Source organism: Balaenoptera musculus, chromosome 4 (genome assembly GCF_009873245.2).
Source record: "Balaenoptera musculus isolate JJ_BM4_2016_0621 chromosome 4, mBalMus1.pri.v3, whole genome shotgun sequence".
Taxonomy (NCBI): domain Eukaryota; kingdom Metazoa; phylum Chordata; class Mammalia; order Artiodactyla; family Balaenopteridae; genus Balaenoptera; species Balaenoptera musculus.
The window spans coordinates 70,686,341-70,830,519 of record NC_045788.1 but is presented as its reverse complement, the minus strand read 5'-3'; the positions used below and the strand labels follow the sequence as shown (position 1 = coordinate 70,830,519).

The following is a 144,179-nucleotide window of genomic DNA, read 5'->3' as shown; positions in this document are numbered from 1 at the left end:
CCAAGGGGAGAGCAGAACGAGCATCTCTCTGTCATTTAGGGTAACAGACACCAAAACAGACACCAATATCTGCTTTCCTACCCTGGGACACGGATAACATATTTACTTATGTACACTTCACCTTGTTCTGGAAAAGATTTAATGCTCCTAGGGTGTATCAGTTGCTAAAAGTCCTTCTTTTTATTGTGGATGTCCCAATGCTCCACATAACTGGATTTGGCTATTAACAGATTCTACTAATTAATTCATGGTATTTCCTTGGGGGCTTAGGAACTCATTTATGTAAATGAATGCAAAAGAGACGACACATTAGAATTCCCACCCCAAAATACTTGTCATATTATAAAGATAGAATCAGGAAGGAGTAATTACTATTTACCCACTCAACAGGCTAGTTGAGCTTTTTTTTTTTTTTCAGTTACCTAGAGGTAACCCTATACAAATGCCAATAGAAGACTCATACCCTGGCTCTGGTGGGTGACAGGCCCCTGACCGTGGAACACTCAAATGATGGAATCAGAGGTGCAGAGAGTGTAACAGAGAGAACAGTAAGCACGCAGCCGTTAGGAGACCTCTGTTCTAGGTTTGGTTCCATCACTTATCCTGGGCCTCCTCCGTTTCTTGATGGACCAGATAAAATGAAGCATTATTGCTGCTCTGACACAGTGAGAACTTTTGGAATGTAAACTATTTCTGGCTGCGCTCACAGGGCTTTGATGTCCCCTCAGGCACAGCAACCAGCCGCTCCTCTCCATGCAGTCCGTATTAGTGAATAGGAGGAGCTTGGTCCCAGTGGTTAAATAGCGCCCCTGCAACTTGCAGGGTCTCTGGGTGTGGTCCTGGCTGCTCGTTCCGGGGCCTGAAGCTCTGGAGCGTTGTAATGCAGGGTAAACTGATAAGTGTATTTAGCTCAGTGGCGTTAAATATTCCCTATCACTTTTTCACAGCTGAGCAGGAATGGCTGAATGATGAAACTTTCTAAGAAACTTAACGTTTGAACCTCTTTATAGGTTCGGCTAGGGGATTATATATGTGAAGATATGGCAAATATCAAAAAGTAACCTGACTGGGAAAAAAGTCTGTCTGTGCGTCTGTTTGCATTTCCTGAGCCCCTGAGCCTTTACCACGAGTGAGGGACTATACCAGGGCTGGGAAGGCAGGCCCAGGCCAAGGTGGATGAGAGCGCAAGGAGCTTGCAGAAATGTGGGTGATTTCTATCCTCAGCTGAGGGGCCCCCAGCCTCCAGGCTAACCCACAGGGTCAGGCTACCAGATCCTGGGAAGGGAGCTATTCTTCCAGAGTAGGAATGAGTATTCTATCTGGAACACACGAGTATCTAGGTTGCTAGCGTTAACTGAAAAAAAAAAAGCACAACCTGAAAGTTGAGAGTTATGTTTTATTAGGCGCACATTCTTAGGACTTCAAGCTGTGAGACAGCCTCTTAGATAAACGCTGAGAAAAGGGTTCCGTAGAGGAAGGGGGGGAAGCCAGGAGATATGGGAGTTTTTGCAACACCACCAGGTAGTCAGAACAAAAGGCTACTGCTAATAAAAGAAAACCAAATATCTCAAGTTAAGGAATTTAGCGCTTTCCTATATATGGGAAGATGCAAGAGTCTGGGCTCACTGAAATCATTCCTTTGATATGCACCTCAGCTCTCTGGGGCCAGCATCCTGTGTTTTCTCATCCTGAGTTTCCTCAGGCTGCACCGTTGCAGGTAGCTGCAGTCTGATGGCTGCTAGATGGCGGGCATTCCTTGTTTCCATCCTGAACTCCCTTAGGGCTCACCGTTGGGGTGGCTGTAATTGCTGATGACTGCGACATCCTTTGTTTACTGATATGGCAGGCAATTTTTTATTTCTTACTAGGAAAGTCTATCAATTCTGTTGTTGAAGGCAGGACTTTGCCAGGCACTGGGAATTTAGAGGTGGATAAAACATGATCTATGGACACAAGGAGTTCACAGGTATCTGGTCCTTAAGAGAAGCTCTCTCTAAGCCTGGGAAGCCCCAAGGGAGCATCCAAAATCATGTTCCTGGATATGCAAAACTGAGGACCAGATCCTTAACACACTTGGCCCCAGCTAGATGCTGTTGTGCCAGAAAGGCCTGGAAAGCCAGCTGGATTTTACCCCTTCCCTGCGCAGTCAGTGGATTTTACTACAAGAACCGCTTTCCTCTCTAACCAGGCACAGATATATTAGAATGTTAGAAATTTATTGTTTCCTTTTGTATTTAACTTGCTATTGACGAAGACTCTGTACATATTCACTCATTGTCTCTGGTTTCCAATGAAGGAAGGAAACAATGTCCTTTAGGCACCTTCCCTGCCCTTTAAAATTATGAAATGTCCCACATTCACAGACGAGTATAGGTACAGTTTAAAGCTAAATAATAAAAGAAACACCTGTTACCCAGCTGGGCCTGAATCCCAGCTGTGTGGCTCTGTCCAGTCCCTGCTTCCCCTGACTACTCCCACCGCCCTACATAACCAATGTACCGATTTTTATGCTAATCATTCCAGTTTTCTTCACAGTTTTACTCCCCATATTACATGTCCCTAAGAAATCTACTGCTTGGATTTGAATAGCACAAATTTAAAGAAAAAAAAAAAAAAAGCTGTGTAAGGAAAGAGCACTATTGCCATTATCAGATGGGATTTCCCAGGAAAACAAGCTGACTTTTTTTCAAGGGGTACAGTATGGCTTCCACTTTCCTGAGTTTTCAAAAGCCTCTTCTGGGGAAGTCAGAGGGCAAAATCGTAAGTAGAGGCAGATCTAGGATTCGTAGAGCCTGAAGATTATATAATTTGGGGGACTCTTTAAGAAGAGTGTGAGTTCAAAATTACAAATGTGGAGTTAGCTGCAGGGCTTTGGGAGGGACAAATATGAGTAAAGGGCTTAAGTTTCATTGGCTTCAGGTAAATAAGTCTCTAGCCATGAGGGATCGCCTGCACCCAGGCGTCTGGTAGATCTGCAGTATGGGTGAGGCACTGAACACCCTGTAGAAATAGGGTCAGAGGGAAAGAGCTGCTTTGTATTTTCTGCTTCTAAGCTCATCATAGCCTATCTCCGTCTCTCAAGAACAGGTCAAAGAAGAACACTTCAGAAATGGAGATGTTTTGTGAAATGAGGGTTCTCAACTGATTCTAGAAGTGGGGCATAGAGAGATGAGCAGGAATTTCCTTAATATATGAGGAAGCCATGACAAACACAGATAAACCTGTTCTCAAGTTTAAATAAGGGTATAATGTCAGTGGGGATTTTGGTGATGACAGTTTTCATCATATCTGTTTCTTTTTTTTTGGCCTCACCATGTGGCTTATGGGATCTTAGTTCCCAGAACAGGGATTGAACCTGTGCCCTCGGCAGTGAAAGTGTGGAGTCCTAACCATTGGACTGCCAAGGAATTCCCTCATATCTGTTTCTTGAGTCCCACTTTTCCAAGTGGAGCTGGTTAATCTCTACGTCTGGTACACGGCTATTATTATGGGATTTCCCTTCACCATCCTCCTGGGGAATCTTTGTCTCTCTCTTGTTTTAGATCTTCCTCCTTGATTTACTCTATCTTTGAGTGGGGTACATTCTTCAGTAGCTTTCTAAAGATGCATGATACTTGCATACTTGAAAACAAATTTTATTCCACTTTCATACTCAGTTGGTAGTATGGCTGGGTATAGAGTTCTAGATTGGAAATGACAATCTACAGAATTTTAAAGGCTTCATGGTATTTTAGCTTCTAGTTTTGCTGATGGGAAGTCAGAAGCCATTCTGATCCCTAAACTTTGTATCTGACCCACTTTTTTTTTCCTCCCTGGAAGCAGTAAAATCTCTTGGTCCCTCAAATCGTACCAGCCACTTATTGGCACTTCAATCTGGCAGTTCATTCTGTTCTTGAATTACACCGTTGATTGTTCCTCCCCTTTTTTTCTCTTGCTCTCTTTCTGGAAACACTGCTATTCAGTTGTAAGGCCTCCTGAACTTGTACTCTAATTTCTTACTTTTTCTCTCTTATTTTCTATCTCTTTGTCTTTTTGCTCTATTTGCTGGGGAATTTCCCCAATGTTATATTCCAACTACTGTGTTGAATTTTTTATTCTTACGTAGGCAGATAATTTTCCTTTCATATATTCTTATCATATTTCCTAACTACAAAGTATTATATGTGCATTATTTAACAATTATTACAAAAATACTTTACATAGAAAATAAAAGGTTTCTATAGTTCCGTTTAGTAGATCATGAAACAGAATAGAGTCCAGAAGTAGACTCATGCATAATAGCCTAAACCTTTGTAGATGAACCATATTTTATATTTATTTTCAACAAAGATGCTGTATAGTAAGAAATGTGACCTCCAAAGAGAGGTCTGGGTTTGTCCCAGTACCTGGGAAGCAACATCTAACAACAATTCCTAGCAACCTCTGCTAGGAATTTCCTGAGCAATAGGAATGTCTTTCTTTTTTATGGTGGACCCCTGGGACTACACCTGGTATTATATGCTAATGAGATGACTTAGGCTGGAGGCTGGTCATGTAAGAAAGACCAAGCACGAGATTAGAGGCTTGGGGCTTTGGGTCAGTTGGTATCAGTCCAACTTCCAGGGAGGAGAGGGCTAGAGATTGAATTCAACCATGTGGGTAGTGTTTCAATCAATCATGCCTATGTAATAAAACCTCAATAAAATCTCTGGAGACTAAAGCTCAGGTGAGTTTCCCTGGTTGGCAATACTCTGTGCACATTACCACACATCAATGTCAGTAGGGTAACACATCCCTGATGATGAGAGAAACATTGTATTTAAGCACTCCCAGACTTTGCCCATACATTTTTTTCCTTTGGTTGGTTTTAATTTGTAGACTTTTGTTATTATAAAACTGTAATTGTAAGTATAGGGCTTTCCTGAGTTCTGTGAGTCATTCTAGCAAAGTATCGAATCTGAAGGTGGTTTTGGGAAAACCTCAAACTTGCAGCTGTTGTCTGAAGTAAGGGCAGTCTTATAGGGACTGTTCCCTCTGAGTGTGCAGTTTGGAAAACCCCTTAGAGATGCCAAGGCAATTCAGTGAGAAAATGGCACTCTTTCCACAAGTGGTACTGTAATCATTGATATCCATATGTAAACAAGTGAACCTTGATACTTACCTCAGGGAATTCCCTGGCAGTCCAGTGGTTAGGACTCCGTACTCTCACTACTGAGTGCCCAGGTTCAATCCCTGGTTGGAGAACTAATATCCCGCAAGCCATGCAGCATGGCCAAAAAAAAGGTAAAAAGAAAGAGGTTGAAATAAATTAAAACAAAAATTTTACCTCATACTGTACACAAAAATTAACTTGGAATGGATCATAGGTATAAATTTAAGAACTAGAAATGTAACATTTTTAAAATAAAAAATAAGTGAAAATCTTTGTGACTTTGGGTCGGGATATATTAATATATTAAATAGACCACAAAAAGCAGGAAAAAATGATGAATTGGACTTCATCAAAATTAAAACCTTTTGCTCTTCAAAAGACACTGTTAAGAAGATGAAAATGCAAACCACAGGCTGGGATAAAATACAGCTGACCCTTGAGCAACGTGGAGGTTAGGGGCACCAATCCTTGTGCAGTTGAAAATCCACATAATATTTAGTATCTGTATCCAAATTTAACTGCTAATAGCCTACTGTTGACTGGAAACCTTACTAATAACATAAACAGTTGATTAACACCTATTTTGTATGTATTGTATTCTTACATTAAAGTAAGATAGAGAAAAGAAAATGTTGTTAAGAAAATCATAAAGAAGAGAAAGTACATTTACAGTATTGTACTGTATTTATTGATACCATAAGTTTACATTGTCTGTTTACAAGATGAATCGTCTGTCAGTACCTACATCAGTATTGCCTTATGTGATGCAAAACACTGTAGATGTTACACGTATTACTAACACTAGACATAAAAAATGGAAAGACAATGTGAAAAAGAAATTCATATTTATTTACAGGTGTAACAACTTATGCATTGATAATGAAGAAGCAGCAGTATGATTGCTTCATGGTAGCCTAGCCTACACACTAACGAATGAATTGTTATAAAATTTTTAAAAATTTATCTTTATTTTTTAGTTTTTTGGCTGCATTGGGTCTTCGTTGCTGTGGCTTTCTCTAGTTGCAGTGAGTGGGGGCTACTCTTCATTGCGGTGAGCGGGGGCTACTCTTCGTTGCAGTGTGTGCACTTCTCATTGTGGTGGCTTCTGTTGCAGAGCACAGGCTCTAGAGTGCAGGCTCAGTAGTTGTGGCTCATGGGCTTAGTTGCTCTGAGGCATGTGGGATCTTCCCGGACCAGGACTCAAACCCATGTCCTCTGCATTGGCAGGCAGATTCTTAACCACTGTGACACCAGGGAAGTCCCTCGTTATAAAATTTTTATGGCATACAGTATTACTGTCATATTCATAATACAGTATTGGAACTTTGTTACATTTTGTGAAAAAAAAACTTTCCTATGATGATAGGCTGAAGCACAGTTTCTCCAAGTAGGGGAGAGAGAGAGAGGCGTACTTTACAGTAATGTAATTCTTTGAAACCAAAGCTATAAAATAGTAAGAAACGAACACATTCTTTTTTTTTTTTTTTTTTTTTCCTGAAGACCTTTTATTCACTTGAAATACTCTGACGTCCCCCGAGTCTGAGCAGACACGGTGTTTTTCCCGATACCCTAGGGTCCAGTAGCGTCCCGCCGGCCTGTCCCGTAAGCACGTGGAACTAGTAACTCCCGAATGTTCATTAACACGACTGTGCAACTGGCTTGCTTCCTGTCCAGCCACTGGTCACTAAAGCCTGGCAACAAGGTTTAGGAAAAGGTCAAGCGCGCCCGCAGACCAGAAAAGATGAAGCGGCCCGAGTCAGCGAGTGATCCTAACAAAGCCCCGGAGCCCGGGAGGGCCGCTACGCCTCCTTCACCACCCCAACCAGGGCGGGTCTCAGGGTGCGCCCGTGCAGCTTGTACCCCACTTTGTTAACGAGCGCCACCATGCCCGGCTCCTTGCCCTCAACCGGCGTGTGGAACACGGCCTCGTGCTCGTAGGGGTCGAACTTGGCCCCCACAGGGTTCAGCCGGAGTAAGCCGTGCTTCCTGAACACCTTCTGGATCTGGACCTCAGTCATCACGAGCGAACACATTCTTAATTTCATATTAAGTATCACTCACCTTATGCCAACGTAAGGATAGGCTTCCACTTCAATACAAGTCTTGTACATGGTATTCTATATGATGAATAAATACTTAGGCAACGGTGATGATGATGACACAAAAATGTCTCATACAGTTTTTGCCATGCACTTATTAGATTTTCAATATTTACTATTCATTAAGTAAAGTAGATCATCATAAAGGTCTTCATCCTCACCGTCTTCACATCAAGTCGGCTGAGGAGGAGGAAGAGGAGGGGTGGGTCTTGCTCCCTCAGGGATGGCAGAGGCAGAAGAGGCAGAGGTGGAAGGAGAGACAGGCACACTCCGTCTAATTTTACAGAAACACCTTGTAAATTCTGACTTTTTTGTGTTTTCATTTCTCTAAAAAGGCTTCTATGTGGTATCAATCCTTCTTCTACCTTTTGCTTTAGTTTCAGTGCCTGAATGATATAAGTGTCTGTGTTGTAAAAGTCAACAGCAGTCTTGAATAAGCAGAACCCGTCTGCCGGATTGTCTAATGTCAGCTTGCTTCCTGGCACTGCTTCTTCTACATCATCTTCCGCATCATCTGGCACTGGTTTACAAACACTCCTCTCTGTCAAGTCCTCTTCAGTTAATTCCTCTGGTGTGGTGTCTATTAGCTCTTGAATTTCTCCAAGATCCATATCTTTTATATGTGTGTGTGTGTGTGTATATATATATATATATATATTTATTTATTTATTTGGTTGTCCGGCTCCTTAGTTGCAGCACATGGGCTCCTTAGTTGTCACATGTGAACTGTTAGTGGCAGCATGCATGTGGGATCTAGTTTCCTGACCAGGATCGAACCTGGGCCCCCTGCATTGGAGTGTGAATTCTTATCCATTGAGCCACCAGGGAAGTCCCAAGATCCATATCTTGAAACCCTTCACCACCACCACCCCCACCTTTTTTTCATATCCACAATCTCTTTCATGATTCCCTTGATAGGATCTGTCCTAAATCCTGTGAAGTCATGCACAACATCTGGATAGTTTTCTCCAGCAGGAATTTATTATTTTGGGCTTGATGGCTTTCACAGCTTTTTCTATAACAATGATGGCATCTTCAATGGTGTAATCTTTCCAGACTTTCACGATGTTCTCTCTGTTGGGGTTCTCTACCGTCACACTGACAGTCTTTTCCAGAGAGTACCACGTGTAATGAGCCCTAAAGATCCTTATGAGCCCCTGGTCTAGAGGCTAAATTAGAGACTTGTGTATGGGGGCAAGCAGACCACTTTGCCAGCTTCAGTGTTGAACTCATGGGGTTCTGGGGGGGGCCAGAGGCATTGCCCAATATTAAAAGAACTTTAAAAGGCAGTCCCTTACTGGCAGGGTACTTCTTGACTTCAGGGACAAAGCATTGATGGAACCAATCCAAAAAGAGGGTTTTGTTGTCCGGGCCTTCTCGCTGTACAACCAAAAGACTGGCAGCTGGTGTTTATCTTTTCCCTTCAAAGCTCGGGTGTTAGCAGTTTTGTAGATAAGGGCAACCTGGATCATAAACCTGACTGCACTTACACAAAACAGAAGAGTTAGCCTATCCTCTCTTGCCTTAAATCCCGGTACTCACTTCTCTTCCTTACTAATAAATGTCCTTCGTGGCATTTTTTTTTTCCCCCAGAATAAGACACTTTCATCTGCTTTAAAAACCTGTTCAGGCAGGTATCCTTTCCCCTCAGTGACTTCTTAATGGCATCAAGGAACTCATCTGCTGCCTCTTGGTTAGCAGAAGCTGCTTCTCCTACTATCTTGATATCTTTTAAGTCAAATCTTTTTCTAAAATGATCAAACCATCCTTTGCTGACATTGAATTCTCCAGCTTCAGATTCTTCACCTTCTTTTTGCTTTAAGCTGTCATATAATGACTTTGCTTTCTCTTGAATCGTATTGAAGTCTATAGGTATGTCTTCCCTATAGCAATTCTGCACCCACGTAAAAGCTGCATTTTCAATACAAGATAAAAAGTTATTTCACAAAAAGTGCAATGTTTTCCCACCTGCTGGTGTAGCTGCAGTGAAGCTTTCATGAATTTGTTTTTCTTTTTTCATAGTGGTCCTTACATTGGGACAGCACAATAAATGAAATTACAAATGCTCTAGAAGGATTCAATAGCAGAATAACTGAAGCAGAAAAACAGATAAGTGACCTGGAAGATAAAATAGTGTAAATAACAACTGCAGAGCAAAATAAAGAAAAAAGAATGAAAAGAATTGAGGACAGTCTCAGAGACCTCTGGGACAACATTAAACACATCAACATTTGAATTAAAGGGGTCCCAGAAGAAGAAGAGAAAAAAAAAGGGACTGAGAAAATATTTGAAGAGATTATAGTTGAAAACTTCCCTAACATGGGAAAGGAAATAGTCAATCAAGTCCAGGAAGTGCAGAGAGTCCAATACAGGATAAATCCAAGAAGAAACATGCCAAGACACATATTAATCAAACTATCAAAAATTAAATACAAAGAAAAAATATTAAAAGCAGCAAGGGAAAAGCAACAAATAACATACAAGGGAATCCCCATAAGGTTAACAGCTGATCTTTCAGCAAAAACTCTGCAAGCCAGAAGGGAGTGGCAAGACATATTTAAAGTGATGAAAGGGAAAAACCTACAACCAAGATTACTCTACCCAGCAAGGATCGCAATCAGATTCGATGGAGAAACTAAAACATTTACAAACAAGCAAAAGCTAAGAGAATTCAGTACCACCAAACCAGCTTTACAACAAATGTTAAAGGAACTTCTCTAGGCAGGAAACACAAGAGAAGGAAAAGACCTACACAGGCAAACCCAAAACAATTAAGAAAATGGTAATAGGAACATACATATCAATAATTACCTTAAATGTAAATGGATTAAATGTTCCAACCCAAAGACATAGTCTGGCTGAATGGATACAAAAACAAGACCCATATATTGCTGTCTACAAGAGACCCACTTCAGGCCTAGGGACACATACAGAAAAAGTGAAGGGAATGGAAAAAGATATTCCATGCAAATGGAAATCAAAAGAAAGGTGGAGTAGCAATTCTCATATCAGACAAAATAGAATTTAAAATAAAGACTATTACAAGAGACAAAGAAGGACACTACATAAGAATCAAGGGATCAATCCAAGAAGAAGATATCACAATTGTAAGTATTTATGCACCCAACATAGGAGTACCACATTACATAAGGTAAATGCTAACAGCCATAAAAGGGGAAATCGACAGTAACACAATCATACTAGAGGACTTTAACACCCCACTTTCACCAATGGATAGATCATCCAAAATGAAAATAAATAAGGAAACACAAGCTTTAAATGACATACTAAACAAGATGGACTTAATTGTTATTTATAGGACAATCCATCCAAAAAGAACAGAATACACTTTCTTCTCAAGTGCTCATGGAACATTCTCCAGGATAGGTCATATCTTGGGTCACAAATCAAGCTTTGGTAATTTAAGAAAATTGAAATCGTATCAAGTATCTTTTCTGACCACAACACTATGAGCCTAGATACCAATTACAGGAACAATATTGTAAAAAATACAAATACATGGAGGCTACACAATACACTACTAAGTAACCAAGAAATCACTGAAGAAATCAAAGAGGAAATTAAAAAATAGCTAGAGGGCTTCCCTGGTGGCACAGTGGTTGAGAATCTGCCTGCCAATGCAGGGGACACGGGTTCGAGCCCTGGTCTGGGAATATCCCACATGCCGCGGAGCAACTAGGTCCGTGAGCCACAACTACTGAGCTTGCGTGTCTGGAGCCTGTGCTCCCAACAAGAGAGGCCACGATAGTGAGAGGCCCGCACACCGCGATGAAGAGTGGCCCCCGCTTGCTGCAACTAGAGAAAGCCCTCGCACAGAAACGAAGACCCAACACAGCTAAAAATAAAATAAATAAATAAATTAATTAAAGGGCTTTCCATTAAAAAAAAAAAAAAAGCTAGAAACAAATGACAATGAAAACACAACGATCCAAAACCTATGGGATGCAGCAAAAGCAGTTCTAAGCAGGAAGTTTATAGCAATACAATCCTACCTCAAGAAACAAGAAAAATCTCAAATAAACAACCTAAACTTACACCTAAAGCAATTAAAGAAAGAAGATCCAAGAAACCCCAAAGTTAGCAGAAGGAAAGAAATCATAAAGATCAGATCAGAAATAAATGAAAAAGAAGTGAAGGAAACGATAGCAAAGATCAATAAAACTAAAAGCTGGTTCTTTGAGAAGATAAACAAAATTGATAAACCATTAGCTAGACTCATCAAGAAAAAAAGGGAGAAGGCTCAAATCAACAGAATTAGAAATGAAAAAGGAGAAGTAACAACTGACACTGAAGAAATACAAAGGATCATGAGAGATTACTACAAGCAACAATATGCCAATAAAATGGACAACCTGGAAGAAATGGACAAATTCTTAGAAAAGCACAACCTTCTGAGACTGAACCAGGAAGAAACAGAAAATATAAACAGACCAATCACAAGCACTGAAATTGAAGCTGTGATTAAAAATCTTCCAACAAAAGAAAGCCCAGGACCAGATGCCTTCACAGGAGAATTCAATCAAACATTTAGAGAAGAGCTAACACCTGTCCTTCTCAAACTCTTCCAAAATATAGCAGAGGGAGGAACACTCCCATACTCATTCTACGAGGCCACCGTCACCCTGTTACCAAAACCAGACAAAGATGTCACAAAGAAAGAAAACTGCAGGCCAATATCACTGATGAACATAGATGCAAAAATCCTCAACAAAATACTAGCAAACAGAATCCAACAGCACATTAAAAGGGTCATACACCATGATCAAGTGAGCTTTATCCCAGGAATGCAAGGATTCTTCAATATACGCAAATCAATCAATGTGATAAGCCATATTAACAAATTGAAGGATAAAAACCATATGATAATCTCAATAGATGCAGAAAAAGCTTTTGACAAAATTCAACACCCATTAATGATAAAAACTCTCCAGAAAGTAGGCATAGAGGAAACTTATCTCAACACAATAAAGGGCATATATGTCAAACCCACAGCCAACATCATTCTCAATGGTGAAAAACTGAAACCATTTCCACTAAGATCAGGAAAAAGACAAGGTTGCCACTCTCACCACTATTATTCAACATAGTTTTGGAAGTTTTAGCCACAGCAATCAGAGAAGAAAAAGAAATAAAAGGAATCCAAATTGGAAAAGAAGAAGTAAAACTGTCATTGTTTGCAGATGACAGGATACTATACATAGAGAGTCCTAAAGATGCTATCAGAAAACTGCTAGAGCTAATCAATGAATTTGGTAAAGTAGCAGGATACAAAATTAATGCACAGAAATCACTTGCATTCCTATACACTAATGATGAAAAATCTGAAAGAGAAATTAAGGAAACACTTTCATTTACCATTGCAACAAAAAGAATAAAATACCTAGGAATAAACCTACCTAAGGAGAAAAAAGACCTGTATGCAGAAAACTATAAGACACTGATGAAAGAAATTGAAGATGATACGAACAGATGCAGAGATATACCATGTTCTTGGATTGGAAGAATCAACATTGTGAAAATGACTATACTACCCAAAGCAATCTACAGGTTCAGTGCAATCCTTATCAAACTACCAATGGCATTTTTCACAGAACTAGAACAATAAATTTCACAACTTGTATAGAAACACAAAAGATCCCAAATAGCCAAAGCAATCTTGAGAAAGAAATGCGGAGCTGGAAGAATCAGGTTCCCTGACTTCAGACTATACTACAAAGCTACAGCAATCAAGACAGTATGGTACTGGCACAAAAACAGAAATATAGATCAATGGTACAAGATAGAACGCCCAGAGATAAACCCACACACATATGGGCACCTAATTTACGACAAAGGAGGAAATACAGTGGAGAAAAGACAGCCTCTTCAATAAGTGGTGCTCGGAAAACTGGACAGCTACATGTAAAAGAATGAAATTAGAACACTCCCTAACACCATACACAAAAATAAACTCAAAATGGATTAAAGACCTAAATGCAAGGCCAGACACTATAAAACTCTTAGAGGAAAACATAGGCAGAACACTCTATGACATAAAGCACAGCAAGATCCTTTTTGACCCACCTCCTAGAGAAATGGAAATAAAAACAAAAATAAACAAATGGGACCTAATGAAACTTAAAAGCTTTTGCACAGCAAAGGAAACCATAAACAAGACGAAAAGACAACCCTCAGAATAGGAGAAAATATTTGCAAACGAAGCAGCTGACAAAGGATTAATCTCCAAAATATACAAGCAGCTCATGCAGCTCAATATCTGAGAAATAAACAACCCAATCCAAAAATGGGCAGAAGGCATAAATAGACATTTCTCCAAAAAAGGCATACAGATTGCCAACAAACACATGAAAGGATGCTCAACATCATTAATCATTGGAGAAATGCAAATGAAAACTACAATGAGGTATCATCTCACACGGGTCAGAATAGCCATCATCAAAAACTCTACAAACAATAAATGCTGGAGAGGGTGTGGAGAAAAGGGAACCCTCTTGCACTGTTGGTGGGAATGTAAATTGATACAGCCACTATGGAGAAAAGTATGGAGGTTCCTTAAGAAAGTAAAAATAGAACTGCCATACCACCCAGCAATCCCACTACTGGGCATATATCCTGAGAAAACCATAATTCAAAAAGAGTCATGTACCACAATGTTCACTGCAGCACTATTTATGATAGCCAGGACATGGAAGCAACCTAAGTGTCCATCGACAGATGAATGGATAAAGAAGATGTGGCACATATATACAATGGAATATCACTCGGACATAAAAAGAAACGAAATTGAGTTATTTGTAGTAAGGTGGATGGGCCTAGAGTCTGTCATACAGAGTGAAGTAAGTCAGAAAGGGAAAAACAAATACTGTATGCTAACACATATATATGGAATCTAAAAAAAAAAAAAAAAAGGTTCTGATGAACCTAGGGGCAGGACAGGAATAAAGATGCAGACATAGAGAATGGACTTGAGGACATGGGGAGGGGGAAGGGTAAACTGGGACGAGGTGAGAGAGTAGCATTGACATATATACACTACCAAATGTAAAATAGATAGCTAGTGGGAAGCAGCTGCATAGCACAGGGAGATCAGCTCGGTGCTTTGTGACCAACTAGAGGGGTGGGATAGGAAGGGTGGGAGGGAGACACAAGAGGGAGAGATATGGGGATATATGTATACGTATAGCTGATTCACTTTGTTATACAGAAGAAACTAACACAACATTGTAAAGCATTTATACTCCAATAAAGATGTTAAAAAAAAAAGAACAAAACCAAGACTCCACTGTCAAATGAACAGAAGCTGAATTAAAAAAAAAATCCAATTAGAAAATGGGCAAAAGACATGAGCAGACATCCTGAAGAGGATACACAAATGGTAAATAAGCACATGAAAAGAAGTTCACTATTTGTGGCCATGAGGGAAATATAAATTAAAGCACATGAGCTATCACTACACACCTAGCAGAATGGCTAGAATAAAAAAATGGCAACACTTAATGCTCGCTAGAGTGCAGAGAAACTGGATCACTTACAAACTGCTGGTGAGAATGTAAAGTGGAACAGCCACTGTGGAAACCAATTTGGCTGTTTCTTATAAAACTAAACATGTAGCTACAATACAACTCAGCAATTGCTCTCCTGGGCATTTATCCCAGAGAAAAGAAAACTCATGCTCCCGCTAAAAAACTGTACACAAATGTTCAAAGAAACTTTATTCAAAATAGCCAAAAACTAAAGACAAAACAGATGTCTTTCCACCAGTGAATGGTTAAGCAAACTGTGTACATCCACAAGGTGGAACACTACTCAGCAATAAAAAGGAACAAACTGTTGATATATTCAATGACTTAGATGAATCTCCAGGGAAGTATGTTGCATGAAAAAGTCAATTGCCCCCAAATTACATATTGTATGATTCCATTATATTATATCCTTTAAATGGCAAAACTATGGAAACAGAGAAGAGATTAGTGGTTGCCAGGGTCTGGGGAGGGGAAAAGAGAGGTGAATGGGTCTGTAAGAGGGCAGCATAAGAGGCCCCTGTGATGATAGGACTGTTCTGTATCTTGACCATATCATTGTCAGTACTCTGGTTGTGATATTGTATTATACTTTTATAAAATGTTACCATTGGGGGAAATTGGATAGAAGGATCTCTGTGTTATTTCTAACAACTGCATGTCAATCTACAACTATCTCAAAATAAGGAGTTTAATTAAATGAAACTGTACATGAATGTTTATAGTGTATTTATTCATAATCATCAAAAACTGGAAACAAACCAAATGTCCATCAATTGTTAAATAGTAAATAAATTGTAGTACAACCTTACAATGGAATACTACTCAGCATAAGAAAGAATGTACTATTGATAGGCAACAATATGAATGAATGTCAAAAGCATTATGCTAAGTGGAAGGAGCCAGACTTAGGAGTATATACTTTATAATTCCATTTATATGAAATTCTAGAAAAGTAAGAAACCATAATGATAAAGAGCAGATCAGTGGTTGCCAGGGCCCAGAGGGTGAAGATACAGAATGACTGCATATGGTTTCCAACTAACTTTTGGGGGTGATGGAAATGTTCTATCAATATAATGATTGCAGTAGTGGTTATATGACATTATATATTTGTTAAAATTCATCTAATTGTGCACTTAATATTGATGAATTTTATTGTATTTAAATTATACCTTCATAAAGCCGACCCCCAAAATGGGGCTAATACATTTAGATGAATTTACAAATTTTTCACTTAACTGTGTATTATGGACTCTAGCTTCAGGGCATATAGCTTTACCTTCTTTCCACAACAGTATTCCAGTGTATGGAGCCCCATAATCCCACAGTTAATTTAGTTAATTTAATTGTCCCCTTTTGATGAGCATTTGGGATGTTTCCAATATTTTACTTTACAAATAAAGTTGTAATAGTCAACCTTATCATATATCTTTGCATACTTGAGTATTTTTATTGAATGGATTCCTAAAAGTGATTTCTTGGTCAAAGGTTATATACAATTAAAAGTTTAGTAGTAAGTATCAAATTGCCCTACAAAATAGGGTGGTGTCAACTTGCATTCTTGTCAGTGGTGAGTAAGAGTCCTGTGGTTGTTTCTAAGGGATTTTTTTTTTTTAACTCAGGCTTTCAGAGTTTATTTCATCTATTTATTTTCCATCTAAGGGATTCTTTTTAAGCTCATTTACTTGTTCCTTTTCCCACAGCCTTTTCGTGCAGTTAATATTTTCCTTTTCACAGCTCCCACAGGATTTCTGTAGCTCTGAGTTTTGACTGTTTTTTTTTGGGGGGGGGGGTATAAATTTATTTATTTATTTATTTTTGGCCACGTTGGTTCTTTGTTGCTGAGCATGGGCTTTCTCTAGTTGCGCCGAGCGGGGGCTACTCTTCGTTGTGGTGCGTGGGCTCCTCATTGCGGTGGCTTCTCTGTGTTGTGGAGCATGGGCTCTAGAGTGCAGGCTCAGTAGTTGTGGCGCACGGGCTTAGTTGTTCCGCAGCATGTGGGATCTTCCTGGACCAGGGCTCGAACCTGTGTCCCCTGCATTGGTAGGAGGATTCTTAACCACTGCACCACCAGGGAAGTCCTCTGAGTTTTGACTGTTGATGTTTTGCTAGGGCTTGTAGAATGACCTAGTTATTTGCTGACCATTCAATCAACAAGGAGCTCATATGATAGTGGGGAGACAGACACGAAAAGAAATACTATATAGCATGTTAAATAGCATGATACTTGTGTATGTGTCATACACTGATAATAATGATGAGAGAGAAGATGATGATAATGGTAATAATAATAGTTAAAAATTATTGAGCCCTTACTGTGTACCAGGAAGTAATCTAAGAGCTATATATATACTTATTTAATCCTCCCAACAATGCTCTGAGGTAGAAACTATTTCTACTGTTCCCATTTTATAGATTCCTTTGCTGGGCGTTGAATGACGAATAGGAGTTAAATAGGTGAAGAAAATTTGTGGATTAAATGGAATCAGTCAGAATGAAAAGTGTGTATAAATGTACCGGGGAAGAAAGAAAAGTCAATTCAGCAGTCCTGTGAGTAATTTCAGGTGGCTGGCACCCAAAGGGCACAGGAAAAGAAGAAGCTGGAGAGAGTTCATGAGAGGGTGGATGGAAATGTTTCTCATTTCCTCTTGCTAAACGCACACACACACCCTACACTTGGCTGCCCCTACCTTATTAACCTATGGTTTCTAGTGGAGGCTGGGGGAAGACTTCTCATTAAGAAGTAATGCCTGGGGACTTCTCTGGTGGTCCAGTGGTTGAGAATCCGCCTTCCAATGCAGGGGATGCAGTTTCAATCCCTGGTCGGGAAACTGAGATCCCACATGCCGCGAGGCAACTAAGCCCATGCACCGCAACTAGAGAGAAGCCTGTGTGCCGTAACAAAGAGCCTGTGCGCTATAAAGAAAGATCCTGTGTGCCACAAGGAAAGACCCGACACAGCCAAAAATTAATTAATTAATTAATTAAAAAAGAAGCAATGCCTGGAATTAGACCCAAAGGTTGAGTAAGACTCAACCAAACAAAGAAGAGGAACTGAGTGTTCAGGCAGAGAATGTGACACGAGATACCATGACTGGAGTGCTTAAGGAACTGACTGGAACTGGAGATGGCTAGTTATGAAGTGTTAAGGGAGAAGAGCCATTAGCGAGACCAAAGAGGGTGGCAGAGGCCAACTCATGTAGAGGCTGTAGGTTGCATTAAGGAATTCAAAACTCATGGTGACTCCAAAATCAATCAATGACAAAGAAATGATCCATTATCTACTCTAGGCAGGCCCTGTCCTGGGGGCCAAGGGAGTTGCAATGATGTGGACTGCCTTTAAGAAGCTCACAGACTAGCTAAGAAGGTAAGACATGAGCAAATATAAGGGAGCCAATCAAAGATAAAGAGCCACATATAACAAGGAATAAATGTGAAATGTTGGGATTTATGGGAGGGAAAGACAATTGGCTGGGGAGGTGGGATACTGAGGCATCAGGGGACGGAATGGAGTCTTGAAGGGTGGGTGCCATTTGGAAGGTGATAGAGAGGTAGCCTTCTGTATAGGACATTCCAAGAATAAACAAATGGAATATATCCAACATATTTGGAAGAGACTGAGTAAGCCTGCCGGGCCAAAGGGTGGGTGTGTGCAGGGAATATGAGAGAACATTAGAAAAGGTGCATAAAGTCAAATTAGGAAGGGTCCTACATGCAAGGCTAAGGAATTTGAATTTAAATCTTTGTGGACAAAGAAGGGCCATTCTGTCTTTTTCAGTGTTGAGCAACTTGAATAAGGTGATCTTGTTTGATGATTAATCTGGAACAAAAGAGATAACCAAGTCAGGGAGACAACTTAGGGGGTTAGCACTTATGTCAAAGTTCTGTACAAGGTTGGCCAAAATAAAGAGGAAACGAGAAACCAGAGGGAAGAATGTGCCTCATTATTTATGCCTTTTTGCAGGAAAGTTATTTTCTTCCTTACCATGACATACATTCTCTTCTCATGGTAATCTGCCTTCAGAACCTTGAAGATGGATGTACTTAAAGTTCTAGAAGCTGAGTCAATGGCATAGTATGATGTCTTTTAGGAATATGTACTCAAGTTTCTTCACTGGCATCTATCACTATGTTTCATGCTCACTCTCCTGTCTGCTGGGTCTCCTTTTTCCACAGGAGGTTCATTATTTTATTTTATTTTTTTTAATTTTTATTTATTATTTATTTATTATGTTTATTTTTGGCTGTGTTGGGTCTTCGTTTCTGTGTGAGGGCTTTCTCCAGTTGCGGCGAGTGGGAGCCACTCTTCATCGCGGTGCGTGGGCCTCTCACTATCGCGGCCTCTCTTGTTGCGGAGCAGAGGCTCCAGACGCTCAGGCTCAGTAGTTGTGGCTCACGGGCCCAGTTGCTCTGCGGCATGTGGGATCCTCCCAGACCAGGGCTCGAACCCGTGTCCCCTGCATTGGCAGGCAGATTCTCAACCACTGCGCCACCAGGGAAGCCCAGGAGGTTCATTATTGAAGCATTCTTGATACAATAATAAAATACATTAAAATTATTTCAAAGGATGTTTCCTTCTCTTGGGATGTTTTTACTCACAACACTTCTGTGGGTTTTCCCATGCCAACAACTGGTTCTCCAACTCTCCAGACACCAACTGGGTGTCCTACAATTCAATTCTATTCTGACACTAACTACCGTGAGTTAGCACAGACTCCACAGTTTTAAGGGTTCAGTCCCACAAGACCGTCCCACTTCAGATGCCAGTTGAAAGTATTGGGTCCCCCAGGTACCCATGCTTTTGTCCAATTTGGCTGCAGAGTCAGAGTTCCCAAACTCCCCCCACCAACTTCAGGTTCCATCATTTGCTAGAATGGCTCACAGAATTAAGGAAAACACTTTACTTTCTACCACTGGTTTATTATAAAGGATACAAATGAACAGCCAGATGAAGAGGTATATAGGGTGAGGTCCAGAAGGGTCCTGAGCACAGGAGCTTCTGTCCCTGCCGAGTTAAGTTGTGCCACCTTCCCAGAACAGAGCTGTGTTTGCCAACATGGAAGCTCTTCCAGCCCTAGGTTTTTATGGAAGTTTCACTACACATGTGTGATTGAGTAAATCACTGGCCAGCGGTGATTAACTCAATCTTCAGCACCTTTCCCCTCCCCAGAGTTGGGAGTTCTAAAAATTCCAAACCTCAAATCACAGGGTTGGTTCCCATTGCAACCAGCCCCCAAGAAGTTACCTAGGGGCCCACCAGCCACCTCATTAGCATAAACTCAGGTAAGGTTGAAAGAGGTTTATTATGAATAACAAAAGACACTCACTTCTATCACTCAAGAAATTTCAAGGGTTTTAGAAGCTCTTGTACCAAGGAACCAGAGATGAAGACCAAATATAAATGTATTTATTATATCATAATATCACACCTTCCTCTTATTTGCTGAACAGAAGTGAATACGGCCTGTGCCATCTTTTAAAAATAGAGAGTTTTCAGTGAACACTTAGCATTTTTCATTATTTTACTCTCCATTGTAAGGTCAGGGACCTGTATGAGAACCAGCTTAAAAACCACGGAGCAGGGCTTCCCTGGTGGCGCAGTGGTTGAGAATCTGCCTGCCAATGCAGGGGACACGGGTTCGAGCCCTGGTCTGGGAAGACCCCACATGCCGCGGAGCAACAAGGCCCGTGAGCCACAATTACTGAGCCTGCGCGTCTGGAGCCTGTGCTCCGCAACAAGAGAGGCCGCGATAGTGAGAGGCCCGCGCACCGCGATGAAGAGTGGCCCCCGCTTGCCGCAACTGGAGGAAGCCCTCGCACAGAAACACAGCCATAAATAAATAAATAAATAAATAAGACTTTCTCTCTATTTCACTGTCTTTAAAACAAAACAAAACAAAACAAAAAACAAAAACCACAGAGCATCACCCCACCCAAAAATGCACTATGTACACACACACACATGCACACATGTGTAAAATTTTGCCTGCAATCTGAGGGGTTCACTGACAGCTGAAACTTGTAGCCTCCAGGTTAAGAATCCCTGTCCCTCTGTGTCCAGGAGACAAGTGCTGTCCGAAGGCCACAGAGAATTGAGACAAAATTTTATTACCTCTACAGTATTAAGGAAAAGGGAGAGAAGGTATGGAATGCACTCCAATGAGGAATTTTATTGGATTCTTGAAAGCTTTAAATGGTAAGATTAATAATAACAACTAAAAAGCTTTGTATATATACACTATAAAATGCTATACCTGTATAAATTTAAGGGATTCAGTCTCCATTTGTGTATACAATATGGTAGAGAGCTTAAAGTGGAGGAGAAACGTCAGCCCTCCTCATTCCCCCCTCCACCCCCCTTATAATTGGCCCTTGCTGGACTTGTTTTCAAAGGAGTAAGCCGTTTTCGAGGGCCCTGCAATGTGCCAGAGGCTATGCTCAGCACCTAGGAGGGAAAAGAAAGACTGTGAAGACTCTTGCCTTCTAGGGAAGTTTATAGCCCGGGGGGAAGAAACAGATGTGTATTTTAAAAAACACACTAATAAAAAGAATCAGTGATGTGTTAAAATAGACTTGTGGAAATGCTGTGGAGAAAGGAAGTGGTGCTAATTTTGCCTGGAGGTAAATTTGAAAGCCCTGCAGAATGGGAAGGATGTTCAGGTGAAGTTTTGTTTTGTTTTTTCCCTTTTAGCACAGGAAGAGAGAATTCCAGGGTCCCTCTACCCTGGACTTATCACCTGGACTCTGTGTACCAGCTATTCCAAAAAGAGAAATGGCCAAGTGCACTCACCCTGCTCTTCAGTAATGAATGAAGTAGCTAATGTGTGCCAGGAATGCTGCCCAACATTCTCCAGCTGTTATCTTTAATTCTGATAACAAGAAAATGGTGGTGAGTGTTAGCGCCGTTTTCCTGAGGAAACTGGGTTCTGAGCTAGGACTCGTCATGGTCACACAGCTAGAAAGTGGCTGAGCCAGGACTGGAGCTGACTCTAACTTCAAAATCACTGTCTTTCTTCTATGCTACATGATTGCTTTGGGCCTGTGTTTTAAGGCCTTGTGATGTTGTGGTGTACTCAAGCACACACATAGCAGACATTTGATACTTGTGTGGTGAATACATGGATAAATGAAGAAAAGAACGAAAGACTAAACTTCCCAGTAGGGGCAGCTCCTAGGAAGCCTGTTCCTGCATCCTGCAGAATGAATTTATCTTCCTTGCTATTGCCATATCATCAGTCAGACCCTGTGGCCCAGAGGGACTCCCCTCAGCAGGGTGTGCTGACCTCTGCTGCAGGCACTGTCTGGGGAAGTGTAGATTTGCCCAGCCAGAAGCCATGCTTGTGCCTGAAAAGTCATGACACCACCTCTCATCCACTCTGCCAGATTTTGCCACCATCTGCCCTGGATTGTCACCACATGTGGAGAGACCTTGCTTTGCCTGCAAGGCTGAGAGTCCCATCTGCCTCACTGTTAGCAAAACGAACTCGGGTTTGCTGGTCTGATGTGCAGCAAAGCCAGTCTCCTGACACCAGGTGGTGGTGAAGGAAAGTGCAGCCTTTATTGCAAGGCACCAAGCAAGGAGAATGGGCAGCTCATGCTCAAAAGACACAAAATCCCCAATGGCTTTCAGGGAAGTGTCTTTAAAGGTAACCTTTAGGGGTGAGGGTCACAGGGTGTGTGATCAGCTTGTGGACATTCTTCTGATTGGTTGGTGGTGAGGGAACAGGGTGGTATTTCGGGATCTTAATCATCAACCTTCTGGTTCCAATCAGTCTGGGGTCTATATGCTTGCAGTCAGCATGTAGTCACCATCCTAGTGGTGGTGACCCTGGGGAGGGGGGGGGGGTCTTAGTTTCTGCAGAACATTACAAAATTATGCATCAGATTGTAATCTGTATCCCTTCAGGAAGAGCTAGGAGTTTTGTGACTCTATCATTCTAATCATAAACTGCTTGAGTTTGTTCTTTGGAAACTTGGGGAAGGCCAAACAAGAAGGAAGGGACACGGAGGAGCTTTTGTACCCCAGAGGCTCTCTTTTTCTTTAAGACTCCTCAATCCTGAGGGGGAACAGGGGCAGGACAAAATAAGGAATACAGTTTTGGATAGAGAGGTTAATTATCAACTTAGCAGGGAAACTCAGTTTTAGGGGGACTTGGTTTCATCACCACCCTCCTCCCCGTGGTCCCTGGGACTAACACGCAACAGCTGGGGGAACCAGAGCAGCTCTAAAATGGGAACCACTGTCCACCACTTTTGTAAGGATTACAGAGGCATAGTTGTCACTTGAAGCCCTTTAAAGTATACTGTCGAATACAGTTATTATTATTAGAGTTAGCACTTGACAAATGTTTAGCAAATGATTAGACAAATGATGATGTGAAAAAAAGTATGATGGGAAAAAGTGTTCTAGGAATTCAGATTAGTGTAGGGTGAGGGGCCACTGAGGAAGGGAGACTGGAGGAAGGGAGGATTTGGCTACTTTGGAATATGGCAATGACAGTGGCCATGGGGAAAACAACTAGAAGGGAAAAACTGCACCAGCATTCAGTTCAGCAACAAGCACTATTTATTTGCAGCAACATTCTGGTCCGAGGAGTCCTATAAGGAAGTTGTATGTAAAGGTAACTCAACAATAGCTAACACTGATCAAGAGTCACTTTGTGCTGGGCACTCAGCTAAGTGCTTTACATGGGTGACCTCCTTTAATCCTCACAACAGCCCAATGAGGTGGTCACTGTTATAATCATCCTCAACTAATAGATCAGGAAATTGAGACACAGAGATGTTAACTAACTTACCTGAAGTCTAGTGAAAGCCAAACCATGCAGTGATTTGAATGCCAAACTAGGACTTTGAACTCCCACAGTGGCAGAGGAGAGCTGCTGAAGCAGTAATATGGGCAGTAATATGGGTGCTTCAGGAAAAAAGCAGTATGGTGCAATGCTTAGGAGTTGGGACTTTGGCACCAAATTACCTGTTTTTTAAAAATCCCAATTCTGCCACTTGCTAGCTGTGCCATTTAGATGTATTATTTAACTGCTCTGTGCCTCAGTTTCCTCATCTATAAAATGGGGGTAATAAAAGCATCCTGCTTTTAGGGTCTTATGAGGAGTAAATGAAATAATAAGTGTAGAGCACTTAGAAACAGTGATGGCACATACATGTATGACAACTGTTAGCTACTATCAATATGTTAGCTATTTGCTAGATGGACTGGAGAGAGGTCAGAGGCAGGGGGCCAGCAGGAGGCAAGGACTGAAGCAGCACTGCCTAGGGTGATGGCAACTGGAATAAAGAGTAAGATATTTTAAAGTAAGATTCAACACGTTTCATTAACTGGAAATGTGGGATAAAGAATAGTTAATAATGATTCCTGGTGTCATTAACTGGGAGGAAAAGGGTTTCTAATAGCAACAGGAACACTGGGAGAGGAGGTAGTTCTTGGGGGCCAAGACCACACTTAGGGAAGGCATGGGGGGCATGTCAAGAGGACTCTGGGTTCTATCGCTAGCTCTGCCACCAGCTTGGCAAAAGCCTCCTTCCTCCTCTGGGTTTTCCCATCAGCAAAATGAAGCTTTTACACTTGAGACCTCAAAATTCTCTCCCAACTCAGATATTTTCCTATTTCACCTGGGAGTGCCCTAAAGGGAGACTGATGCTGATGGCCTGGCTCAGGCTTTTTGAAGTTCAAGGGTAGGTGACAGGAGGAAGGCAATAACAGAAGAAGGGGACTCCCCTCCTTCTTTTTTTCAAATTGAATTATAATTGACATATAACACTATATTAGTTTCAGGTGTATGACATAACGATTTGATATTTCTATATATTACGAAATGATCACCACGATAAGTCTAGTTACCATCTGTCACCGTACAAAGTTATGACAATATTATTGACTATATTCTCTATGCTGTACATTTCATCCCTGTGACTCATTTATTTTGTAACTGGAAGTTTGTACCTCTTAATCCCCATCACTTATTTTACTTCTCCCGTCTGGCAACCACATTTTTGTTCTCTGTATCTATGAGTCTGCTTCTGTTTTATTTTGTTTTTTCATTTGTTTTGTTTTTTAAATTCCACATATAAGTGAAATCAAACAGTATTTGTCTTTCTCTGTCTAGTTACTTTACTGAGCATAATGCCTCTACATCCACCTATGTCACTGCAAATGGCAAGATTTCATTCTTTTTTTATGGCTGAGTAATATTCCATATATATATATCACTTCTTCTTTATCCATTCATCTATCAGTGGGCACTTAGGTTGCTTCCATATCTTGGCAATTGTAAATAATGCTGCAGTGAATATAGGGGTGCATATATCTTTTCGAATTAGTGTTTTTGGTTTCTTTGGAAAAATACGCAGAAGTGGAATTGTTGGATCATATGGTAGTTCTATTTCTAATTTTTTTGAAGAAACTTCAAACCATTTTCCATAGTGGCTGCACCAATTTACAATCTTACCAGCAGTGTATGAGGGTTCCCTTTTCTCCACATATTTGTTGTCTTTCTGATAATAGCCATCCATTCTGACAGGTGTGAGGTGGTGCCCCCTTATTTTTCTTCATGCCCCCTTAAATATTGCACCTCAGGTCCTGCAAAGGCCCCCTCTCTTGAGATCCCAGGGATCTCTGGGACAGGCTCTACAAAACAGCCTGTCCCAGAGATCCCTGCACCTCTCAAGAGATTCTGGGCAGCAGTGTTGGAGAAAGTCAAGGTCAGTGTTTGGTTTAGATGCACTGTCTTCCACTTGACTGGTTCTTGACTCAGGCTTTGTTTTTCTACCAGATTAGAGAAGAAAGGAGAGGTTGTTTTTAAAAGTTCACTGTCCTTAGCACTGGCATCAGAAACACAGCGACAGTGAAACTGGAACCCTTGGTGGTGGCAGCAGCCCAGGAGAGCTTGTGTTTACCCAGATGGCACACCTGAGGGGGGGGAGCATCACCTGCCCAGGTGCACCTGGAACTGACCCTAGGCTGGTGCGTGCAGCGGGCCTTCCATTCAGAAGGGCTGTTGGAGAATGGGCAGGCGCTTTTCTGAGAAGAGCTGCATTTTGAAATGGAGTTTCACATAAAGTAAAATAGAATGGCAAAACCTAGGCTGAATAATGAACATGTTGAATGCATGCCAATCAACTTAGACAGAAACAAACACCGGGAGAAAAATGTTTTTTCAAATAAAGTACTACTTCCACAACATAGTGGCATAAAACTACACAGAGGAGGTGACTTCTCCTTTTTTAAAGCTGAAAACTGTGCTTAGACCATTTTCCTCAGATTGGACAATATTTAGGAATTAAAATTAATTCTTACATATAGTGATTGGGAGTCACTTAAAAAACCTTAATTGGCTCTCAGACTTAATGATTAGAGGGAACTTTGACATTAAGTAGGCTCTTTTCAGTTCGCACAGAGTCGTCACTGTTACTCATGTCAGCAAATATTTATTGGGCATTTATTGGGCATCAATCTCAGTGAAATAATCACTGTTAAATAGTCTCAGTGAAATATGGACAAAGCTTTATACACTCCAGAATTATTTATAATTGCCTCTGTTCTCCTTATTTCTCTCTCCACAACTTGCGCCAGTCATACTGAAATACTTGTAGTTCCTCTGAACATGCTGCATCTTTTTTCACATCCCTATTTTATATATATAAAATATTTCTATCTCCTTTCACTTTTTATTCTTTACCATCCTTCTAGAATGAGCTAAGTGTCACCTCCTTCCAGCATTTTCTTGTCGCTAAATTTTTGGGGCTAAATTGTGTGTCCTTAAAATTCCTGTGTTAAGGCCCTGACCCCACCCAAAGCCTCAGACTGTGACTGTGTTTGGAGATAGGGCCTTTAAAGAGGTGATTCCGTTAAAACGAGACCTTTAGGGTATGATGACCCAATCTGACCGGTGTCCTTATAAGAAGAGGAAATTTGGAGGCACAGACACCAGGGGTGCACACACACAGAGGAAAGGTCACATGAGGACACAGTGGGAAGGCCACCAAATGCAAGGTAAGGAGAGAGGCCGCAGAAGAAACCAAACCTACTGACACCGTTATCTTGGATTTTTAGCCTCCAGAACTGTGAGAAAATACATTTCTATTGTTTAAGCCACCCAGTCTGTGGTACTTGTAGGTCCTTTCCTCTTTGGGTTAATGGAACTCCTCATGCCTCCTCTTGTCACCTTATTTTAATTGTATATGTCTGCTTCCCAGTCATTTTTCTTCCACATTTTGAGTTCCTGGAAGTCTAGACTTAACTCACTTTTATATCTTCAAACCAAGCCCAGTGCTTGACTCCTGAATGCCAAGGGTTCAATAAATGCTGAATGAATTAATTATTCTGAATGAAAACAATATGCAATGTAAATGATGAACAATGAGGAACATGATACGCAAATTATAGCATATTCATATGACTAAAACAATGCTTACAACCAATTTTTAATAATGTGGGAGAAATGCTTATGTTCTTATATTAAGTGAAAAAAAGGTAGGATAACAGATTCTACCTTCAGGATGGGCACAACTATATTAAAATGAATCAAAGGCAAATCAAAGGAATTATGCAAAATGTTCCTAGTGCCTCATCCGGGTAGCGGCGTTATGGATGTTTGCCTCAGTTCTTGCTTCCTATTTTGAAAATTTGGACCCCTGGTATTTCCTATTGAAAGTCAATCTGTACTTACCTCCTCTGTTGCATCTCTCCTTCTGTATTTCAATTTTCTGATTTCTTATTCCACTGTTTTACTAGTCAAGACTATATACTCCTTGGAACTGGAGCAGTGTTTTTGTACTATGGTTTCTCTGGTGCTTGGCATATCGTATTAAACACTAAACATTTAGTCATTCACTAAATAACTCTTCAATGAATGATGGCAATAACAACCACAAAAATGAAAGTTTGTTGTTGTTGTTGTTAAGGAAACTCTCATTAAACCTTTTTTTCTTATGTCTGGCAATCCGGAAATATGTGAGCAGAGATAACGGTTTTCACTATGAATGGAGGCCAGTAATGATTCAAGTAACCTTGCATCAAAAAAAGGGATAAAAAAAAAAAAAAAGGGATAAAATAGGTCCACAGAGCAGAGAAGGGTTTTATGATTTGGGAAAACTTTCTGAAAGGCCCAGGTGTGCGACATGCTGAGGGTGGAGAAAGAAAACCTGACTATATTTTGTCAGATTTCTTCAAAATCCCTTACCAGTCAGTCAATTTGTTCATCTAAAACTTGACGTCATGGTAAGATAACACAGGAGTGTTTACAATGAAAAGTTACTAGCAAAACCCATGGAGTGTCTAGTTGCCACAGCTAACACTTTTCGCTCTCTGAAGTTTAGCCTCAGTTTCTGCTGAAATTTAGTAATGAATATCCACATCCACACTTGTAGATGGGAGTGGACCTGTCTCATAAATACTAGGTCAAGGTTTCCTTCTGAAGCTTAAAAACAGCAGAGTGACTATTTGTGGCACTCACCATAGAGCCCCACTGTGAGCTCAGCACTCTGGGTTCATTTTAGCTTCACTCACACACTCAAAACAGGAGAAAACTCAGTGGGCCCGAAGCAAAGGTGGGATCTTAGAAAAACACAGCTGCCAGTGTTAGCATGTGTGTAAATGTTTCTCTCTGTCGTGCCCGTGCTGCTTTCTTATTTGCTTGGCTCTGAAAGCTAAGCTTTTGGGCTTTAAACTTAATCCTGTCAGACCTGAATCGATGCTTCTTAATTATGCCTGTGATGTAGTAAATCAACACCCTATTAGGAAGTCATTCAAGCATTAAATATTTAGGAACTTATTACAAGAGAATTGCAACATGTAAGCCCTCAGGCAGGAAAAGATGTTGCTAATCTGTTCCATGTATGGAGCAGTGCTAACTGACATTGTGCAAATCAGGACAGGGCTGCTGGTTATATGCCCATTCATATATTTCATCAAATCCCACCTTTCAAATAACGAAAACATCCAGTATAACCTCCCTCCTTCACCTTTCCTACTTATTTGCTTCTTTGTGGTTCCCTTTAAGCTGAAATTAAGTCCTAGTTGTGGCACATGGGCTTAGTTGCTCTGCGGCATGTGGGATCTTCCCCAACCAGGGCTTGAACCCGTGTCCCCTGCATTGGCAGGCAGATTCTTAACCACTGAACCACCAGGGAAGTCCATGTTGGAAGATTTTTAATCACAGTTCTATTTCAGTGCTTGCGATTGGTCTGTTTATGTTTTCTACTTCTTCCTGGTTCACTCTTGGAAGGTTGTGATTTTCTAAGAATTTGTCCATTTCTTCCAGGTTGTCCATTTTATTGGCATATAGTTTCTTGTAGTAATCTCTCATGATCCTTTGTATTTCTGCAGTGTCAGTTGTTACTTCTCCTTTTTCATTTCTAATTCTATTGATTTGAGTCTTCTCCCTTTTTTTCTTGATGAGTCTGGCTAAGGGTTTATCAATTTTATCTTCTCAAAGAACCAGCTTTTAGTTTTATTCACCTTTGCTACTGTTTTCTTCGTTTCTATTTCATTCATTTCTGCTTGATCTTTATGATTTCTTTCCTTCTACTGACTTTGGGTTTTCTTTGTTCTTCTTTCTCTAGTTGCTTTAGGTGTAGGGTTAGATTGTTTATTTGAGATTTTTCTTGTTTCTTGAGGTGAGATTGAATTGCTGTAAACTTCTCTCTTAGAACTGCTTTCGCTGTGTCCCACAGGTTTTGGGTCATGTTTTCATTGTCATTTGTTTCTATGTATTTTTTTATTTCTTCTTTGATTTCTTCAGTGATATCTTGCTTATTTAGTAGCGCACTGTTTAGCCTCCATGTATTTGTGTTTTTTACAGTTTTTTTTTTCCCTGCAATTAATTTCCAATCTCATAGCATTGTGGTCAGAAAAGATGCTTGATATGATTTCAATTTTGTTAAATTTTCTGAGGCTTGATTTGTGACCCACAATGTGATCTCTCCTGGAGAATATTCTGTGTGCACTTGAGAAGAAAGTGTATTCTGCCACTTTTGGGTGGAATGTTCTATAAATACCAATTAAATCTATCTGGTCTATTGTGTCATTTAAAGCTTGTGTTTCCTTATTTATTTTCTGTTTGGATGATCTGTCCATTGGTGTAAGTGGGGTGTTAAAGTCTCCTACTATTATTGTGTTATTGTCGATTTCCCCTTTCATGGTTGTTAGCATTTGCCTTATGTATTGAAGTGCTCCTATGTTGGGTGCATAAACATTTATAATTGTTATATCTTCTTCTTGGATTGATCCCTTGATCGTTATGTAGTGTCCTTCCTTAGCTCTTGTAACAGTCTTTATTTTAAAGTTTATTTTATCTGATATGAGTATTGCTACTCCAGCTTTCTTTTGATTTCCATTTGCATGGAATATCTTTTTCCACCTCTTCACTTTCAGTCTGTATGTGTCCCTAGTCTGAAGTGGGTCTCTTGTAGACAGCATATATATGGGTCCTGTTTTTGTATCCATTCAGCCAGTCTGTGTCTTTTGGTTGGGGCATTTAACCTTGAACTTACATTCAAGGTTATTATTGATATGTATGTTCCTATTACCATTTTCTTAATTGTTTTGGGCTTGTTTTTGTGAGTCTTTTTCTTCTCTTGTGTTTCCCACCTAGAGAAGTTTCTTCAGCATTTGTTGTAAAGCTGGTTTGGTGGTGCTAAATTCTCTTAGCTTTTGCTTGTCTGAAAAGCTTTTGATTTCTCTGTTGAATCTGAATGAGATCCTTGCTGGGTAGAGTAATCTTGGTTGTAGGTTTTTCTCTTTCATCACTTCAGGTATATCCTGCTACTCCCTTCTGGCCTGCAGAGTTTCTGCTGAAAAATCAGCTGATAACCTTATGGGGATTCGTTTGTATTTTATTTTTTGTTTTTCCCTTGCTGCTTTTAATATTTTTTTTTTGAATTTAATTTTTGTTAGTTTGATTAACATGTGTCTTGGTGTGTTTCTCCTAGGGTTTATCCTGTATGGGACTCTCTGTGCTTCCTGGACTTGATTGACTATTTCCTTTCCCATGTTAGGGAAGTTTTCCACTGTAATCTCTTCAAATATTTTCTCAGCCCCTTTCTTTTTCTCTTCTCCTTCTGGGACCCCTATAATTCAAATGTTGGTACATTTAGTGTTGTCCCAGAGGTCTCTGAGATCGTCTTCAATTCTTTTCATTCTTTTTTCATTATTCTGCTCCTCAGCAGTTATTTCCACCATTTTGTCTTCCAGCTCATTTATTCGTCCTTCTGCCTCAGTTATTCTGTTATTGATTCCTTCTAGTGTATTTCTCATTTCAGTTATTGTGTTGTTCATCTCTGTTTGTTTGTTCTTTAGTTCTTCTAGATCTTTGTTAAACATTTCTTGTATTTTCTCACTCCGTGCCTCCATTCTATTTCCGAGATTCTGGGTCATCTTTATTATCATTACTCTGAATTCTTTTTCAGGTAGCTTGCCTGTTCCCTCTTCATTTGTTTGGTCTTGTAGGGTTTTACCTTGCTCCTTCTTCTGTGACATATTATTTTGCTGTTTCATTATTATTATTTATTTTTTGGTGAGTGGGATTGTGTTCCTGTCTTACTGGTTGTTTGGCCTGAGGCTTCCAATGCTGGAGTTTGTAGGCAGTTTGCTTGGGGGTTCCTTCCGTCTCCTTGGGCATCAAGGGTCCCCACCAGCATCTGGCAGGTGCCCTAGTTGCGGGGAGACATGAATGCCACGTCTTCCCACACTGCCATCTTGACTCCGCCCTCTAAACTTTTAAAAATGTTAATATTTTACTATATTTATTTTATCTATCTATCTATCTATCTATCTATCTGTCTATCTATCTATTTATCTTTGTTGTTTTGTTGTTGTCAACCCACTTGAAAGTTGCAGACATCATGGCACTTTATCCTCAAAAACAATCTCCTATTATATCACATCTCAGAAAACTAAAACTGATGAAATCTAAATTCAAAATTCCCTTCTTTCTAAGAACCCTTTTACATACTACCAGGATTCCAATCAATGTTCATACATTGCATTTGATTGTTATGATGTGCTGGTCTGTTTTATTCTAAAATAGTTTATCCATGGTTTTGTTTTCTGATTGTTTATTTTCAAGACATTGACATTTTGGAAGAGTTCAGACCAGTTGTCTTACAGAATGCTCCCACTTTTGGATTTGGTTGATTGTTTCCTACTAGTGTCTAACTCATTCCTCTATCCCCTGCATTCCCTGTAAACTGGAAGTTAGTTCTAATGGAAAGTTGTGAGTTTTAATTAGATTAAAGTACAGTGTAATCTGGGAGGTGGTGATTCATTGTCTAGGTATTGACTGGATTAAACACCATTTGGGGGACTTCCCTTGTAGTCCAGTGGTAAAGAGTCCGCCTTCCAATGAAGGGGATGTGGGTTCGGTCCCTGGTGGGGGAACTAAGAGCCCACATGCTGTGGGTCAACTAAGCCCTTGAGCCACAACTAAGACCCAATGCAGCCAAAAATAAATAAATATTAAACACCATTTTAAGTTGTTGGTACTTTAGAAGATCATCTTCAGCCTTATAAGACTCCATTCCTATCCTTTACCCACCTAGGGAGGGATGCATGGTTATATACGGACAGAGAGGGAGAGAGAGAGGAAGATTTCCCTGGCAGTAAGAGGAAGATCACTGAATTTGGAGTTTAGCCCTGAAGTTGATCATATACCTTTCTCAGTCTCCTCATCTAAAATTTAGAATAAGTTTCTTTTTAATGGATTGTTGGTTTCAAATGAAAGATCAGAAAAGTCTTTTTTTGTGAAATAAGAAGATCTACGTGGAAGCAGCTCTGCTTCAGGGACTGACATCCAGTTCACAGACATCCTTGATTCATCTCAAGTAAGTGAGCAAAGTATGAATCAATCAATCTATCATCTATCTATCTATCTATCTATCTATCTATCTATCTATCTATCTATCTATCTATCTCTATCTATCATCATCTATCTACCTACCTACCTACCTACCCACCTACCCATCTAGAGTAATGAATTTTTGATATTTCTCAAGATTGACTAGAAAGTGTGGTGGGGGTCAGTTTTTCAATGATGATTTAAAACAGTGGTTCTTAATCAGGGGAAATTTTGCCCTACAGGGGATATTTGGCAATGTCTGAATACACTTTCGGTTGTTTAACTGGGGAGCAGTTACTGGTGTCTAGTGGGGGGAGGCCAAGATGCTGCTAAATATCCTACAATGCACAGGACTGTCCCCCTCACCCCCCAGCCAAAGAATTATCCTGCTCAAAATGTCAATAGTGCCAATATAGAGAAACCTTGATTTCATATAAGGCACAATTAAATATTGAACCTTAGTCCAAAATCCTAGACCAATCCTTCAAATAAGTATTGGGAATTTGAAATTCCATGCCATAAAATAGCAAATTATGAATAGAAGAAGAAAAACAGAAAGAAAAAAATGCAGATGCAAATATGCTAATCATTTCAGTTAACGTAATTGCTAGAGGTCAACTGAGCTTCCTCCAAGACTAAAAAGAAATCACAATTAGTTGTATAATTTTGATTATTAAAAAGGGTAACTCCTAAAGGACATTGGTTTTCCTAAAATAAATTATAAAATGTAATTTTCAAAAAGTGTTTTGTAATACAGGGAGCAATGAGTGACCTGATGATGGGATGGGCAATAGTCTTAGTATTCATGCAAAAAATGCAGAAGTAAGTTCCATATGACTATTACAGCGACTTAGAAGCTATAGGGAAAATATTCAGATGAAATGTCTTTAGGGTGATTCTGTGAGGCACTGGATTAATATGATTCCATTTGGAGCCTTCTGATGGTCTAATTTGATTAAAGAATTGAATTATGGTACCTGGAGGAATATAAGGTTTAAGTAAAGGCACAACTGAACCATGGCCTGGAGCCCTTATTATGTTTTTAAAAACACTTTGTAAATATACTATTTTAAAAAATAACTTTATTGAGATATTATTCACGTACCATAAAAATCACCCTTTTAAAGCATAGAAGTCAGTGCCTTATGGCATTTTCACAGAGTTGTACAACCATCACCGCTGTCTAATTTCAGAATATTTTCATTACCCCAAAAGGAAACACTGTACTCATTAGCAGTTACTCCCTCTTCATTCCCCTGAACCTCCTTCCCCATCCCTGGAAAACACTAGTCTACTTTCTGTCTCTGTGGATTTGCTTATTCTGGACATTTCACATAAATGGAATCATACAAGATGTGGCCTTTTGTGACTGCCTTCTTTTACTTAGCATAATGTTTTCAAGGTTCATCCATGTTGTCACATGTGTTGATATTTCATTCTTTGTATTGCCAATTAATATTCCATTATATGGATATACTTATTCACTTTTTGGTTATTATGAATAATGCTGCTATGAACTTTGGCATGAATGTTTTTTTATCCTGAAAAGATATATTGAATTTTGTCAAATACTTCTTCTGCATCTATTGAGAAGATCATGTGGTTTTTGTTCTTTATTCTTTTAACATAGTGTATTGCATTTATTGATTTTCATATGTGAGATCAACTTTTACATTCCTGGGATAAATCCCACTTGGTTATGCTATAAAATACTTTTTACATGTTACTGGACTTGGTTTTCTAGTTTGTTAAGGATACTTGTGTCTATAGTTATAAGGGATATTGGTCTGTAGTTTTTTTGCATTGTCTTTGTCTAGTTTTGATTATCAGGTTCATACTGGCCTCATAGATTGAGTTGGAAAATATTCCCTCCTATTTTATTTTTTGGAAGAATTTGTGAAGAATTGGTACTCTCCTTTAAATGTTTGTAGAGTTCATCGGTGAAGTCATCTGTCTGGTCCTAGGCTTTTCTTTGTAGGAACTTTTAAAAATTACTAACTCAATCTCTTTACTTGCTATAGGTCTATTTAGATTTCTATTTCTGCTTGAGTCAGTTTTGATACTTTGCATCTTTCTGGAAATGTATCCATTTTGTCTAGGTATCTAATGTGTTGGCATAAATTATTCATAGTATTCCTTTATAAATCTTTTAATTTCTGTAATGTAGGTAATGGTGTCCTCTCTTTTATTCTTGACTTTGGTAATTTGAGTCTTCCCTCTTTTATTCTTGATTATCTGGATAAAGATTTGTCAATGTTGTCAAAATTTTCCAAGAACCAAGTTTTGGGACATCAGTTTTCTGTAATGCTTTCTTATTCTCTTTTCAATTTATTGTCACTCTAATCTTTATTATTTTCTCCTTGGTAAATATACTATTAAATGTTTGCATAATGTGTTATAAACTACATTCTCATTTTGCTGACCATCTTTGGGCTTTAGGTTTTCTCTTCCTCCCTTTTCCCCCATTATAAATGATATCTGAGTGACCATCTCTGTGTAAGCGTTTTCCCTGTTTCAAATACTTATATACGTTAATAGAGGAGAAATGGCTTTGGAGGGACACGCTAGTCCTTTAATTTACCCAGCTATTTGACATTGAACAAGTTACTCAAGTTTAGGTTTCTTTAGAGATTAACATCTCTTTAGGATGTTAATCCTTTCTTGGCACCTAGGTAATGTTATTAGGTTTCTATGATTGAGATATCTTTGGCAGAGGATGTGAACATTTCTTAAAAAACTTGATACATAAAGGAATACTTTTTTATTGTTCCTTCTTATATGAAATAAGAAAAGGAAATAAATATAGATATGGAAGGAGTCACTTCCAAAGTTCCAAGATAGGTATCTGAGGGATGTGATGGTCTTTTCTATGTGTCAACTTGGCTAGACCAGTTATTCAGTCAAACACGGATCTAGATGTTGCTGTGAGGGTATTTTGTAGATATGATTAAAGTCCTTAATCAGTTGACTTTAAGTAAGGGAGATTATCCTAGACAATCAATTGGTTCAATCAGTTGACAGGTCTTAAGAGCAGGGCTGACTCTTTCCTGGAGAAGAAGAAATCCACCTGAGTGTTCCAGCCGACATTTCCTGATGGTCTGCCCTATGGATTTCAGCCTTGCCTAGTCAATCTCCACAATCGTGTAGGCCAGTTCTTTGCACTAAACCTCTTAATAGATATCTCCTTCTGATCCTGCTTCTCTGATTGATCACTGACTCTTACAAGGAGGACCAAATTTAAAGAAAAAAAGTTAAAAATTCTAAACCTCCTTATCCTACATTTATTAAGGCTGTAGGCTAATTTATTCAAAATTTATTGAGTGGTTACTACCTAATGTTTATTGTTCTAGTTGCTGGGACTATAGGAATGAATAAAAAAGAGAAAATTCCTGTCTTCGTGGAGGTTACATAGCAACCATAACAATATTGACCGCCTGCTACAGCATCCACATGTGGAGGATAAAAAGGTGAACTATACCTTCTCTCTTGGACCTTGTAATTAGTCCGTGAATATTTGAATTGGTATGAAGGAGGGTGGAACTGAGCATGAATTTTAATTGTAGGAACACGTAATTTCTAACGAAGAGATAAAATCAGGTATTTCAGAGGAGCTATGAGGTACCTCTTGAAGGGATATTTGAGATCTTTAGGGTCCTGAGACTTCTTTAACAAATAAAATTATATTTTAAAAATGAAACTAAGTTCATAAATGTATTTAGATGTACCCTAAAAAAATCACATAAGCTTAAAAAAATTATAAAGGGAATTTTTAGTAAAGCCCCAAGAGGTTTCACTTTGGCTTTCTTTGTGAGCAATATGAACTATTTAAGTATATTTAAAGAGTCCTGGGGGGACCGCAGGTAGGGGCGGCGGGCGGGGGGAGGGGGCGGCAGCTAGGGGCGGCGGGCGGGCGCGGGGAGAGCTGGGCTGCGTCCTGCCCGGCGCCCGAGCTGGACGTGAGCCGACGGACACGCCGCCGGGACAGGCTTCAGCTCCTGCCTCTGTTGGTGCCGCGCTGCGACCGCCTCCAGGAAAGAAAAAAGATCCTAGTCGGTGAGGAAAATGGATTGGAAAGGAGAAAGCAGTGGGAGAGTGCGTAGGAAAGCGTTGCAGAAGCCCGGGAAGGTCACCTTCTAAGAATCAGGCGTCGGTGGAGGAAGCTCAAGAGACCGTGAGGCCTGAGTGGTGAACGTCGTCATCATGTCCACAGGAGTCCTGGAAGATGCCCGGAGGGAGAGGTGGAGAGAAAGATGTGGGCCCGGAATCTCGATGAGGAAGGTGAGCAGACAACCCCCTGCAGCATTGCTGGGCATTGCTGACCGGACTCAGCTGGTGGGTGAGCACGTGGCATCGTCTCGAGAAAGGAGCAGTTACATGAGGCTGGAGCAGTCGAGTGGAGCCAGGGTCTCTCGAGCACCTCGTCACGACAGCAGGGATGAGCAAAGTGGCGTGTTCTCTTCTCCTTAGGAGGAGTGCACTGACCCATAGAAGAGTCCATTCCTTCTACAATTCCCTGCTCAGCAGAAGAGTGTCACTCCTGACCTTCACCTGCAGCCTTGTCACTGGAAGAGTACAGTTGTCACTCACTGAGATTGTGAACACTGAAAACAGCAGAGTTGAGGGGAAGAGTTGAGTTTGGGAAGTATTTTTATATTTTAATGTTGAGATTTTATATATACATAAAAATACATACCACTCTTCTTTATCCATTCCTCTGTCGATGGACACTTAGGTTGCTTCCATGTCTATTTATATGGTAAATAGAGCTGCAGTCAGCATTGGGGTGACTTTATCCATTCCTCTGTCGATGGACACGTAGGTTGCTTCCATGTCTATTTATATGGTAAATAGAGCTGCAGTCAGCATAGGGGTGACTTTTCGAATTAGTGTTTTTTTTTTTTTTTTTCTGGATATATACCCGCAAGTGGGATTGCTGGATCATATGGTAGTTCTAATTTTAGTTTTTTGAGGGACCTTCACACTGTTCTCCATAGTGGCTGCACCAATTTACATTCCCACCAACAGTGCAGGAGGGTTCCCTTTTCTCCACACCCTCTCCAGCATTTATTATCTCTTGTCTTTTTGATGATGGCCATTCTGACAGGTGTGAGGTGATATCTCATTATGGTTTTAATTTGCATTTCTCTGATGATTAGCAATGCTGAGCATCTTTTCGTATGTTGGCCGTTCATATTGTCTTTGGAAAAATGTCTATTCACTCAGCCATAAGAAAGAATGAAATTCTGCTATTTGTAACAACATGGATGGACCTAGAGAGTATTATGCTTAGTGAAATAAGTCAGAGAAAGACTAATACCGTATGATGTCACTTATATGTGGAATCTAAAAATAAAACCAACAAATGTATATAGCAAAACAGAAACAGATATAGAGAACAAACCAGTGGTTACCAGTGGGGAGAGGGAAGGGAGGTGGCAAGATAGAGGTATGGGATTAAGAGTTACAAACTCCTATGTATAGAATAGGTAAGCAGCAAGGATAATTGTACGGCACAGGGAATACCGCCATTATTTTGTAATACAGTAAGTCCCCTACATATGAACCTTTAAGTTGCGAGCTTTCAAAGGTCCGAACCTGCATTCCATCAACGTCAGTCGTGAGTGAAATGGCAGCTTGCCCTCCGTCTCCTATTGCTGACAATCCTTCAGCTCTGCCATCTCCCACCTTCTCTCCCTCCTCCAGTCAGTAACTCTTCTTGTCTGTTCACTTGATGCCAGCCCCTGTGTGCCAGCTGTTGTACTGTACTACTGTACTTTTCAGGGTACTGTACTGTAAGAATGTTTTCTGTATTTTTTGTGTTTGTTTTTTATGTATTATTTGTGTGAAAAGTATTATAAACCTATTACAGTACAGTGCTATAGCTGATTGTGTTAGTTTGGTACCTAGGCTAACTTTGTTGGACTTACGAACGCTCTCTTGGAACGGAACTCGTTCGTAGGTAGTGGACTTGCTGTAGCTTTAGACGGAATATAATCTAGAAAAATACTGAATCACTATGTTGTACACCTGAAACTAATACAATATTGTAAATCAACTATAATTCAATTAAAAAATTAGGTTGAGATAAAAAAAAAAAAAAAAAAAAGAGTCCAGTGACAAGGAACAATGTGGAAATAGTGAGATGTTTCTGTTGTTCTCCACTTTAACACCTGGTTCTATTTCATTCTGTGCCTGCAGCTGTTGTGGAATTTGCAGAACCTTGAGCTGTTTGGACTCTGCTTTCTAGACTGGATTAGATTACAGGTAACCTCATGGTGGAGGTGTATTTTGGATCAACTTACTTTTGAAATGTTTCTGGAAGAAATTCTTTGGTAATGGGACTTCCATACAGTAGCTCAATCAGTATTGCCTTAATTTGCCAATTTTGGTGAGGCATTTTTTCCTTTGACAAAAACAAAACAAGAAGAGCAAATGGGTTCTTTTTCTTTATTACTATAAAGAAGCAACAGCCTTCAGCAAACGGATGATAACAAACAGCTTTCTGGTGATCTTGAGATATGGGCCCGTAGTTTATAGTGGGATGAACATCTGTCGACTTGAATGAGACAATCATACCCACCTACTGACCTGCAATCCTTTCACCATTACCGAGCAATTCTTTTTTGTTGCCAGGAGCCTAAAGGAAACAATCACCTATAGCTGGGCTTGTTCCTTGTTTGCTCTAGAAGCCAGAACTGCCAGCACTGAAAATAGGTCACAAGTGACTAGCAGTCCCTGAGAGGCTCACAGGAAGTAGCTGCAAAGGTCAGGGGAGGTTTTTAATGATTATCTAAGAGGCCAGTGAATGACAGGCCTACAGGAGTTTCTCTGCTTGGCATCTGAAACAGCCACGTGGAGGAGCTGCCTCGGAGACAGACTGACAGGTGTGGAGATGTGAGCCTGGTGCCTGAGCCCCATAAAGGAGGTGCCTTTGCTCTGTTGTACAAAAAGCCTATGACTATATACAGTATAGGGAAATCATCTTTCAGGACTCAAAGGATGATCATGAAGGATTTACGGCATTAACTGCAGAAACCCAACACAATAGCCCTAAGTGGAGAGTCAGGGTTGCGATGAACAATCTCTGAATTAATTCCAACCCTGAGATGTTGGGATCCCATGACATCAGGTATATGTCTCTACTAATACTTGTTTTCATGGATCATTTGTTACTGAAGTTTATACCTTAATGCTGTTTCACTGAGAAAATTGTTATAGTACAAATGTCAGGGTACAGTTACAATCTTGACATTACTTTTCACTTGTCTTACTGGCCAAGAACACAATTTCAGAACCAGCTTGACCCTGGGAACTACTAGGCTCAATAATAACCATTGCCTCTCCCCGAATAAAGAGGCAGGATACCATAGAGCAGGGATCAGCCAACTTTTTCTGTAAAGGGCCAGACATTATAAATATCTGGGGCTTTGTGGGTCATATGGTCTCTGTCACAACTGCTCAACTCTGCTGTTGTAACACAAAAGCAGCCATAGACAATACGTAAATGAATGAGTATGGCTGTGTTCCAATAAAACTCTATTTTTAAAATCAGGCAGCTGGCTTTGACTTGGGGCCCTAAAGGGTAAAAGCACAGACTTTGGAGTCGGGTTCAAATCCTGGCACTATTACTTGCTAGCTGTGTGACCTTAAAGAACTTAATTAACCTCTCTGTGCTTTGCTCTTTTCACATCTCTAAATTGATAACAGTACTTACCCCACAGTGTTGTTATAAAGATTAAATAAGTAAATGTGTAAAGTACTTAAACAGTGCCTAGCAGATAGTAAGTGTTATACAAGTGTTTGTTAGATAATCAACCATCCTGTGAAGTAGGTAATATTATTCCTATTAAAACTGAAATTTGAAGAAATAAATATGTTACTTCTAAGAAGGCTAAGACTGGAACCTAGTTTTCCCATCTCCAGTACAATTGTTCTTTTCTCATCAGAGGTGAAATCATTACCTCTAAACACAGAGAAATCCTGGGAACAGCCTAAGGGGGCAGGCCTTGCCCCTAAAACCATCATTTAAAGAGCTGCTTGTATTTCTCCTCTCCCTGTCCACACGAGGAGGCCCTATAAGCAGTAGTGTGCTGGAGCTGATCTGTGTTGGCTCATTAGAGCAGACCGCTAAATTTTCAGGAATTCTATGAGCTGCATAAACTGTTGGTAGCTTGAAAATGGCCGTGGTGGGAGTATTTACACCATGAAACTGGCAGGTGCTCCGAATCAGGGCTTTTTTCCTCCAGGAGGCCTGGATCACTAGCACATGACTGGCTACATGCCAGCAGTGAGCACTCCTCCAAGCAGGGGTCCTATGATCTAAGCAAGTTGGTAAACAATATTCAGCGGCATGTGACCCACCATACCCTAGTGTAACATGGCCTGAGAAGAATGCGCATCCCTGGCTTTCTGTCTCGTGGCAGAGACAGAAAAGATTACATGCTTTGCTTAGCAACAGAAGCGAGTCAGTGGTGGCCCCTGGACTCTGATTTCTATACACCTGATTCACAGCTCTCCTCCTGTTCCTGTTCCAACACACTCGTGTGCATGCACACACACACACACACACACACAGAGTCCTGTGTGGTTCAAGCTAAATAGGGACAAAACAACTTAGGAGGGGCTAAAGGAAAGAGAGAGCTTGGTAGGCAAACATCATAAAGTACTTTTAATGGTCACTTTTTATAGGAAAGGCAGTGAGTGCTCTGGCATTTTTTTTTAGTCTTCTAAATTTTTTTTTTACCTTTTTTTCTTTTGGCTGTGTTGGGTCTTTGTTGCTGTGCACGGGCTTTCTTCTAGTTGCGGCGAGCGGGGGCTGCTCTTCATTGCGATGCGCAGGTGTCTCATTGTGGTGGCTTCTCTTGCTGCGGAGCACAGGCTCTAGGCGCGCAGGCTTCAGTAGTTGCAGCGCGTGGGCTCGGTAGTTGTGGTTTGCGGGCTCTAGAGCCCAGGCTCAGTAGCTCCGCGGCATGTGGGATCTTCCCAGGCCAGGGCTCGAACCCGTGTCCCCTGCATTGGCAGGCAGATTCTTAACCACTGCGCCACCAGGGAAGCCCCTTTTTCAGTCTTTTCTAAGGTGAAGTCTTCCTGAACACTGTCCTCTAACCTGTGGGAGCAGCGGAAGAAATACAAAAGAGGGCTGGAGTCAGTCAGAAGGACAGTTAAGACAAATCACTTCCTCTTACGAAGTTGTGAACCTCATTTTTCTTCTCTATAAAATGGGAAGCTTAATCATTCCATTGTTAGTTTGACATGGTGGTTGTGAAAATCAATGACAGTTTGTTATTCATTTAGTTGACAAACTTATTACTGGGTACCATCATTAGCAGGTCCTCCACTAAGTGGTAAGCATCCAGAGATGGGTGAGTTGGGTCCCTGCTCATGAGAAAGTCAGAATCTGGGTGTTTAAACAGATAATCCAAAGAGTTTGGATCCCGGAGGCTGGATCCCTGTGGCTTCATTTGGTCGTACTGATGAAGAGATTGACCCTGGAGCCAAGTTGCCTGTGTTGAATCCTGGCTGTGTGTTGTTTATTAGCTCTGTGACTTTGAGTGAGTTATTTAGTATCTTTTCCTATTCTGTAAAAGGGAATTTTAAGCTCTCCTCAGTTTCATCTTTAAACATTGAGATGATAATAGTACCTACTTCCTGGATTATTCCAAAGATTAAGTGAGATAATACATGTAAAGCTTCCTCAGTTTACAAAATACAGATAATAAAATCTATTAAAAAATACAGATAATACAGATAAAAATCTCTTTAAAAATACAGATAATAGTAACTACTGCTGCTTTTAGTATTGGCATTGTTGTAATGATCAAATAACACACACACAAAAAATAACACACGAAAGTACTTAGAACTGTAGAAACAAAAACACAAATACAACATAGACTAATGGAAGGCACAGACGTTAAACAGGTACTTGTTCAAGGTTGCAAATGCAGTAAAAAGATGCACAGAATAGGGAGGCTTAGCCTGAGAGTCAGGAAAGGCATTTAACAGAGATGATGTTTGGGAATGTAAATTCATTCATTCATTCATTCATTTGACAACAAACATTTGGGAGTCTACCATATGCCAGGCTTCATCTAGTGCTTGATATATAGTGATAAACCAAACCGATTCAGTCTTTGCCAGTAGCTGCACCAAAAGATGGCTTCTGGGGAGGGCAGGGGAAGTGCTTCCTGTGTCCCTTCCCCTTAATTCCAAAAATCCTTTCCCCATTTACAAATATGGACAACTGATCCTTTTTCAGTCTTACATAAACTGCCATGCAAGCATAGCCTCAAGACAAACCCTCATTTCTTCGTCCAAAAAGACTACCACTTTTAAGCCCCTTCTAGAAAAATTCTTGAGTTGTAATCAGTCCTCATCTTCACAGAATTGAAATCTGGTGGGAGAGACAGGTGTTAAATACGTACATAAACTCACAGGTAATTAAAATTGTGGTAATGGTTATAAAGAAAATAAATGGAGGTCATCAGAAAATAAAGGAAAGAATAAATAGCCAGGGAAGGCCTTTTTCAGGAACTGAGGTACACGTATTTAAGGCACGAGCTGAACTTGTATGAGTTAGCCAGGCAAGGAAACAAGGGAAAGAGAGAAAGAAAAGGGTGTGCAAAAGCCCTGGGGCAGGAAAGAGTGTGACATGTTTGAAGAACCGAAAGAAGGCTTACTGTGGTTGGAATGAGGTGAGGCAGGGAAGGATCTAGGGTGGGAGGAAGGTGAGGGTGCAGGAATGCCAGTGAAGGGGGAGTGATGGGCAGGCCACGTCTAACCCTGGACTTTGTAGGTCAAAGAAGTTCACATTTTATTCTCAGTGAAATGGGAAGCAATTGAAAACTTTTATCAGAAGCTATGCTCGGAGTCACACACAGTAATACACTCTGGCTGCTGTGTAAGAATGGACTGGAGGGTGGGAAGTGTGAAAGTGGGGAAATCAGTTGGGGGCTAAGGTAGTAGTTCCAGGTGAGAGAGAAACTTGAGAGGTGGCTTGGATTATTCTAGTGGAAGTAGAGATGGAGAGAGGTGGAAGGATTTGAAGTGGATTTGATATTGGAATGGAAAGAATGACACCCAGGTTTCTGGCTTGAGCAGCTGGGTGGGTGACAGTGTCTTTTGCTAAGGACGAGAAAGTCTGAGAATGTAGCTGGTTTGGAGAAGAAGGGCAAGAGCTGAGTTTCAGATAAGTGAATTCATGAGGTACCGGTGAGACATCATGTGAAGATGATATGGACATATGGCGCAGAGACTCTGAAGTGAGACCTGGGCTGCAGGTATATATATACAGTTGTGAGTTATTAATGTACATGCAGACAATAGCTACAGCCATGGTATTTGAGGTCATCAGGGGGAGCGAATGTGGATCAAGGCTCTCATCCCTTTTTGAGGTTCCAGATGCCTTTGAAAAGCTGATAGACATTATACTTCCTCCTTTAAAGTATTTTCATTCAAGTTTAAGGAATTTATAGACCCCCTGAAGCCCATCCACAACTCTTGTAAGGTCCATAGATGACAAATGAAAAAAAAAAAAAAAAAAACCCAAGCAATAAGACTTGTATGTACAGAAAAACAGGTCCTGGATTGAGCCCTGGGGAGCAGCCCCATTTAGAGGTGAGACAGAGGAAGTATCCACAAGAGTCTGAGATGACGTAGACAAAGAGGGAGGCGCAATTCCAAAAGAGACTTATTGAAACTGAGAGAAAAGTCTTTCAAGAATGGGAGATAAGTGTTGCTGAGAGGCCTGAGAGATAAAGACTGAGAAGTGTCCACTGAGGTTGGCAACAGCAGTGACTTTCGGGAGGCCCAGGACTGTACTTATGAAGGGTTAGAGCTCTCGGAAAGAGGCATTGCCTGCTCCTCTGCAAAAACTGGAGTAAGGGAGAGATACTGGATGCAGAGGTGGGTTGATATGTAGATTTGCAGGTGTTCCCTCTTGATGGCCTGCATTTTTTTCAGTGAACTAGAAGGTAAGGTGATGGTGAGAGAGGAAGACAATTGAGAACAAGGGTGGAAAGTGAAGTTAGAGCTTACTGAGAGGACTGTTACCTATTTGGGGTTGTGATCAGGGGTTGGGTCTTAAAGAGTGAGTAGGATCAGAGGAGGGCAGGGCTGGCCTCAGTACAAACAGAAGTCTGGGCACAGACTCATCGTGGGCCAAGAGCCAGCCAGGCTTCCAGAACTTCTCAAGGCTTGCTCCACTCCCTTTCTCTTCATCCTGGGCTTCTCTTTTTCTGGCTTGTCTTTCCCCTCAGCCTATAAACATGCTCAAGCCCTACCCAGTGACTCAGCAACTCCTCTCATCAGTGTCCAAATTGTCTTCTTTCCATACCCAAAACATCTGTAACAGGAAACTTTTTGAAATCTTCAAGTGCTCTTGTTCTTCCTATAGTTTTCCCTTGCTTGGTTGTGTGTTGCCTTATTTTGGGGATGTTGGCTGCTTTTTGAAGTCTGGAGCTCTGCGTGGTCTTTTAAAAGCCTGAGTGCATTGATAAGTTCATGCTGGGTTCCTTGGAGATACAAGCAACAGCCAGAAGCCGGGGGAACCCCTGCAGGATTTTAGATAGGTATGTGTTTTAGACAGTTCACTCTGGAGGCTGCGTGGAGGATGAATTTGTCTGAAGGAGACTGTTAGGAGGCTGCTGTAATAGTTCAGGCTGGAGAGGATGGCTGGAACTTTTGCCAGTGGGAATGGAGGTAGAGATTTGAGTGTTACTGAGGTGAAACAGAAATGACTGGATGATTGGATAACACAAGAGGCTGAATCTAGAATGACTCACACTCATTCCCAACTTTCTAATTCCCATGGCTGTGGATGGTGGTGCCAACAGCTGAGGGAGGAGAAGCTATGAAGGCAGAGGATGAGTTCGGTTTTGGACAAGCTGAGTTCGGGGCGCCCCTGTTATATCTAGATAGAGCTGCCTGGTAGGCAGTTGGATATTTGGGTCTAACTTTTGTGGAAGAGGTCTGGGCTGGTGATCACTGATTTGGTAATCGAAACTGTGAGGATGGAGGTGATTTCCTAAGAGTGGAATGAGACGAGCTGTGGGCTTGCAGTGGAGTCTCCCATGTAAGGTGCAGACTCACAAACTGGTGGTAAAACAGGATGGAAGGGGGCAGGGCACAACTTTTAAAAAAATGACATAGCCATAGTACATGACAAAAACTAGTGAGAACCAACTAGGTCCAAGATGGTGGAAGATTCGACTTCCAGTCGACCTTGAGCCTCATTGTAATACATTAGCATGCTAAATGACACACCCACAGGCCCATGACAGTTTTGAGGCCAACCATAAAAGGTCAAAAAGTGGAATTCCTGGAAATCCCCATCCTTTCCCCAAAGCAGTTGGAATAATCCTCCCACTCATTAGCTTATGAAATTATCCACACCATATTTCAAGGCCTCTTGCTTCTTGCCTTCCGAGATGGCCCACACTCTGTCTGTGGAGTGCGTTTCTCTCTAAATAAATCTGATTTTTACCTATCACTTCATCTCCGAATTCTTTCACAACGAAGAAAGAACCTTAAATTGACGGGCAACAGTGGCACTTAAGGCGCCACCCAAGGAGGCAGAGGCTTTATTTACTGAGATGTGAGAACTGGAAGAGTTCTCACATCTTCTGGAAACAAAGACAGTATTGAGATTCCAGAAGGTGGGAGTCATCTGAGCTGTTAAATGTAGCAGAGAGATCCAGAAAGATAAGGGTCTGCAGGATGCCTGCTAGATTTGGGAAAATGAAGGCCATGGGTTACTCTTGCACTAACAGGGTGAGGAAGGGTGTAGGTGGGGGGAGAAGAGGGGAAGCTTGAGTGCCTAGTGCTGAGAAGTGAGGAAGTGGAGTCAGCAGGAGAGACCACCGTTTAAGAGGTCTGCATGAGAGGAAGAGAAGCGCTTGGAAGCTAACTGGAGAGGGCCCTTGGAGAGGAGGGTGGGCACGATAGTTTTGTTTTTAGAACCTAAGCTTGTTTAAAGGCTGAGGGAAAACAGCGAGGAGCCAAGGAGCCCGGAGAGGTGAGGAAGGAGGCTTTAAGGGCTCCACGCCGCCAAGACAGCTTCTTAGAGTTTGCCCAACGCTTCCACGCTCCTTATCTCATTTAATCATTTGAGGGGGGAAACAAACGGTGAGACTGAGCCCAGGAATCGGGGAGAGAGCTGTAGATCCATCTCGGTCCAGTGCGCAGTCCACGCCACGTGGTACCAGGAAGTGCGCGGAAACCGTCCAGCTCCACACAACCTACGGGCCAGGAGCAGCGCGTTCCGGGCTCCCGGTGAGGTGACATCGGTGCAGCGGACTTGGGGATGTGTGCTGCCCCCAGATGAGGTGTCAATACGTGTCGCGGACCAAGGGTGGCAGCTCCCCGACTAGTGTTATCATGTGCTATGAACCGGAACATGAACGCTCCCTGCCCTCGGCAAAGTATGCCCAAGTGCGGTGCACCAGAGGTCGTTGAGTCTCCTCCTTTCTTACGCTCCAGCAGCTGGGAGTTCTGTTAGCGGTAAGGTGAATGACAGCAACAGTGATAGCCGGGCCTCAAGGGCGCGGGCAAGGTAGTCTCACGGCCGACAGATGGCGGGAGCCCGAGGAGGCAGGTGGCTGAGCGCGCTCCTCGCGCGAGTCACCGAAGGGACGTCGCGAAAACCAAACTCGCGATTTGTTCATCCGGCCGGGGCCCTTCTCCGAGATAAATCTTCTGCGGAGGGAAGTATTTAATTTGCATCCAGCGCTGTCGGAAGAAACTCCTTACCGCTGGAGGCGGTATAGTGAGTGCGTGGGAGCTTTCTCTTGGGTACGTCTTCCAGTCCTCAGCCCAAGGCCGGGCGAGCAAAGCAGGTTGTTAAATGCGATTTATAGTTTTTGGTTTGTTTTTGGAGGGGGGGAGTCTGCTGTTAGGGAATGAAAGGTACCTGGATTGCGAGCCAGGATCTGACCTCCTCTCCATCATTCTAGTACAAGCTACCTCTGTGACCTTGACTCTGCGCAAGTTAAGCTAGGCCCTTCACTGCGACTCAGTTTCCCTGTTCATAAAATGGGGATTTGGACTATGATCTGGTCTGCACGGCCAGGATGGCAAATTCCACCTCCTCCCGCCAAAAAAATGCCATCCTCCTTTAGGAACACCCCCTCCCCAACAGCCGGCTCCTCTGTAGTGCCCTCCCTCACCCTTTCTTTTCTCCTCCTGCCTGGGGGGACGGGACCAAACGGGAGGAGGTGGGCGGGGCCGGCCCCTCGCCCCGCCCACCAGGGCCCTCCCCTCCCGACTTCCCCTCTGCGCCCCTCCGCCTTCGGAGCTGGATGAGGCAATCACGTGACCTCACATCCGGCTCGGGAGTCCCGAGCTCGCCGCGCGCGCTCCCCCACAGCCCGCCGGCTCTCCCCGCAGCGTGATCCAGGCGCCACCGCGGAGGGGAGGGGGGGTTCGCTACGTCGCTGGCGGCGGGAGGCCGTTTCGGAGTGCAAAACGCCCCCCTTCCCTGCCAACCTCCCCCTGCTGCCCGCCCTTGTTCTCGCCCTGCTCCGGCTACACGCCGCCGCCGCGGGCGCCGAGGAGGAGAGCGCGGACGCCCCTGCGCCCGGCTCGGCCCGGGCCCCGCCGCGGCGCCTCCCTCCCCTCACCCCGAGCCGCAGCGTGCGGCGGCGGCGGCGCCTCGAGCTCGAGCGACCCGCAGCCGCCAGCGCCGGCCGAGGGCGATGGGGCTGGGCTGAGGCGCGGCGGCGGCGGCGGAGGCGACAGCGGTGGGCCCCGGCCCTGCGCGGCCCCTCGGCTGCTCCGGCCGGGAGGCCGCCGAGGAGACGGCGCGGCGGTGCCGGGTGAGTGGCCCCAGCTTCCCCGAGGCGTCGGAGGGCTGGGTGAGCAGGGCGTGGAGCCGGTGGGCGGAGGGCTGGGTGAGCCGGTGGGAGGTTGGAGGAGGTGAATGGTATTGTCAGGGGTGGCGGGTACCAGGTGAGCTCTTGTTCGGCCTCCTCGAGCCGGAATTGGGCATCACTTCTCGGGGAAGGTGTATGTGGGGTGGGGAGAGGAGCCTTAAGACTGCGGAATGTCTGTCTGGGACAGGTGAGGCGCGGAGGAGGGCACCACGTTGTGGGTGTGAAGGCCTGGTTGGGACACGCCGCTTGGGGCGAAGGCGAGTGTGTTGGGTTTGGGAGTGAGATGGTGGTCCAGCCCTTTCGGAAAGTCCGGGAGATGGTGAGATCGAAGGTAGGGGTATTGGCAGGGCGCTTGATGGGTTTGTGCGGGTGCTGACTGAGGAATCTTCATTTCGTCCTTAGCCACGGAGTAGTGGAGCTCCTGGCCAGTCACCGTATTAAGCTAAGTGAGGCCCAGAGAGGAAAAGTGACTTATGACTTGCTTAAGGCCTCTCACTTTGACTCTAGAAAAACCCAGGGCCCTTTCTCCAGTACCTCCATGGCCGCTCTCTTTAGAGCCTTTCCTTCTCCCCACATCATTCGCAAAGTTGGGTTCTGGTGGATATATGACCTCTTTTTTTTTGCGGGGGGCGGGGGGAGGGGGAGCGGAGGGAATCTTGACTGGGGATTGACTGTAGTAATTCAGAGCTTCCCAATTTGGAAAGCTTTTGTGACAGGTGTTTATCATTTCCTCTTCCCACAGATCTGACAGAAACATCCTTGGATCTTGGTGTCTGGACATAGGAGGTATGAATCACTCAGATAATTAACTACTTTTTCATCAGTGTTTTAGAGCTATATTTAGTGGTTACATTAGTGCAAAATGAATGGGTATGGACTTGTAAACCTAGAAACAGAAACCTGTGTTTCCTACACGATTCCAAATGAAATGAGTAGAACGTTTATGTATGTAATGACTATTTTAGATCTATGAATCGGGAAGTTAGAATTTTTTAAAAATTTAAGAAATGCAGGGACGTTTAAGATTATTGCAAAATGAACACTTTTCTAAAGACTTCGTTGCTAAAGTGAAGGTGTTCTGATTTGATTGTCTTTTGAAGGGCGATTACTTAGTTAAAAATGCTCTACCTTTGCTTAGAATTCAACCTTTTAGTACCAAGGCACATTTATTAATTTTGTTTCACTGGAATATATGTGGTATTCTTTTCTTAGGAGGATTGTTGCTTTGCTGAATAGGCTACAGTTGCCAAAATAAATGTATGCGGGCATCCCATTCTGGTTTAGCGACCCTTTTTCTTTTTTTAATTAATTAATTAATTTATTTTTGACTGTGTTGGGTCTTCGTTTCTGTGAGAGGGCTTTCTCTAGTTGTGGCAAGCGGGGGCCACTGTTCATCGCGGTGCGCAGGCCTCTTACTGTCGCGGCCTCTCTTGTTGCGGAGCACAGGCTCCAGACGCGCAGGCTCAGTAGCTGTGGCTCACGGGCCTAGTTGCTCCGCGGCATGTGGGATCTTCCCAGACCAGGGCTTGAACCCGTGTCCCCTGCATTGGCAGGGAGATTCTCAACCACTGCACCACCAGGGAAGCCCTTAGCGACCCTTTTTAAAGGCAAGTCGGTTCCTGGAAGTTGCTTGAAATAGTAAGCCTATTATTAATAATTGTTATGAAAGTTTACTTTTGGGGCTATCCTTGTTTTTGCATTATCCGCCATTAGATCAGATGAGGGTGAGACGGCTAAGTGAGATTTTTGAACATTATTAGAACAGCAAAGCCTGTTTTGGGTCAGGGGATTGGATAGGAAGAATGTTGACATTGGTTGGTTGTGTTACTTCCTAAGTAGTACAATTATAAAAAAATAAAAATATTAAGTAGCAATTTAGTTTGAAAATAAAGTTGACAGGCTTTACTTTGACTCCGTGTTCAAATTATGTAGTAAGAGGGCTGAGTTCTTCGTCCAGGCTGACCAGGAAGCTTTATTTGGGGTTGCTTTGGTTGTTAAAGTTTTAATTTACAACTGATTTGAGATAAATAGGATAAATTCCTATATAGATAGGAAAATAGTTTCATGGTAGTTAAAACTCTATAACCTGAATATCTAAACAGTATTTTCTGATGAGTTTTCTACTTGGTTCTGCTTATTAGTTATTAGAGCTAAAATCCTTCTGTTGGTTTAGTTAGCCCTAAATAGTTATTTCATTTAGGTAACATCAGTTTCCTATCTGTTACATTTCGAGTATGGATTCTTATGTGGATAATAATGTGTGTTTGCAGCTACAGAATATTGTAGTAGAAGAAGCATGAACTTGGGAATCAGACCTGAGTTTGATCTGACTTTGTTAACTAGATATTGACTTTGACCAATGCTGATAGTTATTGAGTAAGCTTACTGTATGCTATGCTTTGAATTAAACATGATGTGAATTGTCTCATTTAAACCCCATTTTACAGATGGGGAAACTGAGGTTCAGAGATGTTAAGTTGCTCAAAGTCACATGCAGCTAATCCGGTAAACCTAGAAATAGAAACCTCTATGGCACATACAGTAACAGAGAGCTAGGATTCTGGCTGTGTTGAAAGTCCCTTATACTGTTGCTTAACTTCCCTGTTCTGCTTTTTCTTTCTTCTTTTTTTTTTTTTTAATTAACAAAGGAGAATACTAGTACTTACATCAGAGAGTTTTGAGGATTAGCTGAGAGCATATGTAAAGAAAGGAGCACTCTTCCTGGCACATAGTAAATATTCCTTTCCCCCTTCCATTCCATATACTGAATCAGGGCTGTGCTTGTTTAGCATGGTGGTTTTGTAACCACTGTGAATATAAGGTTTTAAATGTGAATATACTTTATTGCTAAAATGGATAACAGTCCTAGGAAATGGGCAGTGATGAATGATAATGGGGTATGCTGTGGAGTTTTGTCTTTAGTATTTTGTGTTTTTTTCCCACTGGTCTAGGTGATGGTGGAAATAGGAACTTCATGCTTGTGAATGACAATGAGGTGGTGGTTGTAGTTTCTAAAATCTTAGAAGACAGAAGTAGAATTTCAAAATGATATTGATTACTTGGTTCATCTAAAGCTGGCTTTTGTTCACTGGTATACTGGGTAACCTAAGCAGGGGGCCTTGTGAACGGACCCTAAGTTGAATAGGAGTTAGCAGCTTATCACTAACTGAAGACAACATTCTTAAAACAACTCACAGTGGTATGCTAAAGGAAGATAATCTAGTGTCTGACATCTACCTGATACATAACCAGAAGGTCTGTTCCAGTGATGGAATGTGTTCTGAATGTGCTCTATAGCTCATCCGGTTAAATCTGGATCTAAGAGTTAGCTGATGGAATTTAGTCTTTGGTTTTAGAACATAGTTTTTCAGTGTGAAATGAAGCCAACTGGCCTGTTGGAGAGAGTAAATCTGTAGTCATCAAAACGGTATTCTAATTAACCCACTTAACTAGTCCAGGTAACAGGCAAGAAGCAAGGAAATGATCATTACAGTCTTACTTTAATGTTGTTGATCTTCGTATTTTGAGAGTAGAGAAATGAGAGAGGATCAGGATTGGGCTACATATTTTAAGATTTAGGTTAAAAAGTAAAAAGTTCTAGGCTTGTTTAATCTGGAGAAAAGTATGTATCAGTTACAAGGTAGAATGTCCTGAAGTTAATGGTAACTAGTAATTATAAAAATTGAGTTAAAAACATGTGTATTAGTAAGATTAAAAATAGAGGTAATGTGAAATGTTATGAATAAATGGTAACTGGAAGAAACGATCACGGTTATAATGGTGAGTTGAAAATGACTTTTTGGTCCTCAGTAAGAAGGGAGAAAAGTGGAATGAAGGAAAGGGAGAGCTGTCCAAATAATCAAATATCTGAGACAGAGGAAAGTTAAGGATGAGGATTGCTGAAGAGTTTCCATAGACCACCTCTCCAGAGAGCTATCCCAGCACCAGACCTTGTAATATCTTCAACCCACAGGCTTGTATTGGAGCCTTTGCTAGGTCTGAGATGGTAAAATATTAACTCAAATAGCAAACTTTGAGACTGTCCAAATTAAAAAAGGACTTATGTACCTTATGTATGTGTCTCCCCATGGGAAGAGTCCACGTAGATTTATGAAAATGGAGCTTCCCAGAGGCACGTATCTTTGAAGTTACAGGTGAAAATGCATCTTTTACCTTACCTATCACCAAAGGCCACTAACGCTAGTATGAGCTGAGAATGCAAGAAGAAAGTAGTACCCTGTGTTTGAAGTCTGTTTTTTTGTATGTAAGATGGGATGAATGAAGTGAGTTGTAATTAACCTCTTTTTTTTTTTTGTAATTAATCTCTTAATCAAAATTTCTCTCTTGTTGACTCTTTCACTTACTTGCTGTGGATCTTGCTTTTAAATAACCCGTTGAGGGAATTCCCTGGAGGTCCAGTGGTTAGGACTCTGAGCTTACACTGCCTGGGGCCCGGGTTCGATTCCTGGTCTGGGAACTAAGATCCCACAAACAGCACAGCGTGGCCAAAATTAAAAAAAAATATATCCAATGACACTCAGATACTAGTTAGATTAGAAGCATAATTTCCAGGAAAAGTGAGTTAACTGTAAAGTAGAATTTCTTGATTACATGATGTGGAACATGCTGATATCTATATAATCTTTCTCAGAAATTATTAATAAAAGTCATTTATATCTGTTGTTGGGTGATGAGGTGAAAGATAGGTCTGCCTCAGTGATAGCAAGCTAGATTAATTGACTCCTATTTTTGTTGTTGTTTTTTTATTTTTTTTCACAAAGGATTTTATGAGTTGGACATTGAAATAAGGAGGTATGAGATTGGAAAATAATAATGCTGAGTGGTTGTAGGTTATTTAGACTAGCCCCTTCTTTTTATAGAAAAGGAAACTGATGTCTGGAGAGGTAAGTGACAGCATGTTGGTAAAGGAGAAGCTTTCTATTAGTTGGGTATTCTTTTCACCCTTGTCTTTAGTTTGTACTCTGAAGTAATAGCACATCTCAAAACTCAATGTATGTTTTGTGGTTTGTTTTTTTTTTCTTATTGAGAACCAACTTTAAAGGATTGATTTTGATCACTTAACAGACTTCTATTACATTTTCAGTTTATTTTAAAATAAGTCATGGAACAGCTCCCACATATGTGTCTAGCATGGCTTCTTTACAGCATCCCTATTGCTTTATTTTTCCCATTTGTAAAATAGGATGAAAAATATGTTAGTAACTTACTTTGATATATAAAAGACAAGTATTTTGGTTCCTAATTCTTTCTGATCTAAACAGCTGAATAAAATGAAATCCCCTTTTATGTAGGGGCTTTGGGCCTGCATTCTCATTTAAGGTAAAAATCCTGTGTAGTCAAAATTACCCATGAAAAAGTCATTTAGGAAGGCACCAGTTTGAAAACTGGTTAACTGACATGGTTTTTCAATTCTCACAGCTAGTTTTTTCTTCAGCTATTAATATAGGTTACTTTTTTCTGGAATCATAATCGGTTATGTGCTTTGGATTGACCAAGGAACACCAGATTTAGTCTCCGTTGCATGCTCACTCTGGGACAAGCATGTGAGGGCAAGCGTCCTGCTGCCATTATTTAGAGTATTTTTCCCTCTTGTTTTTCTTTTTTCTTGCAGCACAGATAGTTGAATTGTAATTAAATCCATATGTGATGTGATTTCACAGTGTGAATAATGGAGAAAGAAATTAGGTGTTTAGGAAAATCTGCTGTTTCCCTAGGGTTATACTGGGTGTTTTATACCACACAAAAAACCTAGCATAATTAAAGGGCTAGGTAATAAAGTTGGGATTATTGGGGCACTGTTGGTACTTTTTATAATTCTAGGTGGATATTCAGCTACTATCAGTGTTTTTTGTTTTGTGTTTTTGTTTGTTTTTTTGTTTGTTTTGTTTTTGTTTTTTTTTGTTTTGGCTGTGTTGTGTCTTTGTTGCTGCTCCCGGCTTTCTCTAGTTGCGGCGAGTCGGGGCTACTCTTTGTTGCGGTGCGCGGGCTTCTCATTGCGGTGGCTTCTCTCGTTGTGGAGCACGGGCTCTAGGCGCGGGGGCTTCAGTAGTTGTGGCACGTGGGCTCAGTAATTGTGGCTCGGGGGCTCTAGAGCACAGGCTCAGTAGTTGTGGCACACGGGCTTAGTTGCTTCGTGACATGTGGGATATTCCTGGACCAGGGCTCGAACCCGTGTCCCCTGCATTGGCAGGCGGATTCTTAACCACTGTGCCACCAGGGAAGCCCTATCAGTGTTTTTTAAGAGTTAATGTCTCCTTACTGCTAGCAAGATTTGCCTTATTTAAAAACAACTATGTAAGTTGTTAATGTTTTCCATGAAATGTAAAGTATTTGAACTTAAATATCACTCTGGGGATAGCACAGTAAGAAAACACCAGTTGTTAAAGAAATGTTATGGTGACTAAAGATTTAACAGTCATATGCCCTGGGAGAGGGCATGTGTATTGGTTAAAATGTGGCCTCAGAGCCATATACAAGTGATTTTGAATTCCAGCCTCATCACTTACTAGCTCTGTAGTCCCTTAACCCTATTTAGTTTCTTCATTTGCTGAATGGAGATAATAAAACATAGAGAATTGTGAGGATAAGAGGCTCAGTAATTGGTAAATTACTATTATTTGTTAGTTTAATAACATTTAACATATTCAAAACAAGTCACACTCCTGTGTGTATCTGTGTGTCATGAGAGAGTGTGTGTGTGGGTTGTGATTGAGGATTGCTTTTTCTCAACTGGAGCAGCAGGCAATAATGATATACTGTTTAATTCAGGCTTTTATAGCAAAAATACCATGATTTTGCATCTTTGGTAGCGACATCCTGTAGAGCTCAAGATGTTAATTTCACGGGTCTCTAATGTACATTTGACGTATATTTTTATCTTGATGTCTCTGGGTGTGTTTGTAGTCTCTTTTTCCCCTATCCTCTGTGTGAATGTTACCTGTTGTCTCTCTCCCTGGCTGCATCATAAAATTTAAAAATATGTTTAATTATGTTTATTTAATAGGATTTTATGTTCCCTTATTTTCATTTAGAAACTGGTTAGTAAAATGTGTCTACATCTTTTCTTTAAAAAGAAGTCTTGAAATTTTGTTTTACTTCTCTGGCCTTTGGATTGATTTCTTTAAATGTAGTCACTGGTTCTTCGTAGACCAAATATTTTTTCCTTATTGTTTTCCCAAGCACCTGAGATGGAGTTCTTACGTACATGCTAATTATCATAATATAATTCAGTTTACGAAGTGAAATGTAATGTACTGCAGGCAAGTAGCCTGAGTAGCACTTAATTGCCTGAAAGACTAGTCTAGCAAATTGTTAGTTAAAATAGATTTTTATTCCATGGGTCCTATATAAAAATATACTTTTTATAGTTATCACCACTGTCTTAGAGTTAGTTGGTGAATAATTTTGAGCTAACCCACAGTTGTTTTCTGTTCAGTTTTTGGTGAGAAGAGTAGAAAAACTGCTTAATTTTGTTAGGTTCAAAAACATCTTAGTGTGTGTTTTCCCAAAATCCTTTCTAATCTCTGGTGCAGCCCATACCTTTCCCCATGTTACTTTAAAAGTTGTGGCAATTACCAATTGTTGTAGTACATAAGAGTTGTGAGTTTTATAGGCAGTAAGGAATGAGGCTGGGTTAGGGCCTCTTAGTTGAGCCCTAAGATTGTGTTGGCACATCTAACTATCGGATACTTTTTTAGTTCCTGTCTGTGCCAAGCACAGGGCTAGATGCTGGGTATATGTTGATGAGTGAGTTCTGCCTTCTTGGAGGTAAACAGTCTAACAAAGGAACACAGAACTGCTGCTTTGTACACCATTCACATTGTATTCTTTGGGAATGTGGCTCCTTGGGATGGCCTTGGGTCTCTCAGTTGAGAAAAGTTCAGAATCTCCATCACGTACAAGTTAATCCATATCTTTATCAAACAAGGTCTTTCATCATAATCTGATTCTGTTCCATCTTTTTTAGCTCCATTTCCAGCCATTCCCCAGAGGCCATCCTGTGCTCCAGCTAGTTCAAGTAACTTGTATTCCTGACATTTTCTGGGATTTCTCACCTTAGCACTTCTGCATATGGTAATTCCTCTACTTGGATTCCATCTCTCTCTTATTTCCCCTCTTTTTACTGCTTGTTTGCCTGATGAACTTCACACCCGTGAGGTCTTAGATCAAGGGAGAGTTCTTCTCTGAAGACTTTTCTGTCCCTTACCTGCCTCTTCCTCCCTCCCCGTGCCTCTCCCTGCTCCCAGTGCTCGCATGATACTTACTTTACTGCAGTGTACAACCGCTTTGATATGTTTGCTTACTTGTCTAGCCTAGGTTTGGCTTCTTGAGGTTAGAAATTTAATCTTTGTAATCTCCAACATTTAGCACGTACTTGGCACGTGTAGACAATGACATTCTATCAAATGATTTTTTATGAAATAGGAAGTAGTGATAAACCATACTGATTCTTTCTAGAATGCTAATTTGATATTTACAGATTTATTTTGAAATATTAAGGGTACTTGGGCAACATGTTGGTTTTCTCAATTAATTTGCATTTTCCTAAACAAACAATGGTCTAGGGTTGGATTTTAAGATATTACTTGGTTAGGATAGAGGCACTGTTTTAAGTTCATCGGTGACCATGTTGGTGAGACTTTCTGTCCATAATAATGAAAAATTGACCATCACTGGTCTCTAAAACAAATAAAACTTTTCAATCCAAAAAGAATGGGTGATCCGTAGGATTGCCATAGCACCAGCTCCATCTGTCTCTGCCAGTAGTGCCCACTGCTGCTCCTGGGCAGCAGGGAGACTCAGTCAGGAGGACTCCCAGACTTTTATGGGCCAACCTCTCTTGAGTGGTAGAACTGTAATGCCCACTCCCTGTATCTCCTTCATGCTTAAAGAAAAAATATTTTGGGGACTTCCCTGGCTGTCCAGTGGTTAGGACTCCACGCTTCCACTGCAGGGGGGCACGGGTTCAACCCCTGGTCAGGGAACTAAGATCCTGCATGCCTCATGGTGCAGCCCAAAAAAAAAAAAAAAAAAAATTGTTACCTAGAGATTCATCTTAGATTTGCCAGCTTTGAGAAGCTGTAACCCATTTATGTATTAACTTCTGAACAGAATAACTCTTGATGAACTGGACGAGGAAGTAGTTGATACTGATGAGCATAGTCTTGTGGCGGCGATTGTATAGGGTTAGGTGAGGTCACTAAGGACCTGGGGAGAGGGTATTGGGAGAGTCAGGAAAGGGAAAGGGGCATAGGGATGAGGTGTGGGAGCAGGGCAAAAACAAAATTTACTTTGTTGTGAAATTTTGCCCAGAAAAAGGAAAGATTTTACCCCTTCTTCACACTCACCTCCTGTCTTGCCCTGTCTGACTCAGTCAGCTATGTTGCTGGGTGCTGGCCTGCTTCCCAACTTTAAGTCTGTTTTTAGTCTGTAAGCCCAATATTGTGAGACAAGTGCTGACTGCTCTGACACGTGTAGAGGAGGGACAGAGGTGGGACAAGTCTGCTGCGGGGTGGAAGGGACAATCAAAGGTTAGTAGAGAAGATAATTGACCAGGGGCTGGAAGGACCAGCAGGAGCTTCAGCCAGCCTAAGCTAGGGAACGGCATTCTTAGCAGAAGGAACGATGTATATAAAAGAATGGAATTAGGAATCAGTAGGGCTCTTTGAGGAACTGCAAGTTGTGTTCTGTATAGATGGGATGTAAGGTTTGTAGGAGGTGAATAATAACCATTAATGAATGGAAGATGGTGTTGACAACTAGGCAGGGCCAGGTTCTGAAGGATTTTATGTGTCTCCCAATTAGTTGTGACTTTGTCCTTGGAGCCCAGTTGGGTCTCTCTTTTGCCCCAGTTTCCCATGGTAGGCAAACACATAATAGTATTGTGTGTTGTAAGACTTTCCAAAGTCTTGCTGGTAAGAGGGCTACTTAACTTTGTTTAATGCAGTACTTTTCTTCAATTTATATGAGCAGGCAATGCCTTTAAAATTTTTTTATTTTGGAGGGACTTTTACCAGTTGGGAAATGCTGCTGCAGACAATAGGAAGCTCTTGAAATTTTAAGCAGAGAGAAACGATCACATCAGGTTCGTATATTGATTAGAATGAGGGAGACTGGAGAGGGGATCAGGACCCAAGGTGAGGCATGCCAGTGCAGATAGGGTGGGGTGAGGTGGGTTTGAGAAAGGTAGGAATGATAAGACTTAGTGCCCAGATGGATGTAGAAGGTGTGGGATAGGAAGGAGTCGAGGATGACTTCCAAATTCCTGGCATGGCTTTTTAGGCAAGTCCTATTCGTTAAAGGAGTAGAGGGAATTGGTAGTGGCAGCAGCAGGTGGGAGGGCAGGTTTTTGGAAGAAAGATGAAACAGCCATTTGAATTTAGCTGTCTGCAAACATGGACCGTAGATGTTTGAATCCGTGGGTCTGGAGCTCCTGAGAGAGCAGTGCTGACAATACTGATTGGTGGTTGCCACTGTAGATGGGCCAGTGGTGCCGCCCTTTGCCCATGACATTGTTACAGAGAGAGAAGCATAGAGGAATTCATAGTTAAGAAGTAGGCAGAGGAAGTAGAGGCTTGGGGAATATTAATAATTAAGAAGTGGACAGAGGAAGTAGAGGCTTGGTAACCTGGCTACTTCCCTCAACACCCAGGCTAGTGTAATATGAAGTAGAATTCAGCAGCATTGTGAGGGGTAAAAAGGTCATTTGTGGGCTGTCTTAGGAACCTATGCTGTTTTCCATATGAAAGCGTGTATTTCAAGTACATGCTGCTTTCAAATGAATTTTTGGAAAATGGATGGTGCTGTCTACATTAATTTGTTGGTAAGGCTTTTCGGTATAAAGTCACCCCATGCTTGACTTTCTAGGGAAAGTGAAAAATGCTAATCTTAGTTAAGTGAAGATTATTTTTTTTCCTGTTTTTAAAAGACAGTATTGATTGAAAACTGGTAAATAGATAATATTTTGTAAACTAAAAATCCCTTTACAAATGTCAGTCACTATTATTACGGTTGACATAGGACCCAAATACATTAATTTTTTTTTTTTTTAATCCTGAATAGTGGTTTATAGAATGACCATAGGAAATGAGGAAGTTTAGATTTCTGTGATGGTTGTACCATGAGTAAGGCCATTATCCTCTTCAATAGCAATTTAAAGTTCTGTATTATTGAAATATTTGCTGAATGAAGATGTTAAGGCCTTTATACTTCCGTTCTATGCTGAATCAGCATGAGTAAGTTTCAAATTGGGGAAAAAGGAGTAAAGTGGAAAAAAATTCACGTAATTGAAAAAAGCTGATCCAAGTGCCTATCAGTTGTAATTGGAAATTTGCAGGATTGTACTTTTTGTACAGAATGGTTTCCTGGTGATTTTGTGCTTCTTTGAGGTTGAGCCTTTATAATGTTTGGAAAAATGAAATGTGAACCATACTGTAGTATAGATCATGAGTAAAACTAATTTTGTTTTCTTGTAAGCATAATACAATAATCCTGAAGTGATATATGCTGAGTTAGTGAAGAAAAATTATTTTGGAGTTTGTTGTTATAAGAAAAATGAACATATCTGTAGTCTATGTGTGACTCCTTAACATACTGAAGATTTAGAAGTATAATTCTCCAGAAAGTTCTTTTGTTCTTCCCTCTTTTTTTTTCCTTCTCTACTCTTCCCTATCCCCCCACCCCTTCTGATCCTAGTTCTTCCTTTCCACTCTGCTGCTCTATTTTGATACTTTTCTGTGCAAATGATTACTTTTTGTTTCAATATGCAACTACAGTATAATCTTTTTGAATATTTTTAATAATCAATTTAAACTCAGCATTGTACTGCCAATAATGCACTTTACTCAACTGTAATGACAATGCCATAAACAGTTGACACCAACTTTGAGTGTGTGCATGCATTGATCACTGCATCACCACGGTTACCTGTCAACTGAAGCAGTAAGGTTTCTTCTATAAGTTACATCCCAATTTTAACTATGCTAAAATGTGGAAAATACGAGTCTTAGAATTAATGAATCTTTAGATTTCAAAGACCATCTTTTAAATTGCTGATTGAAATGTCAAACAAGTTATTAGGGATTGGATTAATAGCATTACATTTTAGAAGAAATAGTCACTACTTTGCATTAAAATGGAAGAAACATTCATGTATATATTAACAAAAACCCTTACCTTACCTCTGAAAAGTGTAACTTTTTTAGTTGAAGTATAGTTGATGTACAATATTATATGTTACAGATGTACAATATGGTGATTCAATATAGTGAGTATACTTCATTTATAGTTATTATAAAATATTGGCTATATTCCCCATGTTATACAATATACCCTTGTAACTTACTTTATACGTAATAATTTGTACCTCTTAATCCCTTACCCCTAAAAGTGTAACTTTTAGTTTGGGGACTTAGGCACAAACAAACAATTTGGTTTATTTATGCAGTTGTTATTAGAACTCTTTTTTTAAATTAATTAATTGATTAATTAATTAATCAATTAATTAATTTGGCTGCGTTGGGTCTTAGTTGCGGCATGCGGGATCTTCGTTGCGGTGCACAGGCTTTTCGTTGTGGCGCGTTGGCTCCAGAGCACACGGGCTCAGTAGTTGTGGTTCGCGGGCCTAGTTGCCCTGCGGCATGTGGGATCTTAGTTCCCCGACCAGGGTTGACCAGGGATTGAACCCATGTTCCTTGCATTGGAAGGTGGATTCTTAACCGCTGGACCCTGTTATTAGAACTCTTGATTTGTCAATTCCTATTGTATTAAATGCCCATGGCACACAATTTCTTTTGTGCGTGTTTTAAAATACTCTCATTTGTTTCAGCTAGGCTTGTTTGTTTGTAAGTACCCACTTTCACCCCTAAAGAAAAAAAAAAGCACAAAACTTTTATAGTCTATTTCATAAGTCTAACAGTGCAGAGAGGAATTTGAAGAAACTGTTAGTGGTAACATACATGTATAGGTACATGTGACATGGATTTCTAATTGGGATTGTTGGATCAAAGTATGTAGGAGGTTTAAATTTTTGTATACTGTCAGTTGGCTTTCCAAAAAGCTAGGACAGATGCAGTGTATAAAGGTGCTCTTTTTGTGTGTGTGTGCCAATTTAATAGGCAAATAATGTTTTATCACGTAATTTCATACTTTACCTCACCTTGTTTTTTAATAGGATCATGTGCTCTTTGATTGTTACTGTTTTCCCCCTCCCTGGTTCTACAGCATTGTAAGATCCCTAAATTCTAGTTTCAGATGATTGTGAATTTGGCAGTAATCTTTACAAAGGGAATACTATACCTGCCTGCCTTTCCCTCCCATTATCATATGTTTTATGTTTATTGCCATGTCTTATTTTTCTATTGAGACACATGAAACAGAAGTTCTATTATAGGCAACTCCTACTTTCTCTTATTAGTATTTCCATTGGTACTAAAAAAAAACTATATAAAATTTCTTACCTTCAATCATTCTTGATCAGTGATTGCCTTGCTAAGGCTTGTGAAAACTGTCAGCCTCTTTTCTTACCAATGTTGGAACGTCACCTAGTGGTGAAAGAGTGCAAGAGAAGGCTATATACACAGGCGATACTTGTGTAGCTCAGAAACTTTCATGGTTGGAATAAATCATGAGTTATTGGATTGGCCAAAAAGTTCGTTCGGGTTTGCCGTAAAATGTTACAGAAAAACCCGAACAAACTTCTTGGCCAACCCAATATTACAACCGTCTCATTTTAGTGGAGAAGTTGAAACCAAGGTGGGTGAAGGAACTTGCAAAACAGTTCATGTTGAATTAATTGACATTTAAGAACAAGTTGAAGCTGATTCTTGAGTTGTGTACTCTTTTCATTTGTTTTTGGTTTTTTTTTTGTATTTTGGGATAAAGTTGTATATCTCCTACTGTTCCTAATATAGTAGTGAACATGGCATATATGCTCACTTAATACTTATAGATGAATTAGTTTGATAAAATAATTTAGAATTTGCTGTTGCTTATGCTGTATCACTGGCTAGTACTTTTCCTCAGTGGAGCCAAAATATGGAGGAGACAAAAAAAAAATAGCTAACTGTAGCTTTCTTGAAATATGCTTGTTAAAGGAGCCTTCAAAATGGCTACTTTACGTTGTCTGGGGTAAAATAACAATAAGAGTGTGATCCAGGCAAAGAGAGTGGAATGGTCTGATAGAGACCATCTGGAGATTCCTACAAGTTCAGGCCCACAGTTGGCCATGTGTGGTAGAATTAGAATTCTGTACATACGCTCAGTCTTCTTTCCTTCCTTTCTTTCTTTAACTATTTAAAAATATTATTGCACATAGATGCTGAAAGCATTCAAAGAACACGAAAGTCTCCCTCATTCCCATCCTGACACACTGTTACCCCTGATAGTTATGTCACCAATTTACAGATATATTCAGCCTTTGGTTGTCTTAGGGGTGGGTGCCAGTTTTCTTTTGAGGCCTTTTTGGTTCTGCCAGTTTTGAATATTCACTCTTTAGGACTGGTCTTATCACAGTGAGCCTTTCTACTACTTTCAGTTGTCTGCTGTAGCATTTTTCATAATAGATGGTAAGATTTTGAAATCAATCTAGCAATTATAATACTTTTATAACTCTCAGTCCTTGAGTATGGAGTTTTAGAAAGTCACATACATGAGGAAGGTTTAGGGGAAGTATAAAAGTTTTAAGATCAAAGTAACTTGAATAAATGAAAAAAATCTCTCATTCATATTAAGTAGACAAACTTAATTAATTATGCAAACTTAATTATGCTGTACATAAATTATATGTTTTACTCATTTCCTTTTTTTATAATGAGAATAAAGCATAGATACCATTTGTGAGTCCAAATGTGCCTTCTCCCAGTTTTTACTGATTAAATACTATACAATTGACTGTAATACTCAAAGCCATTATTTTGTGTAACGATAGTCTTACCACATGGGGTTTCTCTGAATAAATGGGTTGGTTTCTTTGTTTAAATAGCGTATATAATAAAAGTGATAAAAATGTATGCACGTATGTTGTAGTGCAGGTTAGGTTATGACTCTTAATGTTCTTGAATTGACCCTAAGACAGAAAATTGCATTATCTTTCCTAATTATAACTTATTTTGTTACAGCTATCACATTGTTTTGTAACTTACAAAAAAAATAATTATACAAAGACTGCATTTTACAAATGTAAATACAGTTTTAGTTTGGTGTATATTGGATACAATGGTCTTCCTTAAGCCTAAACACAGAAACAAAAGCATGTATTATAAGAGAAAGTTCAAGATGGGAAGTGATAAAATGGGTATTGAGTAGAGCTTTGTTAAGATTTAGCTGGTATCCTCGTAAAATTTCCATGTATTCATTAAATTATATTATGTCATTCTTATTGTTAGGAGCTGACTTGAAGTGTTAAGTTTTGCCCTCATAAAGTTGTCACAGTTCGGTTACTGTTGTTGGGTGATTGAGATTTTTTCATTCTTTTTACACAAGTATTTGTATAGATATTAAAATTAAGGTTGGACAGTGAGTAGAGTTAGGATTTTATATTAATAGGGTGCATTTTATTTCAGTTGTAAAGGTAGAACTGCTTTTGAATTGCGGAAGGTCATCTTAATTGCTGTGGATGCTACAAATTTGACAATGAAATAATATTGATTGAAATATTGATGAAATAATACAGAATGCTGGCATTGCTGTTTATACTTCAGAATCTTTAAAACACCCTTTGCTTTGTGGTCCTGAAAGGTGTGTTTATCAAATCTTTATTTAACATGTATAGGTATGTTTAATTCTCAGGAAAAAACCTAGAACTACAAAATAAAGTGGGATGATTCATTTTGTTTTTCAACAATACAAGGTGGCCCAAAAGTTTTAGTGCAGTTTTAATTTTTAAAACTTAAGAAGTACATGTTCCAAACTTATAAAAAATATCATTTGAGAATTTTTAATACTTATTTAGTTTTGCAAATATTGAATAGTACATTTTTAATTTTAGTTTTTTCACTTCAATCTCCCTGAAGTTGGCAAATACCAACAGAAGTAAAAGATTAAATTAAAAATATTTATTCAGAATTTACTTTGCTTGAGGTTTTACTTGACTGGCAGATCATTCCCTAATTCACCTCATAAAATTACCTACTTTGGAAATCTAAGCACATACATTGAGTATCCTCAAAGAAAACCCTCCACATATAATATTATAATATTGTTACAGCTAATGCGAAACTCAGGTTTGAAGCAAAGATGCCTTAGGTGTGGGGATTCTATGCTTGTTAAGGCCAGCTCATCTTGTTTTAGGAAATGAGATCTGACTCTTAACCCTAGATTTAAGACTATACCTTAAATGGTTCTTAGTAATTACATAATGTGAAAAAATGAGTTAACTTTCACAAAAATTAGCATTAGATTTTGTGTGATTTATTCCTGATAGCTTCACTTTGTCCTGTGCTGCTGTTTTTACTCACACAAAAAAATCAGGTTCATTGTAAATGCAAGGAAGGGTTTGGTTAAGCACAATAGCCTATAAGCTGCTTGCTATTTAGATAACATCAAGGCTCAGTCATGCACCGTGGAATTGGGACTTCAGTATGCTAGCTAGATATGATTTATTCAAGTAATAGGAGCTCTGCAGTGGCAGTCAGATGGCAGAAGGTATATCTTCTGAAAACCCATTTAAAATTGGAGCATTAAAAAATCCTAAATTTTAATGTCTTAGTCATTTTGAAAACAGTTCAAAAAGAACCCAAACAAGTATGTGGCAGAAAGGTGTCATTTGAATGGATTTTTATGCTTAGTTTCATTTTATTTTTGTTATTAAGAGCCGGCTTTTGAAAGCTCTGCTAATATCAACAGTTGGAAGGAATGATGATACAGTGCTATTGGTAAGAAAATTTTCTTTGTTTTTTATGATCTAGAAATTGACTTGATTAAAAAGCACATGCACTCAAGCAAACCACCGGAAGTTGTACTTCTGTAAGTTAAATGGATTTTAGAGGTTTGATATTAATGTTTTAAATATCTAATTGGGTAAATGGTAGAATAGTATTTAATATGTATTTTCATCTTGGTAAGTAATATATTTTGAAATATGTTATATAGATTTTTATCTTCATGATGTCATAAAAATGTTAAGGGCTTTCTATATATGTACATGTTTTTTAAATTTATACATTTATGGTATGTGTATGTTTTAAATGTAAGCTGTTGCAGTTGTCTCACTGGGTTTTACTAAAAGTTTATGTGAAGAGTAAATTCTTAGTAATTTCCTATGAAGTATAATATGTTTATAGAGAATAATAATTGGTGACTTTTAGAGCAACTTTTAATTTGAATTACTTAAATTATTTTTAATATTTCATCTTTGGTAAAATTTGGTAAGACTTAAGAACTTTGCCTTAAAAAGTAAGTTAAATTTCAGAGAAATAACACTTATAAAAAGAGTAATGAGATAATACGGTCAAGAATTGTATTTAGAAAAGTATGAACATAGATTGTTGTAGGCAGTGCACCATGTGTAATGGCTCATTTAAAAATAATTTGAGTATTTTTTTTGCTGTGGTCAGTTTTTACCTGTAGAAGATGAGATGAAAATATAGTTATCTTGGACTAATTTGAACTCTGTCAAGAGATATTTGGGAAAAGATTTTAAATAGTTATGAGCATATGGAATTAAGGAAAACATTGAATTTTAATGGTAGTTCTTTTTCTAAAATTATAAAAAGCATGCTTATTTATCTGCAAATATATTCTACATTGAACACTTAGAATTTACAGAAGTGGGGAAGTACATCTATATTTCTAGACAATGGATGAAAGACAAGAGTGAAGAAGAGTTAGATTCAAAACCCAGGGGTAAGAGTTTATGGATAATACCTGAACATAATAGGTTGAGTCAGTAGATTTGGGACTCAGAGGCAGAGTCCTCAAGATTCATATCCCTTGGTGCCAGGAATGACTCTTCTCTGAAAATTTTCTTTTATTTTCCCTTCAGATGGGTGAATTTTTTTTTTTTAATTCAAGTATAGTTGATTTACAGTGTTGGGTTAATTTCTGCTGTATAACAAAGTGATTCAATTGTGTATGTATGTATATATATATATATATATATATATATATATATACACACACATTCCTTTTTATATTTTTTCCATTATGGTTTATCACAGGATATTGAATATAGTTCCCTGTGCTATACAGTAGGACCTTGTTTATCCATTCTATATATGATAGTTTGCATCTGCTAATCCCAAACTCCCAATCCATCCCTCCTGCACACCCCCTCCCCCTTGGCAACCACAAGTCCATTCACTGTGTCTCTGAATCTGTTTCATAGATAAGTTCATTTGTGCCATATTTTAGCAAATGGATGGCTTTTATTTATTTAAGAAAACTTTTCCATTATGGACAATTTATACATATTAAAGAGTAGAAAGATGAGTATAATGAACTCTCATGGACCATCACTAAGCTTTTTTTTTTTCCTTTTTTAATTTTAATTTTAATTTTTTTTCATCACTCAGCTTTTAAGTCAGCTTTAGCAGTTATCAACTCACAGCCATCCCCTGATTGATAAAGATTTTTTGTTTGTTTGTTTGTTTTTTTTTTTTTTAATTTTTTAATTACACGTTCCCATATCTCCTCCCTCCCGCATCTCCCTCCCTCCCACCCTCCCCATCCCACCCCCCCAGGCGGTCACAAAGCACCGAGCTGATCTCCCTGAGCTGATCTCCCTGTGCTATGCGGCTGCTTCCCACTAGCTATCTATTTTACATTTGGTAGTGTATATATGTCCATGCCACTCTCTCACCCTGTCACATCTCACCCCTCCCCCTCCCCATATCCTCAAGTCCATTCTTTAGTATGTCTGTGTCTTTATTCCCATCTTGCCACTAGGTTCTTCTTTTTTTTTTTTTTTAAGTTTTAAGTTTTTTTATTGGGAAGTAAGTTCAGACCTGCAGAAAAGTTGGTTTGTTTGTGTAAAGTTGTTTGTTGGTTCCTTGATTATTCTTCTGATATCTGCATAATCTGTAGTGATGTCTCCTGTTCTATTCCTGATATTGATAATTTGTGTCGCCGCCCTTTGAGTTTAACTAGAAATGATCAGTTTTATTAATGTCAAAGAACCAGATTTTGGTTTCATTGATTTTTTCCATCATTTTTCTGTTTTTTAAAATTTCATTTATTTCTTCTCTGAATTTTAGTCTTTCCCTTAAGTGCCTACACGGGTATAACTTGCTGTTCTTTTTCTACTTTCTTAAGAGCATTATAAGAGTGTACTTTCATTTCTCCATGTTCTTTGTGCTGTTGCTATGTATAGTTACCCACTTAGTTACCATTTCTGGTGCTCATCAGTCCTGTGTGGAGATCCTTATTACCACTGGTTATGTTTTTTTCCCCCATCTGAGGAATTCCCTTAACAGTTTTTTTTTTTTTTTTCTTTAAATAGTGTAGGTTCTCTGCTGGTGAATTTTTCCCAGCTTTTGGGTCTGAAAAAGACTTTTATTTCACCTTTGATTTGGGAAGATATTTTTGCTGGGTATAGAATTCTCGGAATAGTTTCTTTTTCTCAGTACTTCAGAGATGTTGCCCTGCTGTCTTTTCACCTGCATTGTTTTTAGCAAGAAATTTAATGTCATTTTTATTTATTTTCCCTTGTATGTGACATGTCTTTTTTCTCTGGCTCCTTTCAAGATATATATATATGTATATATATACACACACATATATCTACATATACACATATATACATGTATATATATATACGTGTGTGTGTGTGTGTGTGTGTGTGTGTGTATATATATATATATATATATAACCCACTTTTCATCATGGGTTTTGATGGTGGTATGCCTTGGTTTAATTTCTTATGTTCTTTGGTTAGTGTTAGTTGGACTTCTTGGATCCGTGGGCTTATAGTTTTTCATCTAATCTGGAAATTTTGGGGCCAGTATAGAATTACATATTTTTTGTTCCCTCCTGCCTTACATGTATATCAGGGTGCTTGAGATTGTCACACAGCTTACTGATGCTGTTATGCTAGCTTTTTTTCCCCTCTAGTCTTTTTCTCTCCATTTTTTATTTTGTATATTTCTATTACTATATCTTCAAGTTCATTGATTTTTTTGTGTGTAATATTGAATCTGCTGTTAATCCCATCTAGTGTATTTTTCATGGACCTTGTTTATCCATTCTATATATGATAGTTTGCATCATATATAGTCAGACATTGTACTTCTTATTTTATGTTCGATTTGGTTCTTTTTTATATTTTTCATGTCTCTGCTTCACATGATCAATCTTTCCTCTTGCTTTTTGAACATATGAAATATAGTTGCAGCAGTTATTTTAATGTCCTTGTCTACCAGTTCTATTATCTCTGTCAGTTCTAGGTCCTCTTCTGTCCATTGATTTTTCTCATTGTGGGTCGTATTTTCTTGCTTCTTTGCAAGCCTGTTAAGTTTTAATTGGATATCAGACATTGTAACTGGATATTTTGTATTCCTATAAATCTCCTTGGACTGTGTTCTGTGAAGCAGTTAAGTTACTTGGAAACAATTTTATTCTTTCAAGTCTTAAAAGTTTTGTTAGGCAGGATCAGAGTAGCTTTTAGTTTCGGGTTAATTTGAACTCACTACTGAAGCAAAACCCTCTGAGTACTCCTCCTGATTTCATGCAGCTAATGAGGTTTTACACTGTGATTGGTGGCAACAGGTACTCTTCCCAGCCCTGTGTGAGCCCTGATGCATTTTTCCCCTTAAACCTTTTGGGTGGATTTTCCCCTGCTCTTGGTAGTTTCCTCACACACAAGTGCTGATCAGTATTCAGCTGAAGACTCGAGAGGGGACCACTTTGCAGATTTTCAGTGTTCCTTCTCTGTACATATCTCTTCTCTGGTAATCTGCCCTGCAAACCCAGTCACTTTGGTGCCTCCCCAGACTCTCAGCTTCATCTCTTCAACTCAGGAAGATTGCTGGGCTCCCCCTGGGTTTCCTGTCCTACACTTTTTTTTTTTTTTTGCATCCTGTAAATTATTCAGTTTGTAAACTGGGACAATCATAGAGCTCACCCATTTTTGTATCAGTTTCTTTCATTGACGTCCAGTTCCTTGAAGACTATATAGTTTTATATATTTTATTCATTTTGTTGTTTTAGTTAGGAGGGCTAGTCTTGGTTGGAAGCAGAAGTCTCTCCATTTAAGAATTTGAAGAGGTTCCTCCCCTCGAGAAACATATTTTAGGTGGTGGTGGGAAATGGGGATCAGAATTATATGTTTTGGTTGTTAAAAATGACTCTGGTGAATCGTGAGTGATGATCCTGAGACACAGTCCAGAACTTACGGAAGAACCACGGATTAAAGGTTAAGAACCGCAGACTGGATTCTTTAGTGGGGACAGTGTCAGGGCAGAGTTCCTTTGCCTTATTACCTTTCGAAGGTAGGCATGTACACATTTGAAACCTTGCAGGATTGGAATAAACCTTACAGGTTCAGGCAACAACAGCTGATCTTTTCTACAGGGAAAGAGGTTGGACTTGCTAATTCTCCCCAAAGTCTATAGCAGCAGGTGTATAGCCCTTGAGAATAACTGCTGCCTCAAGTTGTATTGGTTTGATGAGACAGTCTTACAATGGTGGGATGACTCTAGTACTATACTTTTCAGGGCTGTAACAGTACCCTAGACTGAGAAGAAATTGTTACTAAATTGCCTAAAAGGTTTTGTATGATAATGTGTCTTGTTTTCCTCTGAGAAACAAGATACCTCTGAGGCTTCTTTTCCAAGATGGCACTGAGTCCAATATATTGTGTGTGTGTGTTTGTTTGTAATCAAACTCTTGCATTTTATTTCTGTGGAAAGCCCTGACTCTACCTAGCCCTAACCCCGTCTTCAGAGCTACCAGAAGGTAGAGAAACTTTGAGTGCCCATTCAGGAGGCATCAATATTTTTTATTGGTCATTTTGTTGATGACATAAATCAGGAAATTTCAGTAGTCTTATGGGGGGGGGATTAACTTGAAATCCTGCAGTTGGTTTTACTTTGCTATTAATTCATATCATGTAAACATTACATGTGGCTATTGCTGTCTTAGCACAAATTCTTTATCAGGTCATTCATTCAGCAAGTATTTTTTGAGTGCCTACCATGTGTCAGGCTTGTGCTATACACCATATAGATGAGTGGAGGTATGGCATCTGGAATGAGGGAGGTAATATTCCCACTGTGTTCTGCAGAGATCAGCCTAGTCTAAAGCAGTGGCTCTCAAACTCTTTGGACTCAGGGCTCAGACCCTTTTACATTCTTGAAAACTATTGTGAACCCTAAGGAGCTTTTGTGTATGTGTGTTATACCTGTTATCGCCACATTAGTTTTTATAGATCTTTAAGAATATTAATTTAATAGAACAGTAATAGATACTACATGTTAAGTAACATATTTTCCAAAAATATATATAGTTTCCAGAAGCAAAAAAAAAAAAAACGAGAAAACTGGCATTGTTTTACATTTTGCAACTCTCTTTAATGTGTGGCTGAATGTCTAATATTTGAAGTTAATCTGTTGTTTAATACAGGAAAAAAATTTTTGTCAGTGGGCTCAATGAATTTTTTCCTACACAAGCATTATGGGTAGTCAGGGACAATAAGATTGCTCAGTGGACTTGGAATCAGAATGAGATAGTTAGTTGAGTGGTCTCCAATAGAGGTACACCTGCCTTAGAGATTAACCCAGCAATTGCCATACATGTGATAGGTGCTCAGTAGATGAGTCTGGGGAATGAAAAAGGAAGAGTCTGCACTAATAGTTTCTCTCAGAATTTAAATGACTTTGTAGCAAGGCTAGTGCTAGTATAAATTAATTAATGAAGTTTTGTGATAGTAGTAAGCCAGGCAGTTTCAAGAACTGGCACACCATTGAAAATGTCATGAGAATCAGCACTTTAGTGACTACTTAAATATCAGTTAAACTTGTATCAAAACAAGAAATCTGGTAGTATGAAGTTACTATCAGATATAGTCTACCAAGATACAAAATAATGTTCTAATATTTGTTCCTCTTTCCCTCAGTTATCTTCAATTGTTCTGAAGCACAAGACCTTTCCAAACGCTGTAGATATGGACAAAGAAGAAAGAAAGACTATCAACCAGGGACAAGAAGATGAAATGGTAACCAGCTTTTATAATACACTTATAAAGTGTGAAGAATTTATATTTCTAGGGAAGTAGAAAAGTATATTAAAAAAAAATGCTAAACTAAAATACAATAAAACAACAGCTAAATCAGTGTGCTGTCTTCCTTCTGTGTTTTTGAGTTGGGATTATGTAACACCTCTGGTTCCAGTATAGTTCCTGTTTCACTTGTGAACTGTTAAAACTTAAAGGAAAGAGATATGTTTTTTCATTTGATAATTTAAGAAGTTACATTAGCTAATGCTTAAATATATCCCAAATACAAAATTTCTAATTTTCCATTTATAAAAAATGTTTAAAGTCAGCTTAATAAAACTCAAGTCTTTGTTGGTGGTATGTGGGGGGAAAGATAGGGTTGTCACTTTGAAATTTACCTCTCATGTCACTTGATGTGTAATCACTCTGTCCATGCAGGAGATTTATGGCTATAATTTGTGTCGCTGGAAGCTTGCCATAGTTTCTCTCGGAGTGGTGTGTACTGGCGGCTTTCTTCTCCTGCTCCTCTATTGGATGCCCGAGTGGCGGGTAAAGGCAACCTGTATTAGAGCTGCAGTTAAGGACTGTGAAGTGGTGCTGCTGAGGACTACTGTAAGTCCACGTGTTTACTTGTAGCTGATTATTTGAGGAGTAAAATAATGTCTTTGTGTGTATTCAAAATAAAATACGAAGAGAACATCACTGCTAGGATACAATGAGGAATACTAATCCTAGTATTTCTAAAGCATCTGTGTTTGAAGTGACTATTATCCCAGTGATTAGACTTTAAAGGAATCTTAAAAATGATCACATCTACCCTTTTTTATAGTTCTTGAGGCACTGAGAGATTGGATCAATGGTTGGTGTATCGAGGTCACTTGACAGGACTGTATCCCAGATCTCTTCTACTCTGCGATGCTGTTGCACCCTAGGATTTGTTTTAAAATCCTAATTGGAAGCATTTTATAAGAAGCTTTAGTATCTAGTCTCAGTATATAGTTGGATAAATTAGGAAATTATGATCTTTTATGAGATCCTCTCAGTGAAGTATGACATAAAATGGTGAGCAGTTGAAAGCACTTCATGTTTGAATTTATGCATCTTCGTGAAATGGTTTAACATTTAATGAGTAGAAAGTGACACTTTCTCAATTAGAGATAAGTAAATAATATATCGTGTAAAGAATGGAAACCAAATATATATGGTTATGTAATATGCATAATTGACACTTTATCCTTATTCCTTTCTCTTCTAAGGATGAATTCAGAATGTGGTTTTGTGCAAAAATTCGCTTTCTTTCTCTGGAAACTCCCCCATTTTCAAGCCCAAAATCTATGGCTAATAAGGTTTCGAATGGCCATGCAGTTCACTTAACTGAAAATCTGGCTGAAGAGAATAGGCTTGAGATGAATAAATATTCACAGCCTCAATCACAACAGGTATTGTGATCTTAGTCTCAAAGTTCCTTTAAGAACCAGTATTGTTACATTTTCTACTATTACACATTGTTACATTTTATACTATTATGGATAGAATTGTTACATTTTATACTATTACAGATATATATTGTGATCTTAGTCTCAAAGTTCCTTTAAGAACCAGAATTGTTAAACTTTGTACTATTACGGATAGTCTATAATTTTGTACTTGCAGTTTTTTTTGTTTGAGATAAAATTATATGCATATAAAATGCCTATTTATCATTGTATATAACACAGTTTAGTTATTTACTAGAAGAAATAGATTACATGTCACATGTGATTGCTTTAATTTTAATAGTTATTATATTATATGCTAAATTTGTGTTAGTAAACTTAATTGTTAACAAGTGATAATAATGCTCTTTGGTGTAACCTTTATGTATGTTCTACAGATTCGTTGTTTCACCCACCATAGTGTAAAATACTTCTGGAATGATACCCTTCACAATTTTGTTTTCTTAAAGTACGTACTTTTCTTTTGTTTGGATTATGAGTATCTTGATACTGTTTTAGCTAGAAAAGAATTCATTTTAGTGTTACATAAAATTGAAGAGGTTTTTGTTACATAACTTTCATTCACTTGTTCATTAATAACTCCTTGGTGTTATTTGAATACTTAATAACCATTTTAGAATAAATCCTATCTGCAACTTGTACCTTGGCAAAATTTACATAAAAGTTAGAAGCAGTATGCTCCCAAAATCCAGTCTGAGTCCTTTTCGTTTTGAGGATTCATCTCAAAGTGAATTTTGAGTATACCGTTTAGTCTGTCAGTTCTTTTTCTTTTTGAGGGTTCACCTCAAAGTGAATTTTGAGTGTACCTTTTAGCCTGTCAGAGTATCTGAATTATCACCTCTCAATTTCCTGACAGTTCCATCCACTCGTACTTGAGGGATGGAGTGATAGACAAACACAAATTTCACTTTAATATGTGGATAAAGATGGGACATCATCAAACAAGTTAAGCCTTGGGTAGGACAGATTGGAATAATCCTTTAAAATTTATTTTTTGTGGAGGCTTCAAATTATATAAGTACTAAATTAACTAGGATTCTATTTTTATTGCTGTTAAAGTGATTATTATAAACACTCGTTAAGTATCGTTGCTTGAGAGTGGCAAAGGAATTCTTAATATTAGCAATAAAAAAAGAATCACCTTGTGAACATTTAAAATGTTCATGCCTGGATTTTGTTCCTCAGACACTAAAGAATTGGTATATTCTGGAATGGAGCAGGGCAATTCCACATGCCTACTTCTGAAGACCATTCCTAGTTAAGAACCGTTGCTTTCTTTATAGAACACTGCCTATAAACTGTCATTTTGTTTTTTTTAAAAATTTTGACTTGGAGCTGATCCCTGCTACCTTTGGAGAAGTAATCAACCTCAGTGGGAAAAAAGAGTCAAACATATTTGCTGTGTAGCCTTTGCCAACCATACCAACTTGTAGAATTTAAACTTATCCCAGTGATAGCAGCTAATCACGGAGCTTGGTTTTTCTATCCGAAAAAAGTAGAAAAGGATTGGAGTTAAATGATGTGTTAGATTCTCTTTAGAGTTTTTCTGAATAGCATCTCAGTTGAAATAAGCATAATTAAGACATTTGTGGCGGAAAGTAGATATGCTAGTTGAATCCCAGTTTTAATTGTTACAGATTTTAGACATTGCCTGTGACTCATACAGATTCAGCACTTCTCTTCTCAGTATGTATTAGATGAGGGAAAGATTTAGATTGATGCTTTTGTAGAAAGAAAAATGAGTAGGACTTCTTAGAGTGAAGCTTAAAAATTGAAGAGGGGAAACTAGATAAAAAGTAAAAACTTTTTCATCTTTAGTTTGGAATTCTTGAGTTAGTCATAATTTAATTTTATTAATTATTAGCTCTTACAACTTTGGCACAGACTTAAAGGATAATAATATTGTTACATAAGCTTGAGTATTGAGAGCCATCTTATTATGTGATACGTTGGATTATTTAGAAAGTTGCCACATTTGAGACTTACACCTTTCATTATTGTTTTATCTTAGGAATTGGAGATTTAAAAATTCTCATCCATATCTCAGTTTTTGTTAGGGGTTTCTATTTGTAAGGAAGTCACACTTTAAAACCAGGAATATAGAAAAATGAGGCATTGAGACATTTGGATATTTTAAACTTTGTTTAAAGTAAAAACTTTGGATTTATTTAGGGGACTGGATGAAGGTGTTTCTTGTACGTCAATTTATGAAAAGCATAGTGCAGGACTGACAAAGGGGATGCATGCCTACAGGTAATTTTTATCCAACTAAAGTTAGATCTATTGTCAAAATTCCTAAATAAAGTAGTGTATATAGTCTACCCTTTTACCATATAGTTGTAATATTAACAGGTATTTAAGTATTATAGTAGTTGACAACTTATTGATATTTTATTTGGGTAACATTGTCTCTCAGTTTAAGAATTATAAAAATGTTGAAGCTGATTTTGAAGTGAATATCCCTAATATACTGTATTTCATCAGTTCTAGTTCTAAGGTGCACACTTCCCTGCATTTTAGCATCTCTATAAGGAGGGTGTGTCATACAGTGGGTGGAGTGTCATCCTTTACTTGACAGCATTTTTATCTTTCTTGATAGTACATAAAATCATGGAATGTCTTACAGTTCAAATCTTAGATTTACTGAAATGTTGGGAATTGTAAGCATGAGCTCAAATTTACCACAATGAAAATTTGTAAATTGGGAGACATAATCCTTTTTATAGTGTTATTCTTTGCTAAAGTATAAAAGTATACCAGTGTATTACATATCGTAGAGATAAATGCCTTTTTCAAACTACATTAGAAATTTTCTTGTACTCCTATAGCATGTTCTTTCAAAGGGTTGGAATATAAATTCATTCATTCAGGCTTCTACTTCATAAAAGGCAAGAATTAATGTATCATATAGAAAGTACTATTATAAGGAATTTAAGTGGAAGATTTTAAGCAACTTAAAGATTAAAAAAAGCCAAATGTATAATGTTTTGAAATAAACATTTTTTAGTACAGTATTCTTATTAGAAAAATAGTACAGGACCCCTCAAATTTACTTATGTAGTCTCTTGCAAAAATTGATTGCAATTCAAAATTGTTGAGATGTATTGTGTTCATGGATGGAAAAGAAAGTCTTTTGCTGATATGGTTATTATAGACTAGTGGGAAAGGTACTTGTCACACAAAAAGATAAAGTGATAATAGTATAGTTATCCAGTATGGACTACATTGATTTAAATACTGTAGATAGAGAATTTAAATTGTAGAAGACAACTGTTTAGAAACATGAATGTTTAAGTTCTGGATTTAAGGAGCAGTCGGTGGTTTGAGCCTTATCTGATGCAATGCCTTCCCTAAATTGTATTATTATGATATAATATAATGTAATATTATTATTATTGTGTTTTCCTCTTATAGAAAATTGCTTTATGGAGTAAATGAAATTGCTGTGAAAGTGCCTTCAGTTTTTAAGCTTCTAATTAAGGAGGTAAGACAATTGTACTTGTCTCAACATTTGTGATCAATAGGTTTGTCAATTGAAAAGAGCCAGGATTTAAGTAATAAGAAGATATCCTTGGTTTTTTGTTTCCTAACTTCTCTTTGCTTATTTTTTTACTTGGAAGGGCAGAAAGATATTCCTCTGATAGATCAGTCATTTGGGAGCGTGATTACTTTTTTATTTTGTCTTAAGTTTTTTCTTTTCTTGTCTGTAGATTTTTTTTTTTTTTTTTACTCTCAGGAAGTTGCACATCTAAACCTTGCCCTATTTTACAGATGTATACACCTGTCTTTTCTTTTTTCCTGCTAATTTTTTTGGCTGCACTGCGTGGCATGTGGGATCTTAGTTCCCTGACCAGGGATCGAACCTGTGTCCTCTGCAGTGGAAGCATGGAGTCTTAACCACTGGACGACCAGGGAAGTCCCTCCCCCTAATTTTAAAAACAATCATGTTTTCTTCATGTGGTACACTCTTAGGAACTAGGCATTGTGCCAGAAGTTTGGAATTAAAAACATGACATGATGAGTAACAATGAGGAGCTTGCACTTTAGCCCAGGAGGAATACATGTCAGTAGTTACTGTGGTGACCCTTCAGTTGTAAGAGCCGTAGAAGCGGTGGGAATGAGGGATTGCAGGCATGTAAAGGAAGGAGTAAGTGGTTTTGCCTAGGAGAGTTAGGCTCTCTAGTCTTCTTTCTGGTTTGGGGCTAAAGTATAGAATTAGCTGTATTGGGTGAATACTTTTAGTAGAAGGTACACATTGTTTTCCGTCAGTTCCTGAGAGTGGCCATATAATGCTGCTTTAGAGCATAGCAAAGTGTGATGATTAGGAATTAGAAACACTGGTTTATAATGAGACTTCATCAGTAACTAGCTTTGGTCATTAGAAGACCTTGCTCCCTGCTGCTCCTTTATTGGTAAAATTGTAGGAAGTCCTTTAATGATCTCATTTGATTTTTTTTTTTAAAGGGAACTTTTATTTATTTATTTATTTAATTTATTTATTTATGGCTGCTTTGGGTCTTCGTTGCTGCGCGGGCTTTCTTTAGTTGCAGTGAGCGGGGGCTGCTCTTCATTGCGGTGTGTGGGTTTCTCATTGCAGTGGATTCTCTTGTTGCGGAGCACGGGCTCTAGGCACGTGGGCTTCAGTAGTTGTGGCTCGCAGGCTCTAGAGTGCAGGCTGAGTAGTTGTGGCGCACGGGCTTAGTTGCTCCGGGGCATGTAGGGTCTTCCCGGACCAGGGCTCGAACCCGTGTCCCCATGCATTGGCCGGCGGATTCTTAGCCACTGGGCCACCAGGGAAGCCCATCTCATTTGCTTTTGAAGTAAAATGGGACTATATATGTGAAAGTGCTTTAAAAAGTACAGAAGCATCAATTTTAAAACACTGGGGGGTTATTAATGAAATTGGTAAAATACTATAAAATTTAGGTAAACAAAGTCCATTGCCAGGTCTCCTTATCTTTTTTTTTTATTCAGGTTTTAATACTTAATTATTTCCTTAGAGAAAGCAAAACAGTGTAACTTATTTCATATTTGTCTTCTCTTTGGACTCCAGTGAACCTTTGACTTTAGAAGTAAATTAGTGCTTCGAGTTCATAAGTAAACGTTTGTTCCAGTTGGTTAAAAGTTTTTGTATCCTTTAGCAGCACAGTAATTATTGAAAGTAAATGTATTTTATTGCTAAAGCAGAATGAAGAACAGCTAAATTCACACACGTTAGCTGTTTCTAGCTGAATCTGTATTTGGGTTTGGTATGAATCTAAATGGATTCAAATAAATTAAGCTTATTTAGTCAAACTCTAGTAGTTTGATGGTAAAAAAAAAAAAAAGTAACATCTTGCCCTGCTCTTTGGGTAGTTACTTGTTACCCTAGGATACTACAGAGCTTATCCTGTAAGTATCCTGTTGGTTATTTCTTAAATCTATGGTTATAAATATCTCATTCAATTTGACTTAAAAATCTTGTTTTTTAGGTTCTCAACCCATTTTACATTTTCCAGCTGTTCAGTGTTATACTGTGGAGCACAGATGAATACTATTACTATGCTATAGCCATTGTGATTATGTCTGTAGTATCAATTATAAGCTCCCTATATGCCATTAGAAAGGTAAGTCCAATTTATTATGGGTTTCACAACTGTGTTTGTATTTTGTAATAACACGTAAGGTGTGTAGAATGATACTTGGTATAAAGGTATAAAGTAAGTACTCCATACAGTTATTCTTTTAGTTATGTGAATATGTACTCCCTTTCCCTCTTTTTTGAGGTGGGGGAAGGCAGCTGCTTTTTTTTTTTTTTTTTTTTTTTATAGGAGGTGCTAATCACATTTTTTTTTTAAATTTTATAGCTACTTTTATTTTTATTTATTTATTTATTTATTTTGGCTGTGCTGGGTCTTTGGTTCGTGCGAGGGCTTTCTCTAGTTGCGGCAAGTGGGGGCCACTCTTCGTCGCGGTGTGGGGACCGCTCTTCATCGCGGTGCACGGGCCTTTCACTATCGCGGCCCCTCCCGTTGCAGGGCACAGGCTCCAGACGCGCAGGCTCAGTAGTTGTGGCTCACGGGTCCAGTTGCTCCGCGGCATGTGGGATCTTCCCAGACCAGGGCTCGAACCCGTGTCCCCTGCATTAGCAGGCAGATTCTCAACCACTGCGCCACCAGGGAAGCCCAAGGCAGCTGCTTTTTAAGAGTCAAAGTATCGCTTGACTGCTTTGAGGCTGTAGGATCTATAGTTGCTTATCTAAGACTGGAATACTGGAGGGCTGATTCTGCTGTTTTCAGGGCTGTCTCATTAAAGTGCTTCTTATTTTGTCTAATGTTTTGAGCTAAAACATTGAATGATCTTTGAATCTTTTGGTCTTGACCTTTTCAAAGGCAGAGTAATATGAATTTATTATTTTAGCTTACCTTATTTTATATTACCCTTGCTTTCTAATAGCTTGAAGAGTTAGTTTATATTAACGAGTTAAAATTTTTTTCCCCGATTCAGCAATATATTATGTTGCATGACATGGTGGCAGCTCACAGTACTGTGAGAGTTTCAGTTTGCAGAGTAAATGAAGGTAAGTAAGTACTTCAGTTTACTCTTGGAAAAGTAAATTTAAAAAGATTTCCACTAAGCACTAATGTGTGAAGCAAGCCCAATATATTTTATATATACACTTATTTCCATAAGAAATAAAAATGTGTGTTTGGATTTGTACTCATGTTTCTGTATCAAATTCTTTCATTTATGTGAAATTGTATTTTTCTATAATGTGACAGATACTATACTAGGCTCTTAGGATACAGTGGATGGACATAGTCCTTGCCATCATTGAACGTCAGTCTAGTTGGAAAGACAGATGATAAACAGAAACAGTAAAGTGTGATAAATGCTATGATAGGGAGAAGTCAGGGTTAGATATTAGAGCTCATTTACTGTAGGTGTCAGGGATGCCTTCTTTGAAAAAGTATTCTTAAGTGATTGAATTAGACAGACAAAAAGTAGGAGAACGTGGTAAGGTGGGGGTGAGAGAGGGATAGAGGAGGGTTCTAAGTGCCCAGAGGCCTGGGTATTAGAGAGAGTTTGGTCATTGTAATAACTGAAAGAAATTCAGTGCAGCAACTAGATAGTGGACAGCCTTTTAAGGCTTGTTAAGGGATTTGGACTCTCCCAAAAGGCAGTGGAAAGCCATTGAAGGGTTTTAAGTAGGAGAGTGATATGATCATATTTGCCTATTTGAAAAAATCATTCTGGCTGCCATGTTCAAACTTATTTAGAGGGGATTAATATTGAAGGCATGAAATGAATCAAGGTGAGGGTTGTGGAGATGGAGAGTGGTGAGATGGGTTTGAAAGATACTTAAATGTGGGCATTGAACAAGATTTGATGATTCATTGGATGCAAGGTGATACAGTGGTGTCAGGCTGGGGCATGGATGTTGGTGTCATTTAATTAAATAGGAAACACTGGAGGAGAAGCAGGATTGTAGGGAAGGGTGATGTTTTGGATACATTAGTTTGGTGAGATATTGAAGAGGTAAAGGAGATAAAGGGGAGGCAGCACAGCATTATGGGCCTTGGAGACAGTAGCTGCTTTGATTGATCAGGAAAACCAAATCAGTCTGCATTCTCTTGTCTCAGTATACTACATCCAGGTGTAAACCCAAGTTGGCCTGGCAGGTTGCTTTCTTCCTTGCGCTTCCTGGTCACTTGCTAGAGTACTAGCTGATAGTATCTGCCTCCCCGAGCTGCAGTCTTAGATGTGTAGCTTATTGGTGCTCCTCCTCTTCCCAATCTGCCGCTGCTGAAGATCCTGGGGATGCTAGGACAGATGCACTGCTCAGTGTTTAGCTTCCTTATCCCCTTTGTATAGTCCAACAGATCACTGATATTTAGTTTCTCGGTACACCTAAGAGGGTTAGAATTTCAAGTGGCATTAAGGCATTGAGTCACGCTTTTAAAATAAGGGACTTTATTAAGAAATGAAGATTATTATACTTACTACATGCAAAATAGCATTAGAATTCTTTAAAAGTTGTTTCCTCATAGCTTCGTAAGCTACTTCTACCTTTCTTTAGAAAGGGAAGAGTATTTGTCCTGCAGGCTAACATCACAAACAGTAGTTTTCTCCTCACCCATCTTTGCTTAGAAACTAGTGTAAGTCTCTTCTAAGCTAGTTTAATAAAATCTAGGGGTAGGGGAAGAGAGAGAGAATGCCCAAATATAAGGCCACCTTTTACTTGGGAAGATCATTAAAGAAATGTTTAACTAACTTGAATATAATACATAAATTTCTAAGGAAATAATGAACTAGGTGTGACAAAGTTTAATTTATTTTATAAATTGATTTGAAATAATATCTAAGCTATTTTGGGACTATTTTAGGAATATTGAGAAAACAATGAGACATTATGGATTATAAATAGTAGCAACAAGAAAAAGAATGCTGTTAAAAAAGAAAGTGCTAAAATTTCAATGCTTTTATCTGTTTCCAAGGGATTACAGAAATCTGAGTGTATTTACCTGTTGCAGGGGGCCTCCTGTGTGGATTCATCACCTGTTTACTCAGAGGGCTGATAGCTAAGATTGAGCATCCACCGTTGTAATGAGTGTTGAAGCCCACCTACCTGTTAGCTTAGAGGGGACTTGGCATCAACTCTGTGCAGTTGGCGTCCTATCCAGGGACAAACTAGCTGACACATTTAGACACCATGCTTTGTTAGCTTAAGGAATAATAATCTTATTTGTCAAAAACTCTTCATCTATTGGGATTTTTCTATTTAACTCCATTATATTTTTAATGTCTTATTGAGATCAGGTGACCTTTGGATAGATCTTTTGTTTGCTGTATTTTTATTCCAAGTTAAAGAATATTCTTTTCAGACTTTTCTTTCTTTAAATTCAGAAATCGAAGAGATCTTTTCTACAGATCTTGTGCCAGGAGATGTCATGGTCATTCCATTAAATGGGACAGTCATGCCTTGTGATGCAGTACTTATTAATGGTACTTGTATTGTAAATGAAAGCATGTTAACAGGTAAACTAAATTAAATGAGTAAAACCCAGATGAGTTGTTTATAATGATATTAGGATTAAGTAGTTGTTGATTAAGCTATGTCACAATTAACTGTGCTGTTTGTATCCTTTACTCATGAATGTCATGAATGTGATAGATATTTGTGAAAAGATTTTCTTTTTTATTATGAGGGAACCAAATTCTGCATTATACTCAGCTGTGATACTAAAGCACAATGCTGTTGTTCACGATATCTCTTGTCCTGCTTCTGTCCATTCTTTTGACATGAGGAAATGCTTTATAGTAAGGGAAGAGGAAAGAAATCCTTTGCCCACAGCATATTTACTTCTTACTTTGATGTGCAAAAAGTGGGACTAGAATAGTTGATATTTTTATTAAATTGGGGAGAAATAGACTTTAAAATAACTTCCCTTTGGAAATTCACAATCTGGAGGTAGAGCTTTATATCTTTATTTTTTTTTTAATTTAATTTAATTTAATAAAAAAATTTTTTTTCTTTGAACATTTTTTTAACATCTTTATTGGAGTATAATTGTGTTACGTTGTTGTGTTAGTTGCTGCATAACAAAGTGAATCAGCTATGTGTATATATCTTTTTATCATGACTATTTTTTTTTTTAAACTTTGGGTTTATTTGTTTATTTATTTATTTATTTATTTATTTATTTATTTATTTATGGCCGTGTTGGGTCCTCGTTTCTGTGCGAGGGCTTTCTCTAGTTGTGGCAAGCGGGGGCCACTCTTCATCGCGGTGCACGGGCCTCTCACTATCGCGGCCTCTCTCGTTGCGGAGCACAGGCTCCAGACGCGCAGGCTCAGCAGTTGTGGCTCACGGGCCTAGTTGCTCCGTGGCATGTGGGATCTTCCCAGACCAGGGCTCGAACCCGTGTCCCCTGCATCGGCAGGCAGCCTCTCAACCACTGCGCCACCAGGGAAGCCCCTTATCATGACTATTTTTTAATTGTCATAGTCAACCTGGCAAGAAAGTGATTTCTATATAATACATTTTTGAACTGTTAAGAGTCTTAAAACACACTCATACACATAAATATCCCCACACACCTGTCGCCTTTGACACAAGAAGTGTGAATGCTACAGAGCACTACATTTTAATGTTAAAAGAATTTGGCTCTTTCTTACTGTTAGAGAATTACTGTACTCCTCTGCCTTGCTCGGATGCTTGTTCTCTTCTTACCCGTGTGTGTGTGTGTGTGTGTGTTTGTGTTCGGGGAGTGGGGTGGGATTAGGAGTGGATCTTCACGTGTTGTGTGTGCTTGGGGTTGCAGAGTGCTTCCCAGGTTAGTTCTCAGGGATACCAGAACAGGTGCTGAGGCAACGGTAGCAACCTCGTCTTCTTATTTGAAACTTGGCACAGTTATTTCCAACTGATTACCTTTGAGTCACAGATCACTTTCAGGAATTATTGTGGAAGACAAAATTTGATATTTCTGGGTAAGGAAATTGATAGACAAAAAGCTAATTGATTAAGCTATGTTATTCACATGTGAGAACTGTTAATAACTGTTGTCAACAGTATGATAACATTTAGGATATTTAACAACTCAAGATTTGTGTGTTTGATACTGATTTCTATGCTTTAACTTACGGATTTTTTTTTTTAAAGGAGAAAGTGTTCCAGTGACAAAGACTAATTTGCCAAATCCTTCAGTGGACATAAAAGGAATGGGAGATGAATTATATAGTCCAGAAACACATAGACGACACACTTTGTTTTGTGGGACAACTGTTATTCAAACTCGTTTCTACACTGGAGAACTTGTCAAAGCCATAGTAGTTAGAACAGGTAGAAAATATTTAATCTTGTCTTGCATGGTTTAGCATATTTGAAGCCTATCGAATGCTTAAAAAGAGATTCTGTTTTGAGAGAGAATTCTCATTTTCTTATAAAAATACTATATAATCATTTTCTTCTTTAATTTTTTTGAAAGGATTTAGTACTTCCAAAGGACAGCTTGTCCGCTCCATATTGTATCCCAAACCAACTGATTTTAAACTCTACAGAGATGCCTACTTATTTCTACTGTGTCTTGTGGCGGTGGCTGGCATTGGGTTTATCTACACTATTATCAATAGCATTTTAAATGAGGTATGTACATGGGACCCTTAATAGAGTTTGATTCTTAGTTTGATTCACGTGTGGCTCTTGAAGATTTGAAATGTAGCTAGTGAGTGAGACTGAAAAATTAAAATTTTAATTTAATTTAAATTAATTTAACTTAAAAAAAAAAGCCATATGAGACTTGTAGCTATTATGTTAGAAGGTACAGATCTAGAACATCACCATGAAAGCAGAAAGTTTTGATCAGCTCTGGTTGAGATGATCTTTTATTTGCTGTCTAGTTACTTTAAAAAAGGGAGGAGTGATCCCATACTCACCAAAAGCTTTATTTTTTCTTTTTTTAACCTCTGTTATATACAGCATTAAAATTATTTGTGATTACTGAATTGAAGGTATTTCTAAGGGACCTTGTCAAATTTCTTTTTTCTATCCCCTATAGAGACTAGCATAGTAGTAAGAGTCAATATCTGATAATATTTGTTGACTTTGAAGTATGTAGTGTATGAAGTATATGGGGCTATTAAAGTAAGAATTAGCTTTAAAAATAGCTCTCATTCCACAGTCCACTGACAATTCATTGAGCTTTCCATTTTGCAGAATCTCTAAAGGGAAAAAAATTATAGATAGTTAATACATGAATATACATACACACTTATATATAAGATTAAAAATGGTTTATAGACCTTTCACTAAAGAAATACCCCCCATTGGGTTAATAAATATTTAATAGTGGGGGTCTGACATTTATTTTTATGTTAACTGTAGGTAGAAGTTGGGGATATAATTATTGAGTCTCTTGATATCATTACAATTACTGTGCCGCCTGCACTTCCTGCCGCAATGACTGCTGGCGTTGTGTATGCCCAAAGAAGACTGAAAAAAGTGGGTATTTTCTGTATCAGTCCCCAAAGGATAAACATCTGTGGACAACTGAATCTTGTTTGCTTTGACAAGGTTGGTTCAATGTCATAATCATTCTCAAAGGTCACTTTGTAGCTTTGTAAGTCTAAAGTATTTAGATTAATGGTTTCTGTATTCTTTATCAACTAATTTGCACACTTTTTTTGTTTTTTTTTCAATTAATTTATTTATTGTTAGCTGTGTTGGGTCTTCATTTCTGTGCGAGGGCTTTCTCTAGTTGTGGCGAGCGGGGGCCACTCTTAATTGCGGTGCGCGGGCCTCTCACTGTCGCGGCCTCTCTTGTTGCGGAGCACAGGCTCCAGACGCGTAGGCTCAGTAGTTGTGGCTCACGGGCCCAGTTGCTCCGCGGCATGTGGGATCTTCCCAGACCAGGGCTCGAACCCGTGTCCCCTGCATTAGCAGGCAGATTCTCAACCACTGCGCCACCAGGGAAGCCCTGCACACGTTTTAAAAGAAATGTTCTGATTTTTCTCTTTTTTAACTTACTTGGCACATGCATCATTTTTGTATTATTTCTTCTCATTATTTTTTCAATTTTTAATACTTTGGATATTGCTTATTTGCCCAAATCTGCAATTGACTGACCATTCATATCCAGAATTATGCCTTATAGTAGTAGTAGTAAAATTTATCTGCTCTTTGATCTTTTCAACAGAATAGGCTCTATACAGATATGGTTACTGGAATGTTATTGCTGTAAAGTATACATTTAGTGTTTGCTCTATGATTTCATTGAATGTGTTACAAAATTATGAAAGACACTGATTATATGATTTTATGTGAAAATGACAAATTTTGTACCTGTGTGAAATATACCTTGCCTCTTACAAAGGGTTCTTCTTTCCTCACCTGAAATTAGTTTTCCTAAAAGTTTAGAGAATTAAACCTTGATCAGAAAACTTTCCATCTGTCTCTTCTGGGTAACTAACATGATAAGAATTTGATTTTTGTGCACCTTCATTATTAAAGAAAAAAATATGAGATGTATTTTATCAAGAGAAAAAAAAAAGTCGTATCCCATGACTGTGTTTTATATGAATCTGTTAAGAAATTTTTACTTAAAATTTTGCTTAATCTTTTTTGGAAATGTTTTTAAAATTTTTAAGCAGACACAGAAGTGGAGAAAAAGATGCAAGTATAATAAACCCTCATTTGCCCATTATCCAACTTAAACAGTTACCAACATATTGTCAATCTTATTTCACTGTCCCCTCATTTTGAAGGTGGCAGCATCAGACATTATATTATTTCATCCATATACTTCGGTATGTAGCTCTAGAAGATAATGGTTTAACAGAACTTACCACAGTACCATTATCACTGCTTACTACACTTAACAAACCTTAGTATTACCTAATATCCAATTCATATTCAGGTTTCCCTGCCTTTCTCAAAAATATCTCAAATTTTTACAATTTGTGTTTTCAGTCAATCCAAATAAGGATTGCATTGGTTATAATTAATCTGTGACCGTTGCTCTTCTTGCCTTTTTCCCAGTCGTGTTATTGAGGAAACCAGGTTATTTATATCCTGAATTTGGCTGATTGCACCTCTTGATGTCATTTAACTTGTCCCTCTTCCCTTTTTTGGCTCCCTATGCTCTAATCTCCCCCTCTTGTGTTGGCATCCGTTATTGATTGATAGGTTGATTGGTGCATTGTTCCACCATTTAATACTATAAGCACATAAGAATACAATTCTACACATATCTCCCCCTACCCCACCCCACCCACAAAGAGGAACCATACCATAGGGAGTGTTCTGCACACTTTTCCTCACTTTTTGTCCTGCAGGGTACTCTATTAGTACACAGACAGAGATCTTACTTATCCCCCTCCCCATCTTACAGCTGTATTGCACTCCATTATGTAGATGCAGCATACCTTTTCATGGTTTTGTAAATGTGTGCTTTTTTTTTTTTAAGACTGGAACTCTTACTGAAGATGGTTTAGATCTTTGGGGGATTCAACGAGTGGAAAATACACGGTAATTATTAGCTAGACTTGATCATTTATTTTAGTTAATTTTAATAAATATTTTATTATATGAAACATTCAAATATATAGAAAGTAATATTATAGCTATGTACCCACCACTAAGATTATACAGTTGACATTTTGCCATATTTGCTTCAGATCTCCTAAAAGATTTAAAACATTACAGATATTGCTAAAGTATTAACCTATCCCTTTTTCTACCCCTACCACCATTTTGAAGTTGTGTTGTTATCTTTGCATGTTTTTGTATTTTTACTTCATATATATCTACCCATAAACAAGATCTGTCTATAAATAAATATACACAACTGTTATGTACTGTATGTGTTTTGCTGCTTTTTTGCCTCATAACATTGTTTTCAAGATTCATCCATGTTGATATGTATAGATCCAATTTATTAATCTTAACTGTTGTTTAGTATGCCGTTATGTGATTAAACCATAATATTTGTTCTTCAGCTAAGGGACAGTTTCATTTTTTCTCCCTTTTTCCTTCCACTTTCACAAACAGTGTCGCAATTAAAATCCTTAGGCACACAACTTCTGTGAGCATGTGGTTGAGTTTCAGTAAACCAGCTTCTTAAAAGTTTCATTGCTGGGTCATACCGCACATGCATGGCCACAGCTCTAGAAGGTACCGTCTACTTGCTCTCTAAGTGATGGTGCTAACCTACACTCTCTCCCTCAGTGGGTAAGAGACCCTGGTGCTCCATATCTTTGCCAAACTTGCCATTGTCAGACGTCTAATTTTCCCAAATGGATAGATAGGAAATGGAATTTCATTGTGGCTTTGTTCAGAGTTTCTTTGTTTGGAGTTTGAGCGTATTTCCATTTTTGGAAGGAGGGTCATTTAGCATTCTCTGTATTGTCAGTTTATATCCTAATTTTTTTAATGGTGTTGTTTGTCTTTATCTTATTCACTTGGTAGAAGTCCTTTGTATTTTCTGGGTGATCATCTTTTTCAGTACTATACATTAAATATATTTCACCAGTCTCTGTTGCATCTTTTTACTTTGTTTTTGCTGTCTTTGATGCTTAAAAGTTTTACTACTATAGTTGTGTTTATGCCACTTTTTATTTTTTCTTTCTCAAAAGTCTGTGGGATTTTGGTTTATACAGTCTCAGAGACTATTGTTTGGTTCATGTAATGTCAGAGCTGTCACATCTTCTTGGTAAATAGTGTGTCACATTGTGACCTTACTTATCCCTAACGATGCATCTTGCCTTAAATTCTGTTTCATCTAATATTTGTATAGTTATACACCAGCTTGCTCTTGCCTAATGTTTGCCTCGTATATCTTTTTTCTATCTCTTTACTTTTCAATCTTTACGTTTACATTTATTGCCATCGTGTTCACATTTATTGTGATTTCAGATATATTTGAAATTATTTCTACCATCCCTCACCCCAATTCCCAAACACATTTTCTCATATTTCTCTCATTTTCTCAGAATTTATACATCCTGATCTTTTACTACTTGTCCTTAAGTTATTAATATTCATATTTAGAGTCTAAAGTCCATGGGTGTCTTTATTAGTTTCTAAACCCCCCCAAAACCCATGCACTGTACACTACTTTTACTTTCACCTCCCTTTTTACATGTATTTGTTGCATAACATTTTATGATTATGATTTTGGTTTTATACAGTCTGCATGCTAGGATTTACCTAGGTTTACGGATATCTTTGCTAACCATTGCTTCTTGTATCCCATTCCTCTGGATTAAATTGCCATCTTCCGTAACTACATTCATTAGTAGTTGTTCTGTCTCTTGAATGATGGTGTAACTGTATAGATTCCTAGTTTGACAGCTGTGTTCCCTCAGCACCTTGGAGGTGTTATTCCATTTCTCCTAACTTCTTTTGTTATTGCTATTGAGAAGTCTTAGTCTTCTTGAGTAATTTTTTTTTCTACTTTGTTTAAAAAAATACTTCTTTATGCTTGATTTCTGCAATTTTACCATGATCTTTTTGTTTGTGCAGTACTCATTTTGCTTCTTGATTCCAAAGATTCATGCTTTTCCTAAATTCTGGAAAATTTGCAGCCTCTGTCTGTTCCATTATGGCTTTTCCCCCATTCTTTGTTTTCTCTCCATCTGGGAATCCTAACCATACCCTGGACAAGAAATTTCATTCGGTTCTTTCCAAATCTGCCTCTCCCCTTTTGCCCGCCATGGTGTCTTGTTCTTTTTCTAAGTCTGTAATTTTAAAATGCCTTCTTTGCATTCTTTCAGATTGCCATTCTATTATCTCAAGTTTATGGAATTCTAATTCTGTCTTTGTTTTGTCTGTTGAGTCGTGAGAATTGTTTCCTGGTTCGTTTTTAAATTATGGGCTCATCCTTAGCAGGATTTTTCTGTGAGTCTCCTTTGTGGCTATGTTGTGGGAGCTCCTCTCTAGAGAGTTTAGACTTTGGCCAAAAGTAGTGTCAGTGGTGCCAGACAAGCTGTAATGTTACTTTCATAACTTGGGGATTTCTAGGCCAGGCAGTAACATATATTCAAGCCCAAATGCCATCCTGAGTAGCATAATGGTTTAGAGTTTAGGTACTGACACCAGACCTCTTGTGTTTCAATCCTTGCTTTGCCACTTGTATGCTGTGACTTGGCAAGTCACTTAACCACTCTGCTTCGGTTTCCTCATCCATAAAATGGGGATAATAAAACACCTTCCTGTGGTATAAGGATGAGAGGAGTCAAATAAATTTAAAGTTCTCAGAACAGTGCCTAATGCATAGTAAATATGTTATATAGATATTAACTATTTTCTTGAACTTTGGGTGGGGGAAAAGAGGTAAGCTTATTCTTAGTTATGCCTTTGTCTGTGGGTAAATTTTTTCTAGTATACTCTTTTTCCAAGGGTGTAGTTCTTCAAGAGCACTGGCTATCTTAGGTGAGAGGGCTTCTCTCAGTTCCAACTCCCCACTTTGTATGTGGCCACGACTTTGTCTCCTGTTCCCCGTGTGGTTATTAAAACCCAAGGCCTTAAGGGTACTGAGATGGCTCTCCTCCCTCTTCCTTCTCCCCCAAGACAGTCACAGCATCTGTTTAAGGTCATACCCCTCTGGTTTTCCTTTCCCTGTTTCCGGCACTTGAAATTTTCCTTTTCTTTCTTATGAGCCCAGTTTTGCATTTGAAAGGTAATGCGTTACACATTCATTTTATGTTTCTACAAGAGAGTTTTTATGTGTTCTAATTTGCCATGTGTCCATAGGCAGGAGTTTTAATTATTGTTTAGTATGTAGTATTTTCTGTACTGTTAATATCTGGTCTAGTTATTCAGAATCTAAGGTAATACTGTATTTTAGTCATGTATAATAATTTTCATGGAAGAAAATGTTTTTGAATGTCAATCTATAGTGAAAATTAATACATGCATAAATGCAAACATTTTATTTCTACTTTTCAAAATAAGAAAACCTGAAAAGGCCTGTTAGGCTATTGTCTTCAGTCTTGGGATTTATGAATCTAATTCAGTGCATTTTCTATATAGTTTTCTTTTGCCAGAAGAAAAGGTTTGCAATGAGATGTTGGTAAAGTCTCAGTTTGTCGCTTGTATGGCTACTTGTCATTCACTTACAAAAATTGAAGGAGTGCTTTCTGGTGACCCACTTGATTTGAAGATGTTTGAAGCCATCGGATGGGTAAGTTCAGTGTTTTCAAGTACGATTAATTAACTTCAGGAAAATAGTAAAAATTAACTTGCAGAAGAATTGTTTCTTCACATTGTTTTGACAATGGTCTATCTTGTACCATAAAAGAAACTATGTAATTTCTAAAGATTCATCACTGGAGAGATATTTATAATTGTCTAAAAAGTCTGTTTTAGTTAAATTGACTCATTCAAACGACCTTTAATAGAGGATGACCTGCTCAGGGCCCTGCTTCATGTTTACAAGAGAAAGCGGGTATCAATATCTTGAGGCAGTAGGTCTAAGTCAGTAAGAAGATCTCAGTGACACAGTTCGTTGGCCATAGGGCAGAAGTATAGAGTGGGCATGTGTCTTCAGTGTTCTTTTGTCCCCATCCACATACTACTTCCTGTGTCCTTACTCTCACATGCGCGCACACACGCACGCGCAGAGGTTTCTGTCTGTTCACTTCTTTCTGTTTTGTCCTTGATTATTTTAATTTCTGAGTGCTCGCTTGTGTTCTCTCTGTTCTTCTTTTATAGATGTAATAATAGTTTGTTTTTAAAGTTCCTTTCTTGCTTCTGAATTTTTAATTTTCTCTGGGTCAGGTTTTCTTCCCCCGTTTCCTATATTAATCTTCTCCTTTATGCTTTTAGAAAAAATTGAGGTGTCATTGACATCTCCTTCATGCTTTAGGTTTTCGTTATACATCTTGATGGTACTTTTATATTTAAGAATGAAGGTCTGATTTGATAGTTCTGGGTAGCTGCAACAAGGTTTTCATCCTTGTTCATATGTATGTTGGTCTGTTTTCCTGAGATGTGTCTTCCCTGAATGGGAAGGCTGACTGGGGGAACCTGTTGTGTACTGAGGGTGGGGCCCCTTCAGCAGGCATTCTTCAGTTTCAGGGGAGCAGAAGTAGTCTTTAGGTTGCTTTCCCCGCCCACTCCCCCAGTGCTTGCACACGCAGTACTTTGGAATGCTGCCCCTCATATTAGCAGCCCTTCCTCCTCTCAGGTAGGTAGTTCGTATCTCTAGAGCATGACTCCTGGGTTTTTTGGGGGTTTTTTTTGTTTCTTTTTGCTTTGCTCAGCTATTCTGACTGATAAGAAATGTTCCCACCTCTCCTGTATGTCCTTTTGTGTTTATTCTGGGCTACTATTTCCTTCATTTCTGTATCCATCAATATGTTTCGGTTCTCCTTGCTTTGCTTTCTGTTTACTTTTACAGGGTTATTTCTTTTTTTGTGTTTTGTTAGTATTTTGAAAGGAAGGGAGATGAAGGGAGAAGTGCTCTGTCATTTTCTGAAAGCCCACAATAAATACTCATTAAATTTAATTCCTTAAAGGAGACCCACTTCATTTATAAGGAGTAAAACAAAGTACAGCTGATTCATCTCTGATATTCTCTAAAGCTGTTCTCCAACTGAATAGATTTTCAGTAGATTTTTTGTTCTGTATGTGACTCTTAGAAAGTGGGCTAATAAATAAGTAAGTTTGTATAATAGCATGCTTTTTTGACTGAGATGCTTTGATGCTTGATCTTAACACAGAGTATCTATGGAACGTTTTTACATAACTGGGCACTACTATTATTTTATGTGATTAATACCATGTAAGATGCACCCCAATTTCAGAGGTGTTAAAATGTTTCTTAAGAACTGTGTAAAATTGGCTAATTGGACACAGCTCTTTTCCCCGTCATTTTCCCATTGATGATTCCTTCACTTATAGAGCCAAATTAGTTTATTGTTTGTCATATGCATGTATTTAATACAAGTTTTTGATTGAATTTTTCACCAGAAATATTTTAAAATTAAATTTCAGGGAGTTAGGATAGTAGTACTTCAATTAGACATATTCAAGCTGGGAAACTAAATTCACATCTTTGTTCCTCAGAGTGCTCTTGACCCAGTGCTTCTGCTAACCGTATCTGAGCGCCACATATTTTTGAATCCTCTTCTGTTAGCAGAAAGGAATCCCTGGATGATAGACTGACAATTTTTGGAACTGCAAGGACCTTCTGTATCTTGCAGAAGTAGTCTTTAAACCCAACTGGTTGTAGGAGCAAAATTAGAGAAGTTTTTCTCTATTTCTTTACTGACCTCTGCCTCCCCTCTCCCATGGGTTGCTAGGACTTTAACTAACTAGCTTTGTTTATATTTTGTTTTACTTTTTTTTTTTTTTAACTTAACTGAAGATAGCCTAATGTTTCATTTTAAAATGGAACCAGTGAATTGAATTTATGAATTTCATGAATCAATACTTCGAATATTTTCCTTTCAGATTCTGGAAGAAGCAACTGAAGAGGAAACAGCACTTCATAATCGAATTATGCCCACTGTGGTTCGTCCTCCAAAACAGCTGCTTCCTGAATCTACACCTGCAGGAAACCAAGAAATGGTGCAGAATTGTTTTAAGCTAGATAATACTGTTGGTGCTCACATTTTGTCCTCATTTTAAAATATTGCTGGAAGATGAAGTCACATGTCCTTTTTCTAACTCTAATAGAGATATGAATATGTTTACTGCATTTATCAGAAACTACACCTGGTGTGTTGCAGGCCTTCTGTGTAAAACATTGAGATTCAATTCTCAGTACTATTACTTTTTTTCCCATTTACTGAGTGGCTTAGTGCCTTGTGATTTAGATTCATGGTGGTTAAGCCTTTTAAATTGCATTGGTATTCCTGGGACTTAATAAAAGGAGTACGTGAAAGGCTTTATTTTTAGGTTAATTTTTAAATATGTTCCTATTAGTTTATGTTAGAAGTTAATATGTTAATACTTCTAGGATAGCAGAGTGTTTTAAAATACTCAAGAATATACTTTTTTAAGAAATGGGAGGTGGTAAAGAAGCAATCTTAAAACCTGACTTTGAAATACTCAGAATTCCTTACTGTTTTCCAAATAATGTTTTGTGGATGTGTAGTTAAAATTTTTTTAGCTTGAGTGTGTTAATGGACTTAATTTATACTATTACTTTATTCTTTTCTTTATTGTTTTATTTTTAGGAGCTGTTTGAACTTCCAGTAAGTGAAGAATGTTTACTTGTTGCCTAAGTATATCTTTAAAAAAATTTTTTTTTAAATTGAGTTATAGTAGATATACTTGTATGTCTGTTTTAATTCTTAATAAATGGTTTGTGCATCTTTTGAAATTACATAGGCTATTTATGAGATAGGAATTGTTCGCCAGTTCCCATTTTCTTCTGCTTTGCAACGTATGAGTGTGGTTGCGAGGGTGCTAGGGGACAGGAAGATGGACGCCTACGTGAAAGGGGCGCCGGAGGTCATTGCCAGTCTTTGTAAACCCGAAACAGGTAAGGAAGCAGCTAGGCTTTGAGTGCGATTCTGGTATTTGTGTAAGCTTGTAGTCACAATTCTAATGATGACCTTTATTTTCTCCTTCTTAAAAGTTCCTGTTGATTTTGAAAAAGTTTTAGAAAATTACACCAAACAGGGCTTCCGTGTGATTGCTCTTGCACACAGAAAATTGGAGTCAAAACTGACATGGCATAAAGTGCAGAATATTAGCAGGTAAGGTTGATGAATGGTTTTTCTACAGTTTTTCCAATAAGGCATCATTTATGTTTATAAAAGTCTTGTACAATAATTTATATTCAATTACTATTTATTTATTAAATATTTATTGGATATATGCAAATATGTAACAGTTCAATGTTTGTTTTAGGCAATTGAGATAAAAGTACAACTCTCTGGAGCTACTTTTATTTTTTTAAAGCTACCTTACCTTTAAAAAATTTTTATTTATTTATTTATTTATTTTTGGCTGCGTTGGGTCTTCGTTGCTGCGCGCGGGCTTTCTCTGGTCGTGGCGAACGGGGGCTACTCTTCGTTGTGGTGTGCGGGCTTCTCATCGTGGTGGCTTCTCTTGTTGGGGAGCACGGGCTCTAGGCACACGTGCTCAGTAGTTGTGGCTCGCGGACTCTAGAGCACAGGCTCAGTAGTTGTGCGAACGGGCTTAGTTGCTCCGCGGCATGTAGGATCTTCCCAGACCAGGGCTCGAACCCGTGTCCCCTGCATTGGCAGGCGGGTTCTTAACCACTGCGCTACCAGGGAAGTCCCTCTGGAACTACTTTTAGTTTATTTGTTAGATATTTATTGAGTGCCTGCTATGTGTCAGGCATGTTTTAGGAACATAATTATGTTTTTGGTAAACATAATTCTACAGAAGTTTATTTTTCCCCAGTGATCTACAGTTATTCCTTGGTATTTGTAGGGGATTGGCTCCAGGACCTGCCTCATGGATTCAACTTGTAGTACGATAGTATTTATTGAAAAAAATCTGTGTGTAAGTGGACCCACACAGTTCCAACTTGTGTTGTTCAAGGGTCACCTGTACTTGCTTTTGCCCAGTAGCTGAAACCAAGTATCATGAGTCACAATAACCACACCCCCCACCCTCACCCGCAAAGCTCAGATGGCCATTACCAGCGTCACGTTTATTTCCAGTTATAGCTATGGGTTTCACATTCAAGGATTGTCACTTTTACTATAACTGATACAGACTGACCTTTTGAAGATAACACTTTTGTTTAGGAATATTTCATGGGGTACCTAGCATTTTGTAAGCAGAAAGAAATACTTATTGGCTATCCTGCTAATTCTGCCTATCACATAGACTTTTCTTCTCACATCCCCTCCCCGCTGCCATTGTCTCTAATTCAGGGACTCAGCTCTTTTCTCCAGTCTTTCGTATATCTAATCTGTGTACCACGCTATGTCTACAGAGAGCTCTTTAACATTCAAATCTAATACTAGTCTTCTACCTGGAATTCTTATAAATAACTCCCCATCATCTACCGGCGGAGTTCACAAGCAAGAATATGAATCAGGAAATAAACAACAGAACACATACTTAGTTAAAAAAAAAAAAAGTAAATGATTCAAACAGATAATTATCGGAAAAAGACATGCAAATGGCCACTGAACACATGAAAGTGATAAGACACTTCAGTTCTTGGGGAACTACAGAATTAAACCACAGCAAGACATGACTTCTTTCTTAAGGTTTACAGAATTGAAAAGATTGATGATATCAAGTGTTAGAGAAGGCTTGAGAAAATTTTAACAACGTACTGCTACTGCACTATTGTAAATTTGTAAAGAACATGCATAGTACCTATCAAAATCTCAACTTGCTTATACAATTTGACCCAGCAAGTGCAATTCTAGGAATCCAGCCTAAAGAAGTATTACTATGTGAGCATAAGGTTCAAATTTAAATAGTATAAATAACATGATATGATAGTGGTTAAATCCTGAAGTATTAATACTTCTGTTAATTATTCTAAGCGCATTATGTGAAAAGGGTAGGACAGTGTTTATAGTACAATCCTGTTTTTCTGAATGAGAACTAAAGGAGTGGAGTGGATAGCCAAATAATAACTAAAAGGAAAAAAAACTTCAGGAATTCTACCTATTAAAACAAAATACTGGGGGAATTTGGTCTAAGCAGGGACGTTAAAAAAAAAAAAACAGCGGCAACCAAATGATCTGATGCATATGTGTGATTGGGAGCCACACATGTAAAATATTATACCCTAATTCCTATGAAGGGAACATTAAGGTGGTCTTTCTCTACGACTTTGCCTTTTACCACCTCTCCTCCCCCACCTTAAAGACTGAGAACTGGGTTGCCTATGGTTCTTGAGCCTGTCTTTCAGGCGTCCTTCTGTGCCTTGGACAGGCTGTTCCGTCTGCGCAGAATACCCTACCCTCCCTATCAGCCCTTCTCTCTCTCTACTTCCCTTCCTCATCTTTCAACCAAGATCTTCTCTGTGTTTCCATTCTACCTGTAGGAACAGGTGTTGGCATTTCTCTTACAACTTGAACCTGTATATCTTGAATTGAATATTGTACTATTCATTAACTAGAGGGCAAGATTTCCATGACCTATATCATTCCTAGGAGAGTTAGGAAACCAGCTGCAGCCAGAAACTAGAACCTCACAGGAAAACGGTTACAGAGCTTTGACCCAGTAGTTTCACATTGGTACAGCTTTGTGCTTTGAAATGCATTTTCAGGTTTCAAGGCTTATTTCTCCTGTTACCACCAGCAGTATAGTTCGTATTAAGTTTTCTAACTATTCTTTAATATCTTTACCACCCATTGTATAATTATATAATTTCAAAGATGTTTAGATTTTGTCACTGTTTACTTAGGCACCCTTACTTTGAATTTTGTGTAGAAAAACCACTCGGTTATTGCAAGTCTGAAATTTTGGTCCCTAACTTCAAACCCCATTTTCACCATTGAAAAGAATATTTCTGTGATATAATTTTGATAGCTTTAGATTTTTTTAAGAATGCAGCTGTCACTGAACAGACTTCATCTCCATTGTAGTGGTGAAGCACATATTATTTTTGCATGATCCCTTTGCTTGCATGTCTGTTTCCCCACAAAAGGGTCTTGAGAGTAGAGATCATGCCTTTTCATCTTTGACCTCCCAGTGACGAGTGTAGTACTTGGTGCACAGTAGATAATCAACTATTTGAAGGAATAGCATCTTGATAACTATTGAATATTAATATTCTAAAAGACCCATCTCTGGATCCTGAGTAGATCTCATTGTTGGACTGCTAATAGTTTTTGTATCATGCTTCCAGCATCAAGAATTTGATCAAGAGTTTTATAAAATTCCTCAAAGACTTGATAATGAATCCAGTATAACTATTGAATGTGCCTGTGTACAGTTTTTCCTTTTCTCTTAACATTTAAATTAGAGTATGTTCGATGGGGGACGGTAAAAAATAGATATATTTTATGGTCATTCATTTTGTAGGTAGGATACAAGATGAATATTCCTTAGTACTAGAAGTATTTAGTGTCTTAGACAAAGATATACATTTTCTAAGGATCTTTATATACCCATGTTTCAAAGGTAAAATTTAATTTCAAAATATATTTCTTGGGAATTGTTTTTTCAGATTTAAGTTCGTTGAGATCGAACTCATCAACTTATACATTTATGGTTTATTCAGCATATAAAATATTTTAATTTATAATTTATGGCTATTTTAAATTGCCTTATCAACATAAAATGAACAAATACCTGTTCTCATGACTAAATCATTATGTTAAAATTTCTTTTTCTGCAGAGATGCCATTGAGAACAACATGGATTTTATGGGATTAATTATAATGCAGAACAAATTAAAGCGAGAAACCCCTGCAGTACTTGAAGATTTGCATAAAGCCAGCATTCGCACTGTCATGGTCACAGGTTAGACTTTATAAAAGGACACAGAAAAAAATCGGGTGTGACTCTTAAAGTTCAGGTTGTCTAATATTGAGGAATGATCAGTTAGTTATAAAAGCATACTTATTACTGTTGATATATAGCTCCATCGAATACCGCACTATTATCCTATAACTCAGGTAATTCAATTTATTATATAGTTGCTCCATCTTACATTGCCCTATTTCAGCTCTGAATACTTTTCCAAGATAGAGACAACTTTACAATACACTTTGGAGGTCTAGCAAATCTGTTTATAATAAGTATAATACACTAGTGAAAGGCACACTGTAAATATTTAACTGTGCTCTTTTTTGTTATCTCTCTTTAATCATATATTTCTTATAGCAGTTGTTTTACTCTGCCTTGTGTTAGTTATTTGTAGGTTTGTTTTCTCTATTAGAATATAAGATTCTTGAGGGTTAAGAATATGATTTACTTATTTTGAGATTGTCTATAATTTTTAGAACTGTGCCACATACATGGAAAATGATTAATAGATATTTGTTATATTTTTATATATAAGATAGTACATTTATCATTGTGTGTAACAGTGAAAAGAGCCAGTTTTTGGTTTCTTTCTTTTTTTTTTTTTTTTTTTTTTTTTATAAATTTATTTATTTATTTTTGGCTGAGTTGGGTCTTCGTTGCGGGGTGCGGGCTTCTCATCTTGGTGGCCTCTCTTGTTGTGGAGCACAGGCTCTAGGCGTGCAGGCTTCAGTAGCTGTGGCTCACGGGCTCCAGAGCGCAGCCTCAGTAGTTGTGGTGCACGGGCTTATTTGCTCCGCGGCATGTGGGATCCTCCCGGACCAGGGCTCAAACCTGTGTCCCTTGCATTGGCAGGCAGATTCTTAACCCCTGCGCCACCAGGGAAGTCCCTGGTTTCTTTCTTGACTGCTACATCTAAATGAGTCTCCTGGTATTTATCATACTGTTATGATCAACAGTTTATCATACTGTGGATAATATTAGATAATTCCTTTCTTAGTCGTATGAAATTGTGGCAGCTCTTAAAGTGTTTTTTTCTTAGCATATAATCAGATTTAAGATATTCACTTAATGGCATTTACATGTTCAGTAAGACATATGGAAAAGGCTTGTGTACATTTTTATGTTTTAGACTCTGAGAGCCATCTAATACCATACTTATTACCAGATAGCTCAAGTAACCAAATTTATTAGCATCCCAGCAGTTCTTGGTTCTCATGATCCTGCTTCAGAGCACTTTGTCTGTATCACTGGCCCTTGTTTTCCTGCCACGACAGAATATGGCGTTGTGTCCCAAGAGGATCTGTCAGGTCATAGGAAGACACGCTTGGAAATAGTGTGTGGGAATTGAGGGAAGAGACAATAGTGCCCTTCCGTTCTGGTAGCGGTGGGCTCCCCAGACCTTTGCCTGTTTCTCCTGTACATCTGCATTTTCCTCTCTTGATCTTGTCTTTACAGTGTCTTTAGTTTTTTTCCTTTTGTGACTGAGAAGTTGTCTGTCTTGCTTCTCTTTATATCTTGTAAAGATTGTATTCTTGTTACTTTGCTTATCTTTTTGTTTTGTGTAATCTTGCTTTTGTAACTCACTTTTTTCTGTGATGCTACTCTCATCTTCTTGTACAGATTACCAGTCACTCCCAGGTTATTTCAACAATATTTATTGAGCACTGTGCCAGGCATTGAATGGGTACCACTAGTCCATGACTCAAAAAGATTGAGACTGTATTTGTCTTTAAAAATTGTGGGTGAGAATGTTCTGAATATTTAGTATCTATGTGCTTTTGAATTATTTGAGGCTTCTTTTGATATATATATATATCCTGATTTTATTATTTTTAAACTCCAAGAGTAAGGACCATACATTAACTTCATTTTGCCCAGCCCAGTAATGGGGACTGTAGTAGATTCTCAGTAAGTACTTGTTGTTTAATGCATTCATGTTTCTGTTGTAATCTTAATGTATTTTCAATATTTTGAAAATTAGGTGACAACATGTTGACTGCTGTCTCAGTGGCCAGAGACTGTGGAATGATACTACCTCAGGATAAAGTTATTATTGCTGAAGCATTACCTCCAAAGGATGGGAAAGTTGCCAAGATAAATTGGCATTATGCAGACACCCTAACACAGAGTAGTGATTCATCAGCAATTGACTCGGAGGTAATGTCAAGTAGAATTTTCTTTTACAAAACTTGCTTGTTTTAATTTATTCTGAAAAAATCTGCGTTAAAAACACAACAAAAACTCAACAAAAACAGAAGCCTGGGCCATCTCCTCAGAGACTCTGATTCATTAGGACTGGGGCAGATGCAGGTCTCTCAGTGTTTAAATTTTGATATTTAGCCAAAGTTGAGAAGCACAGTTTTAAAGTATAAGAATCCCAAATATTTATCCTATTTTAAAAGTAGTGGTAAATGATGCAAGTGGTCCATAATATTTAGCTCATGGATCATTTCAAACCGAAGCTGATATTTAGCCTTCCTTAAGTTTTATTTTTTAAATAAACAATATAGATAGATTACCTTAAAACTGAATTTTCTTTTACTTTCAATAAATGTTAAACATTCAGTTGTCTTGTGTAAAACATCAAATGAAAGAATTTAATTTTGGATCAAATATATTTAAAATAGGATTGTGTTACTTGGTTTGGCTAAATAGTGTTCTGAACGTCTTATACACAGGCTATTCCAATTAAATTGGTCCATGATAACTTAGAGGATCTTCAGGTGACTCGTTATCACTTTGCAATGAATGGAAAATCATTTTCGGTGATACTGGAACATTTCCAAGACCTTGTTCCTAAGGTTAGTGATTTGGGTTATGTATGTGTTCACACGAATACACTGTGAACAGTATTTTAAAGAAATTTATATTTTTTCCAGTTGATGCTACATGGCACTGTGTTTGCTCGTATGGCACCCGATCAGAAGACACAGTTAGTAGAAGCATTGCAAAATGTAGAGTAAGTATTGGTGGATTTTGTTTCTGTTTTTGTTTTTTTTGAGGCCCTGCTGCGAGGCATGCGGGATCTTAGTTCGCTGACCAGGGATCGAACCCGTGCCCCCTGCAGTGGAAGCACAGTGTCCTAACCACTGGATCGCCAGGGAATTCCCTGTTTTTGTTTTTTAATTTTTTATGAATTGTAGTTCTGTTTTCAAAACCAGAAAAGTAACTAATATTTCATGTATATAAACTTGTCACCTGTAAGATAGGTAAGTGCCTCTTTAAAAGAGGCTCATCTGCTTATTTATTTAGGTAAAGTACAATATCCAGCATTCCTTTTCTAGGTGATATCCATGAGGTAGAGTTCATTCACTCTTGAATGATAGAAGTGATGTCATACTTTTAGTAACTAATTATGTTTCAAGTTTTTAAGGGAGAAATCTTTACTGATAGCCTTAAAAGTAAGTGTACTAAAGACTAGGCAGGCCCAATCTTTGCTGTAAAGATTAGGAAACTGAGATGCCAAAATGATAAACTGATGGTTGCCCATCTTGTGACAGTACTGGAGCAGTGACCCAGGTCATTTGACTTTCAGGCTGGCGCTGTTCGCAAAGCAGCATGCCTGTGGTCGTTGTAATGAAAAGATTCATTAGTCCCACTGGGGGAATCTGGGTCTGTCAGCTCTTCAAAATACTGTGCTGGAGGAAATCTTAAGTTAAAAGTTGTATGTTTTTAGAAGTTAATCAAAATCTTAACATAATTTTTGTTTCTTAGTTACTTTGTTGGGATGTGCGGTGATGGTGCAAATGATTGTGGTGTAAGTATAGATTTTGTGATTTGTAGTTCTTTCTGTGGCCTAAATCACATGCACAAAACGCAAGTAATTTTATTCTTCAAACCATTAGGCTCTGAAGAGGGCACATGGAGGCATTTCCTTATCAGAGCTCGAGGCTTCGGTGGCATCTCCCTTTACCTCCAAAACTCCTAGTATTTCCTGTGTGCCAAACCTTATCAGGTAGTATACATTGAAAAACTTCCCATTATCTTTTTGTAGCTTGCTCTAAGAATATAGAAAAAAAAAAAAAAAGTCATAGAAAGTAATTTGAATTTGTTTTAATGGTATGTTAGTGTATTTGATCTATAACTCTTTAGCAACAGATTGATTACTACTCCTCATTTCTTCCAGTTCTGCTTTGGCTAAGTTCTTTTGGTAGAAAAGTGCTTTGTTGTAACGGTTGAATGTTGATGTTCATCTGTCAAGATATAATTGTGGTTTTGGAGGAGGCATTTAGAATACTTCTGTTCACATGCCAACAATTGTTTTCACAGGGAAGGCCGTGCTGCTTTAATGACTTCCTTCTGTGTGTTTAAATTTATGGCTTTGTACAGCATTATACAGTACTTCAGTGTTACTCTGCTGTATTCTGTGAGTACTGACATTGCTAACAGAGATGGTATTTAGTGTTAAGACATTTAAATTAAGATATTGAGCATATATGTTTCAGTTTGAATGCATCCATTAATTGTGGAACTTAAATAACTAGCATCTGTAAATATTCCTTTAGTTTACTGTATTTCGAGTAGCAAATTGAAAATCTCGTTAATCTGGAATAGCATTTTCCTTAAGGCCAACAACTGTGGATTCAGCCTTGTGAATGAAAGATGATTGTATTCTTTTTTTGCCTTTAGGGCAGATTGGACATCTTTTTAAGAACTCTTCAAAATGTCAAGCTGTGACATACTTTAGAATTGCAGTTAACTTTGCTATACATTTATAAGGAAAGGCCAGAATGAGAAAAGATGTTTCAGCTGTAGTTTTAGGACTTTTAGGACTTGTATAAACAAGTGATATCCCTAGGTACTCCATAGATTTTGTAGTTGAAGTGATCTCACTTTAGATTTTTCTCTAAATGAACATTGGTGAGATCCCAAGGAGTCTCTGTGAAACTATCCCCTTTTACCATTTGTGGAAAGTATCAGGAGAGGTGGTGTTAGATATTAAGGAAACTTCAGGATACTAATTTTCAAGAATGTTCAAATTTTGTGAGTAGAATTTTGTGTTTTCTTTTTGCCAAAAAACTTTTAAAGGTTTTTATTGAATGAATTTTTTGGAGCTACTTTTTATACAAATATATTAAATTGAATTTTGCAAATATGTTATATTTCACTAATTTAAAGGCAAATCTGTTCAATTTTTAAGCATGTCCAAGTGTCATTTTGAAGTTGTCATTTAAAACCAGGGAGGAAAAATCTAATAAAACCAGGGGGAAATGGTATAAAAGTGGTGCTATAAAAATAGTTCCTGAGCGCTAACTATTTTTAAAAAATCCCTTCTCTAGATCTTAAGTAACCTAGGAGACTTCCAGTTTCTCTTCATTGATCTGGCAATCATTTTGGTAGTGGTATTTACAAGTGAGTATTTTGCTTTGTTATTGTTTTTAAAGCATATGAAATTCTGATGTGGCTTATTAAACTTTGGTAAATTTACATGAACAGTTGTAACACAGTGCATAGCTCTCCATTTTCCCTGTAAGTATGTTCTTTTATTAGTGGTTGTTTATATTTTGCCCCATTTGTTTTATTCTTTCTCCATTTTTTTCTGAAATATTTGAGAATATGTTTATGTTATCATGACCCTTTGCCTCTGAATGTTTTAGTATATATTGCCCTAAACAAAGTCATTTTCTTATACAGCTAAACACAGTTATAATGATCAAGAAATTTAACACATACAATTTTACCTAATCCATACCCATATTCAGGTTTTGTTATGTGTTCCAATAAGGTCCCTTCTGCCTATTTCCCCCCCGTAGTCCTCTAGCCCAGGATCTAGTCTAGGCTCATAAATTTCATTTAATTATCATATCTCTTTTGTCATCTTTAATCCAGAATAGTATGTCAGCCTTTTGGGGGGGCTTCTTGACGTTGACATTTATGAAAGAAGATAATCCAGTTATCTGAGTTTGTCTGATGTATTCTCATTAGACTCAGGCTATGCATTCTTGGCAGGAATACCAAAGAAAGGATGCTGTGTCCTCCTGAGTACATCATATAAGGAGACAAGATGTTGATTTGTTTCAGTATTGGTGATGTTAACATCAAAATAAATAATAATGGTAATGAGATATGATCTATTTAATCAAATGAAAATTCATAAGTCCATACTGGAAATAAATAAGTGATTGGGAGAGAAGGGAAAGCTCTTCCTTACAGTAAAATGCTAACTAATAATACAGAAGGAATGATTGGCTTATACTATGGAAAGACCCTTGTCTTACTGATATCTTAGGCCGGCTACATCTTCGCTGTGGGGGACTACTGTGTATGTCATAGGATGCTTACCAGTATCTCTGGCCTCTACCCACTGGATGCCGGTAACACTCCCCCATTTGTGACACCCAAAAATATCTCCAGACGTTGCCAGATGTTCTCTGGGGGCCAAAATCACCTTGGTTGAGAACCACTGAGTTTGACAGTCTTTAGTGGATGCTACAACTAGTGAATGAAAGTTGATAAGGAACAGGATTTTTACAGTGTCTTAGTATCTTTCTACAAATTACTTGTTAATTACAAAGAGAAAAATAGAAACACTACAGTGGAGAAACTTGGTGGACCACCTTAATAAGGGATCAGAGCCTTTTTTTGTATGTTACTGTTATGTTTATATAGCTTCAAACCTTTGTTAATATCTTCTTAAGAGGAGGAAATATGTATTATTTTAACTGTAGCTTTGCAATTAAAGATTCAGAAATAAACATACAAGGGTGGTGATGATATATGCTAATATTTACTATTCTTTTTACTTGTACTAGTGTTTCCTTTGAACTTCAATAGACTAATGTAAAAAGTGCTCCTGAGCCATTTTTGAAAAAGCCTAAATTGTTTACTTTTACAGATTATTTAGATATGTATAGCATCTGGCTTGTTTTTTGAACATTTTTCATGCTAAATATTTGTTAGAGAAAAACTGGGTTTTTTTTTTTCCTAAATGTTCCTAAATGAATCTGACAGATGAATTTAGATATAAACCTTTCTTCTCTTTCTTCTCAACGTAGTGAGTTTAAATCCTGCCTGGAAGGAACTTGTGGCACAAAGACCACCTTCAGGTCTTATATCTGGGGCCCTTCTCTTCTCCGTCTTGTCTCAGATTATCATCTGCATTGGATTTCAATCTTTGGGGTTTTTTTGGGTCAAGCAGCAGACGTGGTATAAGGAGTCGCGTCCACATTCAGAGTAAGTTGGTCAATCCATTAAAAAGTATGTGTAAAATGTATGTAATATATACGCATGCAAAAATAAGTTTAAAATGTATGTAAAAATTGCATGCAGCTTGACTAAGCACTTAAATAATTTGGCCTGTATTTGACTTTATCTGTAGGAGGGTGGTTAGGCCAGGTCCTAATAATCACTACCAAGATGGGGACATTGGACCAGTTTCTTAATTTGCAGCTGAGCCTTGCTTTCCTTATCTGTAAAATAAGAAAGTTGAAATTAATCACTAGGGTCTCTTCTAAACCCAGAATGTTTGTGTTCCTAACTTCTCTAACCCCAGTTTGGGAAATGACATTTAAAACCTAAAAAAATTTAAGTAAAGGTATTAAGTGGGTCTTTTATTTGTTTATGGGCAGAGTGTTTTCCAGTTCACAAATTATGATAGCATTATTTTAATTAATTACACATAGGTAAACACAAGGTCTGTTTACCTTTACTATGCTAATATTACTCCCCAAATTTAAAGAATGGGGAAAGGGTTACGTAAGAGAGACTTATTAATTAATGAAGTTTCTTACTTCTAATTTTTTAATTGATTGGAATGTGACTAGAAAGAAAAACTGGTTTCCTTTGGGAAACATATTGTGTTTACTAATATAAAATCTTTTGTGTGTGTTTTAGTACACAGGAAGCTTTTAATACAACAGGAAGCCTATATGGGAATTCTTCACATTTGTACAATGAAACCAATCCTGATAGACATAATATAGAAAATTATGAAAATACCACAGTGTTTTTTATCTCCAGTTTTCAGTACCTCATAGTGGCAATTGCCTTTTCAAAAGGAAAACCCTTCAGGCAACCTTGCTACAAGAATTGTAAGTTTGGCATTTATTGTGATTCCCATCCTGCTTCCCTTCTTTAAAAGTAATGCAAGAGTAGAGTTAAAACTGTCCTTTCAAAGTAAAATAGATCTTCACAAATAGAATGAACCTAGTGATTTAGATGTTTACTGTCTTGTTTTATTCTCATGGTAGCTGCCACCCTAAGTTTAAAATTAAAGCCAGCAGTTCTAAACATTCCTGGTTTTCACATCCTATTACTTCTGGCTCCAACTTTTATTTTTACAGCCCATTGCAAAGAGAGTTAGAATTAGAAGCAGGAACAGAGGTTCCTCAGTTGGAACAGTGGGTATTATACTTTCCTTCTGGGTGGTCTGCATAGCACCAGCTGTCTTTTCTCATTTTTGACACTGTTCCAGCCAGTATTCACCTGGAATTCTTCATTTCTGTCACCTTTGCATCCACCTCAAAAGGGGCCAGTAGGATGGAGGCTTGTGCCTATGTAAGCTTGTCTGCCTGTGGCAATAGGAGATAGCATTTTGTTTGATCACAATTAGGGTTTTGGGGGAAAAAACTTATTCACTATATGTAAATTGCTGGTTTTAAAAAATTGAGGCTGTACTAATTAATATATGGAATAACTTAAAATTTTTTTTCACATAGAACTGTAGACTTTTGCAGTATCTTGGGATGAGTAGTAGTTATTCTTGCGCTGTAAAGAAATGCCAGTGTTCTAGTTGGCAGAATGTCAGGCCACAGGTTTTGGTGTGATACAGGGGTGATAACTCCTCACATCTCTATCTCATGTTAGAGCTAACAAAGCATATTCACATATGTTTTCTTATTTAGTCTTTACTTCTACCCTCTGGTTTGTAGGGAAGGTGTTATTACTTTATATTTTGGACAGGTAAGACTGTTTAAAAATATAAGTGCTGATAATAATTGAAATCTGTTTTTTCTTTTTTTAAAAAAAGAACTGATATTTCTTATCTAATAAATGGAGGCTGTATTACTGAGAATCATATTAAAACCATGGGGGACAAAAAGCCTTGCATAGAAGGTTTATCACTGTACCTTTAAGAGAACTTCATAACTTAAGTTACCTTATTATAAGGTGAACTTAAAACATGTATATCAACCTTAATTATTTTTAGTTCAATATTTTTAAATTTTAAGGAAATATTGAGCATGCCCAGGGGTAGCTAAAACATCTATCAAAGAACAAAACTTTCTTTACATGAAGAAAACTGGTGTTCAGACTGGTTGATAATAAGTAAGACAAGCTGCACCAGGAAAGTTAATTTAGAGGTCTAAGTAAATCCACCCTATCGATACTTCTCCAGTTAAGAAAAAGAGACAGACTATTAGTTGCCTATTTTTTAAACACATCTTTTATATTATTTTGGAAAACTTCCAAAAAATTAAAGGCTCATATATTTTGATTTCCTATTTAATTTCAAATTGATTTAAATAGACTCGATTGTTGATGGCTGGACTGTTTTTTTTTTTTTTAAACGTGTTAAAAATTATATTTTAATAGAAATATAGCCACAAAACCTTTGTCCTTACTATAAGCAGCTTGTGCATGTCTGTCAGTGCATACAGAAGTGCATGCTGTCATTAAAACATGCCTCCCGGAAAATACAATAGGAACAGGAAAGTCAGCGTACACATACTTTGCTGATTTTCACATCCTGTCTGTCTGTCTGTCTTTCTGTCATTGAAGTCCCCTGATCTTGGAATGTAGTAAAGAAGGAAAAGTAGAGAAGAAAGTAAGAAATGACAGAAATAAAGTATTACTGTATAAAGTGATATACAATGTAAAGTATAAATATAGATGGAAAAGAGTGGGGAAAAGGTTAAGGCTTTCCTAGAGCTGACATTAATTAGCCTTTCCTTTTGTCCTGCACAATAGACAGTTAACAGGTCTTCACTGGGACCTGCTAGTTGCTCTTCTCAATATCTAAACAGTGTAATGTATTCAGTCTATCTTGAGGTGATTATTTTTAAGAATTAATCTCAATCTTAGGCATTTAAGGCATTATAGAGTTTTTTGCTGTCTTCTAGTGGTTCAGTTTGAATCTAAGTAAAACCTTATTTCAGCCTGTGGTTACCCATTTTTAACTTTAGCTTAGCCCAGTTCTATTTTCCTGTTTGACTATGCTATCATTTCAGGGGCCATGATCATATGGACTTAGTTCTAACACTCTCTCTTAACTAGATGTGATTTCTTGAGATCTGGCTTCAATTTTTGCTACAGTTTTTTTTTTTTTACTTGATCCTTATAACTTACTGCTTGTGAAATCCAGGTTCTTTCTCAGTTTATGAAGGCATTATTACTGACATGCTAGTATCCTTCCTGTTCAGGCCTGTGTATCTTTTGCCTGTTCATCTGCCATGCCTGAATTGGTTGGAGCAGATACCTAGAGGCCCTGCAGAATAAGGTGGCCTTTTAAAGACAAGTAACTGAGTAAGGAAGGAGGGAATAGGAGTACGAAAGACTTGAAATCTGTGTTATAGATCAGGCAGTCCTGGTTAGTATTTTTGAGGAAGGAACAAGAGAGGTATATATCAGAGCTATGGACAAGTATTGCAGATTTATTTACTCTATGTAGGTTTTTATTTTTGAGTCACTTAACTAAGGGGAATATGAAGGAAATCCTTTATGGTGCCTTGTTTTGATGCCATATTCCATCAAAAGGAACTGGTATCATTAGAAGAACAATTCTGTGATGCCATAGCTGGGATGTATGTAATAATAACTTAAATCTACGGTTTCCTCCAGGATCCTCACCGTATCCCCATTTTATAGTTAAAATAATTTGACTCTGAATGACTCGTTGATGTTCACATAGCTTTGTGGCAGCATCTGAAATAGAAGCTAATTCTTTAACTTGTGGAACATTCTCCCTCAGCCGCCAGTCACCACCAACACAGCGTTTGTTTTGATAGCTGTCTTCTGGTGAAGAGCATTCCTTGCACTTCAGTACGATCACTAAGGAATCACTGACCATGCCAGGAGAATCCCGGAGTTGAGAGCACAGTCTACTAGAAACTCATACCTCTCCAAAATGAATCCCTGACTTTTCCATTCTTGGTTGAAATCCTTATTGATTTTTTCATTTTGGTGGTTATCTAAATCTGCCAGCCACCCACCTCCCCTGTCAGATTCCTTTGAATAGTGCCTCTTTTTCTCCCCTGGCTAAACAAAGGAAAGATTCAATTATTTATTTTTTCCTTCAAATGGAAATCTTGGCAGATTTTTAGAGGTGTGATCAAAGCGGGTGGTTATAGGAGAAGGACAGAAGAAGAGTTGAGAAATACTGTTGAGGTAGATGTAAGAAGTTTTTGAGCTTGAGTGAAAAAAAAATTTTTTTTCTGGTAACATGTCAGGACTAGATTGCAAGTCTGTTTTTGCTTATCGTTATAAAAATGCAATAGGATTTGAAAAACATTCAATATGGGCTATTACTTTATTGAAACAAAACCTTTTCTGTCTCTCTGTCTCTCTTTGGGATTTATATTCTGACTTTTTTTTTTTTTTGGTCCTTTTTCTGATTTAGTCTTTGTGTGTGTGTGTTCATGTACTTCCAACTAGCACTTTCTGAACACTTTTTCTTTAACTGACTATATAGATATTTGAATGGCTATATAACATGTATTACTTTCATTGCTGCATTTATTGAATAGAATGTTGTATCCCCTGTTTGAAATTTATTTTTTGGTGAAATTTTTATTTTTATTTTTTGGCCGCCCCGCGCAGCATGCGGGATCTTAGTGCCCTGACTAGGGATCAAACCCACGCCCCCTGCAGTGGAAGCGCGGTCTTAACCACTGGACCTCCAGGGAAGTCCCATCCTGTTTGCAATTGAGTAGAATGTTGGAAAAGATAAAAATCTAGAAAAAAAATTCCTTTTTTATCTAAGTGGGTTCCAAATTTTTCATCCTGTTGGTCAGTGGCTCATAGTAAAATAGTTTCCCCACTTTTGGCATGAATGTTAGTATAACTTTCACTCTAAGCTGCTAGAACAATAAATATATATATAAAACAATAAGCATATATGTATTAAAAAAACACAGTATTGTTTCTATAGAATAATAACTGTTGGCCTATAGTTTTCAACTGACGGATTAACAAATTTCATATTTACAAATGACTCCCACATTTAAAAATATTGAGACCCCTTCCTTCATTTACAGTCTGTAAATAGTATATTAAACTTCTTTGCTCAATCTGAAGGCTTCATGATAAAGTTTTGGTTATATGTGGTCATAGTAAAGTTTGAGTTTTGAAGCCAACCTCAAATAGGAACTTAGAAATAAATATCCAGACCAAAGAAAAAAAGGGGGGAAAAGTTGGGGTCTGTCAATATAATTGAGACTATTTCTGAGCCCCCTCCACCCCCATGGCTTGTTACATAAGGGTGTGCTTGTATGTACACGTGCATGTGAATGCATGTATGTACACAGTTAACAAAATGGTCCTGAGCAGGGAGTTTTATTTTTGAGTTAGGAAAGTGATACAAAGTGCTGACGGATGGAATTTACCATCCCTACCTACCACAGCAAGCCACAGGGTTAGCCCACATTTAAAGTAGCAGATCAACTCAGTTTCTGGGTTTTAGCTAGCGTTTTCTGTGGAAATATTTTCATGGAGGAAATTAATGAAAAAGTGGGATTCACTTAACAGAAATATACTTACGTTCAACTTAGAGTGCCTCTGTTTAGGATTATAACATAACCAATACTGAGAATAAATGTTCTCAGCATTTTTACAATCAACAATTGTCTTTGCATGTATGTTTTAAATGATAATCTAATTTTGCCGTACGTAGTCTAGTCTCCTGTTTGTGAATTATAGATTGGCTTGGTTGTCTTATAAAGTAGCTATCTATCTGTGAGATACACAAATAAATATCCATAAAGGTCTGTCTCTTATTTTTTATAAATGCTGATTATTTTCACATTACATAAATAAATCCTTTGGGCCTTCATGATGTATCATACTCTAGGAAACATCATAGAGCACACATTTTATATACTTCATCAACCTGAATAGAAGTATTCAAAACCAAATTTAAGATCAACAGTATACCAGTTGTTATTATATGCCTTTTTATTTAAAGGAACTCCCTAATTTAATTGTTTTACTTTCTGTTTCAGATTTTTTTGTTGTGTCTCTGATTATTTTGTATGTTTTCATATTATTCATCATGTTGCATCCAGTTGCCTCTATTGACCAGATTCTTCAGGTAAGGCTTAAGCACATCAATTATTACTGATTGTCTGAGTAGTAATAGGATCTGGGATAGCAGTGGTAAATAAGACAGTAGTGGAAAATGACACATTAGTATCACATAGCCAAATGAGACTTCTGGATGATTGCTAGGGCTTAAGATCTATCCCCCTCCTCTGCTCTTATGTTACTGGGGAAGAGACTAAACTGCCTTTGTTTCTTTTTTCCAGGATCTCTTCTTTCCTAATTTTCGAAGATGCAGTTATATTAACCCAAAGGGAGCATAATTAAAACAGCAGCCTTTATTGACTCTACCTGTTATTTTTCTTTCCTGTTTCTCCAGTCTTTGCTTCTAGTTCCATTTCCCTTTGTCCACAGACAAATTAAATGTCCCTTGGTCTTTAAAAATAAAAGAACATTGATTCCATTATTTGACCCGTCCCTTACCAACCTACTTCTCGAGTAGTCTGCATGTGCTGCCTCATCACATGCTGTCCATTGAGTTCTTTATTCTCATTCTCATTAAAAACTTTATGAAAGATGAAATACTTGTTTTATACAAACGAATATGCATACACGTTTAAGTTGTTAATCATAATAGCAGTAAAATAATACCTAGGAGTCCAGCATGTAACCTAAAAAAAAGGTAGCATTACCAACACCAGTAAGGCTCTATTGTGCACCTTTCTCCAGACACCCAGAGGGAACCACTACCTCATTTTCTTACTTTTCATTATACATTTACCATATATGTATGAAGTCTTAAAAGATAGTTTTGCTTACTTTTGAACTTTATGAAAATGGTATCTGGTAATTGCTGTTTTACTGTGACTTGCTTTTTCCCAAAAGCCTTACTATGATGCTGCATGCATTTCATTTTCATTCTATATAGTATTCCATTATAGGAATATACCATAATTCACTTCTCAGTTCTCCACTGGTAAATAACTGGATTGTTTATAGACTTTTCCTGAATCAATTGTCCTGATGTAAACATTCTTATACACATCTCTTAGTGTAAGGGAGTGAGTAACATCAAAGAGTTCATCCCAAGTACAAGCAGCAAGGGGGTGGTACAATGCTGTTGAGAATTTAAAACCAGCAATAAAGCCCACTAAACGTCCATCTGCTAGAAATATCACCTTGTCGTGGGAATTCTAAACAATGTCAGTGGTAAAATACTCCTTCTATTACCACCTGCCCTACCTTGGCATACCACTAGGGAAGACGGTCTTCTGGTGTGTTCTAGTATAAGTTTGAGCATGTCCTCTTTAGCTTTCTGAGGTTCCAGTTGTTTTCCAAAGTGATTATACCAATTTATACTTCCATCAGTGTATGAGATCTTTTGTTCCACATCTTTGCCAATGTTTGTCTAGTGGGTGTAAAGTGTGATATGACTTTGTAAGTAATTTTGGTATATGGTTGGATAGGACCCCTATCCCCACCTCACATTGTTCATCATGACCTTTTAGGCTGTTCCTGAGCTTTTCCTCCTCCGTATACATTTTAAGTTTAAGTTTATACCAGGATAAGCCCTCTTGGAATTTTTATTAGAATTACACTGGGTTTATCAAAAAATTGAGGGGGAGAATATCTCTATTTCTTCAGAATATCTTTCTCCCTAAAGGTTTTTATACAAGTTTTTGTTAGATTTATTCCTGTAGTATTATGGTTTTTGTTCCGCTGATAAGTATCTGTTTAAAATTGCATTTTATAGTCCTTTTATGCTGGTGGAAACAGTGCAGTTATTTTGGATATTCATCTTGTATCCATCAGCCTTGTCAAACTTTATTCTTAAAATTTTTAGATTCTCTAGGATTTTGTTTTAGACAGTTATCTATAAATAGTGACTTTTTTTGTTTCTGACATTTCAGTCCTTATGCCTTCTATGTGTTTTTCATGTCTGTTAACCACACGAATGTTGGTGTGATAGCGATGTACTTTTCCTGTTCCTGACTCTACAGGGAGTGTTCCTAGTATTTCATCACTGGATGTATTGTGGGCTGTAGGTTTCTGGTATATACTCTTTATCGGGTTGAGGAAGCTTATTTCTATGGTGGTGTTAACATAAATAGACATTTAATTTTATCTAATGCTTTTTCTACAGCTATTGAAATGATCACGTAGTGTTTCTTCCAGGAGAATGTGGTGAATTACAGTTGACTGATATATATATTTTTTTATAGTAACCTTTTATTTATTTATTTATTTTTATATTTATTTTTGGCTGTGTTGGGTCTTCGTTTCTGTGCGAGGGCTTTCTCTAGCTGCGGCAAGCGGGGGCCACTCTTCATCGCGGTGCGCGGGCCTCTCACTATCGCGGCCTCTCTTGTTGCAGAGCACAGGCTCCAGACGCGCAGGCTCAGTAATTGTGGCTCACGGGCCTAGTTGCTCCGCGGCATGTGGGATCTTCCCAGACCAGGGCTCAAACCCGTGTCCCCTGCATCAGCAGGCAGATTCTCAACCACTGCGCCACCAGGGAAGCCCAGCTGACTGATATTCAAATGTTGAACCAACACCGCATTCCTAGAATAAATCCAACTTGTTCATGATGCATTCTTTTTTATATCTGCTGGATTTGGTTGACTATGATTTTGTTTAGGATTTTTGCTTGTGGTTGCATGAGTGAGATCAAACTTAGTTTTCTTTTCTTGATGTTATTGACAGGTTTGGGTATCAAACTTATATGCACTTTATGGATGAGCATTCCATTTCATGGACTTTTCCATGTTTTAACTAATCCCTTTAATGGATATTTAGGTTGTTTCCACTGTTTTGCTATTATAAACAGTGCTGTATTTGCAGATTCTTGCACACTTCATTAAGAAGGATGAATGCATATTTAGAGGTTAATGGCAGAAGTAGAATTGCTTGGCCAAAGGGTATCTAGAATTTGAATTTTTATAAATACTGTGTTATTGAACTTTGAAAAGGTTGACAGTTTATAGTCTTACCAACAGTGTATGAACATCTCTTTCCCTACACGCTTCATTCAGGGATTTAGATAAGCACCTTAGGCAAAAGAAGAAAATAAAACACATTTATATAATATTTCTCTCTCACCACGCGTCTTATGCTTCACAGCCAAATTATTTTTTGAAAGAATGCTACATGCAACTCACCTCTCACACACTCATCAACTAATCTAATCTGGCTACTACCCCGCCAGTCTACTGAAATTGCCCTTGCCAAGGCAATTAACAACCTTCTTGTTAAGTCCAGTGGATTTGTACCCCTGATGTGTGTGTGTGTGTGTGTGTGTTTTCCCCTCAGTCTTACTTGTCTCCTCAGCAGTATTTGACAAGTTAGCCATGCCATCATTCTTGGGACATTCCCCCTGGAATTTTATGATGCTTTGCTTTCTTCTGACCTTTTCCTACTTCTGTGACTCCTCATTCTCCATTGTGGTTCCAAACCCTGTGCCTGTGTCTTAAATGTTAGTGTTCCACACATTTGTGTTTTTATCCCTTGTCTTACTGTATCCATTCAGGTGACCTCATCCTTAATTGTGGCTTCCCCTGTAGTTGCCATCTATGTGTTGAAAACCCCTGACTTTATACCCTTAGCCTAGTCTCACAACTGAGCTTTAACCTGAATATCCACTAACATACTGAACATTATATGCGTGGTTCACTCATCAGTTCTCTCATTCAACATTTAGAAAACTAAGCTCATCATGTTCTCCCTCAACCCTGCTTCGACTCTGTTTCTTGATACTACCATTTATCCAAGGCAGAAGTGTGTGTGTATACTTGTCTTTTCCTTCTCTTTTCATGGCCAGTCTGGTCCTAGATTTTCTCAGGTTTCTTATTCTGTATCCCTGTCTCTCTCTTTACTCCAGTCCCATCTGACACCTAAAAGGAAACTATTGTTTCCTACTCATAACACTTCTGACCCCAGATGTGTGGGGTTGTTTCACACCAACCAGTTCTCTGGACACCAACTAGGTGTCTTGCAGTTCAGTTTTAACACTAACTACCTGGAGCGAGCACAGACCCTACGAGTTAAGGGCTTGGTCCCACAACATTGCCCCCACTCCAGGCACCAGGTGCCCCCACTCTTGGCACTCCAAGTCCCAGATTGTCACCTGTACTTCTTCTGACCAACCACCTATAAGTCAGGGTTCCCACAACCCTCTTTTCAGCTTTGGTGATTTGCTGTAACAGCTCACAGAGCTCAGTGAAACACTTACGTTTATTGGTTTATCATAAAGAATATAATAAAGGTACAGCCAGATGAAGAGGTACATAAGCCAAGGTCTGGAAGGGTCCCAAGCACAGGAGCTTCTGTCATATGCCATTGGGATGCTTCACCCTCCCAGCACACGGATGTGTTGACCAACCCAGAGGCTCTCCAAACTCTGTAGTTTAGGGATTTTTTTAAATGGAGGTTTCATCATATCGGCATGACCAATTATTAACTCGATCTTTAGCCCCTCCCCTCTCCCTGGTCTTTCTGGTGACCAGCCCCCATCCTGAAGCCCATCAAGAGTAGCCTTATTAGAACGAAAACATTCCTGATACCCAGGAAATTCCAGGGGATTTAGAAGCTCTGTTTAAGATATTCCTATCTCCCCCACCACTCAGGAAATTGCGTTTAAAGAGCCCTGTGTCAGGAACCAGGGACAGAGACCAGATATATTTATTCCTCATTATGTCTGCCACCACTCTAGTTCAGGCTACCATCATCTCTTGCCTGGATCAGTATAGCAATCTCCACCCCTCAAATCCTTGCTGAGCCATAAGTGTCTTTCTAAAACATGTTATATCATGCCACTCCTCAGCACTTGACACAGGTACTAGTGTGTACCTAGGAACTCAGTAAATATTTGCTGACTAAAGAGATGAATGCATGGATGAGATTTTTTTCCTTCTTTTTTTGTTTAGGCCTTAGAAATTAATCACAGGTTTTAAAGTGAAAACTTACTTCTTAAATTGATCTGCACAGTTCTTTTTATGAATTGTCTTTAAACAGTGTAGAGTTTTGAGTAGTACTTCATTATTAGATCAGTATCTACTTCATTGTTTATAGGACTTTATTTTTAAAATAGAGACTTGTTAGAAATTCATGATCTAGTAGAGCATGGGCTTTTGATTTTGAATAGGATTTGTCTCTAAGTTCAACCACTTTAATGTATCTTTTAAACCTTGAGTTACTTCACTTTGCATTTTATCATCTGAAAAGCGGTATAGTATCTACCTTGTGGCATTGCTGAGGATTGAGTAGATAGTGTATGTGAAAGTGTTTGGTATATAATAGGAATTAAATAAATTTGGAAATTACGATATAATGCTATAATATCAACTACATACTATATTAACATAACTTTTGTCTTCCAGATAGTGTGTGTACCATATCAGTGGCGTGTAACTATGCTCATCATTGTTCTCATCAATGCCTTTGTTTCAGTCGTGGTAGAGGTAAGCACTTTACATAATTAAGTAGCTGCCTTGCTGCTTTGCAATTCTCCGTGATTTAATGGTAATGGGGGAAACGGATAGGTAACATTATGGAAGCCCACAAAGAATTTCAGTTTCATTGCAGTTAAATTCATTTAGCCTTCTCTTCTCAACTGTTCCATGAGCTAATAATAGTCATATTAAGAGATAGGACGGAATTCCCTGATGGTCCAGTGGTTAGGACTCCGTGCCTTCACTTCCGAGGGAGTGGGTTCGATCCCTGGTTGGGGAACTAAGATCCCGCATGCCATGTGACGTGGCCAAAAAGAGAGAGAGAGAGAGATGATTTAGCTGCAGTCATAGATGGGAGAAAATAAGCAGTTATAAATCAAAAATTAGTGACTGAGAGAAAGGAGAGAAGATTGGTGCTCAGGTGGCCCATAAACTGGTAAACCAGTGGCCATGAAATCAGAGCACCACCCAAGTCCTGTGATATACAGTAAAATCTCCCATTTAAGGGAGGAAAGGGAGGGGGCTCTCTCCATGAAGTATAGTAAATATTAATAATTAGTTGATTGAAATTGTAAAATAGTGACCATGATGAACTTATCCAGTCTCAACATTGATTGCTGGAACTTCTTCCTTGGTATTTACTTTTAAGTTTTCCTTAGAGGGAAGAGGTCTTAAGTACTCTTTGATCCATTTTATACTGTATAGTTATTCTCCTACTAGGATTCCTTTAGGTCAGCTTCTCTAAAAGGAGATAGTAAGTTCTCACTTGCTGCTTATTAATAAAATTTGGTCTGTTCTCAGAGCTACTATTATTCACTCTTACAGTAGCAGTATGTCAAATGAAGAAGGAGATACAGTTGTGATTTTTAAGTTAAGGGTTTCATAGAGTAGGCTTTTGAATTAAAATTAGGTAATTTGTGGGAAACATGTATACTTTAGAGATAATGACTCTAGACTTGGAAATTATGTTTAATTTGATATTTTTCTAAAAGATGACTTGGTATTTAAATTGGGGCCATAGTGGACAGCATGGTTATTACAGTACTGATCTTTTTAGGTTGCCCATTTTAATGTATTTTTGCTGTTTTATGGACATTAGAAAGCATGTCCAAGATACTGTACTTTAAAAGCTTTCCTTTTTTCTATAGTATAAGTTCATCTTTTCACGCAAATGTTATTTAAGATAAAATCTTTTTATAAAACAATTTCTAGGGAATCCTTTCTTAATCTCCCTTAATTTATTCTTGCTTACTATCAAAAGAATTATTTTTGATCATATGCATATAGATATAGTTGTATATAGATATAAATAACTCAATTCACTGTTAAGAAAAATACTTCAGATTATAAGCATTATTTTAATATGGGAAAGACCTGAGGATTCATATAAAAGCCATACTTTGTAGAAAATTTATCAAGAATTTTATGATTTATATTTGTTACAAAAGTCCTGTTGTTATTCTTTATCCTTTTGCAATATAAACTGAAATTCTCTATATGAAAACCAAATCATGTTTTTCACTAATGTCTCAGCATTGTGTGAGCCTTTTTAAATGTATGCATTAATAAAGAATGACGTAGTCATTTTTAATTCTTAACTCGCTGGACTATCTCTCAGAACTTCTTCCTTGACATGGTCCTTTGGAAAGTTGTGTTCAATCGAGACAAACAAGGAGAATATCGCTTCACCACCACACAGCCACCACAGGTTGGAAATCAGCCCTTACTCTCAATTCTTCACGTCAGTTGTGTACTCTGCATTGTGTAGGGTGGTATTCTGTTGTGTGTTGCTCAACCTTTTCCTCTATGCCTGGCATTTCATTTTTTTGTAAGGAGTCCTAGAAGATTCATGGCAAACATTTGTTACAGTCTTTTTAGGACTTCAGAAGTTTCATAAGTCTCTTTTCCATTCCAATCCTTATCTTCTCTGTGTGTGAAGGTCTTGTTCTCAGTGGTAAATTTTTCCATTTCTGTCTGGCTTAAATTTTATGTTTCTGGTTTTTATGAGTCCCATTAGAAGCTAAATGAGATTCATGTAAATAAAGTTATGGAATGGGAATTGTTTCTTCATGGATCAGAGTCCAAAGGTCAAAATTCTGAGGAATTATTTCTGATTTCTTGTCAGTTACTGTACCTTAATTTTGGGTGGCTTTTTGGTTTTCCCCAGCATATGTCTCTCATCATTTAGAAACATTTTCAGAGAGATAGTGTTCATTTTTATACAAACCATGGTTTAAGGACTTTTGACTTTTTTTGTGGTGAAAAGAAAAGAGAAGCAGATGAATAAAACCCATTTTTTGGTGTTAGGATGTTGAAATTCTTGATAGGAAATATAAGTTACTCTTGGTTTTTAAATCAGCACCATTGAATCACAGCTCTGAGCAGCTTTTTGAGTATAGAGAACTTGACAGCATAAAGTTTCACTCCCTCATTATTGTGCCCAATGCTGTTTGTAGGTGGGCGATATGCTTTATACACATGAGTTCTAAACCTTTCACTCATCCCAAGCCAGAAAGAAGCTTTCCGAATTCAAGAGGATTCCCTGGCGTGGGTCACTCACTTATTTTTAGCTTTCTTTTACCTGAGTAGCTATGTCCTGAGCTTTGCTTTGGTAATTCATCAGGCTTGATGCCTGGTGTGGTAGTATCACAGGATCACTTTATAAGAAGTTCTATAGAGCACCATTTCCTTTTCTAATGCTTGATGATGAGTAAGGATAGTTTTGTAATAATGTGATAAGTCTGGAATCTGCTTTAGTTTCTTTTTCTCAAAGCAGTGTAAGGCACAGTTGTCCCTAGTAAGTATGACCAGAGCTGTATTAGAGAGAGGCTCAAGTCCCTGAGCTAAATCTCCTCCGTGTCTTGGTGACCTCACTACATTACTTCAAAGGGTTAACTTTGGGTCCTATCATCAGTCCTCATATAAAATATTTGTACTGGCAAGGCCTTGGCCAAGGAAAACATTTCCATTGAGTTTTTAGCTTTTCCAAAGAGATCTCCAACTATTGATCTAAACAGGAAACGCAGGTTCTGAAGAGGAGCTGTACCCTAAGTCAAAAGTGGGTATCATAAAACTCCTTTAAAACATTTCAATTGGAAAGCCTTCCGCACTTTTCAACCAAAATTAAACGGCAGAAAATGCTATCATTTGCTATATCTTTTTTCTAAAAATGTGTAAATAAGTATGTGTCCTCATTATTTTTAAGAGTTTGTGCCTCTCATGTGAAGTTGTACCTCTGAAGTGTTCTGGGGAGAGAGTGGTCTGAGCAGGGAGGCTCCCGCCGGCCCCATGTGTTTACCAGTTCTGAGCACCATTGAGTAGACAAGAAGTTTGGCCTTCAGTTTCTAGGGTCATGATTTAAGAAAGCATTTTTTAAATCATTGGCTTTAGAAAAGAGAGTTCTTATAACCTCTTAGCATAGAATGCTATGCTTTCATCTTCCAACACTTCCCATTTGTAGTTTGCTCTCACTGTTCATATTTGTGACCCTTGGAGAGCCCATCAGTTAGTCAGATTACTGTAAGGCTGTAGTTCTCAATTAGGGGTAGTCCCCCCATCCTCCCGGGCACACGTGGCAGTATCTGGAGACATTTTTGTTTGTCACAATTGGCGGGGGGGTGGGGGTGAGGCTGCTACTAGCATGTGGTGGGTGGAGCCTGAAGATGCTGCTGAGTAAACATCCTGCAGCAGCGCCCAAGACAAAGACTGTCTGGGCCAACCCGTCAGCAGTGCCGAGGCTGAAGAACCCTGCCATAAGGTGAAAAAGCAAGTAAAGATGAGAGCGACCTGCTACACCTAGGAGCCCATTCTGTGCTCTTTCCTACCAAGAGTCCCGTGAGGTCTTCTAAGATCGCAACTCTCAACCTTCTCTGTTAATGTCGGGGGAAGAACGCCATGTTTCTTCATTCCTTCCTTACCATATAAACCCAGAGACCATTGAGTAAGGTTCGAAGTTTCAAAGCTAAAGACCCTGGACTAGGCTGCAGGTCTTAATGCAGTTGAGTTGTGAAGTCGAGAACCTCACCTAGAAATCTCTAGTAACCATGTCCAAAATATCTGGTGATCTGCAAGGCAGCTATGTAACACCTCCAGAATCCTTCCAATCTTAAGGTGTTTCTAACTTCGTTTTATACATAAAGAAACAGCATTCAGTCAACTTGCCATGGTTATGCAGCTTATGAGTGGCGGAGCTGGGAGTTGAAGCCAAGGTTTCTGATTTCAAGAGGAGTCTTTTTTCCACTGTGCCACACTGTCTCACACTATGAGGCCACAGAGATGCAAACTAATGTAACAATCAAGTGACAAAATGGAGACAAAGAACAGCTACTGTTTTCAAAACCTACTTTTTATGGTAGACACTGTGAGGCATTTTGTATAAATTCTCTCTAGTTGTTACAACCACCTAAGAGGTTAGGGTAGAGAGACTAAAGATATCCCTGTCTTCACAGATGAGGAAACAGTATTAGAACTGGAATTCAGGTTCAGTTTTATCTGGGCCCAGGACCATAATATTCCTATAACAGAAAGCCTCCATCTGTTCTTTAAAAACGAAATAAACCTTTAGGTGTCATTTTATTTAATAGTAGACATTTTAGATATTATGTTTATTTGGCCCACTGAACATACATACACAGCTAACCTAATTTAGATACAGGAAAGATTTTTATGTAATAGTCATTTATTTCCCACAGTGGTTCTTTTTCTTATTAATGCACAGTGGCCTCAGTAAACGTCCATTGAATCAAATTGAAAACAGGTTAAATAAACCATTTGTAAATAATCAAAGTTAAAACTTGTATGTAACTAAGTATTTTTTTTTCTGTAGTGATCTTTAGCAGCCCCAGATGTTAATACTTATTCTCTGACAAAAAAAAAAAAGATTCTTGAGATGCAGTGATTTTCAAGTAAGGATATTCATCACAAATGCCTTAAGCTCCACCTTTGACCTACTGAATGAGAAGTCTTCAGTGGAGGGGCCCATCACCTGTGTTCTTCTGTACAGCTTTACCCGTGTTTGAGAAGATCCGTGCTATGTATTCTCTTTCGAAGAAGCATTTGTGCCTACCCTGTGTCTGGTAAACTGAGGCTGCTTAGTGGTAGATGTGGAATGGGAGTCATACTGTCATGTATTTTGATAATGCCTGAGAATGTGTCCTGATTATGTTTTCCTTTTGGGGGAAAAATCCAGATGTCAGCTGTAGTCTTTATGCCACTTAGGATATTATTTGAGTTTATTTAGATAGAATGTTCATTCTGATTGTCTTTGTCTTATATTCAGGATTGGTATGGAAGAAGACTTTTATGAAAACCACAGTACCATTACAACATTTTCCCCATAAGCATGGCTTTATATCTTACATACTGCCTATGAAAACATTTCCTAAAAGACACTGCTAGGAGTTAGCTGGCATTGGGGTTCTGGAATGAACAGCTTGGACTGGTCTAAGAAGCAGGAGAATTTTAGCTGTAGATCTTTTTGAAAGTTCTTTGTGGTTTTTCTGCTGGGCCACTTTGCCTTCTCTGGGGGATACACTTGGTTATTTAACCATTCCTTTCAGGAGCAAATCACAAGATCCAGTTGCTGGGGCTCCTGTGTTCTGCTTCAGAGACTTGCCCTAGATGTTTGGCGAGGCCTTGGTGCTCATTCTAAGCCCCGTGATGCTTCAGCTCTTCCCTCTCCTTGTGCAGTGCTTGCCTTTGTCCTGTTGCCACTGTCTTTTCTCCCTTGATTTAGTTCTATTCTAGCATGCCTGTAGCACCGTTTATTTTCTCTACCAGTGAATTATATTGTTTGAGGATGTCTGTGGTATGCTTGTGTTTGTAAATTAACAAGCCTATGCTTGCTTATAGTGTATTTTTTGTGTATGCTGTTTGGGGGAGGTGAGGGTACAAGAACAAAATATGGGTCTAATTATAGTGGAGGGGGGAATCCCTAGTGTTCCTTGTGACTGAATTTATTTTTAAAATTATAACAAGTGTACGTTGCTTTTAATAGGGACATGAGGATTTTTTTTAAAAAAGCATGCACATTAATGTGAAAAGAATACTATTCAATTGTGATTCTGTTTGCAGTGGATTTCATTTTAATTTTATTGCTTGCCTCATTTTCCACAGGTGGGGAAACGATGGATTTTATTATTTTGTGTGTGTGTGTGTGTGTGTATGTCTTACATTTGAATACACTTGGCTGTGACTTTCCTTAACTCAGCCTGTTTTGCATTGCTTTCAGCCTAGCTGGCTCATCTGGACAGACAAGGCCTATATGTTTCTGCCTTTTTTTAAAAAAAAGTCAGCATTCACCATTCACCCTTTTCTGTGATCCTTTAACAATGCTACTTGCTGTAAAATAAAAAGTGACAGCTTTCACATTGATTTAGGAACAGTGAATATTTTTTCCCCTGCAATTAGACTGAAGAATTTAAACACCTCGGGGAAAAGATAGGTCCAAGTAGTGAACTGTCGCCTCAGATTAAATATTAAGGTTTGTCATGTATACGCCTATACTGGAAAGGAATTATTTGTTATTTGGATCACCTGAAGAATCCTATAGCTAGTCTCTTCTATATTCTAATGCTAAATGTTTTCTTGTGGACTTCCTTTGAGGTGATGGTAATAACTCTCTTTTTAGCTATGACAATGAAGAGGCTACTAGATGAATAATCCTCAAATCTGTATCCCCACTAACCCACCACACCCCTAATTTAATATAGCTTACTTGTGACAAACCACAGTTTTTGCCTTAAAATTCTTGGTAATGGTGCAGCTTACACTGTTTTGTCGACAGAGTAAACTAGAAGGCCTTTAAAAGCACGTATTGTGTATCATGCTGTCTGCCACATGTCCACCCCCAGTTTTGAAGAAGGAGAGAGTAGTAGGTTCCTGGTGGTTGTCTCAGTACGATGAGACCTACTAAGTCAAAGTATGAAGAAGTTTTAAAGAGTTTTCATTTTAAAGTATTTTTGCTATTCTCCATTGGCCAATTTAGAAACCTGTGTTTCAGGATCTGTGTTATAGCAAATTTGCCTTTCTTGATCATGAAGATATTTTGAGAGTTAACATTAGAATGCTTCCGGAATTTTGTGAGATTACAGCTGACCCTTGAATAATGCCAGGGTTAGGGTTGCTGACCCTCCCCACAGCCAAGAATCTGCTATGATTTATATAATTTATAGGCCTTCTGTATACAGGGTTCCTCCATATCTGCAGATTCAACCAATTGTGGATCATGTAGTAGCAAATACTGTAGTATTTGCTAAAAAAAAATCCACATGTAAGTGAACCTGCACAGTTCAAACCCGGTGTTGCTCAAGGGTCATCTTTACTTCAGTTGAGCTTAGACCTGGTTGTAGCCTAGGTTATATGTTGATGGCAAAACAAAACAACCTGGGATTTAAATTTTGCTTTGTAGAAGAAACAGCCAAAATAGTTAAGAATTGACTGTTCTTCAGAGGTGAATATAACTACAGGTCTCAGTATAGTCATTTAGTTTTATTTCATTTATTTCCGGTTTCAATTAAGACAAATTCTGAGGGCCTATATTGAATTTACATTTTTGTACAATAACCAGGGACTCTGCTTTCTTGTTCTTCAAGAACTATTTATCTAAGATCACATCCAGTAAAAACATTGGGATTGATCCGAAGGAATTCTGTGACAGCATAGCTTTTTATAATGAAATAATACTAAGAATTAATACTTGCTTTATAGTTTTCTGTGTACCTCTTTCCAGTTGTGGAGCACCAAGGGGAAACCATCATTATAAAATAAAATTGTTTTTTATGTTAATGAGAATGTGGTTTTAAAAGAAGTGATTGACATTAAACATGATCTAAGTTCTGATTTTGACCTAACAATATTTACATAATGCTTTGAAAGGTGATATTAACAGTAGCAGTGGTATCTTTACACTGTGTTTTTTCAAAACTGATCAGGTGGTTAAGTTGCTAGCAGCAGTAGTACCAAAAGATAGTTTAGGATAGAATGAGGGTTTTCATATTAAATATTAAAAATTTTTTCTCTGTCTGAATAGTTTGAAGTTATTCTTAATACATCAGATGTTTTGTGTTATGGAATCACAGACTTCAGATATACAAGTTATTTTTTAAATGTATCTGCATACAGGAGGAAGTAGGAACATAGAACTAAATAAAATGAAGTATAAATTACATGGATACTTTAGAAATATAATCTTAAAAAAATAATGTTCCTAAATAATGGAAAGCTGACTTTTTTTTTAAGCGTGGATTTGTTTTTTTTTTTCCTTCATGTATTTGTTGTGCTCAGAAGTCATTTCCTCTTATTTTTCTGTGCTGATGAACTATGCTTTAACAAACTTGTTAAAAACAACAGCTCTTAATCTACTGGGTGTTCCTCTTTTTCCTTATTTTCTTAGGAATCAGTGGATTGGTGGGGAAAATGCTGCTTGTCCTGGGCCCTGAACTGTAGGAAGAAGATGCCAAAGGCCAAGTACATGTATCTGGCCCAGGAGCTCTTGGTTGACCCGGAATGGCCACCAAAACCTCAAACAACAACAGAAGCGAAAGCTTTAGTAAAGGAGAATGGATCATGTCAGATCATCACCATAACATAGCAGTGAATCGGTCTCAGTGGTATTCTAGTAGCAGTATTGAGGAGAATGTAAATATAGGACTTAATCTGATCCTGTGCGTCAGAATGGCACCCTTTCAATTTATGTCGCTTCCAATACAGTAGCTGATTTGAGTTTTTTTTTTTAAACAAAACAAACAAAAAGAGATTGGCCTGTCAGTTAAATTAATAATCAGTCTTCAAAGTCCTATACCTTCATTCAGTGACTCTAAATATTATATATGTTTCCAGAACTTGCTTGATTGTTATCCTCAGTGATACTCTTTATAGGGTACAGAAGAAAGTTGGTATCTGGAAGGTATTTAGATACTAAGCTTCTAAGACTTTAGTTTATGCCTTTAAATTTATTTTCACAGCCCCCTTATTAGATAAAGTCATCATTTATATACAGGCCCTAAATTTGTGGTTGATAAATAAAATGGGTGTTAATTAGCCTCCAATGAAAATAGGTACAAAGCCTGTTTTTATTTGATTTCAATATTTCTCCCAAAGAAAACTTAGTATACATAACACCAGTTCCCTTTGATAGCCTAGAGTTAGGAGTGAGTTTTATGGTGTTGCAACTCAGGTAATTTCCATTTATGGTTTTATATTTTCTGTACAAACTGCCTGGGTTTTATTTTTTCTAATCAGCAAGGTGCTTCACTGCCTTCTTGAGATGTCCCTCAAAGCTATTATATGGATCTTGTGCTATGTCTGGTGTCAGTAGTATAATTTGCTTTAGTTACATGTTGTTGAAGCCTTTTCAGTAGGAAAAAAGCTGATTTCTTTTGGTAGTAGATGTAGATCTACCTTTTTAATATCTCTTCATACCTGTTTTTTTCCTCTCAGGCTTTATATTATTTTAAATGTCTTTTTATTTTCTTCTACGTCTTTAATTACCTAAAGACATAGGATAATAGTTTTTTGTTTTTTAGTTTTTTGAGTTAGAATTTTACCTCCTAAAATTTTAAAGGTTTGATGTATGTCTCTCCTGTCAATAATGAGGCTTAAAAAAATGAGTGGTTTTGAATGACTGCTATTTTTTCAAAGCAGTATGAACCTGGCGAGTTTGTCTTATGCCATTAGGTGGCGCCAGAGGTCAGAGTTTACCTGTTCTGGATTGGGTGTTTACGAATGAGCATATTTGGTTGTGGAAAATTCTGGGAGAAAAAAAAAAAATGAAATAAAGTTAAAAAGAAAAGTCATTCATTGAGCCAAAAGAAATGTAGAAGATATTTTTCACCTTTCTGTTTTGCCTGGTTAATGTTTAAATTCTAAACAAAATTAAGGTAATTTAAAAATGCCTTTATAGGTAAGATCCAGCAGTTTGGCAAAGCCCAAAGTTCTGATAAACAAGAAAACTGATACTGCTGTAAAGTGGACACTAAACTACTAAGACTGTGTGATCTTATCCTGTGCTCTTCCTTGACCGGTAGCATGCTTGTGCTTTCTACTTCTAGCTGATCATTATTTTCCTGATACATATTTACCAGTTTGATCAGATGTTACCCAGAACCATAAAACCAAATGGTTCTCATTTTTTATGCTGCAGAGACCTGATGATTTTTGGTTAACTGTAGAAAAATGTATGTTACACTCAGGATCACTGTTAACTGCTGTGGCCACTGATGATTCTTATAAAAATATAATCAAAGTTTTCCATCAAAAAAGTATGATACTATATTAATACACATTAGATGATAAGAACCGTTGTTCCATGAATGATTCTATGAAGCTATGCATCTTAGACCTCTTGAGCTGTGAATTAGCACTGTTTTTATAGTTACTTACTCTCTTTATCATTTTATAATTTCCACATTCAGTTCACTTCCAATACATACGAGTGATAGTCTTCAGTGATCTCCCACAATTGTAAATTTTATTCTTTGATTTAAATACTGAAGCATATAATTAAAGTAATTGCTAAGTAGCAGCTTAAAAATCCAACTATCAGATTGTATTTAACATCTTTAAGAGCATGATCATAAAGAGCTATATTTTTACAACCTCCCCCCTTTTTTAACATTTAGATTTTATAAGGGTTTTATATCACATCTGTCCATATTGTTTTCAAAGGAATGAGGTTTTTAGGTAGGTGGACAAAACATTTGTAGGAGGCTAGATTTGAACATAGACAAGGTGGGTTGTTCAGGTTGTAATGGATGGCTTCCAGAATGTGATTTGAAGAATGCCTGTGAGTCCAGGTGTGGGTCCTACTTAGTGCCATAGATAGACGAGTCCTCTCTCTGTAGGTCACCATTACATAGTAATTTTGATTCTGAATTTCACATTAAATTATTTGAGTGTATACAGATCTAAATTTTAAAATCTGTACATATATTATTTTGACGTATTAAGATGAATAAATATTGCTGATTTAAATTTTATTTATGCACATACCTAAAGGACAGAAATGTCCAGGAAAGTAATTGTTAAATAATATGTAACTTTTTAACTTTTTAAATAAATAACAAGATTTTTAATGTGTGTCTCCCTCAGGGTTGTTTAAAGTTTTTTTTCCTCCCTCAAATATAAATAGTGGTAACTATATGTTTTGTATCTTCTAGCACCAACTGCTGTAAAGCAATGCTGCAAATAATGCTTGAATAAAAGTGGCTAAGCCAACAACAAAATAAAAACTTTTTATATTAGTTTTATAATCCCTACATTCGAAAGCTTTCCAAATTGTACTTGCATTTAAATAAAACTGTTGCAGTTTTTACTGTTTTGTTTCCCATGTTTATGAAACTACTGCACAGTTTCAGAGGCATGGAAAATTATGTCAGTGTTTATGTACTCTGTTCCCCCAAACGGCTATGGATCCAATGTCCAGAGAAGAGCAAAATTCCAACTTTAGAAAACATTCTAAGATTTCATGCATGCAGTTTTGACATATCTGAAAATAGGCTTTTTGTATATTTATGGTGGGAGGTGGTTGGGAACTTTTAACAAAATGTTAATTTTTGTACAGTCTGTGGGCATTTACACATATTTTTAATGTATTAAGATTTGGTAATTATGTGCACATTAAATTAATAAAATAATTACTTCCTGTTATGATTTGTGAATTCCCTAAGACTTTGGATTTTTTTAAGTAACTTTATATCAGAAATGATACTGCATCTTTATATTTTTTAAATTGTATTGCTGCTCAAGAATGGTACCCTGATGTCAAAAAGGCATACATTCAGAATTGTACATTCAGCACTGTAAATAGCCTTATGAAAAATTTTTGATTGAAGCTGTTCAAAATAAAGATTTGAATGATATATATAACATTTCTTTTTTTCTGTGTCTTTATATACGTTTGTTTGCTCTTTAGTTGCATGAATACTGCCCTCTCTGGATTTATTTTCCTGCTTAATACTTCCCCCATTTCTCTCTTTTTTTTTTTTAACTTTGAATTTTTCAAGAAAATAATGCAACTTTCCACACACCACGTCATGTCTGTGACCGGCCCATAGAAACCCATCAGTCAGATACAGTGTAGAGCCAAATGTTAAGTATCAGGAAGTCTGAGGGAAATGGTGAAATAGAAGACTAGGGACTTAGAATTTATTAATAGTTGGGAAGATCAGACGGAAAGCTAATGCCATGTAAGCCATGGTAAGTTTGAGGGGAAGCGGCATCCGTGGATGCAAAAAGAGTGCTCCATGGAGCAGGAGAACTTGGAGCTAGCTACTGGCCATAGGAATCCCAGAGAGGGCAGGATGTGCTGGGCCTTGTGCTTGGGTAGGAGGGCTTTCCTTGTATCACAGGTTCTGCAGGAGCCATGTGTCCTCTGCTGTGGGCCATGTGGATGGTTGGCTGGTGTGAGACCTAGTTTGAGCCCAAGTTCCTTCCATTCTCTGTGGGTTGTGTAGCAAATGATCGTGTCCCTTGCACCACAGCCTGCAGGTGGCAGTACAGTTCTGCCTGTCTGTCCTTCCTTTTCCCCCTCCATCACTGCCAGTTGCTTTACTCTGGGTATATACTGCAGGGAAGGACAGAGGGAGTTCTAGGAGTTTGAATGAGATTGTCCCTGTACCAAGTTGGGGTTGTGGTTACTCCACAAGTACAGAGAGATCGCTGCTGTGCCCTGGCCTTGGAGTCTCTCCCACGGAGGAAGAAAAGCATATCTCATTCGGTAAATACCTGGTTTTGAATGGCCAAACCCTGTAAGCCAGGGTTCTGTGACTTTGATACAGAAGCTGCCACTTAGGACAGCAGATTCCTGACTTGTTTCATGGATCCAAAATCCAAAGGACTTGAAACACTGGTGCCGTCATTACTGCAGTGCTCAATGTACTTCTCAGTACCTCATCAATTTGCTCATTGGATCAACTCTGTTCCACCACTGTCCGCAACTTCTGTGCCCAGTGTTCCCTTCTTGGCCCATCATAATGTCCTCTCTTCAAAATAAAACTTGCAGGTAATTCTCACTGGAGATCTTCCTGGGGAAATAATAGGCTAAAGAAGCTTCACCCGAATTTGACTCGAAGTCGTATTCTGATTATCCCACAGTACCTCTTCCCAGGCCTCTGTCATGCTGGCTCCTGGCATTTGATGGGCAAGGGGCCTTTCACTTGGTCTGCCTGTGTGACTGACTCACTGGTCACCAGGGGAGCTGTTCCAGGCTCTGGAGCTGCTTCCCTTGATTTGAGCGGAAAGACAGACTGCTTAGTGGCTTTCCCTGTGTTTTAGGACTGCATGCTTAGAAGATAATTTCAGTCCCTTCAGCATTTAATGGGCTTTGACTGCATTTGGCTACACTGAAGGCTGAATAGATTTCAGTTCCTTTTCTATAACACCTGCCAATGTCGATTTGGGGGACTTTTTTTCCCAACGAGTATAAAATAATTTAAGAACCACTTCTGCTGTACCACTGCACTCAAAGATTCCAGAGGTTAATGTTTATTCTTTTGCAATTCAAGCATTGACTTTTCCCAGTATTTTTAAATACCTATATTCCTACCTTTTTTCTTAAACAATGCCATTTTCCCTTCCAAATCACTTTATATTTGCATTAAAAAATTTTTAATAGTGACATTAAGCACGTTTGATAAAATTTCAAAGCTCACAGAAAGGTATATAAGGAAGTCACCTTTTTCCTGGTTTCTCCCCCAAAGGGGGAATACTAAAGTTTCTTGGTTGTATTGTTCTAGAAAATATATATATGCTCATATATGTTTTTAAAAATCCGACACACATAGAACCCCATGTTATATGCTATGCTGCCCTTGTTTTATGTCATTCAGTGTATTTTAGAAAGTTATGTCAGGAGCTTCCCTGGTGGCATAGTGGTTAAGAATCCGCCTGCCAATACAGGGGACCCGGGTTCGAGCCCTGGTCCGGGAAGATCCCACATGCCGCGGAGCAACTAAGCCTGTACGCCACAACTACTGAGCCTGCACTCTAGAGCCCACGAGCCACAACTACTGAAACCCGCGTGCCTAGAGCCCGTGCTCCACAACAAGAGAAGTCACCGCAATGAGAAGCCCGCACACCGCAACGAAGAGTAGCCCCCGCTCACCGCAACTAAAGCCCACACACAGCAACGAAGACCCAACGCAGCTAAAAATAAATTAATTTAAAAAAAAGAAAGTTATGTCAGTACTTGCAGCTCAAATCCATTCTTTTCAAAGTCTGCAAGGCATCCTATTGCACGGATATACTATAATTTAAACGACTAGTTCCCTATTGATGGTCATTTAGATTTTCTCTTTTTTTTTCTATTAAAATCCTGCAAGTAAGTTTTTGTGTACATGTCTTAATGAGCATTTCCATAGGATATATTTTTAGCAGTGGAACTGCTGGACAAAGAATATGTATGTTTAAAATTTGGTTGATACTACTAAATTTTCCTCCCCAAAGTTTGCTACCATTTATATTCCCACCAATGTAGTATGAGAATATCTACTTCTTCACACTTCATAAAACACTGGATATTTTCAGGCTTTATATTTCAGTGTGGTGTTGGTATAGGGGATCAAATAGCCCAGAAACAGACCCACACAACATTCATCAGATGTTGATTTATGACAGTGCTGACATTGTAGCTCTGAGGGAAGAAGTGATATACATATACAGGACAGCAGGTTATCCTAATGGAAAAAAATAAAATTGTACGTACATCATCCACAAAAATCAATTCTAGACGGATTAAAGACCTAAATGCGAAGGACAAAATTCTAAAATGTAATAATAAGGTGTTACAGGAGAATATTTTTTGGCTTGAGAGGAGAGGAGGAATTATTTTAATAGACATAAAAAATCTTAAAGATTAATAACTCTGCCTATATTAAGACTTCTGTCCATCAAAAGACAGAAAGCAGGTGAAAAGGCAAAGCACAAAGTAGATGAAGATATCTGTAACACCTACAACTGACAAAGGATTAGTATCCAGAATACATAAATAATGCCTACAATTCAGTTTTTTAAAGACACAATCATACGTACTTTGCATATAGAAAAATGGTCAAAAGAACCCAAATTTCTCAGAAGATGAGGCACAACTGGCCCTTAAAAATATGAAAAGATGCTCAAGTTCATAATTCAATAGGGAAATGAAAAATTAAAACCATACCGAGACAATTATTTCATACGAATGGCAAAAATTTTAAAATCAATTCCAAGGCATGGGTGGAGATGTACAGGAACGGTCATATACAGTAGGTGGCAGCATCTATTGGCACAACTACTTTGCAAAGCAGTTTGACATTCCTATGTTCAAATGAACATGTGGACACCCTTCCTTCAACCCATCAAGGCCATTATGGAACATATTTGAGAATGTTTTTAGCTTTACTACTCCTAAAACGAAAAAAAAAAAAAATGAGTGGAGCACTTGAGAATGTCCTTAGCCTTATTCCTAAAAGAGGGAGAGGGGAACTGGAGCAGAACTGGAGCGAAATGGCAGAAAAAGGAACACCCGAAGGAAGTGTAGCCCAACCAGGGGTGTGGTTGCTGCAGTGGTCCAGCTGTGTCACTACTGGACACACATCACAGAGTCATATTGTGCCTTTGGGGAGAAACTGCTCTCCCTCCTGCTCTTATCATTCGGCTTTGGCCGTAGGACTTGGGTGATATATGGTCTCTTTTTCAAAGTTTGAAGATATTTGTCATTAAAAACCAGAATATGCCCTCTGAGATAGGGTCCTTTCCATGACTTTTATTCTGGGAAAGCCTTTATCCTCAGGATGCAAGGATACTTCCCTCTTCCTTTGGAAAGTGCCAAATCACACGCAAAGCTCTAAGCTTTTCAGTTGCTTTGGGGTGCAGCACCATTTCAGGTAAGGCCAAATATTTTAAAAATTAGTATGGGCAACTGGAGGGCTCGGTTAGTCTGTATGAATAAGAAATAAAATTTAGTACAAGAAGCAATTCGTTTAAAATTACATGTAGGAAACATTGTTTTGGCAGATTAGTATTACTGTATTTCACAGATAATTCAGTGCCACGAGTACTAATTTTTATTTAAGCATCTTAGAAGTGATAGCTCCTTATTTATGGCTCAATCAGAAATACTACTCTCAAATTCTAGCTCTGTGACCCTGGTTAAGTTACTTAACCTTTCTGTGCCTTAGCTACATCATCCTTTAATTGGGGATAATATTAGTACCTAACTCATAGGGTTATTGTAAGGATTAAGTGAATTAATTTAAATGAAGTGCTGAGAACAATGCGTGGCATAAAGTGATAGGTACTATTACCTACTAATACCTACTTTTCTCAGTGTGGTTCACTATTACGGGGTGGTCCTGTTTTAGAGTAAGTTGGCACTGCAGATACAGCATGATTGTGATAAAAGGAATCAGGTGATGGTTGCTGCTGCTTTAACAGACTTTGCTGTTCCCTTCAGGGCTGTAGGTCATAGCCACCCTAGGCTAAGTCATGAAGTCAAGAGCAGGGCTATGTTCACAATGCACATTGCTCTGTGATGTCTGTGAGCTTGACTGTGAGAAAGATTATTTTAATTAGTTCTCTCTATGTAAAGATTTAAAGGTATTGACTTTTCCATAGCTTGAAAATGCTTTCATTTCAACGATGTGAACTAAGAGTGGAAAATCAGTAAAACGAACGAGGCCTCGTAGGGTAGAATGAACGTCTTTTCACCACCCAGGAAAATCAGCACTCCTAAGAGGGAGACTTAACTTATATCTGGGTAACATTCAAAGTCAGTGATAATCCTGGCGAAGGGATCATGCAGGGTTACAAGATTGAAATTCGAGCGTTTGTCCTTTGTGTGTTGCCCACAGATCTGCCGCGGTCGCCTTTCCAGACATGCTGAGGAGCGCTCTGCTGTGCGCCGCGCTCGGGCTCCTGCGCGCCCAGCCCTTCCCCTGCCCACCCACCTGCAGGTGCACCTTCCGCGACGCCGCGCAGTGCTCGCAGGGCAGCGTGGCGCGCATCGCGGCGCTCGGCTTGCCCACCAACCTCACGCACATCCTGCTCTTCCAAATGGGCCGCGGCGCCTTGCAGAACAGCAGCTTCAGTGGCATGACCGTCCTGCAGCGCCTAATGCTGTCCGACAGCCAAGTTTCGGCCATTGCTCCCGGCACTTTCAACGACCTGATAAAACTTAAAACCCTGAGGTTATCGCACAACAAGATCACTCACCTTCCAGGCGCGCTGTTGGATAAGCTGGTGCTCTTGGAACAGCTGTTTCTGGATGGCAATGAACTAAAGAGCCTTGACCAAAACATGTTTCAGAAACTGGTTAACCTGCAGGAGCTCTTTTTGAACCAAAACCAACTCGCTTTCCTCCCTGCTAGCCTCTTCACAGACCTGGGGAACCTGAAATTGTTGGATTTATCGGGAAATAATTTGACCCACCTGCCCGAGGGATTGTTTGGGGTCCAGGTTAAGCTTGAGAAGCTCCTGCTCCACTCGAACCAGCTCGTGTCTCTGGATTCGGGGCTGTTGGATAGCCTACGCGCCCTGATGGAGCTGCAGCTCGACAGAAATCACATCCGTTCCGTCGCACCCGGCGCCTTCGACCGTCTGCGAAGCCTGAGCTCTTTGACTCTTTCCAGAAACCGCCTCGAGTTTCTGCCCTCTGCCCTCTTTCTTCATTCGCACAATTTGACCTTCCTGACCCTGTTCGAGAACCCGCTGGAGGAACTCCCCGAGGTGCTCTTCGGGGAGATGGGCGGCCTGCGGGAGCTGTGGCTGAACGCCACCCAGCTGCGCACCCTGCCTGCCGCCGCCTTCCGCAACCTGAGCGGCCTGCGGGTACTGGGGGTGACGCTGAGCCCGCAGCTGAGCGCGCTCCCGGAGGACGCCTTTCGGGGCCTCGGCGAGCTGCGGGTGCTCGCCCTGCGCTCCACCGGCCTGGCTTCCCTCCCCGCCGGATTGCTCCGCGGCCTCGGCGGGCTGCGCCACGTGTCGCTGCGCCGCAACCGGCTGCGGACCCTGCCCCGCGAGCTCTTCCGCAACCTCAGCAGCCTGGAGGAGATCCAGCTTGACCACAACCAGCTGGAGACCCTGCCCGGCGACGTATTTGAGGCTCTGCCCCGGCTGGCGAACGTCCTGCTGGGGCACAATCCCTGGCGCTGCGACTGTGGCCTGGGGCCGTTCCTGGCGTGGCTGCGGCGGCACGCGGGCCTCGTGGGTCGAGCCGAGCCCCCGCTGTGTCACGGCCCCGGGCCGCACGCCGGTCTGCCACTCTGGGCCCTGCCCCACGGCGACCCCGGCTGTCCGCGCCCCGGGAGCCCGCCTTCCCGCCGCCTCGCCCTCGGCTCTTCCGAAGGCCCCCAGCAGCCCGCCCTGCCCGCCGCCCCTGCCCGCGCTTCCTTGGGACCCAAGCGCTCCGAGTCCTGGGCGTGGGCCCGGCCGGTGGCCGAGGGCAAAAGTCAGGACCAGAGCCTGTTCTGGGGTCTCTATTTTCTGCTTTTAGCTGCTCAGGCCATAATAACCGGGATCATCGTGTTTGCGATGATTCGACTCGGCAGGCTCTTTCGGAAATTAATCAGAGAGAGAGCTCTGGTTTGAGGCAATGGTAAAACCTTGCAATTAATTAAAACGTGACCAGGGTATTGTCAGACGTGGCTCTGGGGAGAGTCCAGACGGGCTGCCGCTGTCTTCCTCTCCCTGCTTCCACTTCCTCTTCTCCCATCTCCCTCCCTCCCTCCCTCTCCCTCCCTCCCTCCCTCTCCCTCCCTCCCTCTCTCCCTCCCTCTCTCCCTCCCTCTCTCCCTCTCTCCCTCCCTCCCTCTCTCTTCCCCTTTCTATCTCACCTCTCATTCCCGCCCCCGCCCCGTACCATTTACAGTCAGAAATTGTGGCTGCCTGCTGTGCCTTTGTCTCCTCCTCCGTCGTGCGCACCTGGGGGCGCGGGCTGTGAAGGCCCCTCCCTGTGCCCGCCCTGCCGGCTGGAGGGAGGGTTTCCTCCACTGTGTACGGAGGGCAGGTGCAAAGGAGGCAGCCAGCTTCAGTCCAGGGCCCGCCTCCCGCACCTGGCAGGTGTCTGGTAAATGTTTGTGAAATGAATGAATAACATGAATACAGGGGAATCCAGTGATAATGGCTTTTCCTAGCAGAGAAGATGGAGTGCTCGCTTTATCTACTTTCATTTGAAAAGCAGAATTCTTCCAGTTCTTGGACTTTCCTGGTGGCGCGGTGGTTAAGAATCCGCCTGCCAATGCAGGGGACACGGGTTCAAGCCCTGGTCTGGGAAGATCTCACATGCCGCGGAGCAGCTAAGCCTGAGCGCCACAGCTACTGAGCTTGTGCTCTAGAGCCCGTGAGCCACAACTACTGAAGCCCGCGCGCCTAGAGCCCGTGCTCCGCAACAAGAGAAGCCACAGCAATGAGAACCCCGCGCACCACAACAAAGAGTAGCCCCCGCTCGCCACAACTAGAGAAAACCCGCACGCAGCAACGAAGACCAAACACAGCCAAAAATAAATAAATAAAATAAATAAATTTATTTTTTAAAACAAAAGAACTTTTCAAAAAAAAAAAAAGAATTTTTCCACTTTCTTGTCTGTCCTGTTTCTTCTCACTTTATGTATGCCTGACCTGTGGGGTTTTGGGGAGAGCGCTGAACTCCATCCACACAAAAGCATATTTTCAGAGCAGGTCCGCTGTGTGATAGGCTGAGAGAGAGAAAACCCAGCCTTCCCGCCGGGAGCTCGGTGCCCAGCGCAGAGCCCTTACACCAGGGTCCGGGCTGAGCGCCGAGGAGCGGGGGAGGGAAGGGCACGAGAGCAGGTGGGACGGGGGTTAGGGGAGGAGCGGGGGCGTTCGGGGGGGTCTAAGTGTGGGGCTGGGAGCGCCCACTGTCCACGGATGCGAGCCCGTGAAGCGCTGCTCTGCTTGTTCATGGGGCCTGTGAGTTGCTACTTGCTTCCTACAGGGGTGAAGACTGTCATTTTGACACTGGGTTGGTTTTCATTTCCTGAAACTAAACGCTACCTCATTTCATAAGCATTTATGGAGCACCTGACAGTGACAGGTGTTCATGAATGTAATGATAAGCTTGGGTTCTAGTTTATTATGCTCGGATCACGTTCTCATTTATTCCAATTGAAGGCAGTAAAACTCTTGTTGCTTTCATTGGGTGTCTGCTTGTGAGAAGCAGTGGTTAAAACATGGGCTGGAGAGTCGGAAGGGTTCAGATCCCAGCTCCACCTACTAACTCCATAGGACTGTGGGCAAGGCACCTGAATTCTCGAAGCCTTGGTTTCCGCATCCCTGGAAAGGTATAAATAGTACGTGCCTCTTAGAGTTGTCGTGAGAACTAAAGGCAATAAAGCATCTGATGACAGCCCAGTGCCCTGCATACAGTAAATGCTCAATAAATGGTAGCTCTTATTATTAAAGGACGAGCAATTATTACTGCTGTCATCATTTCAAAAGAAGAGCTTTGAGCTGTTTTTTTTTCTTTTTTCCTCTGTGTATATAAAGATGAGAGCAAACATCCTCAAACTGGAGATAACATTCAAGTTAGTCTTCACTTTTGGGTGGTCTCAGCCCTGTGTGGTCAGGCTCTATGCTCAGGGTCCAGAGAAATAGGTCCTCCAACAACCACTGGATGTGGAGTAGAAAGAGCTGGCTTCCTGGCACTGTAGGTGCACTTCTCTTTCAAGGCCAAGTTCACGTCTCCTCCTGGTGAAGTCTTCCCTGACTGTTCTAGCAGATTAAAGTGTTCCCTTCTGTGTGCCCCCCTCTCAGGCTATCTGGCACTAGGCACCCTCCCACTCCAACTGGTTCTGCTCACCCTTCACTCTAGGGGGTGTGTGTGTGTTTATGTGCCTCCTTGGCTTATTTATTTACCTTGCTCCAAATTTTGAAACTACCTACAGCATAAAACTCATACTCTGCATATAGTATTATTCAACTGTTTTTTTCTGGGCTAACACATTTTTGAGATTTATCCACATGAAGCATTTGGCTCTAGTTCATTCATTTTAGTAGCTACATAATATTCAATTGAATGAATATACCACAATTTATCTGTTCTCTTGTTGATGGACATTTACTCCCAGTGTTTTTTCTTTTCTTTTTATGGCCCATTACTCTACATCCTTACCACCTCTTGATAATGTCAGAATTTTTAATTTTTGTAAATCTGATAGGTAGGAAATGGTATTTCATTGTTGTTTTATCTTATATTTCCCTGATAACTAGTGAAGTTGAACTTATTTTTAAATATCTATTGAACGTTCAGATTTCTTCTTAGAATTATCTGTGCATATCTGTCAACCAATTTATAATGGGGCATTTTGTCTTTTTGGTATTGATTTCTAGGAACTCTTTACATATCCTGGACACTAATCTTCTGTAAATTATATGCTTTGCAGGTATCTTTTTTCTGTTCTTATTTCACTTTATTCATACTGTCTTTTGTGGAGCAGAAGCTTTAATTTTAATTTAGTCAAATTTAGCAATAAAACTTTATAGTTTGGGCTTTTGAAAAAAAAAAACCCTTGTCTTAAGAAAATCTTCCTGGGGCTTCCCTGGTGGCGCAGTGGTTAAGAATCCTGCTGCCAATGCAGGGGACCCGGGTTCGAGCCCTTGTCCGGGAAGATCCCACGTGCCAAGGAGCAGCTAAGCCCGGGTGCCACAGCTACTGGGCCTGCACTCTAGAGCCTGCGAGCCACAACTACTGAAACCCGCAAGACTAGAGCCCATGGTCCGCAACAAGAGAAGCCACCGCAACGAGAAATGAGAAGCCCGCACACCTCAAGGAAGAGTAGCCCCCGCTCCCTGCAGCTAGAGAAAGCCCGCGCAGCAACGAAGACCCAACGCAGCCAAAAATAAATAAATAAAATAGATCAATTTATATATAAAAAAAGAAAATCTTCCTACTCTCAAGCCATGAAATTACTCTCCTTTATTTCTTCTAAAAGTTGTAAAGTTTTTCACATTTAGATCTTTAGTCCACATAGAATTTATTTTAGTATACGGTGAGATGTAGGGAACCGACTGTATTTTTTGCCAATGTACATCCTATTGTCCCAGACCATTTATCACATAGTCCATTCTCTCCCCGCTGGTTTGCAAAGCTGTTGTTTATCAAGTTTCCTTATATGCATGGGTTGGTTTCTGGGTCGTGTAGCCTAAACCATTGGCCTATTTATCTAGTCTTATACTCACTGTCTTCATTAATGTAGCTTTGATAATTCTCGGTAGAGTCGCCACTCCACCTTGTTTTTCTTCAGAAAAGTTTCATCTATTCTGGGCCCTTGGCAGTTCTATGCATATTTTAAGGTCAGCATGTCAAGCTCCACCGAGAAACCCTGCTGGGATTCTGATAGGCAGCTGGCATCCCCCAGATCGAGTGTTCAAGAGAGAGGTATCAAGACAGAAGTCAGTGTCTTTTATAGCTTAGCCTTGCTAGTCACATTTCATCAGTTCCTCAGTATTCTACTCAGTATTCTATACGCAGGTCAGCCTCTTCAATGTGGGAGGGCGCCAGCTGGAGTGAGAACACCTGGAGGCAGGGATCACTGGGGCCATTTTGGAGCCTGGCTACCATGGATGTGTAAGTTTGTGTGGTTTACTCTTAACTACTGATTTAATTTCAATGGTCATAAATCTGTTCAATTTTCTATTTCCTCACTTTTGTTACATTATATATTTTTAAGGAAATTGTTCATTTTGTCCCCACGTTTTCAAATTTGTTAGCCTAACATTTTCCATAATATTTAATTTCTCTGTTGTATCTGTTGTTGTCGTCCCCCTTTTATTCATCCTTAATATTGTTTATATCCAACTTCTTTTTTTTCTAGATAAACCTCATGAGTGTTTTTTCTATTTTCCTACTTTTACTGAGACCAACTTGGGGCTTTGCTGCCCCTCTCTATTGTATCATTGTTTTCTATTTCATTCATTGTCAGCTTTATTATTTCCTTCCTCCATTTCCTTTGAGTCTATTTAGTTGTTTTTCTCATCATGACTTCTTAGGTCAGATACTTAGCCCATTAATTTTAACTCTTTCTTTTTCGGGATGTAAATTTCCCTTAAGGACTGTGTCCAGGTTGATGACTTTTATGTTCTCTGACTGTAATTAACATTTTGGTGGTTGTTGAAAATGAGTAAAAAGGAGTTAATGTTATTGTTTCTTTGGAAATATTGTTTACTATAGTGTCAAGTAGTACATTGTAACTACATTTCCTTTCTAGCACTCCTTCATCTTTCTAGAATTTGTGGAAACCGCTCTGGACCTCTACCCAGCTGCCTCTGGGAACTCCTCTCCACGGCTTTCATTGGTTGCATCCACTATCTCCTAAATTCCATGTCTTCCTCTTCTAGTGTGCTCTCCCATCTTATAACTTCCTAGGAGAAGGGATACAGAGGGTATCCTTTTTTCCGAGTCCTTGCCTGAAAATTTCTTTATTCTCCCCTCATACTTGGTTGCTAGTTTAGCTGTGAATAGAATTCTAAACTCAAATTGTCTTTTGCACCAAGATTACTGGTAAGAATTCATTGTCATTATTTACAGCTGACTCATTTTCTTCTTTTTGGGAGCCTTTAAGATCTTCTCTATGTCTTTCGTGTTCTGCTTTCAATATGATGTGCTATGTATTCCTCTTTATTTCGTTCACACAGCTGGAAACATCCAGGGTCCTCTGGAGACTTGTGTCCTTAAGTTTTGTGAAATTATCATACACTACTTCCTTGATAATTTTTTGCCTCTCTTTTAATCCTTTATTTATTTATTTATTTTTATCTTCTCTTGTGTCTTGTCTTTGAAATCTCTCTCTTCTACTTTCTGGAGACTTCTCAACTCTGTCTTCCAACACTTTAATTAAAATTTTAATTTCTGCAGTTGTATTTTTAATTTCTGTGGTGCCTGTTCTTTAATTGTTCCTTTTTATAGATTCTTACTCTTGTTTAATGGATGCAGTCTCTTTTGGATTTCTCTTAGGATACTAGGGTTTAAAATTTTGTAGTTTTTAAAGTTACCATTTCCTTTCTGAGCTATATCTATTTTCTCTGGGATTTGTTGTTGATTGTTGTTTGTTTCCCTTAAATCCATGGCTGTTGGCTCATATTTTAAAAGGGAGGCAATAAAAGTCACCATCAGAGAGCTCTGTACACATGGCAAGTTTCATGTTTGGGTTCTGTGGTAGCAGACTGAGTATTATACTGGGAACCTCTACAAGCCAGAATGTTCGTGGAGGGTTGTTTTCTCTAGAGCATTGTAATTTTAAAAAATAACTTGTTTGTTTTCCTAGGTGTGGGAGCAAAGGCAAATGTTCCATATGGTAGCTTTCAAATAACGCCCTGGTTTTTACGCCCCTGTCTCACACACACCTGTCCTGCATTGTACCTGGTGTAATCAATTTTCAAACCTCTCTGGGGCTCTGTTAAGAAAATGGGATCTCTCTGCTCAGCTACCTTCAACTGTTCTGTTCCATAAATGTGTTGAAATCTCTAGTCCATTGATAATCCTCTTCCATTCCCTGTGATGTAGTGGGTTTATCATTTCAATTCCTTTGTTACCATCTAAGTGGGGTCCTTGGAGGGAGAGGAGATAATTGGGGACAAGCAATTTGCATGTTTAACTGCAAGTCTTTCCATTTCTATTCTCCAAGTTTCCAGTCTCTCTGCCCCCACCCCGCCCCAGCATGTTGTAATTGGCTTCTCTTTCTGGAACAACTGCAGGTTGGGCTCTGAATCTCTGCTGACATTGGGACTGACCAAGTCTGTTTTGGGAGAAGTCACTCTGGGCTTCCCAGCTTTTAAAAATCACAATTACTACCAGGGCGTGCCGAAGGCAGGGAGATTCCAGGACTCACTGTGTAGTAGCTGTGCCCACCCTCATTAGGCATCTGGAATGTTACAAGATGATTTCATCGCATCATGAATAGACAAGCATTAATTGAATTCAGTGGCTGGATCCACGGTACCGGGGAGCCTGAGATGCCCAGGGGGAAAAACAATGAACAGCTTCTTCCCAGTGACACTCTTCCTCCATGCCCTTCCACCTCTCTGTTGATGCTTCCAGGTGCTTCCTGGCTTTTATTACCCCAACACAGATATTGATATTTTCAAGTCCACTGCTTGGGATGGTTCTGTGTTCCAGCTGATGCCGCATTCAACCAAGCTTTATTAAATATATAATACATGCCTGGTACCATGAAATCAATTTTCCTAACCTTTACAACTGCCCTGGGAGGTAGGTATTATTATCCCATTTTATCGATGAGAAAACTGAGGTCCAGAGTGGAGCAGTAATGTACCTAAGGTTATGATCGGCAGAGCTGTCTGTGAGCTCAAGCCAGAGCTGTCTCCTGGCTTCTGGCCTAGACTATTCCAAGCCCCCTCCCCCACTGCTTCTCCTGGTGTGGACGGGTCGCCTGCTCAACCCAGGACCTACTGCCTGGGGGAGGCGAGCACCAGGAGGACACTCATTCGTGGTTGTAGACATCCTGACCTCGGCATTCTAGTCCCTTAAGCCTATTAGGGGCTTCCGAGAGCTGAGAGTTATTTGTAGGGGCTTTGGTTGCTAAGAAGGAGAAAAGAAGAGGGAATAAAGAGAGAGAAATAGGGAAGAAAAAAGGGTGGGAGAGAGGTAGTTGAGAGGGGAAGGGAACGAGAGGAAGGAGGTAGAAATCCAAGCTCAGGTCATTCTGACAGTGGCTGCAAGCATGGCCTTGACCCAGCAGGAGCCGTCCAGAGCCCACGGGAGGCACCGTTGTGTGGTGGGAAAGACAGAGAGTTGGTCTCAGATATGGGTCTGAGCAATGCCACTGACTGAGTTTCCGCATCCTCCTGGGGTGGTATAGGAGTCAAATGGATGTAAAAGTGCACTGTAAGCTGGAGCTCTGTCCCAAAGGGTCCCCTGTTTTTGGCACACCGTGGGGGCAGGGTGGTTCTTGATCTACCGCCTCTGCATCCCGGAGCAAAACCCAGAACAGTCCCACTTGGCACAAAGAAGACCCACAAATGCAAAACATCAACAGAAGATGGAAAGAGATAAAGGGATGCAGGATGTGTCTTCTGCACAAGCCTTTCCCATGGTCCTGTCCTCCCTCCACAGGCCCCGCAGCTCAGAGCTCCCACGCTCTCCCCTTAACCGCTGCAGCAGGAGCTGCCAGATTGAGGCCCGCCAGAACCCCAGCTTGACAGAAGGCAGAGAGTTGGGCCTCTTCCCTGGCTCCAATTCCCTAGCAATTCATGTCCGCAATGACATCAAAAGAGAAACAGAAAATGTCGCTATTTCTGAGTTTTTGCCCCCTTCAACCTCAAGGTCAAAGTCAGCCTCAGTTTAAACTCTTTTCAGTTGATTTGTAGGACAGGAGTAGAGGAGATGGTATCAGTGAAACTCTGCAGCCCACCTAGCTTTGGGAATGCTATCATTCTAATAAGGTATTGGCCTAGCGACCTGCCCAGGAGCATTTAGGTAGAACACAGTCTATCTGAAGATGAACCTCAGAGAACCTCCTGGCTGCATCAGATCTCTGTGTGCCATGACCCTCCCACTGCCCAGCACCCTTTCTGGTTCAATTAAAGTAACTCCTGGGCACCCTAAGATCTATTAACATTTCCAGTGATGATGAAAACATCAGGGTTCTCTGTTCAGATCTGTCAATAGGAAGAAACAAGCTGCCTTGACAGGTAATGTATCACACAACCCTAGAGGCAATCAGGCTCTTTCTGGAAAAGAAAATAAAGAAAAGCAATCTAAAAAAAGTTGGGAAAGGGCACAAAAACTAACCAGGCTATCCTGTCCCCATGCCTTGTGCAAGCACATTCTTGTAAATCTCTTTTTCCTTTTATGCCAGGGTGCTCCTGCAAAACTAGAAAGCCTTAAAGGATCCATTCCCACATGCAGAGTTAGTTGTTCTCTGTGGAGCATAATGGCCAAAATAATGACCACCAAAGATGTCCATGTTTTAGTCCCCTATGAATGTGTGAATAGGTTACCTTCCACGGCAAAAGGGACTTTGCAGAAGTGATTAGGTTTAGGACCTTGAGATGGGAAGATTATCCAGGTGAGCTCAATGTAATCACAAGGGTTCTTATAAGTGAAAGGAGGCAGGAAGCTGGAGAGAGATTTGAAGATGTGACAATGATGCTATTGGCTTTGAAGATGGAGAAAGGGGACCATGAGCCAAGGAATGCAGGCAGCCTTTAGAAGTTGGAAAAGGCAAGGAAGTGGATCCTCTCCTAGTTCCTCCTGAAGGAACCCAGCCCTGCTGACACCTTAATTTTAGTCCAGTTGAGACCCATTTTGGGTTGGTGGTCATTTGGTATAAGAGCAACAGGAAACTAACTTTTCCCACTTCCATGCCTCGATTACAGCATCTAGCACATTTTACTATAATTCTATGTGTATGGATCTGCTTAACTGGGCTCCTTGGGGTCAAAGCTACATATTAAGTAGCCTCTCTGTCATGGTGCTACTGGGTCTAGTAGGTGCTCAGAGTTAGCTCTCCTGAATGAATATGTCCTAT

At 39.1% G+C, this 144,179-nt stretch overlaps 2 protein-coding genes across 10 annotated transcripts; both read left to right on the top strand.

The window, feature by feature from the left end:
* The first annotated feature begins 47,401 nt into the window (after positions 1-47,401).
* On the top strand, positions 47,402-128,558 carry ATP13A3 (ATPase 13A3). Of its 9 annotated transcripts, none has more exons than XM_036849823.1 (35): positions 47,402-47,416; positions 49,238-49,281; positions 65,325-65,387; positions 71,564-71,662; positions 72,101-72,274; positions 72,919-73,101; positions 73,536-73,606; positions 75,331-75,411; positions 76,573-76,642; positions 78,630-78,764; positions 79,645-79,717; positions 82,045-82,176; positions 83,801-83,980; positions 84,126-84,283; positions 85,022-85,210; positions 87,102-87,163; positions 90,668-90,818; positions 93,092-93,208; positions 93,820-93,837; positions 93,974-94,127; positions 94,224-94,344; positions 97,929-98,053; positions 100,041-100,216; positions 100,738-100,860; positions 100,939-101,018; positions 101,774-101,816; positions 101,905-102,014; positions 102,329-102,425; positions 103,339-103,411; positions 105,055-105,232; positions 105,893-106,089; positions 111,217-111,305; positions 116,629-116,709; positions 118,319-118,408; positions 125,093-128,558. In XM_036849823.1, the coding sequence occupies exons 4-35, from the start codon at positions 71,612-71,614 to the stop codon at positions 125,288-125,290; spliced, it is 3,780 nt and encodes a 1,259-aa protein (XP_036705718.1). In that variant the 5' UTR covers positions 47,402-47,416; positions 49,238-49,281; positions 65,325-65,387; positions 71,564-71,611; the 3' UTR covers positions 125,291-128,558. The 9 variants fall into 9 exon arrangements, 7 of the variants coding, with proteins under 7 accessions (XP_036705718.1, XP_036705720.1, XP_036705717.1 ...); XM_036849825.1 differs by lacking the exons at positions 47,402-47,416; positions 65,325-65,387 and adding exons at positions 47,958-48,438; positions 65,421-65,478; XM_036849822.1 differs by lacking the exon at positions 47,402-47,416 and adding an exon at positions 47,958-48,438.
* A 4,993-nt stretch (positions 128,559-133,551) lies between these two features.
* Positions 133,552-135,261, top strand: GP5 (glycoprotein V platelet). The gene has a single exon (XM_036849670.1). The coding sequence runs from the start codon at positions 133,552-133,554 to the stop codon at positions 135,259-135,261; it is 1,710 nt and encodes a 569-aa protein (XP_036705565.1).
* Positions 135,262-144,179: the final 8,918 nt, after the last annotated feature.

What these genes read in the sequence shown, in the direction of transcription:
- ATP13A3 (XM_036849819.1), top strand. An exon ending in AGTTTGCAGAGTAAATGAAG is followed by an intron (nt 79,718 to 82,044) that starts GTAAGTAAGTAC and finishes CTTTAAATTCAG; the next exon opens with AAATCGAAGAGATCTTTTCT. An exon ending in CAACGAGTGGAAAATACACG is followed by an intron (nt 87,164 to 90,667) that starts GTAATTATTAGC and finishes TTTTCTATATAG; the next exon opens with TTTTCTTTTGCCAGAAGAAA.
- GP5 (XM_036849670.1), top strand. Translation starts at nt 133,552, where the DNA reads ATGCTGAGGAGCGCTCTGCTGTGCGCCGCGCTCGGGCTCCTGCGCGCC.